Genomic DNA, 144,179 nt, shown 5'->3' with positions numbered 1-144,179 from the left:
AGAATGTTTTGTCACACAGTACCTTCTTTCGTTGCTAGTTAACATAACAATGGCACATAGCATGAGCACATACGTAATATATATATGTGTATTGCCCTAGGTTATTTGAAGAGTATATAGTATATTGTTATGTACATGTATAAGTATTGCCCTACTTTATTTGAAGAGTATATAGTATATTGTTATGTACACATATTTGTATTGTCCTACTTTATTTGAAGAGTATATAGTATATTGTTATGTACATGTATATGTATTGCCCTACTTTATTTGAAGAGTATATAGCATATTGTTATGTACACATATTTGTATTGTCCTACTTTATTTGAAGAGTATATAGTATATTGTTATGTACATGTATATGTATTGCCCTACTTTATTTGAAGAGTATATAGCATATTGTTATGTACACATATTTGTATTGTCCTACTTTATTTGAAGAGTATATAGCATATTGTTATGTACATGTATATGTATTGCCCTACGTTATTTGAAGAGTATATAGCATATTGTTATGTACATGTATATGTATTGCCCTACTTTATTTGAAGAGTATATAGCATATTGCTATGTACATGTATTGCCCTACTTTATTTGAAGAGTATATAGCATATTGTTATGTACATGTATATATATTGCCCTACTTTATTTGAAGAGTATATAGTATATTGTTATGAACACATATTTGTATTGTCCTACTTTATTTGAAGAGTATATAGTATATTGTTATGTACATGTATATGTATTGCCCTACTTTATTTGAAGAGTATATAGCATATTGTTATGTACACATATTTGTATTGTCCTACTTTATTTGAAGAGTATATAGCATATTGTTATGTATATGTATATGTATTGCCCTACGTTATTTGAAGAGTATATAGCATATTGTTATGTACATGTATATGTATTGCCCTACTTTATTTGAAGAGTATATAGCATATTGTTATGTACATGTATTGCCCTACTTTATTTGAAGAGTATATAGCATATTGTTATGTACATGTATATGTATTGCCCTACTTTATTTGAAGAGTATATAGCATGTTGTTATGTACATGTATATGTATTACCCTACTTTATTTGGAGAGTATATAGTATATTGTTATGCGACTGCTAGTTCATATAACTGTGGTTAATAACATGAGCAAATACGTTCATTCCTTTGTGGTAGGTTGTGGGATAAAAAACAAAGCTGGGTTGGGGTAACATGACAATGATATATAGAAGGTTAGTCAATATAGAACATTTAGTCATTTAGTCATTTCAGTATATCGGAAAATATACATATACCAATAATGAATGAAGCCCTTCAATTTTATTAATTAGACTGGGGGTGAGAACAGTCTTTGACATGACTATATCTAAGACCAAGACTGCACTGTTTTGAAGGCCCAGTGGTTACCCAACTTTGCTTGTTGAAGGTCCCATCCAAAACCAGTCATTCACAGCATAAACACATGCCGTGTTTGTCTAAGGTTGTGATGACACTCTGGGTACTTAGACCACAAGAAATGTCTCACTGGTACACCGATATTATTCCTGGTCTGTGTTTCGTTAGTATTTCTGGTCCTTGTGTTTTCATTCCGTAAAAACTTGACATGGTCTTAAAACAACTGAACACACTGCAGAGTTAAATCTCATTTTTGATGCAAAATACGATTTGTTTCTATTGTCCTTTTTGTTCCGTGCACAGTGATATACAAAGTGTATGACAGTTGTCTGTTTAAAATCAAGTCTATTACAAGCAATCAAGCAATTGCGTAATGAAATTCAGCCTCGGACCCACAATGATAAGCAACTGCCACCTGATGCCGTTTGTCAGCTTTTTTTGGCAGTCATGGGTTGCTTAAGATAAATTCTTCGGAAATCTGCATAGCAAGACACGGACACTGTCGTTGTAATGTGATAAAGTGTAAACATCAGGATTATCAACAAAACTTAAAAATAAACTAAGAATACAAAACCCCAAACAAAAAGACAACAACAAAACAAACAAACAAACAACCAACAACAAAAAAAGCCCGAACAGTTAAAAGCCAAATACAAACATCCTTTCTCATCAAACGTGAGACATCCCAGTTTTGTTTTCAGTTCGTAGCACCTGCCTTAATAGTGTACGGCTGGTCTCTCAACACTGAAGAATTGGCCTGTCAGAACGACTTATCACCTCAGGCAGTTGGAATGTAGAGGCAGACAGATAGATGCTTTCTCACGCTACACCTGTGGTGGCACGCTACCAAGGCAAACAATCCATCAGAAGTTACGTTACGCGATTTAACCCGAAGGGTTGTTTTTATAACTTTAGACTGTTTACCATTTTCATGGCAGTTAAAGATCAGGAAGCTACAGACATATGTTCTCGTCTTTCTGTCGAACACATTTTTTCTGTAGAGAAACTCACCTTATTTTCGTGATTGGGTTCAAGTGGGTTTGTTTTCCCTTTAGCTGATGTTTTCGGTTGATGTTACTAACGTGAGAAATGAAGCTGCGTTAGACTTGACACTGAAATGTTTGGTGATGTCGTGATCCGCACACAACCGTTATGTCGTTCGTCGCGTGCCATTCTTTGAGCGGGACATGTTGTGTATCAACAGTCATCATTCGACTTCTGTCAACGGACCCGTGAAGATCCAGGTAGACTTGCTCTTCAGTCATCTTCAGCTTGTTGTATGAGGCGACTAACGGGATCTGGTGACTCATTTGCGTTAATCGGTACTCATGCCTTTGATCACTTGATTGCCCGGTCGGACTCTATTATTTACGGACGACAACCATAGAGCTGAGATATTGCTAGGTGCGGCGTAAAACTAAACTCACTCTCTTTGCCAGGGGGTTTGTGTCATCTGCCATGTGTCATTCCTAGTGTGTCATCTATCCATCGTTCATTCTCCGTTATGTATCATTCATCCGTTGTGCATCATTCGTAAGTAAGTCATGAATGTATTCTCCCGCGTGTATCATCTGTAGTATGTCATTCATCCATCGGTATTCAATCTATCACCGTACATCATTCAACCAACGTGTATCATCCCTCCATCATTCCTTTCTGCTGTATTCGTCTTCTCTCATTCACCAGTTCCGTTGAAGCATCTGCTGCGGATCATGCTCATGCGCACGCACACACACACACACACACACACACACACTCACACACACACTCACACTCACAAACTCGAATACACAAGCACACACAAATCTAGCATCGTTTTGAACTTCAAAGAGAAGTTTCAAACATAATGTTTACGTCGGTCTGTAAATAATGCAAATTGTCCTGACGGTGAAAGTTCCACATAATCATGAGAATCGAAAGGTGTCTCGTATTGTAGTCGTGAAATAATGAAGCATTTATACCACTATTATTTTTATTTTTGACCACGGCCGTATTATGTGGTATATTTTCCGAGATGATTGACAAGTGTTGTGTAGTTATCGTTCTTTAAGTTGACCAATGCGCTCTGCATTTTTCGGAACTGTAAATAATCCAATCTGGACCAGACAATCAATCAATGGTTGACATCATGAACATCGGTCTATGAAACTGGAAAACATGCATCAAACACAGGGAGCTAGACCACATAATCCCGCTATGAAATTCTGTAACAACAAACATAGGTTGAGACCAGCATAGGTAGACCAGTTATTCTTACTCTGATCGTCACAGTACAGGCTCTCATTTATATGAACATTCTGTCGTTCGAATATGAAGTGGAGTTATCAGTATGCCCATGCTAGTATCTTTCACTCCAGGGAATTTCGTCATAACAAAATAATCCGAAAAGTTTAATTACGAAGATATTGAAATAAAAATATCAGCAGTCTATTTTATACGTGCAGTAATGATTTTGATTCATGGATAAAAAAACAAGAACATGTGACCTTTCGCAGGCGTAATAGCTGCTAAGGAAATCAGATTTCGAAACGTTCTAACCTTCACGAAGTAGACAGGATTAAGCAACCTATTAACTGCAGATATGGCTCCTTTGAACTTGGAATGGAAAAGGAATCACGTGGATGAAAACACCTTACAAAGGATGCTTGCATTAATCTACCTATTTGGACTCGAAGAACTCCAGGCCCTCTGGCATTCCACCACCGCTGCTGTGTACATTTACCAAGATAGGTACCTCAAAGGCACCGAACAGCTGTAAGCGAAACTTGCTAGTCTCGTGTGAAACGCATGAATAAATGGCTGTCATTTATTGACGTTCACAGAATGGCTCATTGTCGTTCCTAAGACATCAATTTAACATTTTCAGAACGAAACGTGCGATTTCACACTGATATATGTTTCCCGTCTAAAAAGTATGATACACTCATTATAGTTACTTTTATGACTTTCTCGTATTTACACACACGATTTTATGATAAACCCGTAAAACCATATGGACAGAGGAAGAATGTTAAGAAGAAATTGCTGTAGACATATGTAAACATAATTTGTAGAAAATGCCTTAGTAGTTCATTTGAAATCAATATCCGATGCAAAAGTCTTTCATACCTATATTTCCGCGTCCCATCTCGTAAGATTTCATGGACAGGTATTTTTTCGAACACAATTCCGGTAAGAGACTGGTCAGAAATGTAGTTCTTCATGACACCTTTCATGGACAACATGGTCAAGATTTGATGCTGACCAGACGCAGTGGTGCGGCTAGACTGGAGCATAATACAACACATAAACCAACTGTTAATAACTTTAATATCTCCCTGTTCTCGGAATGATCAGTTTTATGACAACAGAGCGTGTCATACAATGTGTCGAAAGTAGTCTAAAACTTTCACACCTCGAGAGCAGATACCGCATTTTGTACTTGAAAGCAGCTCTGTTATGATATGTGATGATAATAATTATATCATCTATAACAATATTATCCATATCCATATAAAAATATCAGTCTAGTACATATCTACATGACTTTACTACTTAACTACTAACGATTGTGTTGTGCATGTCAAAGTACAGCTCTTAAATTGTTTTTCTATTGTTACATATTAATTTGCGAATCTTAGGATAAATTGTTGAATTTTACGGAATCTTCCATAACAAAATCATGGGTTACTTACATGTTTATTACATGATTTTAAATATATAGCGCTCAACTATTACAGTCATCTGTGCTTTTCTTTTTCTTTGTAAGTTTGCTAAGTTTGCTTGCAAATCTTTAGTATTGTTTGCAATTCCTCACACGTATTCCTCTGTCCTAAAATGCTTTCTGTTCGGAAAACGTTTTCAATGCAACAATGAACAAGCTCGAAGCCCACGAAGAAGAGACTTATAAAGTGCCAAACAGCGGCCTTGTGTTTCATCAACATACCCGTGAAAGTTCAAGTTTAAAATGGTCTTCGGCAAACCATGCTTATAAGCAAGAGGTAACTAACGGGATCGGGTTTCTCAGATCAGTAAATCGATGTTCGTGATGTCAGTCACTGGATTGTGTGGTCCAGATTCGATATTTTTGAATGTGGTGTTAACAAACACACACACAAACAAACAAATAAATAAACAAACAAACAAACAAACAATCGTTTCATCCCAGAGTGATTTACAGGGTCCACTTTCTTCAAATCGTTGTCGTTCTCCATGACTTGGTTTATTCCGTGTAACCCTTGCAGTGCGTGTGTAGTGCTCATAATATCGATCACTTTTTTGTCTGCCGGATGTAATCATGTGCAGGCTGCTATCCTATAACTAGTTTACTCCTAGTATATCTGAGGGGCAAGACGACGCCATCCAATCGGATCAGTATCGAAATACACAATTCCAAATGTATTTTGGATGACTCAAACAGATGTCCCATGCGACTGGACTTGTTCCATTGGTTCTTGAATTGTTTCAGGAAGCATTTGGCAAACCTTTGCAATATTTTGACGGCTGACTCAAGTGAGGCGTGATACACACATCTTTTCGTGAGCACTTTCTATCGTCTTTATGTGATGTTGATTCTCACACTCGTGCTCAGCTGTCAAATATCAAAGTGTAAATCACTGGATTGTCTGGTTCAGGCTCGATTGTTTGCAGACCATGTCGTACAGTGTTCTCACACAAACACACATTTGTGACATATCAACACTTTACAATATCGACTCTACTGTATCACAGACTTCTAGACGAAACGGATTTGTCGTTTCTATTTATGTGGACAAAAGAGAGTTGCTGGCTTTCTATTTATATAGAAGAAGGATGACTTGCTGGAGGCTGGTGTCTCAAAATTTTGGTGACATGCCCACAAGTGTGTTTAAACACGGACGGCTTCTAAGCTTTGAAAACGTGTATGGGACCTCGAAAGCCCAAGGCATTTATCAACTTCAATGGGTTTGTGGCTCAGCTGTCTTTTTGCAGTGAAAGCTGTCAAAACCGGCATCTGTCCACTCCGGCATGTTGTCAACACTGGCGTAAAACCCCAGTCCCGTCTGTGGCTTGTACATTTATCACCATCTCTACAATCCGACACATTGCACGAACCGGATTATTTCTTCAGTCCCAATTTAGACAGCTTCCACTGTACTTGTCGGTTTTGCAAAGATTCGTAATGCTATCTTGTTTTATAAACATGACAATGTCACACACAAGGCATGTCAGTGTTTAACGCTGCACTACGCAATGTTAGAGCAATGTGACAAAAAATGACTAACCCGGTATGACCACCCGATCCCGACAAGCATGGGTTGCTGAAGATCAACTTTAATCAGGATCTTCACAGAGTACCAGGCATGAGCTATTCAGCAGTAAACACGTGATTTTTCACAAAACCTTATTTTCTGATAATATACGGAAATTTGTAATTGTTCGATGGCTCATGTGATTTCTACTACATTTCAAATGATATAATTCCCATTCTATAAAATAAATGAAAGTAGCCCTGAAAGCAGCCGTTTCTTAACTTTACTGACTTTGCTAAACAACTGTATTTGGATATTATAAAAGTAGTTTCACATTTGTAACATCTGCATATCTCCTTCATGTGAAACAGATGCACTACTGTTTCATGAAGCTAGGCCATTTATGTGGTAAATTTGATTTGTCAGACTGCCACACATCGTTTCGCCAAACGCAATATTTAATTGGAATATGAAGCATCACTGCCCCGAATATACTTCCATAATGGCTACATTCATGGGTACAATGTTTCGAGCCAATTTCTGGCTTCCCATGCCATGATAGTCCTAGAATATTGCTAGAAGCGTAAAACTGAACTCACACACTCACTCACTTACTCACTTCCATGAACGACAGATCTCGATGCTGCTTCACGCAAGGCCAGTGAAATGGGATCAATGCCCTTTTAGAAAGTAGTCCACTTGTATAACCTTAAAAGTACGGATGTTTAATTTACTGTCGATATTTAGCATGGTTTCCATGAATCAGACTTAACGTAAATATTATTTACTTTATTACAAATTTTAAACATGAAAGCCCGATCTTTAAAATAATGGGGCCAACATTCCACATATATTCTTCCTGAACAGCTGTCCAACGATAATCCAACTAATGATTACCGTGATCACCATCACCCGCCACCAGGGAACAATTGACGGCAACACAACAATTCAGCATGTCTTTGTTGACGTCGAGAAATTGGCAAAATGACGACCCTCATACACATTTTCTATACAACTAACTGAAAATCGTTCCTCCTATGACGTCACTGCAGGGCTCTGGCGTCAGAGTTACGTAACCAGTCTGTGGGTTCGTTGCCAGGCCGGAGTGAAACAGATGGCTTTTTGGCAACTTTAATCGCTCGGTCTGAATTAAACACAAGTTCTATAACAATGAGTTTGGTGTTCCGCTTAAGACTAGTCACATGTCTTTCATATGTAATGGTTCAAAGAGTTTATTTTAGTTTATTCGTTCTTTAAGAATAAACACCTCCAACCAAACTGGTCGTCATAGTAGGTTCTCCTGTCTTTGTGATTTATATCTAATAGCCCAAAGGTTAACAACATGCAGTCGTCTTTAATTCAGTGGATATGATTTGCCCTTTGGTGATCTGCACTATGAGAATACATCGTCTGCTGACAAGTGAGCAGAACAAATCTCAGCGCGGGACCAGTAATCGCTCTAGACTCCCAGAAGGCACGCGACAGGCGTTTATACAACTTCCAGGAACTGGAAATCTCACTGACCGGTTCTGTCTGATGGTTATAGTGCGGTTTACATCATGTCAAGTCGAAATCATTAATATCACACCTCGTTAAGCACATCAGTCATGCTGTTTGACAGGGGCGAGTGGGGTGGCCTTGTGGCCAAAGCGTCCGCTCGTCACGCTGAATACCCGAGTTTTATTTCCCTCAAAGGTGTAATGTGTGAAGGAACTTTTTCCTGTAAATGCAACAATTATGCTTGAATGATGGTTCCCCACAATGTGTGAAGCCTATTTCCGGTGTCCTTTGCCGTGATGTTGCCGTAAGATTGCTAAAGGTTGTGTTAGAACCTTACTCACTCACTCTTTCGGAACTCAACGTCCGCTGTTTACGATGAAAGGAAGGACAGATGTCAACCTCGAACACGTGTTCATATCTGCTTTGGAACTGAAATATCGTAAATCAATATCAAGGTTAGGGATTATCGTAGGAACGATTGTTGTAGATACAGTGCATCTTCTTTTTTTAAATTTATAATTAAAAATATTTAGGAGGTTTATAGGAGTCAGTCAATGTTGATATGATATTACCGAATGTTTTGAGAGTGCATCACCATTTGCACTTCCTTACAACCATAGTTATTTGGTATGTAGTTTGAAAGATGATTGGTGTATGGCCTGTAATTGGCATGCGTGCGATTTTCATTTTAAAACAAACGAAAAGAAACAAACACTAACAAATGTGTGATGCAAGATGAGTGTCAAAATTAATGTTCAAAGTGATTTCCCGACCTTCTTGAAATAACGTCAAAATCAAGAATTTTACTCCATGCATGTGTATGGGGCTACTGCGTTTTGCACGTGCATATCATGCGTTCTGTTTAAGGGTGGTAATAGAGGGAAATGGTGGTGCGTTCATAAGATGTCTGTCCTTGAAACGTTTGTTAAAGTTTGCACTTCCTATCCAAATTGAAAGTTCGTTATCCCCAACTTTTTTGATGAGTATACTTGCTATGCGATGTGTATTATCTCTACTTCGTAACAATAACATGGAACCAAGGTCTGTCTCCTGGACAGAGAAGCTGCCAGGTCCATGACAGGTGGAGTGTGGTAGAGTCATGGTTCGATTCCTGCTCAGTCATACCGTAACAAAATCGGGTGGTCAATATCGCTGATTTGGTTGGCAAAAGGCATCGTATCCCAACTGCGTAGATCGTACTATTAATCCCATCCCAGGCAAACTGTAGCGCAAGTGGGGTTGCGCAGAGTAGAGAATATGACCAGTCTTCATATATGCAAGCAAAGCGAGCAAAGGTTGGCAACGCACTTCCCCCGCTTCGGTTCAAAAATGATATTTCGTGTCAAAATAAAATATCGCCACCATCAAAAATACACTCCAGATTCCTGACTAGGTTGTGATCTCAGATTTCCAAGGGCATATTTAACAATTACTCACGTGAAATATGTTTTATTTAACATTTTAAGCGCCACTAGTGGTACATCAGACCGTTCTTCGCCTCATTTGCCCCTGCCAGCTTCCGGTTCAAAGCAGTGAAGGAACAAGTTATCATTCCGTATGGAATACATAAAGAGCTACCTCCCATGCTTCATACGCTCACTACGCCAGAAGTGTGTTTATTGTTGAATAAATGTTACAAAAGGTCTAACAACAACACCGACACTTAAGGCAAATACATTCCAACAAAAATCATGATAAAATTAGGCAATATCTTCATGGTATATCTTCATTCTATTTCTGCTTATTCTTGTTCCTTCATTCCGTTGAGCCGGAAGCTGGCAGGGGTGACGGAAGCGAAAACCCACTCGTGAATACCACGAGTGGCGCTTAAAATGTTGAATAAAACATATTTCACGTGAGTAATTATTAAATATGGGGTCGGAAATCGGAGATCACAACCTAGTGAGGAAATGGGAGTGTACCTTTGATGGTAACGACAGTTATTTTGACACGAAAAATACTTTTTGAACCGAAGCGGGGGAAGTGTGTTGCCAACATTTGCTCGCTTCGCTAGCATATATGAAGACTGGTCATTTTCTCTACTCTGCGCAACCACATTTGCGCTTCAGTTTGCCTGTGATCACATATATCTGTATAATGTTACACATAACAGGCTTTGTGGGGTCGGCAAAGAAGCGTTTATATCTTCAACTTAACTTTATCCTAGTTCACGTACATTGGTGTTTGATGTGAGATTTATTCTGATATTAACGGATTCTGTAGTCTGGAAAACTGATGGACGTGACATACACAGTTACAATGGGATATTAATGTCGCATCAAAATTTATACGATATAACCAGTGCCTTCAAGAATTAATACCCGCACCTATATAATGACGCTATTATGATTTCAGAGGCAGGTTTCATACGGAAGATTCGTCTTGGGCAATGCAGAGATACGTACCTGGGCACGCCTGTAAGGCCGGTTCGGGATGTTTTTGTTGTTTCCAGTTTTTTAGTACCATACCCGTGTTCATGGTATTCAATCATTGGTGTATTAGTATAAATGCTTGGAACATGAACATGAAACAGATTGCACAGACAAATGAAACGTGTGAGATTAGTATACCTTCATGTTCAACACAACGGATCACATACCAGGTATAACCGTTAATCTTTCAAGAAAGTTCCAAGTTATGTTCTGCAACTGAAAATCATTATTTCGTTTTGTTTCTATTACGTTTTTTTCCATCTTATACCCGAGCATTTCTTTGTCGGATATCACAGAAACCATCTTATCCTTTATCGCGAACTGACCACCTTCGTGGTTAGAGGTTCAAGCGTCCATCCGGAAAGCTTAAGGTTGCGGGCTCGATCCCCGGCTGCGTAATACCAAAAGACGTTAAAATATGGTACGTGTTGGCCCCTGCCTCGTGCTCAGCATTAATGGGAACAACAAGGACTGTTCGTCTCGGAGTCAGTATAATGTGTCTGAGTGGGGTATTCATGCTTAACTGTGGCATAGTATCTCAATGAGCTAGCACTGTAAATCCAACTGGACTGGCACAAGCAGCCACATAAATAATGCATGGACGTCGTTATATGAGCGAAATATTCCTACGTGCGACGTTGAACCCCGTTTCACATCATCTTTAACTGATACGGATAAATGAATAAATAGGAGTGACATTTATATGAGTTCACTGTACAGCTCGGGCTCTATCTGGAGCTTGTGTTCCTGAATCACAATCAATACAGATATGAAGTTAAGCAGTTCTTAAAAGCTGAATTGAAGAAAGAGCGTTCTTCTTGATAGGCGTTTCTTCATACTAATTGTGCTGACGCTTTTCCGGTTTCACTTCCTTGACAGAAGTATTGCCTTAAATGAAGTAAGAGGGCTATCTATTGATAAGAACTTGCCTTTGTTCACCCTAGACCTCAAATGGCGGTATAATCCAGTTGGTTTCGTGAGATCTGTCAGCGAACGTCTTCAGGTTCAGCAATGGCGACAGTTCCCTTTCCACATGCATACGTCAATGAGTTAGGATTTAAAGTCACATCGGCAATATTTTAGCCACATGGTGACTAAAGACTAAATCTAGTCCGAAATTCATAATACATAATTATCATATAACGTACAAAACCCTGTCAAGGAAGGGCCGTAAAATTATTAGAATTTATCTCAAAATGAGTTAGAACTAGTTAGCATATATCTTTACAAGTAGAAAACTATATGTGGACAATACAATGTAAAAGGCGGCTTTTGATCGCCAACGGTTGAAGGAAGATCACACGCAAAAGTAGTGGAAAAGCAGTCGGCTGTACAAACCCGACCAAACTACGAGGACGTGTCCAAAGAGCCATAGTCCAGTTGTGATCATTGTCACGAACATAATTCAGTTACTGACGGTTATGGTTAATGGTCAAAAGAAGACATCTCATTTACATTCTGCGTGCGTACGTGCGTGCGTGTGCGTGTGCGTGTGTGTGTGTGTAATATGGAAAGCTTTACTGAGGCATAACTGTTCTGTCCTTGTTCAGATTATAGTGTGCGACGCTCTACATGGCCATTGTGGATTGCATCTCATACGCTGAGAAATGAAAGCACCAAACTCAAGTGTTCCTGGAACGGATCCCGACAACAAAGACAAGTATCTCCCCTATCCTACCATGTAATGGCACCATGAAACATATGAGACAGTCCCATTGGTCTACTTTATAGCTACTTTATTTCTAGCGAGTATATCAGTGGAACGGAATGGGCTATTCGTAGGCCATTAGACGATATAAGATCACCAATATACCACAAGCATAAGTTATTGGCCAAAGGAACCTGTTTAGCGTTTACTCATCTCAGGAGAAATGCCGATTCATGTGCAAGAAAGAGATCAGTAAGCAAGCAGCACAACAACTGTCACTTGGGATTCCTTCTTCTCACAGAAACGTATTACCCCTATATTTTATACGCATGCTATCAGGAAGAAATGGTTGCTCGTAACAGCAAATATGCCCTTGGGAACTTTGACCGACATATTCTAGATGTTGTTGGATGATGAAAGTAGAACTGTGTTCTTACTGTTGCGTGTTCTTTACAGCAATACAATATACTTCGACCCTTTGTTCACGTAAGATAGCTGAAAGTAATGAGTTAGTGAGTGGGTTGAGTGTTGTAGCTCTATCGATATTCCAGCAATCTCATAAAATTAGCTTTTCATCTTGTACGCATGTGGGGAATTCAAGCCAGGTGTTATTTACAATCAACAATTGTACTGTACCTTGTATTTAGTTTGCAAACCAAAACATACAACTGGAAAGGAATGAGAGAGTCAGTTTGCTTGAAAGCCGGATCCATAAAACGAAATTGTCTAAACAGTTCAAGACAAAACGCCCGTTTAAAATAATTTGGGTCTGAAAGAATGTTTCACAAGTATTTATCATTAAATGTGCCAAAAATGGAGCCCTAGCCAGACAAGCGCATGGTCGATGATATGAATAAAACTCCAATTTGGAGTTCACGCATTGTACCCATGTGTGGAATCGAACCCGGATATTTGACATAACTAACGAACGTTTTAACCACTGGGCTACCCCACTAGGCTACCCCATTTACCCTTGAGTTAAATAACTGGGATTTGTATAATGTGTGATCACAAGAAACCCCGAGGTTACTGCACAGCACCATCGATAAGAAATGGGAGCCTAAAATCTGTCAAAATGGTTTTAAATTGCGATCAAAATCGTTTGCTTCTGTAATACTATGTCTCTAGTTACTACAGCTTTTTCGATGACAAAGCATCCAGTGTCACAATTAAGGTAAAGAATATTACATCTGTGCTATCGCATTTGTAAAATTGCCCGGTGTACAGATTAAATGCCAATTACAACGTCGGTCTTCCATTTTAGGTGGGAAATATAACACCCCGAGATATGCCAATTTCTTCCACGATAATGACACACAGCTCCATACAAGGAAAGGTACGTTGCAGTATTCAAACAACAATGTCGAAACCCAAGACCTTAAATGAACAATTGCCCTGGAGCCATTGCTGAGACAAGTCACATTTGGAGATTTAAATAGTAAATGTCACGGGCATGGTGGGTCGTACCAGTCTTTCTCTCATCGATTGAAATGCATCTTGCGGTGACAAAAGAACATTTAAAAGTCTTTGCCACACCGTGATTACATGGCTGGTTCCTGTACATTTCCTTAGTAGTTTGCTTCGTAAACGTAGTATGTAGACAGAATCAACACATACCAACAGCTGTCCCTTTGGTGCTTATGGTCCTTCACTCATTGGTACTAGCTTGATCTGCAATGTTAATGAGTCAGTGGTTCTTCACTCATTGGTACCAGCTTGACCTGCAATGTTAATGAGTCAGTGATTCTTCACTCATTGGTACTAGCTTGATCTGCAATGTTAATGAGTCAGTGGTCCTTCACTCATTGGTACCAGCTTGACCTGCAATGTTAATGAGTCAGTGGTCCTTCACTCATTGGTACCAGCTTGACCTGCAATGTTAATGAGTCAGTGGTCCTTCACTCATTGGTACTAGCTTGATCTGCAATGTTAATGAGTCAGTGATTCTTCACTCATTGGTACTAGCTTGATCTGCAATGTTAATGAGTCAGTGGTCCTTCACTCATTGGTACTAGCTTGACCTGCAATGTTAATGAGTCAGTGGTCCTTCACTCATTGGTACCAGCTTGACCTGCAATGTTAATGAGTCAGTGGTCCTTCACTCATTGGTACCAGCTTGACCTGCAATGTTAATGAGTCAGTGGTCCTTCACTCATTGGTACCAGCTTGACCTGCAATGTTAATGAGTCAGTGGTCCTTCACTCATTGGTACTAGCTTGACCTGCAATGTTAATGAGTCAGTGGTTCTTCACTCATTGGTACCAGCTTGACCTGCAATGTTAATGAGTCAGTGGTTTTTCACTCATTGGTACCAGCTTGACCTGCAATGTTAATGAGTCAGTGGTCCTTCACTCATTGGTACCAGCTTGACCTGCAATGTTAATGAGTCAGTGGTCCTTCACTCATTGGTACCAGCTTGACCTGCAATGTTAATGAGTCAGTGGTCCTTCACTCATTGGTACCAGCTTGACCTGCAATGTTAATGAGTCAGTGGTTCTTCACTCATTGGTACTAGCTTGACCTGCAATGTTAATGAGTCAGTGGTCCTTCACTCATTGGTACCAGCTTGAACTGCAATGTTAATGAGTCAGTGATTCTTCACTCATTGGTACTGTCACGGTGCCACCCGCCGTGAAGGGCGTCTGGACGGAAATTGATCCAGTAAATGTATTACAACAAACAAACCGACTACTGTAACAACATTTATTTATGCAAGAACCACACCAGCCAACAACCAGCCGCTTTAAAAACCATAAGACGAACTATTGGCTAAAGTACCCCCACATTAACAGGCAAGACCAGGGGTCAGCACACACATAGCTGGGTGCCACCAACTGAGAAGGGGGAGGAACGATTACGGTGGAGGTGCAACCTCTTACAGGGCGAGCACTGAGCCGAATAATGTTAAAACAATTAACACTAGTATATGGAGTGATCAATACACCAGACCAGTAAACAAAGGTAGAATTACCATCACAGGCTCCCGTATAGGGGTCCCGAGAGCAGCCTTCCGATCGTCCCACGATGCAGCTTCGGACAGCAAGGTAGCAGGTCGTCATGCATGTGGCAGACTAGTCTTCCCCAAGTGCCAGGAATGACTTTCCAAGACCGGCTATATTTCAACCACGCGGACGTCGGAGAGGACAATACCCAAGGCGATGGGAAAATGGTCATCGCACCGCTGACCGGCACTAAAGTGTGCTAGTCAGGGGGTATATAACCACCTATACATATCGGATAAGTATAGGTATAGAGGAGAGGTACACCTCAATAGGTAGGGCAGGAGTCTTACTACAAATAGGGGTAGGAAGGTAGTTGGTCAACGGTTAAGTTAAGTGGTAAGCTAGAGAAAACCCCGGTAGGGATGATGAGGTATGTCAGAGTTAGAGTTGCATTTATGGATCTCATTCGATCATAAAAACAAATATAGGGATAAAATGTACATGGTCTAAACAACAGAGAACTCCTCTACACGAGGATAAGTACATCGAGGTATAAGATGGTACGTACACATCATAAATAGCAAAAGGACGGCTACTGGACGCGCACGGCCCCTTGGGGTGTGCGGGGTAATTTGATACACAGGCACCATAGGCCATGCTGCATGATACATGCAAAAGCTGCGTGATAACTATATCCTTAAAACAAATCTGGTATAACCTATATATGCTTTAACAACAACAACAACAAAAATAGGGGAACTTAACTTGAATTTACGATGGATAACCATTTGTGAGTCAACCAACGTTGACATAATTCAAAATGATGAAGGTTGACATAATACAAAAGGATGAAAGTTGCCATAATACAAAATGAGGAATATTTGTTGGTATAATTAGGTATATACACACGCACGAGTCGCGTGACAGTACTAGCTTGAACTGCAATGTTAATGAGACAGTGGTTCTTCACTCATTGGTACTAGCTTGATCTGCAATGTTAATGAGTCAGTGATTCTTCACTCATTGGTACTAGCTTGACCTGCAATGTTAATGAGTCAGTGATTCTTCACTCATTGGTACTAGCTTGACCTGCAATGTTAATGAGTCAGTGGTTCTTCACTCATTGGTACTAGCTTGATCTGCAATGTTAATGAGTCAGTGGTTTTTCACTCATTGGTACTAGCTTGATCTGCAATGTTTATGAGTCAGTGATTCTTCACTCATTGGTACTAGCTTGACCTGCAATGTTTATGAGTCAGTGGTTCTTCACTCATTGGTACTAGCTTGACCTGCAATGTTAATGAGTCAGTGGTTCTTCACTCATTGGTACTAGCTTGACCTGCAATGTTAATGAGTCAGTCGTTCTTCACTCATTGGTACTAGCTTGATCTGCAATGTTAATGAGTCAGTGGTTCTTCACTCATTGGTACTAGCTTGAACTGCAATGTTAATGAGTCAGTGGTTCTTCACTCATTGGTACTAGCTTGACCTGCAATGTTAATGAGTCAGTGGTTCTTCACTCATTGGTACTAGCTTGACCTGCAATGTTAATGAGTCAGTCGTTCTTCACTCATTGGTACTAGCTTGACCTGCAATGTTAATGAGTCAGTGGTTCTTCACTCATTGGTACTAGCTTGAACTGCAATGTTAATGAGACAGTGGTCCTTCACTCATTGGTACTAGCTTGACCTGCAATGTTAATGAGTCAGTGGTTCTTCACTCATTGGTACTAGCTTGACCTGCAATGTTAATGAGACAGTGGTCCTTCACTCATTGGTACTAGCTTGACCTGCAATGTTAATGAGTCACTCTGGGAATGCAGACAGAAGTCAGAAAGATGCTTCATAAGCTTACACTGAAGTAGCTGAACAATGGTAGTATTCACACGGGAAAACTGGTCAAATTTTATCAATATTTTATAACGGTATGTGATATTGAAAACCGGAAATTTACGGACCAACTGACCACGTTCCTCAATATTAAACCTGTCAAGGGTCACAGCGTTAACGAGTATCAGACTTAACCCGTGACCAGTATCTCTTAAGCTAACAGAACCAAGGTGCAATGCATGTATCTCTCTCTACGACAGTTTGTAGTTCACGCCGGTCGAATCACGTGCGTGCCACGTATACCCTCGTGGAATACTGACGACTGGCCATCGATGCCTTGGTCCATCTAAATGACATAATCTCAAGTTCACAATAACATCGATATCGCAAGTTGTATCTGTAAACGCGATTATCTACGAGGGCTGGAATAGGTGTATAATACGGATGACAATCACAAATCAGGGGATGGCTGTCTAGTAAAGTGTATCTATTGTATGACGTTGTGAATACTATTCCGTTTTGTAACTGTGTACAATGTAGATTGTGTAAACGCCCTCGGACTTGATGTGTAGTGAATTTAATAATTACATTACATTGTTTACTTTGGAATGTGTTTAGTGATTAATGTAGTATGTATAACGAATCTACGCATAATGTTTATGTTCTTTGAAAGCTGATTCATAGCTATAATTGGAACATGTTACTATTGAATTATCATGTAAAATATTCTTGTGACTGCTGTACATTAAACTCCTTGTATATTTCACTCATGTGTTCTGTTGTGTTGTGTTGTGTGTGTGTTGGTATAGTCATACCTCTTGCCAAGCGAGCCAATTCCCCGAATGGTAGCTCAAACTTATCCATTAAATTGGAAAACTGTTAAGATGACACTTCTAAACCAGAACAGATGACTTTTGTCGCATTAAAGATGAGACTAATATGCAGGTAGAGTTGATGGTTCATTAAAGCAATTTTGTTTTATATATACGTCTTGAAATGACATTTAGAGTTGATAAACTCTTTCATAATAGAGACGCTGACATACATAAATGCACTTGAGGATCGACTGTGTATTTCTTTCGTTGCATTGAGGTATAAAACTAAAAACCAATGTGCAAACTGTAAGAATCCGCTACGCACATTGGTTTTTAGTTTCATACCTCAATGCAACGAAAGAAATACACAGTCAATCCTTATAATTAAATTCAGCAACAAATACTATATGCTTTCAACAATATTTTATTTAATCATAATTGAATTCATCGAAACAGATATCTTTGTTCCCACCGATTAACATTTTCGGTGTAAGAATTCGGTAATGGCGTGACATGACCCAGTTGACTCATTCACATAAAATTACACGCCTACCAAACCATGAGCCAATCAGCATAGAGCGCCCCCAAACAGCTGTCAATCAACCAAGCCAAAATCGGGTGGCGAATCAGAGCGGAACAACACAACGTGACGCGTTGCGGTAACGGCAAAGTTTCAAGTTCAAACGTTTGAATTATTTATGTACCAGCGAAGTGAAAGACACAGTTTGAAAAGTGAGAATTTAAAATGAAGCTCGATTACATGAAGTTAGTGGAACTGAGATTGTTAGTGGCAGCAATATTTGCGCAAGTGGAAAGGGGCTGTGATGTGACTGGAATTGCGATGCCATGAACTGATGTTCCATCGTGCGCATGCTCTTGTCGAGGTGTTACAATGGCGGAAAGCGTCTCGCTAATTCGTAGTTTTTAAGTAGTCATTGTATGGCGACTATAACTGCGCACAGAACTTTCATTCCTATGGCCACTCATGAACTGTATGTGACACTGTGCAAAGGTATTCCCCGACATTCCTCAGGTCAGAAAGTAGTTATTTATTTTTTTTGGTTTAGATTCATTGGGAAAGGAAATCAAAAGAAATGTTCCCAGTTAACCAATCAGACTGCCAGAATTTTAATGAACACAATAAAAATTTAATTATTCCTCTGTGTAATTATAAGTCGGTTTATGACAGCTATCCATAGATGGATAACCAACAGCGCTGCCAGCATGTGCTTACGTATTATGCTTGACAAGGAAACTCTTAGCCATCCAGGTTCAAATTAGTCTGCAGCCTGTTTGACGAACAGCCCCGTGAAGGTCCCGGGGTAGAATAGGCCTTCAGCAACCCATGCTTGCCATAAAAGGCGACTCAGCTTGTCGTAAGAGGCGACTAACGGGATCGGGTGGTCAGGCTGGCTGACTTGGTTGGCACATGTCATCGGTTCCCAATTGCGCAGATCGATGTTCATGTTGCTGATCACTGGATTGTCTGGTCCAGACTCGATTATTTACAGACCGCCGCCATATAGCTGGAATATTGCTGAGTGCGGCGTAAAACTAAACTCACTCACTCACTGTTTGACGAACTATACGACTATGAGGATCGGGTGATCAGACTTGCTGACATGCCTGATGCACGTTATTGCATCCAGCTGCGTTCACCAAAACTAACGTTAACGCTAGTCACTGGGTTGTCTGGTCAAGGCATCTGGAATATTGCTTAATGCGGCGCTGAGCATACAAAGAGCAGACAAAGAACTGGTCCAAGAAAGAAGCTTTGAAACATCCTCGGGAGCAAAACATTCGTTCCTGTTTTTTTTGAAAGAAATGAATGTGTACTTCAGGGAGGTTTAATAGGGTGTACACAGAGGTCCATGATAAAAAGAGTGTAAGGTTTGATCAGCCTTGAAGAAAAACACAAACCCTTGTCGAGGTCTTCTACCAGGCGTATAGAAGGAAAACATGCATTTCCATGATATATTTTCGTTTTGTTTGCAAGTAGGGGTAGAACTTGTTTCCTTGTGATGATTAATTTGGTTTTTTTCCGGATAGCAAGCCTTTTATCACCTTGCCTTTGTCGTTTGACACACTGGGTGTTTGTTTCCAGTGGTCAAATGTAACAAATGTTTGGGCGGTTACCTGTTTTTGAATAACGTACAATTTCTATGTTTGGATCAAGGTTTCATGTCATACCAAACACACACTGTTAGAGTTAGGCCAAAAATCAATCAGCTATTGGCACTGAGGTTTCCACAGACATGGATGTCCAATCGCTGGTCACGCAGACCAAGGACTTTGTATTTAAATTGGCTCAGCCCAGCTAACGTAAAACGCTTCTAAAACTATATTTTTGATTTCTCATGGAAACGTTTCTTAAAAACGTTTTTTTTCCAACGTTATTTTGAAACGTAATGAAAACGTTCATGTACAACCTACAATATGAATACTGAATGGATTGTTGTAGTTTTAACATAGTGAATGATTTCTACCACTTTCATGTCATTCCTCGGTCGTATCATTTAGTTTCCACTTATTTAATCAAGAAGAATGCACATTATAGTGTAGTTATGTTGTTCGGTTGCAGTTGACCGAGGCACTCAGCGTTTGTCGTCGGACTGTAAATACTCAAGTCGGGACTAGACAATCCAGTGACTCTAGCCACGACCATAGATCTGTGCAATTGTCATAAAGATACACGCATCGTCAAAAACATTCCTGGGGCTCCTTTCACGTCGCTACAAATACTAAGGTTAACCTTAACTCCCATTCCTTAACATTGTACTAAGGCTACCATGGTGACTTACGATCACCTTAGTGCGTTGTGAAAGGAGGCCGTGGCCAACTATCTCCCTGGTTACTTGTATAAGCGATTTGTTCAGGATAAACTTTAAATTACGACTCACCTTCACAGGCCTACAGTAAAATGTCCATCAGTAAAATGGCTAACAACGGATAGAGATTAAGTTCAAAATACAAAATGTGTGAAAATACAAAATATAGACAGAAACTACCGAGCAAAACCTAAATATATTCAAACGAAACAATGGAACGACATTAGCAATAAGAATAAAGTTACGTGTAACTTTCGACATTTAGACGAGTGCATTGTAGCCACCATGCTGATCGTTCTTTTGCAGAAATTGTGGATGTCAGAACAATATAAAATCATCACTGGAACAGGAAGTTGCCGTCTCCGAAAATCCCTACAAGAACATGTCAGTGTCTCGCACAGAACAATCTGCTAGCATCTTTGATTAACCGATGTCATTTCCGTGTGAATAAATATGGAACTCACCTTTCATTCGAGCCCTATAACCCATAAATCTTCCTAACACATTGCTTTTTTCGAGTCGCCTTTCCTTTCATTCGCCATCTCCAACATTGTACCAATGTGTGGACGCGAACCCGAGTTTTCGGTGTGCTGAGAACTCCACGCCCGAACAGTTGAGCTAAAGTTGTAGGAACGGTGCGCTGCTTTCCAGTTTGACAAATCTAGTTTTCTGATTTCAAACTTACAATAGAAATTCCACAGCTGTATCAAACATAATTGTATAGGTTTTTCGAGTAGATAGAATGCAGATTTGAAATTACAGCAACAGAATATATACTGGACAAAAATAGTTACGGATATATGCAAATTGTGAAATTTAGGATCATGGTCTATTTATTCATTGACATACTGATAAAATATCAATCATAAAAATACCAGTATCCCTTATTCTGTCAAGTATATACACATGCACATCTAACAATCAGCTACAACTTGAGAAACTGCCAGTCATATGAAGTATTTTGACAGGTGATGTCTGTAGGTTCAGTAATCAAACTAAGACCAACCATCAGGTTACAGGTGTCTTGAAAATAACGGAAAATGATGATACAGTTAAGTATCTACTGTTTACTCCTGATTTACTTATGTCTTTAAACACTTACGAGGAGCAAGCGTATGTCTATATTGCCATAGGTATTTTGAATAAAAAGGGCAAAAAGCCATATTTGTGGACAATGCACGAGCAGTATGTAATGATATCAGAGACGACCAACCCTACTGGAATTATTAACTGCCTTTGATTTTCAAACTTTCATCTTCTTTTTTCCTCGAAATTGAGACAGTTCTGCCCTTTCGCCCAATACTCCCATGGGATATCAGGAAAGATCCCAGTCAGCAGTATGAAATAAATTCTACATGTACGCGAACAGAATAAACGGAAAAAACAGAACAAACTCGTGATATTTCGACATTCAAAGACAAAGGTATCTTATGTATTAAGATAATAAGTTCAGTCGAGTTGTGATACCCGTCATAGATATTTTGGTGCAAACGTAACAACACATGGCCCTGTTTCTGTACCATGTAACCGTTCTCTCACGAAAAAAACCCAGCTTTTTATTCATCTGTTTTACACGAGACTAACAGGTGGCGCTTACAGCTGCTCGGTGCCTCTGTAGTATTTATTTTGGTAGATCTTGACACCAGCGACGATGGCATGCAAGAGTCTTGGAATCCTGGTGAGAGAAATTGGTGGATTAGCAGAAGCATCCTTTGTGTGGTGTTTTCATCAGCGATATTCCCTTTCTGTTCCAAGTTCAAAGGCGACATATCGGCAGTTAATAGGTTTCTTAATCTTATCACCTCCGTGGAGGTTGGAAGAGCTTCACGATCAGGCTATTTATTCTCGAAACGTTCGTAGCCCTACGAACGTCTTAAGTACATTCTTAACACATTGGCTACGATCCAAGTTAAGAATTCTTAGGGCTACGAACGTTTCGAGAATAAAGGTTTCATCGGTAGTTCTTGTGGTTACATGTTCTTGTGTTTTCACCAAACGCATATCACAATGGCAAATTCGTTAATAGAGTTGCTGTTAATATTTTGTTTTAATTATTTGTTAATGAATAAACTCAGCTGCGTATTTGTTCTTCAGACAATAACGGAAGAGAAAAATACACGTAGCTGCGTTCTTGATTTCATCATGTGAATGATCTTCAATGATTGTCACAAAATCCGGAATATGTCCGTTAAACTGAGCATATTCGGGAGAAAGTTGATCTTCAGCAAACCACTGCTTTTCGGAAGAGGTACCCGTAAAGGTTCCGGGGTAGAATAGGCCTTCAACAACCCATGCTTGCCATAAAAGGCGACCATGCTTGTCGTAAGAGACGAGTAACAGGATCGGGATGTAGATTCGCTGACTTGGTTGACACATGTCATCGGTTCCCAGTTGCGCAGATCGATGCTCATGTTGTTGATCGCTGGAGTTTCTGGTCCAGACTTATGCACAGACCGCCGCCATATGGCTGGAATATTTCTGATTGCGGCGTAAAACTAAACTCACTCACTCGTAAGAAGCGCTTGGTTGGTCAGGCTCGTTGACGTGTTTAATGCATATACCGTCGTTGGTATACAACGGATGATACAACAGGATCGGGATGTAGATTCGCTGACTTGGTTGACACATGTCATCGGTTCCCAGTTGCGCAGATCGATGCTCATGTTGTTGATCGCTGGAGTTTCTGGTCCAGACTTATGCACAGACCGCCGCCATATGGCTGGAATATTTCTGATTGCGGCGTAAAACTAAACTCACTCACTCGTAAGAAGCGCTTGGTTGGTCAGGCTCGTTGACGTGTTTAATGCATATACCGTCGTTGGTATACAACGGATGATACAACAGAAGAAGTAAAATAAGCAGTAGATGACACCTGATTGGTGATTGGAGTCCGAAGGTGTGTGGTCCACGATTGCTGATACATATCGGATATATGCCTGCTGATATACACATGCTTGAAAGAAGCATTATTACTTACAACACAGAACTTCTGATGCGCTAAAAGTGATCCCTCGGCTGATGATGTATGTTGGATAGGTTATACAATACATACTGAGTCAAACTAAAACCTTCATAACCATATATTAAATAATATCTAATACACAGGAATGTATATAGGCTATAATTTATTTGTTAAGATCGATGGGATGAGCTTAGAATATTCACGTCAAAAATCGGTTCCACCTGATTACGGACTGATATCAGGTGACCCTTGACGGTCAGTTAAGAACGTTGATTCCTGCAGGTAATTCCAGGTCATGATGCCTGCATGAGCTCTGACATTGTCATGTTAAAAGTGCATCAATTATGTCCTAAATGGCTACATATGCCTCCTTACATGGAAAGACACATCACAGGTTTCCAAAAAGAATATAATATTTTTCTGCCGATTAATCCACATTTGCCTTGGGTTTTCAGAAAAGATTCACATATAATTCTAAAAGTCACATATACTGATAACGCACCTTTGAACCTTGCTTTAAGAAGTGATTGGTGTGCAGTCTTTATGGGCAAGGAGAGCACAGTTCTGGACATTCAGTAACGACCGACAATGCGAAGATATGTGCGCAATGTGCAATTTGCTGTCTTTTTAATCTTGTTCTAATTGTATGAGTTACAACATGATTTTCTACTTTTATTTAGATCATCATTTAGATCATTGAACAGTTACATGCGGCCGTGTGTTACTGTCAAAGGTCTAATAAAATGGCACAATTTCACCGCACATAAAATGTTCTGCCCCAATGCCACGTAGAGATTCACACTGCTAAAAGCTCTTCACAATGAAACTAACAGACGTCAGTCTTGTTCTTAGCTCAGATAATTGGAGTCAGGTTTAAGGTTACCGTACATAATCAAGTTGCAGTTAAATGCAGTTATGACATTTTCTCGTTGTTAAATATATACAGGAGCTTCCATGGACCCAATAGTGACAGGATGACAAACATCATTTTAGTCGGCGTGACCTGCCGCCTGATCCCCTAAACCATGATTAATGAGGCAAAACATATACATTAAGATTAAGTGCAAAACAAATTGATAACCCTTTGACATTTCAGTACCGGTTTTCTAATATCATTGAGAGAGAATGGTGACATGACCTTATTCATTGTTCGGATGGTCAGAGTTAGTTTACGTTACATGGTCTAGTGGTTGCATTCATTTGGGAAAAGAACTGCCATTTAATTCTTTCCTGTCTTAATTTTTTTCTCTTAAAGGCTCATTGATCCAAGCTTGAATTTCCGGAATATGTGTCTGAAAGTCATTTCCCATTTGAACCTGGACCACTCTTGTCCTTTCTTTAACTATCAGCAGGATTGATTACTGTGTGTAATAGTGTAATTAGTGAAATACAGCTGGACGTATGACGTCACAATGGTTTACAACTATGACGTCACAATGGTTTACAGCTATGACGTCACAATGGTAATACCTTTGTATAAGGCCTTACTTGTTTACGGGAAAAGCTGAGAGACGCCACAATCCAGGCAGTTTCTATCAGTTTATGTCGGAGAGTTATAAACTGAATACTACAGTCACTTCCGTGAAAGACTATTCGCTTTCGCTTTTCTGACACCAAATCATTAACTCGTTTAATAAAAGTGGTATTACACGGAATGTCGATTAGTATCCTCCATTGACGTTCTGCCACTCCTTCATTGTTTGAACTTGCGGCCCATTCACTACAAAATTCAATTCAAGCTTCTCTTCCCCACTTTCTGATTATATGTTTGGATGTGAGTTTTCGTATCTAGCTCAGTCCGCCACAGAGCCGCGCCTGCATGTCTCGCTCTCTCCTTTCTGAGGACAAACGTCTCCTCGTTATCCTCACTGTGAGGACGTCTACATTTGGTGAAAAGTCCTTTTCGTATGCAGCCTCCGCAACGGGAAACCTGCTACCTCAACATCTACGTGACTGTACTGAAAGTTATACTTTTAAATCCTTACTCACTTCTTCAGACAATAATTCACTGTGTCTCCATGTGTCTCCTTTCTGTTATTCTCTGTTAGTGTCTCTTTATATATACTTGTTTGTCTTGCGCTTTGAGCATGTTAATCATGGAAAATAGCACATTACAAACATGTTGTTATAAATAAATTATTTGACCACTAATTCGTAACTCCCTGTTGGTTAATCAGTTCATTAGTTTTCTATTTGAGACTCGATTCCTTAATGTGTTCGTGAAATTCTATTTCAACTTCCATAAGCAACATCTGTAAAACAATAAAATGCAGTTGTATGTTTCGCCCCAAGCCAAAAGTGATGCTTTGTAACGACTTCCAGATGTTAACTCCACTGCATTTTAGCTGTTCGCAACACTGATTGGTCAATGAAAGCCACGTGACTTGTCGAGAGAATACGATATTTCATGACGTCAGCATGTTATTACATTACCTATCCCCAGTCCTGATTTTCTGTATGATTATTCACCGCCTTCTTTTCTTGATTTTCTCTTTCAGAATATCAAACAGCAATGAAAACTTCCATTCGAAGCAAGTATTTACGGAATAATTGTCCCTTGTGAATGAATGTCGTTGGTACCCACCCATTCGGATAATTGGTAATTCCCCATAACTGATTGCTAATTGGCTAATTGCCATGTTCATATATTTACGACTCCCTCAGTCTTCTTGTGGTTGTGGCTCCATACCCATCATCCAAGAACTGCGCCATTTGTGGTCTGGCTTTCCTCGATCATTCTGTGAAGCTAAGTTCAAAGCTCTTCACAACAGTTCGAAAGTAGCAGGTAACAGGTTACATATATTTTTGGTCAAACAAACGACTACGCAAGCTGATGAGACAGTTTTGATGGCCCAGCAGAGCTTAAGTTTGGATTCAAGTCTAAGTTCAGATCGACCCTGGACAGACACAAATTATGAAACTTTAGAACTTTTTGTAATGAAATCGGGGACGTGTTTATCTCGTTTCTATAGTCACGAGTATATATGTTTTAAAAAGCTCATTCTACATTTTATACACAAAATATCAAAATGAAGTTAAAGTGACATTTGAAAGAATTTAAAGATGCAATAGTGGGTGTTTCTGATCATATTTATAATACTTGTTTGATCGGTATTCGAGTGAGTCGGTAATGAAACATATAGCGCTATGGATGAATGCTTCTTGTTTATTGCACACAGCAATGTTTTGATGAAGACTCACACCTTATCAAACTAATGCTGCTGTGGTATTTGGAAAATAAACATTCAATTTGTCATTTTCGGCCTTCATCTGCAAATCACCTTTATCGGCTAACTCGTTTTAAAGACAATATTACACATGAGTTTCATTATGCGACAGACCCTTACCGCCTTTCTCCATCGCCTCTCTTTTCACAGTTAGCAGAGAATCAAGGTAATTATACTCCTGTCGTTGTCCTGGCCTGCGGATAGCTGTAAATATAGTACGGGAAGACGGAGACGGAATATGAACCATGTAACAATAACTCCTTATACATTACAGTTGTATGGTTGTACTCTTGCTGTTGTTTAATGTTCAGCCAAATACGTGAAACAGAAATAGAATGCTGCTGGTCAATATGAGTGAGTAAGTTAGCATTATTAGTGAGTAAGAGAGTATTTTTAAGTCGCTTTTAACGATATTCCAGCAATATCGACACTGGATATGCGGCTTCACACACTGTACGAATGTGGGGAATCGAACCGGGGTCTTCAGCATGACGAACGTTAACCTCTAGGCTACCCCACCGCCCCTGATCGATAACTAAAGGTTTTTACAAGCCATTGTTACTCACCCTTCCAGCATCAACACTGTTTCCAGACGCTTAATGTTCCATTTGGAAAAATGGACCAGTAAAACTCAGGGAGTTCGCTTTGTTGACGTCATGTTCTGAAGAAATATTGGTGGTGAATCTGTCCAGGGCATCTGAAGTATTAGAATGCATATGTTTTACCTCGGTAAAACGTTACACGTGGCGAAGGTTCACAAATGATGTAACTATCTTTGGATTGATTATTTCCTGAATAGTCATGTATCCCACTGACATACATTAATAACAACATCCATTGATCTCAGGACGACTTGTTAACTCATGAACAAATTCAGTAACGGTCTGAATTTATCATTACCCAATGTCGAATGGCAAAGGAAATGCCACTTAATCTTCAGGTATAAAAACTGACTCTACGGATCTGGAAAACTGGAATTTGCCAATAAGGCATGAACATCAAATGGAAGCCACCTTCATGTTCTCGTCTAATTTTCGGTAAAGAGAGACGCTTCCAGGGCGTTCATTGTGAGGCACCAAAATGTCTTTCAGGGGAATCAGTTATCGGCCAATTATTGACGACGATAATGAGGGAAGTGGAGGCAAGCCCGCTGGCTTTCAGCAGAGGAACTCGAAGTCAGTCAGTATCCTTCCCAGTCTATTTTGGTGTGTATGTTTTCGTCATATAACCTACTGAACATACTGAACCTACTGAACATACCGAACCTACTGAACATACTGAACCTACTGAACCTACTGAACCTACTGAACATACTGAACCTACTGAACATACTGAACATACTGAACATACCGAACCTACAGAACATACTGAACCTACTGAACATACCGAACCTACTGAACATACTGAACATACTGAACATACTGAACATACTGAACATACCGAACCTACTGAACCTACTGAACATACTGAACATACTGCACATACCGAACCTACTGAACATACTGACCATACTGTACATACGGAACCTACTGATCATACTGAAAACTGATCATACTGAACCGACTGAACCTACTGAACCTACTGAACATACTGACCATACTGAACCTACTGAACCTACTGGACATGCTGAACCTATGATCTTCACGTCAACACCTGTGATTTCAACGAATGTAGCAGCATGTCGATATCTGTTGTTCTGCGACCATTGTAATGTCATTTGTGTAATTTGTAATTTGTGACATGTTACTTGTGTCTCTCCTGTCATGCTGCTTACATTCGACGGATAACAAACCGTCCTGACATGCTGGTGTCAGGGAATCCTGATGTGGTATGTGTCACCACGTGATAAGGGGTAATTATAGTCTTCTGACATAGCACTGTCTTGAATGAGGGAAATAGAAAACACGGCTTTCCGTATGTGTTAAAATTGAAAATTTGTGGAAAGTGTAAAGCAAAGCGAGGTACCAAATGACATCCTGCCAACGTCATATGACCACAAAATCAACTACATAGATATAAATTTGACCTTGGTTTGCTAGCACCATAATTTCATAAAATTCTTCCAGTTTGATAACACAACCTCCCAACGCAACCTCCGCGTGATAAACCAAGCAAGAGGGTCGGTGACATGAATATAACACCTAGGTCTTTATGTGTGTGAGCGTTCGTGCGTGTGTGTTCCAGCTAACGTGTGTGTGTTTGTCCGTTTGTATATTATTTCTGACTATGGCCTATTTCAGACTGCCGCCATATAGCTGGAATATTGCTGAGTGCGGCGTAAAACTAAACTCGCTCACTCGCTATTTCAGACTGAGCTATATGACTTTAACATTGCATCATATGGACGGATTTGGTAATGAAGACATAACTCGAAACACTCGACTCTCAGTTGTTAAGCTTTATTTACCAGAGCCAGGAAACACACATATTTGTGCATGTGGGTACTTTATGTTCACCCGACGGTTTTTTGCTCTGGATCATGTCATACTGCAATGTAGTGGCATCACAGTATAAGCAAACAAGAAATAATGTGTCAGTCATAAGAAAAATCTATTCTTTCTTGATAAACGAGTAATTTCGCATTCGCTCCTCGGTGATTGGCAAGTTGTGTATTTGGCAACTTCTTGAGCATTTTCCACACCAAATGCAGGTTCTGAATGTTTAAACGCAACATCGTTAATGAATGATTAGGGGTCTGCGTGTGTGAGAATGGTAACGCCACCGACTCTAACGAGCAGACTGAAGCGTGTTTTACAACATCCGCCAAGTCAGAGAACCACGTCACCCTGTAAGTGGCCTCTTACACAAATCCTGACTCCAAATCGATCAGTACTTGTTGTATTTCTTGAGAGCAGCACCCCATGCAGAGCAACAACAAACATCATTCAGCATCTTTCGGTATGACCCTCCAAGGGAGAGAAACCACCAAGTTTCTGTCTTCCAGTAGATGTTCAATCCTCAGACCACGAAGGAAGTTTTCTAAACAATCCTAAACAGAAAGTCTGTTGAAAAAAACTGAATATATGTAAAATGCGTATTTATAATTAAATATGCCAAGAGTAGAGCTCTCCCCAGATAAAGGAGTGGCCGATATAATGATCCTTTATTATGAGTAAGAGTGCAGGTAAGTGAGTTTAGTTTTACATCGCTTTTAGCAATATTCAAGCAACATCACCGCTGGAGTCACTAGAAATGGGTTTTACGCATTGTACCCATGTGGGAAATTGAACCAGAACCTAAGTGACACAGGCAGAACCCTTAACTACTGTGCTACCACATATGAGAAATGGGAGCCACTGTCAAACAGGTTTTAAATTGGCATCAAAATCGTTTGTTTCAGTAAAACAATATCTCTCGTTACTACAGCTTTTACGCTAACAAAGAATCCGCTGTCACAATTAAGGTAAAGAATATTACATCTGTGCTATCACATTTGTAAAATTGCCCGGAGTACAGATTAAATGCCAATTACAACGTCGGTCTTCCATTTTAGGTGGGAAATGTAACACCCCGAGATAAAACAATAATTCTACAATCTGCACATTTGTGTAATACCAACTATAGCATTCTTATAGTGTCATATTTTTTTAGGGCCTTTGCTAATAAAAATGTATTACTGCAAAACACATTCAAGATCTTATCACGTCCTGGTTTCGTGAAATTGAGGATGACTATTTCGGTTGTAAATTAATAATGTAAATGATTATGATTGTTATAGTGTATTCAGTGGCAACACATTGTACAGGTTTAAAACGAAGAATATGTTATAGTGTATTCAGTGGCAACACATTGTACAGGTTTAAAACGAAGAATATGTTATAGTGTATTCAGTGGCAACACATTGTACAGGTTTAAAACGAAGAATATGTTATAGTGTATTCAGTGGCAACACATTGTACAGGTTTAAAACGAAGAATATGTTATAGTGTATTCAGTGGCAACACATTGTACAGGTTTAAAACGAAGAATATGTTATAGTGTATTCAGTGGCAACACATTATACAGGTGTAAAACGAAGAATATGTTATAGTGTATTCAGTGACAACACATTGTCCAGGTTTAAAACGAAGAATATGTTATAGTGTATTCAGTGACAACACATTGTTCAGGTTTAAAACGAAGAATATGTTATAGTGTATTCAGTGGCAACACATCGTACAGGTTTAAAACGAAGAATATGTTATAGTGTATTCAGTGACAACACATCGTCCAGGTTTAAAACGAAGAATATGTTATAGTGTATTCAGTGACAACACATTGTACAGGTTTAAAACGAAGAATATGTTATAGTGTATTCAGTGACAACACATTGTCCAGGTTTAAAACGAAGAACATGTTATAGTGTATTCAGTGACAACACATTGTCCAGGTTTAAAACGAAAAATATGTTATAGTGTATTCAGTGACAACACATTGTCCAGGTGTAAAACGAAGAATATGTTATAGTGTATTCAGTGACAACACATTGTCCAGGTGTAAAACGAAGAATATGTTATAGTGTATTCAGTGACAACACATTGTCCAGGTGTAAAACGAAGAATATGTTATAGTGTATTCAGTGACAACACATTGTCCAGGTTTAAAACGAAAAATATGTTATAGTGTATTCAGTGACAACACATTTTCCAGGTTTAAAACGAAGAATATGTTATAGTGTATTCAGTGACAACACATTTTCCAGGTTTAAACCGAAGAATATGCTATAGTGCATTCAGTGACAACACATTGTTCAGGTGTAAAACGAAAAATATGTTATAGTGCATTCAGTGACAACACATTGTTCAGGTGTAAAACGAAAAATATGTTATAGTGTATTCAGTGACAACACATTTTCCAGGTTTAAAACGAAGAATATGTTATAGTGTATTCAGTGACAACACATTGTCCAGGTGTAAAACGAAGAATATGTTATAGTGTATTCAGTGACAACACATTGTTCAGGTGTAAAACGAAAAATATGTTATAGTGTATTCAGTGGCAACACATTGTCCAGGTTTAAAACGAAAAATATGTTATAGTGTATTCAGTGACAACACATTGTACAGGTTTAAAACGAAGAATATGTTATAGTGTATTCAGTGACAACACATTGTCCAGGTGTAAAACGAAGAATATGTTATAGTGTATTGAGTGGCAACACATTGTTCAGGTTTAAAACGAAGAATATGTTATAGTGTATTGAGAGGCAACACATTGTACAGGTTTAAAACGAAGAATATGTTATAGTGTATTCAGTGACAACACATTTTCCAGGTTTAAAACGAAGAATATGTTATAGTGTATTCAGTGGCAACACATTGTTCAGGTTTAAAACGAAGAATATGTTATAGTGTATTCAGTGGCAACACATTGTTCAGGTTTGAAACGAAGAATATGTTATAGTGTATTCAGTGACAACACATTGTACAGGTTTAAAACGAAGAATATGTTATAGTGTATTCAGTGACAACACATTGTTCAGGTTTAAAACGAAGAATATGTTATAGTGTATTCAGTGGCAACACATTGTACAGGTTTGAAACGAGGAAGATGTTATAGTGTATTCAGTGACAACATATTGTTCAGGTTTAAAACGAAGAATATGTTATAGTGTATTCAGTGGCAACACATTGTACAGGCTTAAAACGAAGAATATGTTATAGTGTATTCAGTGGCAACACATTGTACAGGTTTAAAACGAAGAATATGTTATAGTGTATTCAGTGACAACACATTGTACAGGTTTAAAACGAAAAATATGTTATAGTGTATTCAGTGACAACACATTGTCCAGGTTTAAAACGAAAAATATGTTATAGTGTATTCAGTGGCAACACATTGTTCAGGTTTACAACGAAAAATATGTTATAGTGTATTCAGTGGCAACACATTGTTCAGGTTTAAAACGAAGAATATGTTATAGTGTATTCAGTGGCAACCCATTGTCCAGGTTTAAAACGAAAAATATGTTATAGTGTATTCAGTGACAACACATTGTACAGGTTTAAAACGAAAAATATGTTATAGTGTATTCAGTGGCAACACATTGAACAGGTTTAAAACGAAAAATATGTTATAGTGCATTCAGTGACAACACATTGTTCAGGTTTAAAACGAAAAATATGTAATAGTGCATCGAATGAAAACTGACACACACAAGCTGCTGTTAATAGAAGGTATAAGTGACTCTGTTTTAGGATTGTGTAAATGTTTTGCTTCATTTGACTGCTACTCTGTGAATGTGCGCACGAGCTATTAATGGCGGGCTTGTCAAATGTAAGTACCTTTCTGACATTCTATGTCACGGAATAAAACAGTAAACACGTAGAATAAGAATTTGTCTCCAAACAGAGCCATTTCATCACATCAGTAAATCTCTAGCCAAAGGGTAGGGAAAGTTTGTGTGTACAGTCGGTAATTACATACAACGTACTCGGGCCAAGATTTCAAATCTCTCTTAATCTTAAGATAGTGGTTAGTTCATATTGATGTATGGCACTTAGAACTATCTTTGTGCTAAGAGAGCTTCGACAATCTAGGCCCCGGATGCTGCTGTAGTGATATTATTGCTGTACGTTCTCATGGAGGCGGCATCTGTTGTTAGTGATGACCTATTGCCAGACTGAAGCCGAACAGCATCTTTCAGTGCTTAGAAACACGTGTTTCTTGTGCTTACACATCTGGCACCTTCATCGTAGTTCATTATCACGTGTGTTTAGACAACAGGAGACGATGTACACATATCGGAATGGCCGGGTCTAAGGCTGTGTTATGTGGTCGTGGAAGGGAATTTCCTAAAGTTGTCTGTTCTGCTAATGGGGCAAGGGACGCACAATTCTTGACAGTCATTACTTCTCGTCTACATGAAAACAGAATAAGGCTAGGTTTTCCATTTACACCTCTATAAATTCCTTCTTAGACCTTTGCCATATACAGTAGAATATGTCTAAACCGGCACTCATTGGGAGTGAAGCAATCATCTGGTTTAGACAATGTGCCGGAGTGTAGAGCTGACGCTAAATGTACGAGCCACGAACGGGACTGAGATTTTATACCAGTGTTGACAACCTGCGGGACTGGACAGATGTCGGTTTTGACAGCTTCTACTGCAATGCACATGTGGTATATGAATTTTCCACTTGTATAATCAAGACGAGAGAACAGTGTAGTTTAGTTATGTTGTTTGTTTCTTGTTAACTGATCAGTGGGCATTTTCCAAGTGGACTGTAAATAATCGAATGTGAACCAGATAATCTATTGACCGGGGTTATGAGCATCAATCCATGCAGCTGGGATACAGGGACATGCGTCGTCCGGTTTACATCTTGATCAAATTGCTGTGGACCACTTTCAACACTTCACAGGTCTATTTGAAAATGTTCATTGTGATATTAGTAATGTCGAAGAGGAAAATAACGATTACGTATAAAATACAATTATTTGCAAATACTTAATGCTGAAAAACAATATCGAGCAAAATCCAAAACGCCATTACATGTACTTGTAAGAGTGGAATTATGTTATGTCTATGTGTCGACTTCTTGAAGCGGACATTGTAGCCACAACACTGATCGTTCCATTGAAGCAAATTGTTTAGGAGAATACGATATGGTATCATCCATCGTTGGCGGCATCAGTATATCTAGCATTGCATCAATGGAACAGAAATATGCCTTCAGTGACATTTGGAAACAAGATTAGCCTTTCAAGCGCTTTTTGTTCGTTTTTTCCTAAAATGTTAGTGTCCAGTACAGAACGATTCACCCACAGCTATGACTTAATGATTATCTTTCTCTCATGAATAACTGTAGACGACTGTCGACACTCCCCCGAGACAATGCTACTTCTTCCTAGCTCAATGGTTATTTTCTAACTGGCATGTCGCTGAACTGGAAACTCTGCTTTTACTCGTGGCGCCATACCCAATATCCAAAATCTTGTCCCTTGGAGCCGCGGCTTTGCTCGCCCATTTAACGGATTTTCTGTGAAGTTCCACGCTCCCTCCAGCCTTTCGAAAGTGTCAGGTATCAGGTTATGGATGCTGAACACCAACGATAACAGTCGGCAAGCAGATGAAGAAATACTCGTTTGGACTAATTGGAACCGAAGCCAAGTTCGGTCGATTATCGGAATGAGACCATGTCTGACAAATAGTAACGAAATGTCACATTTTCAGTTGTGGTGATTTTTGTTCTGATCACGTTTATCATGTTATCATCATTTGAAAACACCTCATGCAACATAAACAATGAATACTTTTCTGGGTTTCCTCAATACTCAAGACAATGCAAGTAGGCTAACCAACAAGGAAAATCAACAAGGTCAGTCTTTTGGCATAGCAACATCCGGTTTGGTTTCTTTGTTGTTTACGTGCTTATGGTGAGTGAAAGACTTTAGTTTGACGTCGCCCTCAGCAATAGTCCAGATATAGCGCGGCGGTCTGTAAATAATCGTGTCTGGACTAGACGATCCAGCCATCAACAGCATGAAAACCGAATTGTTGGGAAACCATGACTTGTGCCAACCAAGTCATCGACCTTGACCATCCAATCCTATTGGTCGCCTGTTACAACAAGTATGGGTTGTTGAAGATCAGTTTGAACCTGAGTTTTTCACTAAGTGGACACCGTCGGAATTGAACCATTGGCCCACCATACTCGAGACAGGTGCTCTATCCATTTGACCACTTATCGGCCAGACCTGTTTGTTGGGAAGAATGTACAATAGCATGCAATTTAGGTATCTAAAATCAGAGAGGAGAAATGAGGCCGTGTTATTCTTCTGGTTACACTGAAAGGATCACAACTAACTATGATCACTAACGTTGAACTCTAGTGTCAAACAAGGTGTTTGACGTTTTCAACGAAGTTGACGAATTTAAGGCAGATAGGATGTAAACAGTGACAATCAAACAGAGCCTGTCAGTGAGATTGTACTGCTTATTTAGTTCGTCCGCTGGTGCAACCTTCTGAGAGTTTGGCAGAGACATTTTCTGCTTCACTGTCCGCAGAAGCCATGGAAGAGATGATGCGATCTCATAAGACTAAAGTTGAAATGGCACAATATATACAGGAGACAAAATAGACCAACTGTTTATCTGGTTAGATCTCACAACGAGGACGAGGCTGTATTTGAGGTAAGGATGGTTAAACATTGGACATTCCATAGCTGTATAGCACATAATTGTATCTGTTTCACGTCTAGGCAGAATGGAAATACTGCAGGTCTTAAATGACCCTAATAGACTATTTAGGCATGCTCGTCTCACATGCAGATCAAATCTCAGTAAAGCAAGTTTGAGAAAGAACATCCATCATCAAACTACAAATGTCTCGGAAAATGAGGATTTAGTTCAGAATCATCTGTCTGCCCTTCATGTCTAGGCTCGCGTCTCTAGTAAACAGCTACAAGGAGCAATCAGTATTGCTAGAACTGTGCCAAAGGAAAAGAGAAAAATGTCATCTTAGTGGACAATAAAAGACCTGTATGAAATGATAACAGATACGAATCTGCTGATGTCGATAATTGCCTTCGGTATTCAAACTTTCATCTATATACTGAGATTTGTACATTTCAACATTCCAAGATACAGAATATGTACCTTGGAAACGCATTTGTGAAAAGGTTACATCGTAATGAAGATACATTAACAGTGATGTTAAGGAGAATATAGCATACTATGACCTCCAGTTGCAAATGCAGTTCTTAGTTTGAACCATATGAATAGTAAATCATCTAATGTTTGTAAGACTTCAGCTACATGGCGTCGGCTTGTAAGTAACTATATATCAGCAGACAAATCCGTGAGTGATATTGTGAACACCTTCCACACACACAGTCCGTGTGACAACCCCACACAATAAATCAAGTCATCGGGAACAGCCATCTGATGACTATCAGGTTTCATTGTCCCCTGTTCTGACCTGGAATCACCACAGGACCTTCATGAAATGACAAGAGAAGGTTTAATACTATTTGGCACTTCACAGATTTCAAATCTGCATGTATTCCCGAGTATGTTACCCTCAACGACAACTATCTAACTGTACAGCGTATCTAACTGTACAGCGTATCTAACTGTACAGCGTATCTAACTGTACAGCGTATCAAACTGTACAGCGTATCAAACTGTAGAGCGTATCTAACTGTATAGCGTATCTAACTGTACAGCGTATCTAACTGTATAGCGTATCTTACTGTATAGCGTATCTAACTGTACAGCGTATCTAACTGTATAGCGTATCTTACTGTATAGCGTACCTTACTGTATAGCGTATCTAACTGTACAGCGTATCTAACTGTACAGCGTATCTAACTGTATAGCGTATCTTACTGTATAGCGTATCTAACTGTACAACGTATCTAACTGTAGAGCGTATCTAACTGTACAGCGTATCTAACTGTATAGCGTATCTTACTGTATAGCGTATCTAACTGTATAGCGTATCTAACTGTACAGCGTATCTAACTGTACAGCGTATCTTATGTTATAGCGTATCTTACTGTATAGCGTATCTAACTGTACAGCGTATCTTACTGTATAGCGTATCTAACTGTACAGCGTATCTAACTGTACAGCGTATCTAACTGTATAGCGTATCTTACTGTATAGCGTATCTTACTGTATAGTGTATCTAACTGTACAGCGTATCTAAGTGTATAGCGTATCTACCTATACAGCGTATCTAACTGCACAGCGTATCTAACTGTAGAGCGTATCTAACTGTATAGCGTATCTAACTGTACAACGTTTCAAAGATTTCGGTTTGGTCAAGTGATCAATAAGCTGCAAGCCACTGTGATATCTTCAACATCGTGTTATCACCAGTGGCAATCTGCTAACTTTTATACAGAATGACATACCTTGGAAAATATGACCAGGTACTAATTACAAGACTTAATTTCTAAAACTAAAGAGTAGAAAAAATATTAGGAGGCTGCACTGGTTATGCAATAGTGATATTTCACAACTAATTACTCATTACTATATTCCACGGTTTAGCTATACGATCATCAATTTGATAACGACGGCACGACATTTTAGGTCCATTTGTTTTATGCATATTCTAGGCAAATTGGAATGCATTAATGAAAACGTTTACAACTACAACACAAAGGTGAAAAATGAATCATAGGCATTATTATGATAAACAAATATTGCATTAGTGTATTCATGATCCGGACAAGTCAACGACTACATGTTCAAATTGCTAACGAGCATACCACCTATCAACGGAGAGATTGACTATAGTGTAAATGTAACCACTTACTTCAGGCAACTGTTTTGAAATAGATTTCACAAAATATTCCAGACTGTTTAATAGCACTGTTTGCGTATGAACTGATTTACCGTATCTATGAAAAGAGTGTTGTCATGAATTCAATAAACGATGAAACTCAGTGAAAACTGACGAATCTTTGATAAAACTTTACAGCACAACGCGGCTGTTCATATGCCCGATATCAGCAATGTGATGCATGATCCGCGTTCAGTTTATCTTTATAAGGTTTGCAGTTGGTTCCCCCAAGTTAATGGAGAAATTCATCTTCGATGTAACTACATGTATATACTCAAAACAAATGTTTAACAACATCCAAATCTTGGCGATTGTAAACTCTAGAAATGTCTTTATGAATTCAGTAATGTTTGGTAAGAACTGGCATGTCACATTGCACAAACTCATCAAAATGGGCTGAACTAAACTCACGTTCATCCTGTCGACTACACTGCATGTGATACAATGGAATATGGGTCTCACTGTAATTCAGTCTTTAAAATCTTTTTGGAAACAACTGATCGCGTCAGAACTGCTTACTGCCAGAATTCAAAAACCCGCACATCACAAGGTTGTAATACAACGGTACGTCACAGAGGAATGCCAGAAAATGATCTCGCTCAAAGTCCACGGAAAACACTAGTACATCCGTAACTCATTGGTAACCGTCTCCATTCTGCTGGGCTTCGTGTGTATTGTTTATGTGTGTGAATTTCACTGACCTACCCCTCTCACTTTGCGGTGCACCAGATTTCCGTTTTGTCATAAATGTTTGTTTCAGTTTAGTAATTGCAAGTGGTCAAAGTAAAAATGCAGTGATTCTTATCCTCATTTCTTTCTGTTTCATTGGGTGTCGCTATACATTTGTTACTGAGTATATATACATATTAACATATAGTGAGTCCTTTAAGTGAGTCTAAATTTCTTATGGCTTGCTAAACATTTATTATTGATTATATATGTATGGCATATAGTAAGCCCATTAAGCATTAATTTCTGATGCGTAGTATAGGTGTGTCTGTTATTGAGAACAATGTACTCATCCTCTCAGCATCCTCAGATAGTGAACAGGTGGCACGGTGACAGGCTAGAAGGCCCTATGGCTTAGTGTCTTTCTGGAAGAAACAGGTGGATTAGCGCAAGAATCCTCTATAAGGTGTTTTGATCAGTGAAATTCAGTTCCGAGTTCAGATGACAGATGATGCACTAAAGATTGCACACGCCAGATGACACACTGCAGATGATACACAAACGATGATGTATACGTGTTTATACACGACTGATGTGACGCGTCTGTTGACACACGCCAGATGACACATGACGAACGGTACATGGCGGATGACAAACCCTCCACGCTCTGTATAACGAAATCAACGAGGGTTGAACGAGAAATGAATGGGTATTTTATTATCATATAACACAGATTGCTGTATAATAGTCTTCACGATGTCCCAAGTCATCAAGGAAAATCAGAAAAAAAACAACAAACAAACAAACAAACAAACAAACAAAAAAAACCCAACTCAGTCGCTGTCTGCGAAATATGTTCTTCAACAGAAAGCTTTAGGACTGAAAGGCGCGTACGTGTGTATGCAAGTTGCCTTAGCCTTGACGGTGGAAGAAAGTGTAAATTGTCGAAGGTTATAAAAACAGGCCCTCCTGATTGTCTGTTTCACCACTGACTGTGAAAGAGAGTGTAAATTGTGTAAGGTTATAAAAACAGGTCCTTCTGGTTGACTGTTTAGGTAGTATGCCATTATCCGACACGGAATGAAGCATCTGTCTTCTGGCCTCCATACCTGAACGGCCTGTTGTAATCAATCGTCATGGCAAGCCAATCCTTCGATGTCGGCTGAAAATAATATGGGGTTTGCATAGAGATGGGAGGTCTAACCTTTCCATTTAAAAGATGCTTTGCACTTAGTCTTAACCTGCTTGATTTGTTCGGATTCTGAATATTTTTACTTGAAATGTTTATATTTTGTTGTGAAATTGATCTTCATGTGGGCCCATACAGCATTAAGAGTGTACTTTGTCTTGTAATTATGCAACACATATTCCTGTAATTAGTCAGCATTTATAGTAAGTGGCATAAGTACATGTGAAATAATCACATTGACGATCACGATCTCCAGGAGGAAAACAAGAAGCCAATTAACACTGAATAGGTAAGGGGAATGGACAAATAGTGAATGAGTTTAACTGTACGCCGCTAGCAATATTCCAGCTACATGGCCAAAATGGACAAACAGAAGCCATGGTTTATTACTCCATTCACCAAAGATGAGATAACAATGGTAGATTGTCGTTTGGTAATCAACACATGTATTTATGGCTGTGATGGATGGGTTTGATTTAAATCCACGGCAACCCAAATCCGCCAATACTATATCAGGATCCAGATACTAGGATCCTACAGTCGTGGTCTTAAATATATTTTAATCATATTCTATACTGACTACCACTGTACATTTCCTAGGTGCGTAAGTCCCAAAACGTTCAAAGTTAATGTGAACATACCAGGGTTATTAAACGTAGTATTCATGTTATCTTAATTTTGGCTGAAATTTCCTACAATCGCCAGCAGCTGAAGGGATGATGTAAATCCAACTAGGGTCCATGCAGGTAGCAAAGGTACTATAAGTCCCCATGGTCCTTATTATGGTGATCTACCTTCAGTTGTTGGCGATCTATAGCCTATTTGTATATTGTGTTGTCCCCTATAGCTAAATAAAATTTATTTTAGAATTATGTACTTGTTTTACATGTATATCTGTGATATTCTAGTTATTTCACTGTCCTTTGTTGACAGGATTGTATAATCTGTCTTTCATTATTGTTAATCTCTATATGTTTTTAGTCACGATAAGGCTGAAATATTGCCAGAGTGACTTTAAATTTTCACTCACTCACTCACCCACTCACTCACTCACTCACTCACTCACTGACTGACTGAGTGTACATTTCATCATATGAATCATCCCAGCCTCCTTTCACGTCACGGTTCAACACCGGCCTGCTTCCCGTCCGATGCAAATGCTTACTGTGAGTGAATCTAGTTTTATCATCCAAAACAGTGTACCACAGGAGATATCGCTTGTGGGAGATCACATGATATCTCCTAGGAGATGTCGCTTTGACAGTAGATCTTGCACAATGCCCCGACAATGTTATGACGTCATGAACATGCTGACGCCACAATGCTATGACCTCATTGCAGTGCAAATCTAATGACAGTGCTGTGTTCACAGATTTTTCATTCAGAATTAATGAGGAATGATTTTGGATGCTAGATCGAATCTCACCCTCGGCAAGCCTGGGATATTTGTTACTTTATCACCTCGTGTTGATACACTTGATATCAGTAGACACTTGGGTGAGATTCTCTATTTACGAGGCGCCTAGCTATAAGTTGGCAGTAAATAATCGAGTATGGACCAGACAATCAACATGAGTATCTATCTACGCAACTGGAAACTGACAACATGTGTCAACCAAGTCAACGAGCCTGACCATCTGATCCTGTTGATCGCCTCTTATGACGAGCATGGGTTAATGACGATCAGTATTGTAACCTCGACCTTCATGGGTCAGTGCTTATGGTATCAGTCATGGTGAGTGTTACTAGTCACATATCAATATTCAGCAGAAATGATAATTTTTTCGCTCCAGGATATGAAATCTTCGATCTCGGCGGAAATTTTGTACTAAACATGTTCTGTTACCTACAGGATCAGAAATAACCGAGTTGATTAAAATTGTATGGACATCAGTGCAAATATCTTCACGCACAGCAGCGAATTGTTTCCTTCATTCTAACATAAATGTTGACGCCAGTAATGAAGTCTGGTTGTCAATATGACGTCCGACTTGTATGACATCGTACTTGAAACTTTATTATGGCTGTAGAATGGTGACGTCAACCGACAGTTTTTGTTGTACTTTTACTAAACTGTATCTGTGAATTTAGAGACAAGAGACAAAGAAATGTCTGAACTCTATAAGCTTTAATGCTGAAAGCGATTTCATGTCTTAATCTTCTTTGCGCTCAGGAACTAAAACTCGTTTCTTAAGATTTTGATGACGTGGTTTAACGTAAAACAAATTTCAAATAATGTTTCCAGTTATCCTTCTCAAACAAGCTCCCTTATTAAGAGTTTCATCATTGTCGTACACGTTAATCAATACAACCATCACAGAATAAATCTATCCACCACTATCCGTGGAGGACACCTTAACACTGCATTTATGTATTCCATGTTGCAGTGCTTTAATATATTCTATGTTGCAGTGCCTTAATGTATTCTATCTTGCTTTGCCTTAATGTATTCTATGCTGCAGTACCTTAATGTATTCTGTTTTGCTGTGCCTTAATGCATTCTGTTGCAGTGCCTTAATGTATTCTATGTTCCAGTGCTTTTATGTGGTCTATGTTGGAGTGCCTTAATGTACTATATGTTGCAGTGCCTTAATGTATTCTATGTTGCAGTGCCGTAATGTATTCTATGTTGCAGTGTTTTAATGTATTCTATGTTGCAGTGCTTTTATGTGGTCTATGTTGAAGTACCTTAATGCATTCTTTGCTGCAGTGCCTTTATGTATCCCATGCTGCAGTGCCTTAATGTCTTCTATGTTGCAGTGCCTGTATGTATCCCATGCTGCAGAGCCTTAATGGCTTCTATGTTGCAGTGCTTTATGTGGTCTATGTTCCAGTGCCTTAATGTCTTCTATGTTGCAGTGCCTTTATGTATCCCACGCTGCAGTGCCTTAATGTATCTTTTGTTGCTGTGCCTTAATGTACTATATGTTGCAGTGCCTAAATGTATTCGATGTTGCAGTGTTTTAATGTATTCTTTGTTGCAGTGCGTTTTTGTGGTTTGTGTTGCAGTGCCTTAATGTATTCTATGTTGCAGTGCTTGTATGTGGTCTATATTGCAGTGCCTTAATGTATTATATGTTGTAGTGTGTTCATGTATTCCATGCTGCAGTGCCTCAATGTATTCCGTGTTGCAGTGCCTTAATGCATTATATGCTGCAGTGCCTTAATGTATTATATCTTGTATTCTACGCTGCAGTGCCTTTATGTATCCCATTCTATGTTGCTGTGCCTTAATGTATTCTGTTGCGGTGCCTTAATGCTGCAGTACCTTAATGTATTTTATGTTGCAGTGGCTTAATGTATTCTATGTAGCAGTGGACTTGGCTAGACAAAGTCTCAAGGCAGTTTGTAGGAACATGTCGAGGACACCGCGACACGAATGTTACATAAGTACCTGAGATATGTCTACTTCACAGGCAGTCACCTTGTTTATCATTAAGGACGCCAGGGTCAGTTCAAATGTTTTCAGAAAAATGAATATCTCAAATGAAATGAGAGCGACAAATACATTAATTTACCCACATTCGTATTGATTGTTGTGTTTGTGTACTTCTATTTGAAATGGTGTGTTTGACATGACACAATCTCAAAGCATCTACTCGTTTTCCATAGCGGGGATTCGGAATTGCATAACTATTTCTTACGCGTGCCCTTTCTTTCATTGGCTCATAGCAAAACACATAACATTGATATCTTCGTATTTGTAGATATATTTGGCTGGTCACGAGAAAAGAACACTGTGACCCAAGCAGTGCTGTTTTTCCAGGTGGGATAGGATGGGTAGGATAGAAGAATACGCCTTTCATACGACAGTGTTCAGAGATTCAGCTTCCTTTAACTAAATATACATTCTCAAATTGTGGAAATCGGTACATACAGTGAGTGAGTAAGTTTAGTTTTACGCCGCACTCAGCAATATTCCAGATATATGGCGGCGATCTGTAAATAATCGAGTCTGGACCAGACAATCCAGTGATCCGCTGCATGAGCATTGATCTGTGCAATTGGGAACCGATGACGTATGTCAACGAGTCTGACCACCCGATCCCTCTTACGACAAGCATAGTCGTTTTTTTATGGCAAGCATGGTTTGCTGAAGGCCTATTCTATCCCGGGACACTCACGGGTCCGGTATATGCATATGAACTGGAATATTCTGTAGGTGCCGAGCATGGTAAACCTCATCCTGTCGATAATAGGATTGGCTCATTAAGATAAAATATATGTGTGTGTGGCTGCTTGCCATAGTCAAACATTTTGTGATATGTTAGTGCTGGCCCCGTGAGCTAATATGCTGCATTGTTACATTAACAAGCTCAGACACAGAGTAAACTAATAGATGTGATAGTGCAGTGCGACAGGGTAACAACATTCACATTAACAAGCTCAGACACACAGTATACTAATAGATGTGATAGTGCAGTGCGACAGGGTAACATCATTCACATTAACAAGCTCAGACACACAGTATACTAATAGATGTGATAGTGCAGTGGGACAGGGTAACATCATTCACATTAACAAGCTCAGACACACAGTATACTAATGGATGTAATAGTGCAGTGGGACAGGGTAACATCATGCACATTAACAAGCTCAGACACACAGTATACTAATGGATGTAATAGTGCAGTGGGACAGGGTAACATCATGCACATTAACAAGCTCAGACACACAGTATACTAATGGATGTAATAGTGCAGTGGGACAGGGTAACAACATTCACATTAACAAGCTCAGACACACAGTATACTAATGGATGTAATAGTGCAGTGGGACAGGGTAACATCATTCACATTAACAAGCTCAGACACACAGTATACTAATAGATGTGATAGTGCAGTGGGACAGGGTAACAACATGCACACTAACAAGCTCAGACACACAGTATACTAATAGATGTGATAGTGCAGTGGGACAGGGTAACATCATGCACATTAACAAGCTCAGACACACAGTATACTAATAGATGTGATAGTGCAGTGCGACAGGGTAACATCATTCACATTAACAAGCTCAGACACACAGTATACTAATAGATGTGATAGTGCAGTGGGACAGGGTAACATCATTCACATTAACAAGCTCAGACACACAGTATACTAATAGATGTGATAGTGCAGTGGGACAGGGTAACATCATTCACATTAACAAGCTCAGACACACAGTATACTAATAGATGTGATAGTGCAGTGCGACAGGGTAACATCATTCACATTAACAAGCTCAGACACACAGTATACTAATAGATGTGATAGTGCAGTGCGACAGGGTAACGTAATTCACGTTAACAACATTCTGCGGGACGGTGATGGGGAATTGAACTGCTTTTCGCATGTTAGAGAGACATTGGATCCACTTGACATCACTTTATGACATTTTCGTAGATAACAAAGCATGAAATCGCACAATTAAGGCAAATCATATTATCTGTTCCACCACAATTGATGAAATTGTCCAGGATGTCGATAAAAATGCCACTTGCTACACAAGTCTTCCGTCTAGGAAGAAATATAACACCCTGAGATATGCGAGTTCCTTTCCACCGTAATTACACGCGGCTCCATGTATGAAACGTACAACGCAAACTTCACACATGAAACATAGTATTTTCTATACTGTCAGAATCCTAGAATTGACATCGTCATTTGCCATGAAGCTACTGTTTTAAGGTGCAGACATAAAACGCAGATGCCGCCCACGTGGTTGGTCGTATCCGGCCTTCTCCTATTTACTGAAATGTATCTTGTGTGGCAAAAATATTTTGTCACTTTTTCAACATTTCATCGTCTTTTGATGGTAACTTGGTGTCCTTTTCAATTAGTTTCCTTCCTTGTATAATTATGTAGGCAGAATCGGCCCATGTCATCGATTCAACACATTTACTGCAGTAATAGAGCAACGTCGGTTCCAGGTTTAATAAGTCATTGCAGGGGAAGGGTATTGATAGGACACTACCGCACCAGAATAGGTGCAGATGAACTTTGTCGCCCTTACACCTTGCGTCATCAAAGATCATTTGTGCTGTTATTGGTTCATGAAGACAGTTTGATTTTGTTTGGGCTCTCTAACATTACGTCTTTGAATCTGGCGGCTTTAAAGATCACATATACTCTAGTAGGGTACAAATACAAAATCACTTGCTGACACCGGTATAAATGAAACACGGCCATTAAAACTACCCATTTCAAGCTTTAATTAACTTATATCGACCTTTTTGTCAACAGTGCACAATTCTCAGCCGCAAACGAAATTTCAACCAATCAGAGCAGCGCGTCTCCGTGACGTAATTGTAGGTATAGAAATGAGGGTCTGTGCAGTATTCATCTACATTTCAGGGGTTAAGCTATATCTCGTTTACAGGTTTGTACAAACCTGAAATCGCGAAAGCTGTTGAGAAAAATGAAAGCTATATGTTCTCACAATCTACTATCATTTAGTTTTGTCTCCTGCTTTGCCTAGTTTTCGAGTTACAACGTTTACCCTTGTTCTCATAGACGATTCTGTCAAAATCACTTGGTGTCCCTAGGTTGTAATCCGTGTTAGGTGGTATGAACCTACACGTTATTTGCCATCATTCACTTGATGCTCAGTTAATGAATTTATAACAGGTATTATTAGTGGTAACCCCACTTAGATTACCCAACAAAGGCCCCCATTTGGCATATCTTGTGTCTGGATCGATCAAAGGATTAACCGATAGCACGCTAATTGATTAATTAGTTTACTGCGGATTTAAATGGGGGATTCGTCAAAAGGTAGTGTTTATGTATGTACATTTACTAATCTATACCGAATACACTCTGTCGTGTCTGTGTCTATGTGAAAACAACACCCTTCTTTCAAAAGATTAACCACTAATACACTTATTGATCGCTCATTATTGGCATAACTAAATAACTTTTTAAAAAGAATGACGCACATTATGCAATTAGTTGCCAGGTGTGCTATCTTGGGTGACCAATGAAACTATAAAGCAATGTGAAAAACCTGAAACGATACGTCACGTTTTCGCATATCAGACTGTTAAAAGACACATCACTTGGGAAATCTGTGGATGAAGTATATATCACTTGTTCTGTGGATATTGATCGATACATTCCTCGAAGAAGGTAATAGCCTGACATTGCTCCTATAACTTTAACTTTAATATTTGCAGTTTTGTTTTTATTAAGTTGTCGTAGCTTTCAACAGAATCATTGTTTTCATTGTGAAGTGTAATGATGCAGACGACAAACACTAGAGTTATGATTCATATAGGCAAACTATGAAATGTCTACATATTACATTAATGATATATATTCGCAGTTCGCTTCTTTTTGTTAAGTTTCAAGATGCATACAAGTATGATTATAAAGTAATTAGGATTATGGGACTAAGTATAAAGATTGACAAGTGTCTACATACTGGAGAGTGAACATTTACAAACCAAGTAAATTTAGCAAGTGAAGAAATTTATCTCGGAGTATTTTCACTTCGACACCAGACCCCGCTTAGGTTATGTTACAGGTTGTGTCATGCAAACTCCTTTTGGTAATGATTCAAATACATATTTATGTGGTTTTGATTTTCTAACTTAATGAAAACAAACCATAATCTCATTAATTCAAATGGATTTGACTTCACGATTTTCACAAATGGCGGCGCCCTGCCTTAGGATGAATGCTATTTACGTTTGTTTTCACCGACTTACAAAATCAAAATTACTTTCCACTGGTAGTAAAATATGTATTTCAGTGATGGACATTAGGACTTTACATGACATTGCTTATAACATAACAATTTCAGTCTTGGAAGCGGTCAATATAAGGGATTAATATAATATTACTTACGATAATATTGTCACTTCGAGAGAGTTACATAACCTGTCTGCGGTTTCGTTTGCGGGCGAGAGAGAAGCAGACGGCTTTTTCAGCAATTTTTGAGCGGTTGGTATTAATTAACCAGAAGTTTGTTGGTTTTTTTTTAAAAAATAGTGTTCCGTTTATGACTAACCAGAAGTCTTTCATTTGCAGTGGTTAAAAGAGTACCAAAAAATTGAGTTTAGTTCTTTAAGAAATCACCGTCGAGAGTAATAAGGAGTTCCTTAGCAAAGATGTTCCCATCCATAAAGACTCTCCATCGGGTACTCATATGCTAGTTTGTTACGGTTATGCATACACAGATACAGATCCCGTACTGTTACTGTCTTGCTCCAGGAGGTATGATCACATAACCCCAATCCTTCGTACCATCCACATCCACTTCCGGTACAGCAAAGGATAAGCTATAAGGCTTCGTGTACCAATGTCTGTCAGGGGACGCTCCCGGGTATCTCCGTGCCTGTGTCGTGCCGGACTCGAGTTAAAAAATTTGCAGACCATCCCAGTTACCAAAACAGTTTCCTATTTATGGACATAGATCCTTTTCATTTGCAGCTGCGTGAGTGGAATCAGTTACCAACATACATTAAAGACTGTGACACTTTCTCTCTGTTTACATCCGGACTCAAAACGTATGTATGTAAGCAAGCATTCTGTGATGAGTGAGGTCAGTGAACCCTTGGACTATTCGTGGAATCATGCTCAATATAAATGGACTATTTTTATATTACTGCTACTGTTCAAGAGAGCCTGTGAAGGTCAAGGTTAAAGCTGGTCAATACCATCCCATGCTTAAGGGTGATCGGGTGCTGAGCTGGTTGATTCATTGTCTTGTCATCGCATCCCTAATGCGTTCTTCGATTCGCACGTCAGTGACTGGATTGAACTAGATCCTTTACATGCAGCCATCAGTACCAAGATACACTGTATTAGGCTTTTACATACATTTTCAATTGAAATTGCCAGTGTAAATGTAAAAAATGTAGTGATTTCAGTCTGAGTGGTATAAAGAGCTCATGATAAACAGTCAGTGTCAAACAGAAAAGAATGGACACTGATTACGTTTAATAATTTCACACATAAAAGATTCTTTTCAGCAGATCCTTCAAGATTAGCTTCGGGTGTCTTAGGCTTCTCAGCATGGCTGCTATTGACGGATTGCGTGAGAGAACATGTCGACACGTCCCAGACAGCACAATATGAGTTAAACTTTAAGTACCTAATACCATAATAGAAGAAAAGACAAAAACGATAAAGACAGACTTAGAATTTGGTGTATGGGCAAGTATGGTGTTTATTCGTTGTGGGTGATTTCCCAGAAATGCCTATTTCGCTTGTGGGTCTTCCTTTGGTGGTTAGGAGACAGAGAATGCTGCACGAGGTCTCACTGCACGCGAGTACGAAACTCGTGACCTTCCTATGGCCGAGCCTAGCTTGCGTGTATGTTTTCGACGTATATAAGGTTTCATTTCCATTGACAATTAAAGAGCGATATGGTACCGTTCGCAGTGTTTACTTTCCAACAATGCATATAAGGTGAAAAATGAATGACTCCACGTTTGTTATGAATGAAAAGGTAGTTCCATCCCAAAGTAACGTTATCTAGAGGTCATCGGTTATCCAATCAAATCGTTAGAATCTCAGATCAAATCGTTATGGCACAGGTCAATGCAATATGACATTCTTGTGATATACGAGACTAAGATGCAACCACCCATACGTTGACCAAGTTGGTAATACAGTTCCTGACATTATCAAGAGACCGACCATGTGAAAGTGAGGCATCAATACCTTTTCAATTTTTTTCTCATTGTATAAGTTGGAACATGATTTTCTACTTTTATTTGAATAATCGAGATTAGCGAACTGCTACACGTGGTCGTGTGTTACTGCCAAATGAAAATGGCATGATGTCATCCCGTCCATGGCAAAAGCTTTCACCCTATGTCAAATAGAGATTCACGATGCTGTTGGTCATCTGAAGTGAAAAGTCGTCAATGGTGTTCCTGGGTCTCATAATGTGGTCCAGGTTTACCTTACATAATGAAGATGTGGACAGTTAAAGGTAGTTATGTTTTCTTCTCTTTGTTTAGCATATTTTTCTTTACCAGACAGCCCTATAACAAACAGCATGAGCGTCACTTCAGGCAAGTGGGGTATTCATGGTTTTACACAATAATCGCAATGCTTATTATTAATGCTGCAAAACGTGTACATTAGGATACAAAAATGTACAAAAGTGAAAATACCAAATGTAACCTGTTGAAGTAAACGATGAGAAAGAAAAGTGATACATGTATGACGTCATTCTTTGTACAGATTGTCAAACTGATGTAACGTTACATGGTCTGGACAGAAGGGTGCCTTATTTGGGGGAAAAACCTGACATTTCTCATTGACCAGTAAATGATGAAGCTCGAATAGCTGTCTGAATATCTGTCTGAATGCTTTTTACCATTTCATCATTAACTCCCTGTAAGTGAATGAGTTTTTTTTCAATTTGAGGTGCAATTGTCGAAAATCCGTAATTTGTTCGCGAAATGCTATTTTAACTTGCATAATCAATATCTGTAAACACATTAACATGCAGTTGTGTGTTCAGCCCCGTCGACAAAAGTGAGTTTGTGTAATAACTTTCAGATGTTATCTCCAGTGCCTCTTTAGCTTTTCGCAACACTGATTGGTCCATTGAAGTCACATGATTCATTGTTAATAAAATAAGATATTTCATGACGTCAAAATGTTATTACATTACCTCTAATGGGAGACGGCGCAGATTCTCCATATGATCATTTAATGTATTCCTTTCCTATTTTCTCTCTCAAAAAGCAATAAAAGATCGGAGCAGAACTCGAAGAACGGATTTAGGGAATGATTAACCCTTGTGAATGAATGCTGTTTGTAATACAGGACAAATAATTGGTATAATCCTACAACTGGTTGGTTATTGTCTAATAGACATGTTAATATCTTCATGATTCCGGTCGTCTCCTGGTATTTGTGGCACCACATACAGCATCCAAGAACTGCACCAGTCGTGGTCTGGCTTACCTCGTTCATTATGTAAAGTTAAGTTGAACGCTCTTTACAACAATTCAGAAGTGGCAGGTAACAAATTACAGATGTTTTCGTCAAAACAGCAGCTACTCCAGCTGGTGAAACAACATCGAAGGCTCATCTGTGCTGAGATTTGGATTCAAACACATGCTCGACCCTAGACAGATATTGTTGCCTTGATGTCGAATGTCTGGACGTTTTATAGTAGAACAGGGGACATATCTATCACGTTTCTTATATGTATGTGTTTAAAAAGAGATTATTTTTTCAGATTTTACTGCAAGAAACGTATATATGGATAAGTGGACATTTCTGATCACAATTATAGTACTTGTTTGATTAGCACATTCTTCTGCTAGAATCTAGAATCTTCTTTTTGGCAGGCAATCTGCTGGTGTAGACTTTATGAAGTCAAGGTTATTATATTATTTGCAGAAATACTGGTCCAGTAAGAAATTGCGATAGTGACATCATGTTCAGGAGAAGAATTGGTGATGAATGAATCCGGGGCATCTACTGGCAAACAAGGGTAAGTTGGACCGACGCAGAGAACGTGTTTACGACAAGTAGGCTGTGCATAGCAATGGGCAAACCCATTTGGTTTGTGAAACGTAGAGCAGATGTAGGTTAGTGTACTTGCAGTGCATGACGATGAAACTGTAGCAGCCGCAAACGCATTGTTCATAAGACTCTCACGTGGTCGGTGTAGCAAGTCGAAAATGCACTACACTTGATTGCGGACAACCTGGTGCCCCTTCGGTCATTGCAAACGCCAGTGGGCAACACCCATCCATGCTAATATGAGTCAGTTGTTAGGTCGAGATTCATGTTATCCTTTTTGCCAGTAAAATAATGGAATGTTTTACCCTGGATAAAGGGTAACGTGTGGAGAGGGGTGCGTGACATGACTAGTTGTGGGCCATGATGGAGTTTTGGTCATGCTTTTCAGGATCTTTGTTGTCAGAAAGTTTATATTCTTGACATGTCTACGTGTTTTTTCTAAATATTCTAAAAGGTTTGTAAATTACGGTGTCAGATCCAATTGGAATCACTGCTGTAGTTCAGATAAATGGCAAGTACTTAATCAAGTAACACTGCAAGGCCACCCGATCCATTTTGACGTTAGATACAGCAAGCTTGTGACCTATAATATTCTTTTGCAGTTTCTCCTTTGGGTTAACATCCTGATCATTTATACATAGTTGTCTGATCGAGATCTTATAGAAACAATGGTAATTAAGCACAAAATACTCTATCATAAGTATCTCACTGATATTAACTACAGAATATCTCAATGTCACAACGCCTTGCTAACTATTGAACAAATTCAGTAACGGTCTGATTTTATCTTTAGCCAACAGCTTTGTCAAATGGCAAAGGAAATGCCACTTAATCGCCAGGTATAAAAAGCTGACGCCACGGATCTGGAGAACTGGAATTTGTCATAGGTCATGAACATCAAGTGGAAGTAACCTTCATGTTGGCGTCTAATTGCCGGTAAAGAGAGTTGCTTCCAGGGCGTTCATTGTGAGGCACCAAAATGTCTTTCATGGGAATCACTGATCGGCCAATTATTGACGACGGTAATGAGGGAAGTGGAGGCAGGCCCGCTGGCTTTCAGCAGAGGAACACGAAGTCAGTCAGTATCCTTCCCAGTCTATTTTGGTGTGTGTATTTTCGTCACCTGACTAACTAACCTACTGAACCTATGATCTTCACGCCAATACCTGTGATTTCAAAGAATGTAGCAGCATGTCTATATCTGTTGTTCTGCGACCTTTGTAATGTCTGTGATATTTCTGGTAGGAGAATCTCTGACATTTTCTGTGTGTCTTTGCATGGTGATTACAATTGACGTACAACAAATAGTTCTGCCATGCTCGTGTCAGGTAATACTCATGTTTGTTTATCATGAGACACATATATATGGACCTCAGTTTTATAACTGTCTTGATTGATGAAAACTGAAAACAATTTCTTTTTATTTTGAAAACATTAACATACCCAATCTAGATTAACCGACTAGTGAAATTAAAGGCAAATTCGACGTGACATCATTTGAGTTAATCACAAATTATAGTGATGAAAATTGTTTGTGACAAGGTTCAGACATAACTGCCTCTTTTACAAATTCGAATACTTAAATCAACGTAAATATTTCTCTTGTGCTCACACATGTGCCCTTTGGCTCATTGATGGCGGTAAGTTATAAATGTTTCGTCGGACGTCTATAAGCATGTATATTACATGTCGTGAGGTACAAAGGTAATGTTAAGTGCAACCCAACTTGCCATTCATTAACACTCATCTAAAACAATCATACTTCCTCTTGTCCAGCTGATGTAGATGGACACTGTAGACGGGGATAATATCGCATGATACATAGGGAATCTCACCCTCGTGCCTACTGATATCAAATATATCGACACGAGTTGGTAAAGTAACAAATATGCGAGGCTTGCCGAGGATATTTTTTATCTTTATCAACACGTGTTGATATAATTGATATCAGTAGACACGAGGGTGAGATTCTATTTATCATCCAAAATCATTCTTCATAATTTTTCAATGAAAACTGAACATAGCACGGCCATTATACTATAGTGCAGTGATGTCATAGTATTGTGACGTCATCAACGTCATGACGCCATATCATTGTCAGGGCGTTGTGCAAAATCTACTGTCAAAACTACATCTCCTAGGTGATATCGTGTGATCTTACACAAGCGATAACTGCTGTCGAACACAGTTTTGGGTGATACAGGTGTATGTGCAGATAGAAATGTGGGTATTGATTAGATGGAAATGTGGGTATTGATTAGATGGAAATGTGGGTATTGATTAGATGGAAATGTGGGTATTGATTAGATGGAAATGTGGGTATTGATTAGATGGAAATGTGGGTATTGATTAGATGGAAATGTGGGTATTGATTAGATGGAAATGTGGGTATTGATTAGATGGAAATGTGGGTATTGATTAGATGGAAATGTGGGTATTGATTAGATGGAAATGTGGGTATTGATTAGATGGAAATGTGGGTATTGATTAGTTTGCCTAAATGAGGAGTGTGATGATGATATGTTAAGGTTTTCGTCGATACACAACCTTTCCCACAGAGCTCAGACACGCACACACACGGGAGCACACACACACAGGCAGACAATCAGGTACTGTACTACGGTAGAAAGATGAGAGAAAGTACGTTATATACATCGTTGCTGGCTGACAAGATTCACTATTCAGCTTATCCAAAGCAGTTGACATTTAATGTTTATGATTTCTTTCCATGTGAAACATAAACAGGAAAACTATATATGTCTGCTAGCAAATATAATACAGAGAAATAATACATATCTCCAGAGCTCATGTTCTACACGTGCAAAAAAACCTGTCGACTCTGAAATGGGAGTGCACATTGTTTTTAGCAGACACCTCCCAAATAATGCCGATTTAGGTTGCGCTTGCTAAACCTCTTAGGCATACAGACAAGGACCTGAGAAATAACAGAAGAAATGCCACATGATCAGTGCTATAGCCGGAACGGAATGGCGCTAATTCGAGCCTTTCCTTAAAATGTCCTGATGGAGCGAATCTTGCCAGATTTGCAACACGCTACCTGAAATTCTGCATTCACGCCAAATATCAGGAAATCCTTGTAGTGTTAAACAGACTGGAGGCTGTCTCTTAAGCCGTTATTAGGAAATAACTGAGCCTGAAGGAGAAGAATTACGCAACGAATTTAATACTCCATATACGGATACAGCCATTCTGTTCCCTGGTAGATCGCCAGTTCCTGCACTGCCAAATGAGATGTTCCTGTCCTTTGGGACATGCAGCTGTGATAGAACAATGGGTTTGTCTGAAGCTGTTGGAAGCCTTCCGAGTGCCGTGTTGACAGTCTCACTGGTTGGTAACATGTAGCTTTTATAGAACAATGCGTGTGTCTGATACTGTTTGAGACCTTCACATGGACATGTTGTAACTGCCTCACTTGTAAGAAGCATGTACCTGTTATAGAGCAATGAGTTTATCTGAGGTTGTTTAACGCTTATCGAGTACCTTGTTCAACTGTCTCACAGGCTAGTTGCATGTAGCTGTAACAGAATAATGAGTTTGACTGATGGTTTTGGCCCTTCTGATTTCTGCTAAAACTGCCCCAGTTGGCCAAGTGGTTCTACGGATGTCCTTCAATGTACTCCTACAAACTTGTTTTTTTTTCAGGAATATATTCCCGGTCTTAAAATAAAGATATTTTCAACTGATGTAGAAGCATGCTTACTTTCATAGTTGTCGGTAAGAGCGTGGGCAGTCCAATAGTAGTTTTCATTCCCATACTGGTGACCTACAAATCAATAAAGGTGGGTCACCAGTCCCATACTCGTGGTCAACAAATCAATAAAGGTGGGTCACCAGTCCCATACTCGTGGTCAACAAATCAATATAGGTGGGTCACCAGTCCCATACTCGTGGTCAACAAATCAATAAAGGTGGGTCACCAGTCCCATACTCGTGGTCAACAAATCAATAAAGGTGGGTCACCAGTCCCATACTCGTGGTCAACAAATCAATAAAGGTGGGTCACCAGTCCCATACTCGTGGTCAACAAATCAATAAAGGTGGGTCACCAGTCCCATACTCGTGGTCAACAAATCAACAAAGGTGGGTCACCAGTCCCATACTCCAATAAAGGTGGTTTGGCATTCCAGTGCTAGCTGGAAACAAATCAATAACATTGGGTGACCAGTGCAATACTACTGGTCAACAAATCAATAAAGGTGGGTCACCAGTCCCGTATTAGCTCAGCAGGTTCAGTATCTAATGGAGTGAGATCCAACTGCTCAACTGACTAAACCCTTCACTGTGTATCAGTTGTGTATTATGTCTGTGTTGGACGCCATTCGCTGGAAGATGAATATGAAATCTTTCGGAGTAATCGTTATTTCCTGCGTAGACTGATGGCTAATTCCAGGAACTTCAAGATTCAAACGAATTCAGCTTACAAAATGGTGTCTTTGCACGGATAGTACGCATGTGTAACGGGGGCAGTTGGTTTCTTCTGATCATTTTAGAATTAGGGTTGTTGTTCCGTTACATGATACCTGATTAAATGAACTTAATCAACCTGAGTGTATTCCAGATCTGGACACATGGCGTCATGACCTGGCCAGAAATAACCATGGGGGGTATCAGTGAAAGTCTATGTTGCACTGACATCTAATTCAATCACGGCATGTGTCATGCTGTTTCACAGGTTACAAATGTAAGTGGATGGACACACCATGAGAGGGACTTTCCGACTTTCAAATTGGACGAGAAATCCTCTGCGCAATAAGCCATATATCTTACTGACAGGAGCTGACCAGGTTGCACGAATACATTCCAAGCCGCGAATCACTGTCGGTTGCAAACATAAAAAAAATGAAGTCCGCGATCGATATTAAACCTTGAAAGGTATAAATTCATATCCCACATGACCTGTTATTTAGTCCAGCTACTCTCTCTGGGTATAGATCTGATAAAACCTTTGTAGCATGTTGTATCACGTCAAAGTTCTGCTTGGTGTTAAGACTTAAAAAATCCCGGTTCGAGTAAAAGAATAATTCCCACAAGTAAAGCTTATTTGATTAGTTCAAGAACGAATATATTCAGGGAGATCAGAATGCAAAACTGAAGGGCGCTCTTATATAGTGTTTGGGGTATTTCATACATGATGTCAGTTCTGACAGTCCAGTACCGTGAAGTTAGAAGTGGTCTTCTGGAACCGATGCTTGTCAAAAGAGGCGACAAAATGGATCGTGTGGTCAGGCTCGCTGACAGACCACCGTCATATAGATGGAATATTGCTCGGAACACAAAACACACAGAACAGATCTGACAGTCCCTGTCGAGCATAACAACATGAACATGAGACTCGTGAATAGGTCTTCAGCAACCCATGCTTGCCATAAAAGGCAACTCAGCTTGTCGTAAGAGGCGACTAAAAGGATCATTTGGTCAGGCTTGCTCACTTGGTTGGCACATGTCATCGGTTCCCAGTAGCGCAGATCGATGTTCATGCTGTTGATCTCTGGATTGTCTGGTCCAGACTGAATTATATTTACAGACTGCCGCCATATAGCTGGAATATTGCTGAGTGCGACGTAAAACTAAACTCACTCACTCACATGGACATGACATTCCACATATCACCTGATCAGATTCAGATCTCTGTCGGATGGTGCTGCCACAATATGTGTCCCGACTAGCACGACATCAGGATCAATTATCACATTCCACAGGTCTGTCACAACCTTCGGCACAACCTTTTCACAGACTGCCATCAAATCCATACACTGGCGAGAAACCTACCACAAATAAACATTGCGCAAGACATTAAATAGCTTCGATATCACCAATTCTGTGCTTTCAGGTTCTTCATCAATTACCACATCGATTCATCGGCTCCGAAAAATGGGTTTATACCACCGAATGAATAATTAAATGGAACGAAATGTCCGTTATGCATATTCATGATACATATTTTCTTATGTTGTACAAAATGTACGACCCGTGAAGATGCGGGTTATAATTGGTCTATGCTTGTGGACATGTCTTCACATCCCTTAATGTACCAGTTCCTGTTTTCTGTAATATCGGGTTTCCTCATTTTTCAAAATTTTAGGACGCTTCAGTTTCATTCTCCTTCAAATATTCATTTTGAACGATTGGCCTGGGGTTGTGTTCGTGAGGTTCATCCTTCCAGCGATTGTGGCGTGATGGTATGGGGTTGCATTTGTGGTGATGAAAATCCGGATTTGGTGACAATCCGGGGAAATCTAAACACAAACCAATAGAGGCGTCAAGTTTTGGAACCAGTTGCTCTGCCATTCTTAAACATTCTGCCATTCTAGCAACGTAGTTTCAGCATGCCAACGCAAGGCCCCACACTGCAAGCCACTCAAGACTCATGCTATTCCTTGACCGACTTGTTCTCCGGACATGAATCCGATTGAACATTTATGGGACGACTTGAACAGACGTCTTCGGCAACACCCTCTCCAAAACGTCCAGGAGCTTCAACAGGCACTGACAGAGGAATGGCGTCGTGTCACGGGCAACGTCATCTGACGTTTGACAACGTCCATGTGGCGATGTGTGCGATATTGACATTAATATTACGGCTTAATTAAAGTCTGGTTAAGTTGAAAATGTCATTGTTGTTTTTTTCACACATTTGCAAAAATGGTAAATAATGACCCAGACGAGTTTGGCGCTTGATAATTTCCAAACATCTTACGTCATTCTCTAGTATGTGCTGCAAGGTAGTTTACTTGTGCCTGCAAAATGCCCATCAAATGACCGCCAACAATTACAGATGAGGTCTCTTTGTATTACCGTCAAATGCAACCTTATTAGAAACGGATCAAAGGTACAGAAACTGCACGTACCTGCTGCAAACTGGGACCACATTGGTAATATAAAATTGTGGATGCATTAGTAGCGTGGTGGACAATGGACGAATGGAGAAGGTAAACCTGCTGAATGTCCTCCCAGGTTAGTTGTGGCAGTGTATGATGTTGTTACACCATTAATATACATGCTACTTAAATGGTGTATCCATTATATAATTAATCATCTCTATATTCACTGACTGATCTCGGGACTTAGGGACCAAAACAGGTACCTCATAAGCACAGGTCTGCAACATAACGGAGGAAGATATTTGCCCAAACCATGCGCCACTACTATCTAGTGTTTGGTTTGACATTAAAAACCTGACATGTCCATTGCCCTTTAAAGACACATATCTGTTCTGAGAGATACTCAAATGTACCTGTAATCAAGGACAAACCTACTCCAGACTCACAGACAGGATCATTCTCAAATAGCAGTGCGTCATGTAAAATTGCTGCCAATTGCTGTCTGCTACTTCTTGATCACTGCACGTTCCTCAAGTTTCACAATTCTCCATAAATCCATGAATCACAGAGGCATTTTATTCAAACTGAAAATTATGCGTTCAGCTGACTTAGGTTTCGTTTTGAATGTCTTAGCTGGACGAAAACATATATCTATTTCTAAATATTTAATTGAATAATACTAAGTGGTATTTATAGAGTTATAAATAAAAACATGGAAAACGCCCATTTAGCAAGGGGCTCTCAGACGTCATTAAAACTGAAAAAAGGTTGTTCCGGACAGTGACATGTTATCGGAATGTCTATGGTTTAATGAACCCAAACAGTCGTGTACCCACACTATTAGACATATTTTAATATACGAATTCCAGTTGTAGTCTCCGTTATATATACCTGTAAAATGGAATGGGAAAATGACCTTCAAACAGATATATGTGGAAATGTAAGGAAACAAAGAAAGTATATTTGGACCTCAGACTTTCAGACTTTACATGGTTCCAGTACTCTTTGGTTCATATAGTCTTGCCAACAACCCTACTTTTATTGAGAGTAAGTAGTTTCGTATTTTGTCACAATGAATCAGAAAGCGAAATTCATCTGTTTTACGACTGTACAAAATCTAATTAAAAAACCCCAAAACAAACAAACATAAAAAAATCAAGAGACAACAAGACAAGCCAACAACAAAATGAGTAAAAGCTATACTATTGTGCGAATAGATGCCTCTCCTTGTAATATCACGACATTTGTTGCATTCTGGTCCGCTTGCCACGAAATGATTTCTGGGTGTTAACTTATAATCGACTTACGTTCCTACACCTGTTGTAATACGTTTGACAATGTGGGACATGCCGAGACAGACGTATGCATCATATTTTACTGTTATTTGATGTCATCATCTTGCACCTAATGCAAGATAAGTAATACAAACGAGCACGATCAAAAATGCGGGAAAAAGAAACACGAAGTGTTATCTCCAAGGAAACTGAAAGAGCGGCATAGACATCAAAGTATGAAGTGTGTGTATGACTAAACACCCAGTCACATGAAAACAAGGACCGTTATTAATAAAATAGTGTATGACTAACCACCCAGTCACATGAAAACAAGGACCGTTATTAATAAAATAGCGTATGACTAACCACCCAGTAACATGAAAACAAGGACCGTTATTAATAAAATAGTGTATGACTAACCACCCAGTCACATGAAAACAAGGACCGTTATTAATAAAATAGTGTAACAGTTTATTGATATCGAAAATCAACACTGGCGTTTCCATTCAAAGATGTATATATTAAAGCTGTATAATACACGTGTGATATACAAAGCACATATTGTTTGGACGAAATATATAGCTTAACATTAAGAGGAATTGTTCAAGGTGGTCGCAAACGTCTGCAACAGCATTCGCCAATACTTTTGATAATATTGTACAGCACATGTCTGAAATTCTTCCCCCATATGAGGTAATAAACAAAATTGCAGGAAAAACTTGTGTAATAAACTAACTGGCACAAATGTTGTGTGACTCTATCATTCTGAGTCGCCTCACGTTTATCCGTCGCTAGGGTTGAAATCAGGTACCACAGTTTATTCACATGGCTTGGAGCTGAAAATATCATGAAAGAAACCGTTATGACAAAGAGAAGTCTTGTCACACGTAACAAGGCTCTTTCTTTACGGGTAAGGACACGTCTCAAATTTGTTCTGAAACCATTAGGCTGGGATATGTTCCTGATGAATATAGCTATGAGGAATGAGATGATCAATATTGAAGGCAGCACGAGAGTTATAACCACATCCACACATGTCAGGACTGCAACAATGGTGCCGTATTCATCCGACACAAAACAGTAGGTTGTATTTTGAATCTCCGTTTCCTTGGTTGACCATAAAGCGAAGTCGTACACTAAGAAAGCGAAAAAGGTAAGACCTCCAACTACTATCAACGCTCGACTAACGGTACACAGGCGGGGTGCGTCATGAAGATGAAAGGTTATGATGAAATTCTCAATTGTAATACACACAATAAGCCAGATGGATAGAAAACTGCACACGTAAGTCACAAATATTACGGTCTGGCACCAACCATTCTGATGGACTAGTCGTATTCCGAGCATCTCCAGCCAAACAATGAACAAGGCCAACAGAAACGCGCTGTTGCTAGCTGACAACGCTGCCAAGTACACATTACACGAGACAGTCCTTAGCTTTTTGGACGAAAAAACAATCAGCGATATAATATTCCCAACGACTCCAAAAAGGCATATAATTGGCTGGAAGTATAAGGTCAAGCAGTGGGCAACTTGGTGTATTGTGTCCGGGCGGTACCATGTGAGGTTATCGTCTGGGTGGGAGAGGTTACCTTTCCCCGCCAATTTCAGAATAGGATCGTCCATGTAGTTTGTCCGAGGAAAACTTATACACATATGGAAAATTGGCCGTGTACCATCTTATCTGCAATGAGAAAAAAACAACAACAAATAAATGTTCAGTAAACTTGATCAATTATGAGTAATAATTACTATCAACGTTCAAGTAATGGGTTATCTTTTCAAAAACTATCATGGTGCTCATATGGCTAATGTGTCAGTTTGACGGTTCAGTGGCAAACGATATGTCCGATGTGTTCCCGTATTGACAGTTGTGAACTACTGACATGTTTTTACATGTGTCTATGATGGGTGTCGTGGGAGGACCAAGGTGTACGCTCACCTTTGTGTGAACGTCTGGAATTGTTTCTATTCCACGAGTGAGTGAGTTACATTTTACGCCGCTTTCAGCAATATTTCAGCACTATCATGGCGGAGCACACCAGAAGTGGGCTTGACACATTCTACCCATGTTGGGGATCGAAAGCAGGTCTTCGGCGGGAAGAGCGAACTCTGCAGCCACTGGGATACCTCACCGCACATCGGAGTCGACTCTACTTTTGGCAATGGTTATCATAAAAGAACAAGCCTTTATGCATTCATTTACAATCATTAATACAGCAAAACGCATGAAGCACCTCACTATACAGCTAGGCAATGTGATGATCAACGTATGATCTCAAGCACAAATATTACACTTGTACTTTAAATAATTGTAACCAAGGAGGAAGCAGTTGTACAAGTCTGAATGTATTCTAAATGCCATTAAATAACAATGTGCAACACAATAAACACAACAAATGATCTATTTTCCCAATGGCCCCAGCTTTTTACATAAACAATTTCATTTAAACTATCATCCCAGCTCGATAGGCTAGTATAATGCTAGAGACCTGCTCTGGGAAAAAGAGATTGTCACCATTGTGCGATGACACTCGTGGTGGATGTCATTCCAGTGCCACCAACGGCCATGGGACTTATCTCAGATTATTACGACCTAGAATGAAAAAAACTTTGCTGTTCTAACAATAGCGTTTTGCCCTCACTGTATCAGATTATCAGAAGGGTCGGATTGTCTGTGTCTGAATGCATTAAACCTGCAAATGAAACGCTGTGTTCGTGTGAGAGACAATCCATCCATACAGAGCCAATGTAGAGTTTGAAACATGATACGGGTTGACCTGTGATTTCAGCACGGGTTGACCTGTCCAAGTCGTTTTTCTTGGAAACAATCTGGGTTAACTCACCGATTTCACCCCAAACTATCGCTGACACGAGACCCTGCCTGTATTAACTTCTTCGAGAACAACAATTTGCTTTTGCTTTTTTCTGCTTTTTTGTGATTTCTTGTTAGGTTGTGGTAATTGTTTTTACATTTGCTTTTACATTTGAATGGACATGTCTTTATGAAATTATTTCTCAGATGACTTGGCCTACGATGGTGTGGAATCTGCTTTGGGGCAATTAAATAAACCCCATCCAAACAGTATACGACTTATCATACATATGTACTTGATATACTGACTAAGGTAAAGGTCCTAGTCATTATTAGTCATTAGACGAATACTGCAGTTCAGGATTAAAAAAGTGAAGAATGAACATGAAATGCTAGTAGAATTCAAAGAACGTCAAGACCAGAGAATACTCAGCTTTGATTGAAACATCCCGAATTCTACCATGACGTCAGTAAATACTGGATTGTGATTGGTTAATCAAAGTCATTCACAGGTATTAAATCGCGTTATATACCTCTAGTTTTGCAACTCCTTATGTATTTGTTTAAAATCTGAATAACACGGTTCGGTTCTAAATCAAATTTAGAGCTATACAAATTTGGCTACATAGCTCTGATTTCTCAACACAGTATGCTTATCTCCCAAATATTTTCATGGAAAGGAAGAAGGAAACACATGAAAGTTATGTGTTTGTTTATTCCTTCACAAATTTCCTTCAAAAATTCACCGACAGTACAATACATGCCTTGTGAATAAGCTTGGAAACGAATAAAAAAAGCAAAACACTTGGATCATGTACACTCTTATTCGATGCCATGAGTATTGTAATAAAATGAGTTCGAAAGGTTCACTGATGGATCAGTTAAAGTGAGTGAGTGAGTGAGTGAGTGAGTGAGTGAGTGAGCGAGTTTAGTTTTACGCCACACTCAGCAATATTACAGCTATATGGTGGTGGTCTGTAAATAATCGAATTTGGACCAGACGATCCAGTGATTAACAACATGAGCATCGATCTGCACAATTGGGAACCGATGACATGTGTCAACCAAGTCAGTGAGCTTGACCACCCGATCCCGTTAGCCGCCTCTTACGACAAGCATAGTCGTCTTTTATGGCAAGCATGGGTTGCTGAAGGCCTATTCTACCCCGTGTCCTTGTGCCGGGTCATGTGCCGGACGCCACAGATGGCTTCACACACTGTGTCCACATAGAGAATCGAACCTTGGTCTTCGGCCTAACGACCGAACGCTGTAATCTCCAGTTTTCCCTTACCAGCCCTGAGGCTTCCCCTACCAGCCCTGAGGCTCCCCTACCAGCCCTGACGCTCCCCCTACCAGCCCTGAGGCTCCCCTACCACTACCACCCCTGAGGCTTACACTACCGCTCCTGAGGCTCCCACTAACACCACCACACCTGAGGCTCACCCTAACACCCCTGAGGCTCCCACTACCGCTACCATCCCTGAGGCTTCCATTACCACTGCCACCCTGAGGCTCCCAATACCACTACCAGCCCTGAGGCTCCCAATACCAGCCCTGAGGCTCCCACTACCAGCCCTGAGCCTCCCACTACCACCCATGAGGCTCCCCTACCACTACCACCCAGAGGCTCCTCCTACCGCTCCCCCTACCACTACCATCCCTGAGGCTCCCACTACCACCCCTGAGGCTCCGCCTACCACTGCCACCCCTGAGGCTCCCCTACCACTACCACCCCTGAGGCTCACCCTACCACCCTGAGGTTCCCCCTACCACTACCACCTCTGAGACTCACCCTTCCACCCCTGAGGCTCCCATTACCACCCATGATGCTCACCCTACCACCCCGAGGCTACTACTACCACCCCTGAGGCTCACCCTACCACCCCTGAGGCTCCCCTACCACTACCGCCCCTGAGGCTCCCACTACCACCCCTGAGGCTCCCCTACCACTACCACCCCTGAGGCTCCCACTACCACCCTGAGGCTCCCACTACCACCCCTGAGGCTCCCCTACCACTATACCCCTGAGGCTCCCCTACCACTACCATCCCTGAGTTGATGAACATCTTCTTTATAACGGTGAAGCGACGTTTCGATACAGATTCCTGTATCGTTGTCAAGCAGGTATCTTGAACATAACAGTATCTTGCTTGACAACGATACAAGGATCTGTATCGAAACGTAAAACGTAAAAGGCGACTAACGGATCGGGTGATCAGACTCGCCGACTCGGTTGACACATGCGCTTATCCACTGCATTCAATCACTATGTTGTCTGTTCCCGAACCGATTTCATACAGACATCTGTCACATACCTAATATGTATGTCAAACAAATTATACGTCGAGGTTCAGCGACTGTTATGCTCCGCTTATCAACAGATATATATTTCCGGGCAAAGTTAAATACGGAATAGAAGATGTCAAAATGATAAAAAAAAGTCCGAATTCCTTGCACTTTTTACTTGATTTATTCATATGTATGACGTAAAAAGGATAAATATTCTAACATGACGTCTAACATGACGTCTCATAAAGCAGGGGCGGTGGGGTAGCCTAGTGGTTAAAGCGTTAGCTCGTCACGCCAAAACTTCGTGTTCGATTCCCCTGATGGGGAAAAATGTGTGTAGCCCATTTCTGTTCGCCACCGTGATATTGCTGGAATATTGATAAAAGCGGCGTAAAACCAAGCTCACTAACTCAGCTAATTCAAGTAAACTAAATACTGGGCGGGAGCAGAACTTGATATTCATTTTCGACATCATCACTTACATCTTACATTCAGCACAATGTCGTCGTTTGCTTCCAACATCTTTGAATCTCGAGTTAAATGTCGTCGTTTGCTCTTAATATCTTTGAATTTCGCGGTAAATATCTACACACTGTCAACCACAATTTCCTCGAAGTTTCGTGAGTAGAAGTTACGATTTTTAGGATCAAATCTTGGTCCCTTATTTAGTAATTTTTGTTGAATCCCCGAAAACGCGAAATATTTGTAATTCGACGCAACGGTGTTGAACTTCATTGAGGGTCAATATTCAAATTGCGTAAAAAAATCTGTAATTTTCCCTTCCATTTTGAAGTTTTTAAAGTTCACAAAAGTCAAAATAAAAACGGCAGAGAAATTTGTATTTTGCAATATGGTCTCAATGCACTTCATGGCACTTTGCGTATTAATAATTCTACAAGCTGTCAGTGCAATGAAAACAGAAGTCTTGTAACTGGTCTGGATACCAAACAGCTTCTGTAAGAGTCTTCAGCTCGTCATCACGGAAACAATTTTTCCCACGCAAGTGGAACTAAAAACTACGAAACAGATATTAATCACTGAATGGCAGGTCAGATATAATTCAGCTGCTCGAAGTTTATCAATCATGAGCGACGGCTTGAGGAACACTACTTCTGTGCATGCCGTCATGAAGAAACAGACCACCAGCAGTTAATATCCCTTGGCGCATATCCTTAATTGCGTTTCGCAGCTTCATCGTTATGTCAGCAGAGTAGGCCCCAGTGATTGCTGTTTGAGGTGGTTTGTAACCAATTATCAAAAGTTCCTTGGGAACAGCAAAAACAGAGTCCACTGAGGTGCCCGTTGAGAGATAACTTTTGAACTTCTCTGGCTCCAGAGCAGTCACGGGTTTCCAACGCTTTGGCTCTGGTTTGCGTTCCGGGTCAATATGGTGAATCCGAGTTTCATATCCGGTGACCGTTAGTGCATGAAAGATTATGGATTTGCCATGTGAATGTCGAATAGAAACAGAGCTTCCGGGGACATATGTTGCGCTTTAGACAGGTAAAATATTCATTGCACCCTTTGGAGGAATCGAGCCCGGATCTTAAGGCGAACGCTTTAACCACTAAGCTACCCGGCAGTAAATGCCACATTCAAACGTTATTTCGCCCACTTCTACTCGCCGGTCTGACACAAATAACAATCTCAACTCTAGGGATGATATCATTTGTGAGGACACACTCAGGTCTATCCGACCTACGATTACCCTCAAGTATCGGACGCCCACGCCTCAACTCAGCAGACCATTTGCCACAGTGGAATATTGGACAATATTGATTTCAATAGGGTACATCTGACTACTACTACTAGATGTTTGAACAATTGTGACCAGCTCATGAATTATCTAAATGTGGAAACCTATCAACGCAACTGTCTTGCAACTTTTAATAATGGTTGTCAATAACCTTTTTACCGTCCCTCGTAAGATATGACTTCAAATGACTTCACTCAGAATACGAGTTGCTATCTTTTGACCACCAAATGCGCATGCCAAAGCTGAAATAGCAAAGTCGTTAAATGGTTGCCTGTTTAACACATATTAACAGCTCGCTGTATACAAATCAGATCATGGCACAACTGTCCCTATGAAACACTGATTCCTGTAGAGTGAGTGAGTGAGTGAGTGAGTTTAGTTTTACGCTGCACTCAGCAGTACTACAGCTATATAGCGGCGGTCTGTAAATAATCGAGTCTGGACCAGACAATCCAGTGATCAACAACATGAGCATCGATCTGCGCAATTGGGAACCGATGACATGTGTCAACCAAGTCAGCGAGCCTGACCACCCCGATCCCGTTAGTCGCCTCTTACGACAAGCATAGTTGAATTTTATGGCGATTCCTGTAGAAGTAAGACAAAGTTGGATATCATTAATACTTATAATAATACCTAGGAAATGTATATTCTCTACATTATTTATCTATTGTTACATCAGAATTTGTCTTATTTTCTTACGTTTATATTTTAATGTCATACATTCTTTTTTCATAGTGTGTAATGGGAAAATGGGAATGAAAAGAACCAATAATAAAATTAACAACTATCAACAAAGGATGTTTCCCTGTCATTATTATCATACATAAGGAATATAATTGTATTTTGCGTTGTTAGTGATCTCTATGATATAATATCTTTCTTAAAATTACTCTTTACAAAAGATGGAAATCGTACGTGACTGTATGTGAAGAGAATTGAGCATGCGCGTAAGAATACTTAGCGGTACACTAATGTGAAGGTCGTTCATAAGTCATTTTCGCCCACGCAGTGGAAAACCCCTGTATGTCGTCAATAAAATGTTAACCTTTTAGGATTCGCATGGAGGCTTCTGAAAGTACTTCGTGTGTTGACCAAACATTTATTAGATTTGGAAACCAAGTTACCAGATCGCTTAATGCATCGATACAACCCTCCATTAAAATCATTGGACATGGGGAAACCTCGTGGTTAAAGCGTTCGCTCGTCATTCCGAAGACCCGGGTTCGATTCCCCACATGGGTACAATGTGTGAAACCATTTTCTGGTGTCCCTCGCCGTGTTATTGCTGTGAATATTGCTAGAAGCGGCCTAACGTCATACTCACTCACTCACTCACTCACTCAGTTACATCATAAAATCTGGTCCCGATTTCTCGAAACAAACTTAAGTTTTTACTCAAATCTCAAACTGAGTTTCACGACTGAATGTTTTACTCAGTTGGATTTTCGAAATGTAGAAGCCCAAAGAACATAATCTCTATCCATAAAATTCAAATTGTTTACTAAAGATTAATTTTTATATCGTTTCCAGCTCATTCTTCGTAATGCGTTTTCTCAAATTTGAGCAAAAACTCGAACCTAAGTCAAAACTCAGACTTAAGTTTGTTTCGAGGAATCGGGGCCTGGTCTTAAACTATTCTTAACTGTTTTCTTTTTATATCCATATTATGTTTATTTGTTGTTTACTGCAATATGGCGGCAGCTTGTAAATAATAAGAGTGTGGACACCATGGACATCGATTTATGCAATCGGGTAATGACAGCATGACTCAAGTCTGACCAGCCAAACCCGTTTGTCGCCTCTTGCTGCAAGTATATCAACCATAGGACCGTTAATATTTTACCCAAATTTAACAAATCTAATACAGTGAAAGCCCTCAAAACCGGCAACCCTCCAGTCCGGCATGCTCTTAATATCGGCACTAGAGTCAGTGTATTCCGTATTTCGGCACAATAAAGAACCCCAATTGACTGTTTGCTTAAGATATACGCAACCACGTTGCATACTACACTGAGCTTTGTAATATTTGTGAAAGTGAAAAACATACTAAAGCATAACACACTGAAAAAAAAATCCCATCGGTTGCAGGATCCCATCGGTGAACGTTTGTGTATAAGAAGAGCATTACCTGTTCATTATCTGCAGAAACGTTTAAGTAAGGAGTAGTCCTCTAAACGGGCAGTAGGGTAGCCTAGTCATTGATGCATTCCAGAAAACCCGGGTTCGATTCAATACATGGTTTCAATGTTCCTTCGGTGATGGAACCAAGGCAACGCACCCTCGCTGTAAAAAATGACGGTCGATTTTGCATTCATCAATGGTGATGATTTGTCTCCGGTTTCTAATCACGCTTTGTACATTCACTCGCTGTATCATGATCTTCTTAACTGACTATACCCGTCAAGATCCGAGGTAGAAATAGATCAGCAACGCACGCTTGCCATAAAAGGCAACTATGCCTGTGGTAAGAGGAGACTAACGGGATCGGGTGGTCAGGCTCGCTGACTTGGTTGAGACATGTCATCGGTTCCCAATTGCGCAGATAGATGCTCATGCTGTTGATCACTGGATTGTCTGGTCCAGACTCGATTATTTACAGATCGCCGCCATATAGCTGGAATGTTGCTGAGTGCGGCGTAAAACTGAACTCACTCACCCTTAACTGTCTCTTTGCGCTAGTAAATCATCATTGGCGTTTCATGTGTCCCTATTTCCAGTGATAACCCGCTAGCAAGAACATGGCATCGTCGCTGTTCGTAATGACATTCTGTACGAAAGACGAATTGTCACTTTGCATTGCGCGCAAGAAGAAATACCCAAATCATTGACAAGGCACCCAATCCAAAGTGCTCATACAACTCTAATGTTATCAATCAACACACTAGATCTGATAACGATGATTAATGGAAGACGCTAGGTATTTATTATCAATTATATGTTGTGGGTGAATAATGCTTTTGACAAGTTCTCTTTCCTTGAAAGAAAGGCGATATGACAAATATGATTAAATGTCAGAGGTTTCAGACGATGTGTTTTCTACACAGACGATGTGAGTTCAATGCCCTCTTCTCAGTGTCAGCAGATTTCAAAATGAAGCAGTTTACGACACGTAGATATGTTTTATTAAAGTGCTGTACGATTTTGACAGCACGATTAGACCTAACACCTGCCTGAATGGAAGATTTCGTGATTTTACTCTATTTCAGGTCGAAATTGAAATTACTTAAGCTTTTGGGAATCAACTGGCTGCTTGGGTTTTCATGGTAAAAAGGATTATTCTGTAACTGCTCCTACCGTATTTACCGAGAACAACAATTTGTTAAAAAGACTTATACTGTATATTCTTTAGCAAATCTTCTCAAGAATAGTATTATGGACACTGTAAATTATGTTGTCTTGTACCTATTTTGTGTTAAAAGGATTATTATAAACACATCTGACACATGTCATCACTGTGCCCCCGACAATAACAATTGAATTAATTTTCATGTTGAATGTATTTTTGGGCCTACGGCCTTTTACTGTATTTACCGGGAACAAGTGATGTTTGGATATAACATATGTCATATTTGGGATTACACTTTCTTCGTAAAATACAAATTCTAGTACTTTGGGGGCTGAGTCCCATACGGGATTCGAACCCGCACCCTAAGATCCATGCAGCTAATCGCAGCAGACAAAGTCAGCCGCCTAACCCGCTCATCCACCCAACTTGTACTGTGGAAGAAAAAGTGTAATCACAGATATGACATATGTTACATTTGACCACTTCCTAAATATGTAATACTTATGTTTGGGTGATTCACTGGCGATGCTGTCTATCAGCAGTTATGTTGTCACATTATATGACACAAAACTAGTATGAAAATGTAACTGATTCCGTGTTATGTTAGGCAGTTGTTTATAACCATCTACTCATAAACAGTTGCAGTCAATACTGGCGATCCATCGTTTTACGAATACAGAGACAGAAAAAGAAAACATCCATGCAACACTTATAATGATCCGGGTCAGAATGGATTTTCAGCAACCCGTGCTTGTTGAATGAAACCACTAAACACCAAACCGTCGTTTTTCGTCTATAGAAATATAGACACTGGGTGAAAAGAACCCGGTAGAAAGGTCAAGTAGACTTGATGTAAAGCTTTGAGTCTTTCAAGCGTGAAATGGACGGAAATGAAGTGGTTTTAATCTACCTTTTACAAATGAACAGGGATCGGCGGTGAGGCTCCATGACATATCCGACACATGTCATCCTAACCCAAACGCATAGATCGATGCAGATGACGTCAGTCTTTGGATGGTTATATATATCACAAGAATATTGGCCGCCGTCAAACATGTTTGATTCGTACATGTATCACGCTTGCGCGCGACATGATCATGGCGTCCATCACGAGACTGTTTGATGGAGACTACATTATTTACAGACCACAGTCATAATTACTGGATTATTGCTGAGTGCGGCACAAACCAACATTCAAAAAGAACATCCTCGCACAAGCAAAAGTTGTTGTTGCGAAAAGGCTGTTTAAAGATACTTTTTTCTTTGAGGTAACGAGTATGTTGCTCAAACTGGATCTGATTATATCGTTTGTATCACGAAATATCAGTCAGGGAAAAGATGGCACTCTATACAAATCATCATAAAACTAGGATCGGGTCCATGGCAGGCCCCAAATCCGTGGCAGATTTTCAAATCAGTGGAGGATTTCCTGCTCATCATCAGCTCGGGTAGAAGGGGTTGATGGGATCTCATTTAAATGCGCTCCTAACTTACTGATATCCCCGGGGCTAGATTTTCGAATCTCTGATATCGTTAAGATCGTATTTCGACATTGCTAATGTTTTTTTACGATTATCAAAGAACGAAGAGAGCTTCGAAAATTTGGGTCAGGCTAATTATCGAACACGTTTGCTTTCCTTTTAATATTCAACAATATATGAAGACAAAAGATTGAATAACGTGTAAATTTTTTTATTTATTATGCATGTGGATCTGATGTCTGTTCAGCTGGAACCTATTGGTGATCTGAGTGTCCGTCACCTCGTACATTCGGAGTTCTTAGATACGGTGACAGTTTCCGGCCTCCAGATGCCGCTGCTTAAAACAGCGACGCCCGTGTTCATCACGGGCTTTGGTCAGAAGTAGATGTTCATCCCGCGGGCAGAACTCATCTTCCGCGCAGGAGCTCGTCTGCAAACTGGCCCAGCCGGCAGTCTTGGAGTGTAACGCGCTGACGCTCACGGTATATATATGTCGGTGACGTCGCACATCGCCGGTCGTTGTGCAGGAGGCGGGGGGTTTCTATGGTCCAGGGCTCACTTGCACAAAGCGACCTTACCCCCTGGATGCCACAGGGACATATATGTCCCTCCTCTTCACCCCTCACTTTGAAATCCAATAAAATTCTAAATATACCACGCACATATATATACTTTAAGTTCTGAATTCTGTGGAAGATTTCCCGTTTCTTGATGCCATCCACTATATTATCTCAGACCAAGCTAAAGTGCTTAAAACTACCTCTGAACATAGGCTTCATCGTAAATGTAGCCATTTTTCACACTATACAAAATCGCGATTTAGAGCGTTAATTATTTGCTGTATGTTTTGAAATATGAAAATCGGATAATTACTGGGAGTAGATCTATTGAATTTCATAAATAGCATATCAATGATCACTGAAATCAAGTTTTCATGTAACCAGTAATGATAATTCTGAAACGTCGCCGATGAACCCAGAATCGGTTGGGATGTTTTCGAAAATACACTCACACGAACGCCGAAGTGCGCTTTCCGCCATATACTGGATAGTGTTTACAAAATCACGTTTCGAGAAGGCCGGTATTGAGACCCCTATTACATCACGTATATTCCATAGTCAGCTGCGACAAATGCCTCATTGAATTCCCCTCCACATCTTAGAATTAAATTACAAATGGTCATTGTCACCAATACCAACTGTCTAGATAAAACGAAATATGCTGGGTATGAGAACGAGCGCAGTGTTCGAAAGTCTGCGCTTGTGTGAACTGTGAACAAAGAAAAAAATCCGATTTTACACTGCGTAGCATTTTAGGAAATTTTCCAGCATCCAGCTTACAATTCATTGCTTGCAATGGCTCATTACGCTTAGAATATTCAGGGGAAGAATATCGTAGCAAGAAATAGCAAATGAAAAATAGATACAATGCAATCATTTGATAATTCATAAGAAACTGTGAAACTTTTAGTGCAGCGTGACGCCATGACTGACGCAAAACCACGCAGAACGACAACGGTACTTTCTGGTCTCTTCCGTCATTTACAATGTAAACGATAAAAACATATAACAATACACAGATAGTCAGAATAATTCTAATTACTTACATCTCACATTTATGTACAAAAGATCCCCGAATCAAGGAAGGACTCCTCATAAAATCCAGTGTACCCTCGCCATTACACCCTTCCACACACAAGATCGTTGGATCACTAGCCAAGCGCCTGGCGCCTTTGACAGTTCGCCCACCATGCCCCCAGAGATAGCCTACCAGCTGATGTGTTCGCTCGTCACGCCAAAGACCCGGGTTCGAATCCCCCAGGGATGTGTGGATCCCATTTCTAGTGTACAGGAATCATGCCGAATATTGTTTCTGTTTAGCAATTCAAGTGCATTTCCATAAACCCAACCAAACATAACATGAAATCAAAGAGAGGCAAATGGCATGAGACCTCTGTGAGAATTGCAACGGCCAACGTGTTAGCCTCAATAAAATTTAAAATACAAACCCCGTGGCACCAATCTAGTTGTTTTCTGCATTTTCCTCCGTGACCAAGTCCACACTGAATAACTGTAAACAACCTGCAAACTGATCTAACCAAATGATGAAAGCCATCTCTTATTTAAACGCGATTCCTAAGGACATCAGCATTCATTTAAGTGTTTCACATCTCCATCAGTCACCTGCCAAAATGATGACGTTGATAAATTTCTTTTTCAAAACCTAAAAGACATGTATTTTTCTGGTGAATATGCAACACCATTTTATAAAACTTTACAATTTAGGTCATTTAGTCACATCGGGTCGAATCGTATCCTTTCTGAACACCAGCTTGACAACTATACACAATGAAAGAACAGCTGCCAGAATTTGTAAGAGCGTTTAAGAACAAGCTGACATCACATCAAGGTTTTTATTTCAAAGTGTGTGTGTGTGTGTGTGTGGGGGGGGGGGGGGGGGGGGGGGGGAGAGGTGGGAAAACTAAAAAAAACCCGGCCGATCTAATCAAACTGAAATTATGTTGATTGGCTACTATTGAGAAGTTTATGTTCACAACCCAAGAAACATTTCTAGTCGTAATTCTGGTGACCAGTTATAATTGTAATCCCAAATATGACATATGTTGTATTCTTATTCTAAGTATGATTAATAATATCAGTTATCATTTACGTGCCTGTTTACAATTTGAAAGAATTGTTAAAGTAGAAATATGAACTATACACACAGTGTTAAACTATCAAACTATATGCAAAGAAATGTAATCAACATAACAATTGTAAATTGTCAGAACTATATCTGTGTAGCTTTATACATCAATGCATCTTACTGCGCATGCAGGAAGCAAATGTCCTGTGTCCCCTTGATCTCTGGTATGGTGACCTACCTTCTATTGTTAGCAATCAATGCCACGTGTATGGTCTTCTCATGTTAAAATGTTTCAGAGTTAATTACTAGTTTTATATTTACATGTGTCGTAAACTAGTTGCTTTACTGTCCTTCGTTGACAGCATTTTATAAATTACCCTCAAGTGTATTAATATATAACTTGAAATAGTCACGATATGACGGAAATAGTGCTGATGTGACACACTCACTCACCCACTGTGCCAGTACAACATGTCAGAACATGGCCTGGGCAATGCTGTTTATGGAGATTAAGGTTACAACTCGACTTCTAAAGTCAAAATTTACTCCACCCCAGCCTCCACAGAACCCTTTCATAAAAAAATACTCAGTACACTTCTAACTAAATGATTCAATACAAAGTTACAATATCAAGTTGTTCAAAAGCTTGGAAACCAGTCACTGTTAAGTCAGGGCATTGTGGTGTCTCTGAGTCTCAACCGGAACGCAGATGATGAGTGTTTATCTTTGTAAGTACTTTTTGCAACCTTTTTTCCGTAAATAACGAACATTTAATTTAAGACGTAACGGTGAAGATGATTATGATTATAATTGGTATCTCATGTATCGCATGTTTACGGTTATAATCGGCATCTCATGTTTATGATTATAATTGGCACCTCATGTTTATGATTGTAATCGGCATCTCATGTTTATGATTGTAATCGGCATCTCATGTTTATGATTGTAATCGGCATCTCATGTTTATGATTGTAATCGGCATCTCATGTTTATGATTGTAATCGGCATCTCATGTTTATGATTGTAATCGGCATCTCATGTTTATGATTGTAATCGGCATCTCATGTTTATGATTATAATCGGCATCTCATGTTTATGATTGTAATTGGCATCTCATGTTTATGATTGTAATCGGCATCTCATGTTTATGATTGTAATCGGCATCTCATGTTTATGATTGTAATCGGCATCTCATGTTTATGATTGTAATCGGTATCTCATGTCTATGATTATAATCGACATCGTCGTTATTAATGTTTTATCAATATCAAATGTCATTTGTTAACAATCACTATCACGAAAATAACGGTTATGCTAAGTACGAGTCCATATTTTACATTTTGAACTGGTCCTCAGACACCCAGTTATTCATAAGAGGCGACTAACGGGACCGGGTGATCGCCTAACACTCGCTGACTAGGTTGACCGATGCTTGTGCTGTTGATCACTAGGCTGCTTGGTCCAGACTCGTTTATTTATATACTGCCGTCATATAACTAAGATTTTGTGCAGCATTAAGAATCTAAGGAAGGATAACATGTGATTTGTCAAAAGACGACCTGACACCCGATCTGCAATTTGGTCTTAACTTATAACTACGACAAATGGAAGGACCAAGTTTCTTTCATTGAACGTGGCGACGACTGGTCTGGTAAAAATTTGATCAACTATCCGATGTCCAGATCGCACAACTCTAATACATCTGATTGCCGAGTAAACAAAACTCACTCAATTTCCACAGATTCCCAAGGGGTCGGCTGTTGGCGATTAACCCATACTGAAGCACTAATGGACACAATAGTGCTCCAAGCCGCTTTTGCATGTATGGGGATCGATTTTAAATATTTCGTCTCTCCTGAAATCATTTAGATTGATTGTTGGTTTGCGTTGCCAAGCCATTATATGTGTTGCTTTAGTCAAGATGCTGAATTTTTTTATAAAACCGCTGAGCATTTGAAATATTATTTTAGAGTCGTTTGAGATCAGAACTGAAAGATGGACACAACAAGATCATGACAGGATTTAGTGATCTCGTTCTTGCAGATAAACGAAATTTTCAGAGCTGAGAGTGACAATTAAGCTACACCCACACAGACTGTAGTGGATGTGTTATTCAGGGCTCGTGTGAACAGTATGCAAAACTCTCCTGATTGATGTGCTGTGGCAATGGATATTTCACGCCACACTGTACAGGAATCTCTGCTAAAGGCAGAGCCCGTTCAAGTACTCCCACTCTCTTCAAATCAGACTGTGTAGTTATTCATGTTTTGATGAACCACCATTAAACGCGACAGCACGGTACGCGAAAAGATGAGCACATGTGGACATTCGACACAAACACATGCACAGACATGTCAACAATTCAACTATAAACACCAGAGTAATATGGTATTGAGTCATTTTGAAGTGATAGACGTAAAGGAAAGCATTTCATAGGTATTAGTTACCACATTGGGATGGACACGACATTTCGGAATATATTTCTACTCCTTTAGGTACGTTTTCACCACAAACAGATTATAAGAAAGTATCCCAGGTATAATGCTCGCCAAACACAACGCTGGTCATAATGTGCAAAGTTTTCATGCTGGAATAGATTTTGTGCGTAGTTATGGCGTACTCCGCATGATCAACAAAGCTTAAGGTCACTTTCATTTCAGTCGCTCATAACAAGAGGATGTTCCTTCATAGCACCCTTCAAATAAAATACACAACATAAATAAGGACGTTAATCTCTGACACTGATCATTTACTAGATAACTAGACAAACAACTGATTCATTTTAATTTTACGCGTCAATATTTCTAGGTATTTTACATTAAAATTGAACCAGTCATAATATCATGAAGATGATCTTCAGCATGCAACACGGGGGGGGGGGGGGGGGGGGGGTGTCAAGGTACCTTTAAAAGTGCACACTGGAAAGAACCTGATTATCTATCACTATCTCTTACAATACAAAGACCTCATCCATCATATTAGCGTTGCCATCGCCCGGGTATTGAATAAATACGACATGCTGCGTCAAAGTTCTGTAATACTCCCAGATTAAGAAACATCAGAAGACACGAGTTTCCCAAATATTCTTGAGAACCTGCTTTACCAGTAATGCCTGTCGCCTGGAGCATCAATAACATCTGACGAAACGCAAATGCATGATTTATATTAGCTCCAAGACTACCAGACTATCGCGTTTTAAAACTTTCCCAAGGAATATGAAGCAAATAGGAAATTATTCACTCTGATGGCAGTGGGGGACCTTCCTCCATCGATGAAAATTGACGAAATATGTTTGATAATAAAAAAATGTAACGGAACTAATTTGGGCAATGTTCAGGTTTGAACTCGTACTTTGCACCGTGGAAGTACCGTGATTTTTATTTTGAATAATTAGGGACGAAAGAGAATAGCGACTTATCGTATTTGCATCCACGGGCCCTTGGGGTGAGCTGCTATGAAAACGTCAACTACAGATTATGGAAGATATACTGTTTCAACTAGGAACATCATTAACCATAGTAGGACAGGTAAAAGGCATGGAAATACCAACTTTGGTCTGACTGGGGCCATTATATTTTCTTAAAGAACGAATCGAAAGGGATTGCCAAGGCGTCTTAGAGGTGCAGAGTTGCCTTCATTAGACGCACACGATGGTGCGATCGTTGATTCAAAACGTGTATTCGGTACAATCATTAATCAACGCTTGCACCAATACCCACGCAGCAGGGTTTAAGGACAGATCTACACTTCTGTCGTGCAAAATAGCATTATCGAATGTCACCCACTGTAATCTTTAAAAGAGAAATAAAACATTCCCAATGGTATAATATAATAGACGGCCCCTCACACAGGTTGAACGGATCTCTTACGCAATATGTTTGTCCAAACAGGAAATTTTGAAGACATTAGTCTTCGAAACACCGGCCATGTTAACAGAGGATTAAAACAAGATCACAGTTCAACGTAACATAAACTCTTTAAAAAGGTAAGGCAACTGTACTTTCAATGTACGATTGTCGAAATTGGGAGATATGTGGTATTGAATCAATGTTGATACAATAATAATGGATGTTTGAGAAAGCATCATCACATGGATTTCATTCAAAGCAAAGCTGTTCGTTCAGATATCTCACGTGTTTGCTGACTGAAGTATGACATTAAACTTTCAGGTTTACAATTTTCAATCAGTAGTGTGTGATTTGACTCTGAAAACCCTGACCATGCACAGATGCAAGAACATTATCAGAAAAAAATGTCTACAGTGATTTATGAACCTGCCTGAAAAACTTCAAGATTCATAATGACAACCCATGTTATATAGCGGCCCATCCCGATCACCAAATCAACTGGACCGACTACACCATCCTCTGAAAGAACCATTCAGATTTTACCAAAAGAAAAATAACTGAAGCTATCAACATCAAACGATACCGACCCCTGATTAACAGAGACCAAGGTTACCCCAATCCCCACGGCTTACGATGAGCTCATCAAACCACTCTAGCCTCCTGTACAAACATCTACTGTGTGTACCTCACTGGCTTACTTAGTTATTATCACATAGTTAACTTGTATTCATCCTAGGCTCTGTGCACCACCGGCTCCTATGTTTATCCTTGTATCCATTGTTACCCTTTTTTTGTTATCATCACTTGTTAATTAGTTGTCTGTTGTATATATATCGCCTGTTCCCTCCCTGTATCATTTACACTTGAAAACGATACAAGAACCTGTATCGAAACGTCATGTTCTAGTATTAAAGAAGTTGTCAACCATATACACTTATTCCATATGATCTATTTGAATAAAATGACTAGAAAAGCTGCTGAAGAAGACTGTCCTAAGATTAGCTGGTGTCACCAGTCTAAAAGTTATGAAGGCTTGGAACGTTTTGACCAGCCCTCGTATCATTCTGCTGCATTTTATATACATTTGTTTGCAAATTGATTCATCTCAGTTGTTTAGAATTATACGTAATTCTATTGCATTTTACATGCATGTGTTCGCAAATCCTTGTATACGTATAAATATCATGATCCTATGTGTATGCAACATAAAGCTTACAACTCAAACTAGACACATTATAATAAAACAAAACTAGATATCAAATCAACGAATGAGAAGCGACAAAACCCTTTAAAGGTAGAGTCAGTTGTACAATTGTGACTATCATAATCATGAGTATATAATGGCTTCAGCAGTTTCACAGGTGTACCGTGTTGTTTGAAAGCTAATCGAGTCTGTTGTCTGTTGCCAGACAATCAAGTGGTTGTCACCATGCGATACGATGACAGAACATGTGTTCATGAAATAGTGATGACACCAGGTGTTCGCGAAAAGGTGAGCGTCTCCTGCCCTACCGGTGACACCCGTCCCAAACACATGCTAACTGTAGTCAGATGTTTACCTGAATTATTTCGGCTGGAACGTTTGTTACAAGTCAAATTAGGGAATTGCAGCGGGCATAATTTTGTCACTAATGCATCAAATGTTCACCACATGTCGTAAGAAAAGAAGAAAACGGCTTTTTGAAAGCCTTACCGAGGTCTTGGGTGTCGTCCTTTGGATCAAACAACTGAACAGGAGTGGCATGAGGCTCTTTAAGATCTTGGTGGAAAGAGCACGCTCGATTGTATCTACACAAGTTGCTAAATGTAAATATCAAAGGATGGAGGTGTTTGAATATTGCTCGACATGAAAGGAAAGTTGACTATAAGGAAGAAAAAGAAATAGCTGTGAATAATATATAAATGAATAAGAAAGCACCGGATTTCTTAAGAAAGGCTATGACGACCTGCGCTACCAACAAGACAACTTGTTTCTCCGACACCAACATATATTGGGATTACGGGGTTGCTTAGTTGAGTCACCATCGAGCACTGCTACATTGTCGATTTGTATCGAACTCCGGATTATTTGTTAATTTGAAAATAAACATAAATGAATGAGTGAGTGAGTATACTTTTCCGCCGCGTTTAGCAATATTTCAGCAATGTCACGGCGGGGGACAAAAGAAAATGGGCTTCACACATTGTACCAATGTGGAGAATCGAACCCGGGTCTTCGGCGTGACGAACGAACTCGTTAACCACTAGGCTACCCCAACGCCCCTAAACATAAATGGATATAAAACAAAGAAGCGCGACATATTTTGATAGCGAAAGGTAAAGAGAGCCATAGAGAGAGGTGCATGATAGGCCTTAGAGTGCTCATAATACGATAGGCGGAGTTTGTAGGTCATTAATCGACGTTTCGTATCAGAAGAAACTCAATTAAATCAGACATTGCGATGTAAACATCGAATGTGTAGACCAGACCAGAGTAGATCAATTTACTTTGATCAACAAATCCTCATTCAGTCCAAATGATACTCTGAAGCAATTTGTCGTGAAATCAGAGGCCATATCTTTGATTGCTCAATACAGCGAAAGCAATTGGTCCGGGAACATGATTATCATCACGCGTGCTTATAGCTAAAACAAATCCACATTTTGATGGACAAATGAATTAATGTCATTTACAGATCACCTATCAATTTCGCGTGGAGATGAATCGGAACACATACTGACGCATCAATTCGGATGATGCTCATCCTAAAGCAATAGCGAGAAAGAAGGCCACGGCTTTCAATTTTGTCAATATCATGTCTGCAAATGTTCCCACGAAGACGTCAAACAACGATCTGAACCGAAGTAAAAGTCAGTCATGAATTGATATTGATTTGCTCAAATCTGGAGTCAAATTTTGGTTTCATAACTCTCCATTTCTAGTCATGTAATTTGATTCCACCCAGGCGTTAAAAACGAAAAATCGTTAACTCTGCAGTTCCGACCTGGTGTAACATACTCTTTGAAAGAAAGGTAAATTTATTGAGAAGTTCAATGTTGGATTGATGAACTACGTGACAAAACAGTTTGTGTGTATGGACGATGGAGAGAGGAGCAAGATCATAATACTGGGTTTATGAAATAACTTTTTTCTGTAAAATTGGTAACACAATTTAGAAGGTTCAGTTGCTCCTCTGTCAGGCGATGAATAATCCCAGATTATTGTTGTTTTACACCGCATCATGCAATGTTCAAAGTCAATCAGTCAATCAGTAATCAGGTCTGGACCAGATAATCCAGTGATTGACGTCACTTATTTGGATCTACGCAATTGGGATTTAGTGGTATCAACTTAATTAATTTTACTTCGGTTTCATAGGTCGTTGGCCCATGTAAAACAAGTCAGTAGTTTACAATATAAAGAATAGTAAACTATAAAGAAAATAAGTTAACTTATTAAAGAAGATGTAAGAGATTTTCTAGCAGCTAAAACTTCTTTAATACATTTCGAACCGCTATAATGTTTATGGTACAATTGCTGCAGATGAAATGAAGATATTTGGTCATTACGCTATTCTGTGGAAATACTTATCTCTAATAAAATTATCCATTCATGCAAGTAGTGAGTTTCATCTTCAATAGAGCAGAAGTCACACATTTTACATATCTTTTCAAAATTAATACCTCCATAGTTACATCTCAATGGAAGTGCATATGATCTTAGTTAAAATGTAATTATTTCTTCTATTTGCATTGTGATTAATGGAAGTAACATAACAATGAACATTTAACAGTGATTTAACTTCTCTAAAACATCTTAGTTGGAGATATGACATAAGATGTAACAGATTTTCTAACACCAAGACCTTCTTTGATCGATAAATGCATCGACCAAGGTGGGTCTGAAAAACGTTTCAGTCTCGCGTTTGTCGAGTACAACTAATTTTGGGTGGACAAATAAATAAATAAATAAATAAGAAAGTGAATGTTTCTCTAGCATCGGCGCGCCACTTTTATTTGTGCGCGTAACAAATGTTTTTTTGCCATTTAAACAAAAATAATTTTGACTTTGCCGCGTCCTGATCATCCATTTGTCCACTACAAGAGTGTCTGTAAGAACGAGTGTGATTGACTCTACAACCCATTAACACATGCTGAACTTTCCAAGCTGTATTTCTGAGAAAAAAAAAAAAAATGCGTTTCTCCCTCGTCACTTTTTTCTATAAAAAAATGAAAAAAACCCCAACAAAGTCCTACCGCCCTCGTTATGCAGTCTAATCAGGATGTTTACGTGCATGTAAAAAAACCTCAGGAACAAAATGTGTTGAAGGGATTGTGTTTGTTGGTTTCTTATTTAACGCCGCCATGTGACGACTTGTGAATATTCATGGATGGACGAGACAATCCAGAGACTGACATCATAAGCATAGATATACGTTATTTGGGATATGATGACGTGTCAACGAAGTCAGCGAAACTGTTAGCATGAAGACTAATTCTAATTAATCTTTTACCGGATTGAAGAAAATCAGGTTTATATATAGAGGATACTAAACGACCTTCCGTGTAATACCGTTTTTATTAAACGAGTTCATTGATTTGGTATCAGACGAGCGTAAGCGAGTTTGATACCAAATCTTTAACGAGTTAAATATAAATGGTATTTCACGGAAGCGAGTTTAGTATTCTGTTTATAACTCGCCAACATAAATTGACAGAAACTGCAGTGAAATTCCCTACAGTGTGAGGACTCTCAGCTTTCAAGTCAAGCAAGGTCTAGTAAAAACGCGCCATTAACATTAGCAGTTTGACGTCACAACTTTGAACCATTTTGACGTCATACGTCAAGCGGTATTACATTAGTGTAATATTGAAGTGAAAATATTACACTGCAGTATCCTCAACGGGCGAGTAATAAATAAACATCACATACAAACTCTAACTGTGAGGATATTATAGCGGTTAAAGGAGAATACTAACATAATTTGTGTTTTGATACATGAAAAAAATGCAAAAATGTATTTGAGTAGACACATGCACCGCGTATCTACCACACTAACCGCATATTACCTTATGTAGTGTATACATGCAAATATTAAGAAATAATTAATTATATATGTAGTTTGTGCCCTTTCTATGCATTCATAATACTTAGTCCCCTAAATTTGTGAACCATATATCAATACAGGCATGATTTTACAAAAAGAAAATACAAGCAGCTGTGAAGGAAATATCCTTATTCACAGTGAGAGAATTACTTTACTACCTTTCAGGGAGATAGCTTGACATGCTTTTGACAACTTCAATGATGATGAGAGCAGAACACTAAGGTTGCTATAATAGGTTATCGCGTTTTGACAAGTTTATGTCAACACCGGAAGACTCGGGAACACAGACTGCTAAGTTCGTCATATAACAACTTTCGAATAATCGGTTTTATCGGTTCAGTTATATTGTTAATGTGCCAAATGTGCCATTTTAGATGCTTTCAATATACTTTAGTATTTTCGTAGGTGTGACTGTAGTGAACCCGATGCCAGCTGTTCTTGAAAGTAAGTGTTGTACTACTGTAGCTAGCCCTTTGTCTTTGGCAATATGGCGGACTGCAAACAAATTTGACGTCTCGAGCGGAAAGGTCACGTGAGTTGCAACGGAATATGCATAATGGCCGAAGCTCAGATAACAGATACTGATTTCGCGATTAAAACATAAATATTCATTTTTGAATATATGCTTCTGATTACTGCATCTATCACCCAGCAAGTTTTTGCAGTTCTCTCGTATTCTCCTTTAGCCTCAACGCGAGTTGAAGAGAATGGTTTTATATCGTTTGTTTTACAATATTCAGTATGATCTTCTGGCATCTGGAATGAGCAAACACATTGTATCCAAATGGGGAATCGAACCCGGGCGTTGGTCGTGAAGAGCGAATTTTGCTACCTGGTTTCGAGATGCGTCTTTTTGTCCTGACAGCACAAATTGTCTGATGTTTCGTGCAAGCCTTTCCTGATTTTAATTGCTCCAATCAGTGCCAATGTTCGTTACCTCACAAAGTACTTTTCAACAGCCCTTCTCCATCAAGAAAGCTTCCTGGAACACGGATGTTATTTTTGCATGCCGTTGAAGGCAGCGCAATGTTTCAGTGTTATGTCGGCAGTCTGTGTATAAACGAGTCTCGAGCATCGATCTACGCAACTGGAACATGATAACTTGTGCCGACCAAATAAGCGAGTCTGACCACATGTTCTCATCAGTCGCCTCTTACAACAAACAGGCCATTCTCTGCCGTATCTTCACGGGTGCTGTAGGGATGTTTTTCTTCTTACGGTTGAAAATCTGCACTGATGAGTGGCAAATGTCTGTTTGTAGACGTTTATATATCACATATATAAATGTCATTGCTCGAAATGCCACTAAATGACATTAATAACGATAGGCAAAATCGCCGGTGAAACATTTACACCCAAAACGAATTTTGGTCCCTGTATATACGCTGAGAACAGTTTATAATGAATTATCTATACTTCCCTGAAACCAAAACAACCAGCTGAATCTAAGAAAAGGGACGAAATACAGACTAATCACGAAATCTCCTTTTAAGTGTTAGTACTAATCATGCTGTTACAATGTTTTTGCACCTTTAGTTTCTTGCTTTAACTATCGCAGCATGTGATAGATTTATGTGGCACTGGGACGTTGTATAATCAATGATTTTTGTGATCAAACAGAGTCCCGAAAGGCCACACTTACTGTTTAATCTTTGATCATGCTTTTTCTAATCAATCCATAGATCACTGCTCTCTTGTGACGCTAATTTAGGAGTGAACCTTTCCAGATGGTGCTATGTGTAGAGTTACGAGAGGAACTGTATCTCAGCGATCCACTGTCAGTCTGACATTTTGTGGTATACGACAGCGATTCCGTCATTCGCCATGTGACTTCATTGCAACCTCTGCTGACACGAAAGTAGTGAGCATTGAATTGACAATACACAATGCAGCGTCTAAAAACATTGACATTCATCAATAATTGTCATGTCGCGGTTTCTTCAAGGGAAGAGAACTAGTCAACTCATTAATCACTCAAAACATTTAATTGATATATATGTAGCTATCATCTTCCATCAGTCTTCATTATCAGACCTAATGTGTTGATTGATAACCACATCAGTGGAGTACAAGCACTTTGGGTGGATCATCTTGCCAGTGATATCCCCATTACTTTCAGTTTTCAATGTGAAGTGACAATTCGTCTTTCGGCACAGACTGACATTGCGAACAGTGAGGATGTCATATAAATTGCCATTGGTATAATGCGAGTTGCCATGTGAATTGTCACGTGATACTGTTGAACATGTAATAACATGAGTCTCGATGTTATCTCTGCCAGCGTGATTCTTATGAAACATAATCCCATTATTGTGGAACTGTCACGATAAACGTGCTTCATCTGTGTCAAAGGTATTCTTCTTAATCTTAACATCGCTCTTTTGGACCAACTGTTATCCAAATTGTTCATTTTTGTTTAACGTTTATTCAAAGAGACGATGGTGTAGAACATGCATATACGTCGACAGAAATGTTTATAGTGTATAAGATGCCCACAACAACACTTTGACTATTTGCTGTTATTTTATCAAGGGAACTCTTCTCTCGCTCTGAAAGGTCATGGATACATCTTATCGTATATCTTAGTGATTCACTTTCTCTCTGAGACTGATTCCCCTCATTCATCACTGATTCCCGCATGATTAACCTTATGAACACCGCTGCTGACTCCTGATCCTCTGCTGACTCCTCCTCCTCCTCCGACTAACCTCCTCATCCTCTGCTGACTCCTGATCCTCTACTGACTTCTCCTGATCCTCTGCTTACTAACCTCCTCATCCTCTGCCGACTCCTCCTCCTCTGCTGACTCCTCCTCCTCCTCTGCTTACTAACCTCCTCATCCTCTGCCGACTCCTCCTGATCTTCTGCTTACTAATCTCCTGATCCTCTGCTACCTCCCGATCTATGCCGACACGCTCCTGGTCCTCTGCTGACTCCTCCTGATCCTCTTCTTACTAACCCCCTGATCCGCTCCTGACCCTCTGCTTACTAACCCCCTGATCCGCTCCTGACCCTCTGATCCTCTACTTACTAAGCCCCTGATCCGCTCCTGACCCTCTGATCCTCTATTTACTAACCCCCTGATCCGCTCCTGACCCTCTGACTCTCTACTTACCCACCTCCTGATCCCCTGCTTACTGACCTCCTAATCCTCTGCTTACTAGCTTCCTGATCCTCTGCTGACTCCTCCTCATTCACCTCCTCATTCACCTTCAGATTCTCCTTAATCCATCTCCTTATTCGCATTTTGATTCCCATCCTAACTCACCCTCTGACTTCGAGGTGACACATCCCTTCAGATTCCCCTCCCGATTCACTTCCTGACTAATCTGCTGACTCTCCCGATTGCTCCGTTACCTCCCCTGCAGATTCCCCTACTGACTCACCTCCTTCTACCCCTACTGACTCAGCTCCTTCTACCCCTACTGACGCAACACCGTTTATTCCTATGACTCACTTCCAAAATTCCCCCTCAAACACCTCCTAAGTTTGGGTTACAGTGAAAACGGTCTTTCTCGTGAGCGATGGTCGTTTTCTCGATTTTTCTGGGGACCGTTTTTGGTGGGGTCCGTTTTCTCCGCATCCCCTAAGTTTCATTTTCATATTATTTCGCGAAGGACACTGATTCAAGCTATCTCAAATAAGCGTTTGACAGATCTAAGCTTACGCCACAAGAGACGAAATCTTTTGCGCCCTATAAAGACATGGACCAAATGCCCGATTTACGTACTGTCTCCGTTATTCTAGTTGGGCGATATCATCATGAGCAGTACCATGTAGAATGCTCTAAGTAAATTAATGTTTTCGTACACCCGATGCCATCACTAATTAGCAATAGCCACTGTCTAATTTTTCTAAAGTTGTTTTATCTTTAGCCCCCATTAGAACCTGCTTTGGTGAATAATAACGACTGTTTGTATTTCTCTGATGTCAGCGTCTTGACGCCACTCTTAAACAATCATCGGCAATTAAGTATTACAAAATAACATATGCCGACAGTGAGCAAATATTCCAGCTATATGGCGACGGTCTGTAAATAATCGAGTCTGGACCAGACAGTCCAGTGATCAACAACATGACCATCGAGCTGCGCAATTGGGAACCGATGACATGTGTCAATCAAGTCAGCGAGCCTGACCTCCCGTTCCTGTTAGTCGCCCCATACGACAAGCATAGTCACCTTTTATGGCAAGCATGGGTTGCTGAAGGCCTATTCTATCCCGTAACCTTCACGGGTCGTTCTAAGCCGGTTCGATCAGATAAAGAAAATAATGAATATAACAAATTATGTAACGCGCTTTTAAAAGGGAAATAGTAATTTGATCCGTTCACTTGAGAGTTAAACAATTTTAACATCAGATTAATTCTCCTCATAAGAGCATGGCCATTGCAGGTTGCGCTATCGGGTTCAAATAGATGTATTTGGATCAAAATACTCTCTGTAATCATGGAATAACGTTCCATTACGCAAAACCTGCACCGCTGCCAATACACGAGAACGATATGGAAGCCCAAAATACAGTTAAATGTTATGGAATTCACATGCTGAGTGCACCAGTTAATTACGAACAGTCTTTATCAACGGTTACTGTCATGATACGTGATCAACGCTCCGACTGTTCACATGTTTACTGGCATGCCATGGCGATATATCGGATGAATGGGAAGGGCTTGCTCTCTAGTCATGAAGTCCCGACAATTTACAGGATTAGACTTGAAAACAGACTTTCATCGAGGAAATACCCCAGTCTTATTATTTACTTTCATTTTCTGTCTTTGTGCCTTTTGAATTTTGTATCACGTAAAAAAATAAAACTTTCTAACCCTAAATCATTCCTTGTTGGTTTTGTTGTTTTTCACAGCACTAAGCAATATTCGAGTTATATGTAAGTAATCGAGTCGGGAGGAGACATTCAAGTGACTAGCACCGATCGTCAAGGACAAGTCAACTAGTCTAACCACCTGATCCTGTTACTCACTCTTGCAACAGCTAAGTGCTGCTGAAGATCGATTCTGACCCAGATCTTCGCGGATCTGTTTTCATGCAATACGGAATGATAAATGTTTGCGTTTGTCCACATAAATATTCCTGATAGTTCCCGAAAGTTCCATGCCATGCAGGTTATCATTCCATGCAGTTAGGGAAGTTTCTCGACCACACAAAAGGTATGGGAACACTCTAAAATTCAGACAGTCTTGTATAAACTTACCGGCGAGATCATGTATATTATGGGTAAATGGAACTTTTTGTGTGCTTAGTGGGCACTTTAGACGACATGATGTTGACAATGTTCCATCTCACTCAAACGCAACGAATATTGAATCAGTTTCTTCACTACTTGTTCTACCATGTCATTTACTTACGAATATAAATGATCTCGCCATGTTTAAGCTTAAATAAGACTCCACACCACTGGTTGCACTCCACTCCACTCCTGACAACTATTGTTGTATGTTAATGCACACTCTCACACACACACACACACACACACACACACACACACATTGTGATGAGGTATATCGTAGCAGATATAATATAATTATAATTTCGTAATTAATAATTAATTACGTAGGTCGATGCTCATGTTGTCGATCACTGGATTTTCTTGTCCAGATTGGATTGCTTTCAGAACGAAGACACCCCCCCACCCACCCAACACACACACATACATACATACACACACACACACACACACAAAAAAAAAAAAAACAGTGTAGGGAATATACACGTTTCGTTTTCAGTAATCAGACGCAGCATTGTCTGAAATTCTTTTAATCTTTTGCAGGGAGTATATTTCAAAGTAGAATTCATCCTTGCCGTACACAGTGGTAAAGTGTGTATTTATATTCTCCATTAAAGATCAAGTCGTCAACCATCATCTTTCATTACTTCCATACAACACGATGCTATGTCGCATGCATCTAAATGTCACCTGGAAAAGAAACATGAATCGAATTCCACAACCTTGCACCAGTATAAGCCAGTACACGCGATATATCATTGAAAAGCTCGTAAAGTAAAACTTTCTAACCCTAAAACATTCCACTCTCAAATAAAGAAATAATCCAAATACCAATGATGATGCATCGGGAACCTAGATATGGGGAAAGAGTTCAAAAAGATTTGTCGAGCAAAAAGACTTCTTTCGAAGAAGCTTGTCTCATAGTCTCATCTACGGCAGCCAGCATAATGCAATAAACAAGAAAGTAACACTATTAATGTGGAGAGATAAGTTAGCGATATATTACATTTCGCTCCATGGCGAACCCTCATTTCTGTTATCTTTCCAAGTTGAAACAATAAGAATAATTTCTTCGAGCGGTGTTGAGAAGATTCTATGATGAACACTTGCTTGATAATGATGTTGGCAGCTACACCGAAACGTCGTATCTATTGTATTATAGAAACGGTCCATCCACCGTTCTTGTTCGTGAATATTTTGTGAGTGAGTGAGTGAGTGAGTGAGTGAGTTTAGTTTGACGCCGCTTTTAACAATATTCCAGCAATATCAAGGCGGGGGGACACCAAAACGTGGGCTTCACACATTGTACCCATGTGGAGAATCGAACCCGGGTCTTCGGCGTGACGAGCGAACGCTTTAACCACTAGGCTACCCCACCGCATAGAATAGTTTGTGAAAGTCCATTATACTTGTCTACTAATCATCAACAATGACAGCAAAGGCAGTCCATTGGCAATGGCTGGCAATGTAACATTCCATGGCGGCACACTGTATTATGCCAGTAGTAATAACTGAATAGTAATATTCCATTCAATATAATCAGGGAGCGGTGGGGTAGCCTAGTGGTTAAAGCGTTCGCTCGTCACGCCGAAGACCCGGGTTCGATTCCCCACATGGGTACAATGTGTGAAGCCCATTTTCTGGTGTCCCCCGCCGTGATATTGCTGGAATATTGCTAAAAAGCGGTGCAAAAATAAACTCACTCACTCAATATAATCAGTGACAGTATACGTCCATAAAGATGGCGGCATCAAGCACATCAATGTCATCTTCTGAATCCTTGCAGAAACAACAATGCTGTACAACGAATTTCTTTGCCACATAACGATTTAGGATAGAAAACAAATTTAGACAGTAGCTCAAGTGAGTGAATACGAAGAAAGGACGCCCTAGGAACTAATCTTAGGTAGATATTAATAGATATGAAATGTTTTTGACCTCTGTGTGGGCCCTGGAAGATTTCAGATCCGTTTTGGTCCCCAGGTGATTGTGAGTGTGTGATTGTGAGTGTGTGATTGTGAGTGTGTGAGGTTAGTTCCATGCTGCTTTTAGAGATATCCAGACACGATCACGACTGGGGACACCCGAAACAGGCTTCACACATTGTACACATAGGGGAGCTAACTCGGGTCTTTGCCGTGATGAGCGACTAGGCTACCTCTTCAACCTTGTAGGGGAGGAGATATATCGTATCTGAGTAAAACAATGCATTGCGATGCATATGCAGGAATTTTTAATTCTTTTATATTGTGGAGTGTTTACGGCCTGAAAAAGGGCAGTGACGTAGCCTAGTGGTTAAAACGTTCGCTCGTCACGCCGAAGACCCGAGTTCGATTTCTCACATGGGTACTGTGTGTGGAGCCCATTTCTAGTGTACCCCGCCGTGATATTGCTGAAATAATCCTAAAAAAACGATGTAAAACTTAAGTTACTCAATCCTGCAAAAGGTGGCCGTTATGATCTTTAGGGGTAGTGGCTTAATTTAAGATGAGATCAAGCAAACAGAGACGTGACTACATCGGCACCATTCAAAACTGACATCATTTGCAAACATTATATATGTTGCTTGTCTTCAATGCAACGAAGGCTTGAGCAGAAACCAGTTAAGACGTGATCGATGCACCAATGGCATGAAATGTTCTTCCCAGCCTTGAAGAGATACGCATTTTCCACATGTCTTGAAGTGTCACTAAAAGCATACCCCCAATAATTCAACAGACAAAAATCACATCCCTCCCCATAAATAGTATGAAAACGACGATTACATACAGAATCCATGTGACCGGTATCAACCTGCATCGCTGTTCAGCAAAGTGTTGTTTTGAAGGTGTGTTTTCTGCAGATGAACTAGTGAGTGAATTTAGTTTACTTTACCTCAGTTTAGCTGTATGCCGCCTTTAGCAATATTTCAGCAATATCACGGCGGCGTACACCAGAAAAAGGCTTTGCACATCGTACCGATGTGGGAATCGAACCCTTCGACGTGGCGGGCTAGCACTTTAACCACTAGGCTACCGCAATGAATTTGTTCTTCCAAAAGATACATTTGACTGTCTAGAGCAAGAAGCTGAGGCGGCTAATTTGACACTGCTTTGACAGTAGGTTGGGCAGAAATATGGCTTTATCATTGTAACCAGCTAACCAGCACGTAGAGCGTTCTTGATAGTTTTCCTTCGTCATTTGATGTCGCCTCTGTGATTTAGTGCACACGGCGTCTACCAGGAATACAAAGGCTTGTGTTTCAACTGGCAAGCCTGTCGGTCGTCACTGGTTGTCTCAGGCCGGATATGCTTGCATCAATACATACGACACGGCATGTAATTATGATATCGTCAAGTTTCTTCCATCTTTTCTAGTCTAATGCCGTTAGTAAGAAAAACAAATGCTTGTGTAAATATATGTGATGGCATTGTACAGCTGATAAATATCAAGGTTCCCGTTTCACGTTGCGACCACAGCGTTAGGGCAACATAGACGTAAACCATTGACTCCTTCTTGACAATCGCCCCAAGACTGCACATCAAAAGTATAAAACGTCACTGCGTTCGCCTAATGGCAACGGAACACGCGACTCACTCCACCGACTGCACTCACGACATATACCCAACCTTACCCCACCCTCATCTTCAAACGACATCTAGGAGGATTAACAATTACAAATATGAATAAATATATGAACATTTTTTGAGATGACCCCCCGACACAGAATGCTTCACGGTAGTGATGTAGTGTACTGTTTATCATTTCGAGTCGGGGTGTGGGGGTGTGTGGGGTGTCATCTATTTTCTAAATCCTTAATCCTCACAAAGACATGAGGTCCTATGCCCTACCTCACATGATTCAACACATAATCCATTCGAACCGCAAATACATCATGAGGCAAAGGTCGTGTGCTAAAGACGTGAAGCTAAAATCACACAGAATAATAAATCCGACGTTGTACGGTACAGGCTGAATACTCTGTCAATAACAGCACCTGCCCAGCTTTAGAAACCAACTGCCATACTCATTTTATCCTGTTGCTAGGCACGTTTGTTTCCCACTCTGCGGATGAATTATGTAATAAACCCATCAGGAAACCCATCAACATTGAGATCCGGATTAGATCACACAAGGATGATTAACAATCAAAAGGACATGCTGTTCCAATTTCGTAATGTGCATAAAACCAGAATCTACCATACAACGACGAGATAATGGAATATTTAATTCGGCAGAATCAATTACGTAACGTGGAAGTGCGGGAAACAAACCGCACCTGGCAATATTACTAGCAGACATGGCCAGAGTACAACGGCAACATTATCAGTTACAAACACATTATTTCAGCATTTATTTTCTATACCCGTGAAGGTTCCGGGGTAGAAGAGGCCTTCAGCAACCCATGCTTGTCGTAAAAGGCGACTATGCTTGTCGAAGGGGCGACTAACGGGATCGGGTGGTCAGGCATGCTGACTTGGTTGACATATGTCACCGGTTCCCAGTTGCGCAGATCGATGCTCATGTTGTTGATCACGGGATTGTCTGGTCCAGATTCGATTTTTTACAGACCGCCGCGATATAGCTGTAATATTGCTGAGTGCAGCGTAAAACTAAACTCACTCACTCACTCATTTATTTTCTAATTGCAGGATGCCCATCAAAGAAGTTTCTAAATGTACAGAGTAGATCTACATGATCTACATGATCTACATGATGTCATAGTTCATTAGTCTCCGTGTCTGTGACAAATACATGCCACAAACAGTAATAATCTAACCAAATCTAATCATTTTGTATAGTGGTGAATGGTTCCTGGTTTACTGTTTACTGGCGCTTTGACATATTCACAGCACGCACACAGTGTACACACAGCACCTCTTGGTTTAACAGTCATAGGCAAACAGTGAAGAGATGGGTTTTGAAATTTGTCGGAAATGTTGATGGAGTTTCTGATAACATGACCTTGACAAACATTCCACACGCATGCTGCTGCGCGTCTGAAACATCTGAACCCATACCTGTTTTACAGAGAGGATTTGGGAGAAGGTTCTTGTCCTGGGAACTCAGTGTACATCAGGATGTGTAAAGTCGAACAAGGGTTTTGAGATAACAAGGAACGCAGTCTGTCTTGAGGCACTGGAAAGTGTAAAATAGGATTTTGAACTTGATTCTGCTGGAAACTGGTAGCCAAGGGAATTGAGAACAGGAGAGATACATTGGTGTTGAGGTGTCACTGCAATGATCCTGGCAGCTGTATTTTGGAGGAGTTGAACTTAAATGAAGGAGCGTTGAGCATAGTCCAACTCTATGACGACGGTCTCGGTAGTCTGGACCCAAAGCAATTGATGAAGCATCGAATTACAAAATGGAGATACGTCAACAACTCCGTTCCACAAATAAACTCTCACACACGTGTATTTCTGAAGATACATTTTGACCCGATTTTCACATGAAACATGAGGCCACTGTCACAACAAAGGCGTTTCTGAACTGAGGTCTGATAGTGGATAGTTTATCATACATTTGTTGAGAAAATCAAGGAGAAACTCCAAAGATTGTTAACAATCCCATTAACACAACGGTCATGACTGTTTTTTTTTCTTATGGCAACACATTGACAAAGCTTTGCAGACGGTTCATGAGAAACACGTCGGAGTTCAGACTTAATGTTCGACGTAATTATCTCTTTTGCCTTACACCACATTTGCTTTAGATTCGTAACTGTGAAGATCCGGGTTAGAACTGATCTTCAGTAACCCATGCTTGTCGTAAGAGGTGACTGATGGAATCGGGTGGTCAGGACCGTTTTACAGTTGCGTAGATCGAAGCTCATGCTGTTGATCACTGGATTGTCTGGTCGGGGCTCGATTATTTACACACCGTTGCTATATATACTGAACAAAATAAATTATGGATATTGGTATTTTCATGATTGATATTTTATAAGTGTGTCAATGAATAAATAGACCATTATTCAAAATTTCAAAATTGCATATATCCCAAACTATTTTTGTCCAGTATAGTTGAACTATTCCTGAGAGCGACATTAAAAATAACCAAACCCAAATCCTTTGTTTTTTAAGGTGAAAACTTCGCGTGTACATGAGTTTGTTACAATATACTGCGTTGGGGCTAGATATGCTCAGCTATTGGTAAACACCTCGTATAATCATCATCACCGGTAGCCGGAGTCTGACGGCCTCGGCTTTCATCAGAGATGTCTTATGGCAATAGAAACGGCCATTGCTTAATGTGTGTTCAAAGCAAATACAACAAGATCCTACATTCAACGTTGACAGCAAGAATGAGTGAGTGAGTGAGTGTGTTTTACGCCGAACTCAGCAATATTACAGCTATATAGCGACGGTAAATAATCGAGTGTGGACCAAACAATCCAGTGATCAACAACATCAGCATCGATCTGCGCAATTGGGAATCGATGACATGTGCCAATCAAGTCATCGAGTCTGACCACCCGATCCCGTTAGTCGCTTCTTAGGACAAGCATAGTCGTCTTTTATGGCAGGCATGGGTTGCTGAAGGCCTATCCTACCCCCGGGACCTTCACGGGTCCCGCAAGAGTGTGGTAAAAGAGGGAGACATAAATATCGATATGGTTGTATACAGATCATGCTCTCCTATTTGCAAAACAGTGCTGCATGTCAACAACAGAAATCATGTTCCATTCCTCCATCACCACATCATCATGGATTAATCACATTTACCAGCAGAACCTCACCCATTAACCGATAAGAAAATACACTCCCCAGCCTCTCGGAGACAGCAACACATTTGCTAGTGCTGAATATCTAGACACCTCTATCATCCTAAGTATGTTCAGCATCTTTGTCCTTCCCTGGCCTTTACATGACTGATGTCAAGCAATGGCAAATTGCCGTATATATGTCTCAGTTTGATGACAATCCGTTGGCGAAAGGTTAGCTGATGTCTGACCTGATGTTTGAGACTTGACGGCGGTCGTGTAAACACAGATATTAGTGCATGGTTGAAGGTGAGGTATGGTTGTTTGTTTTACGCCGCAATATTCCAGCTGTATGGCAGTGGCCTGTAAATAATCACGTGTGGACTAGACAAACCAGTGATCAACAGCATGAGCATAGAACCACGCAGTTGGGATGTAATGACATGTGTCAACCAAGTTAGCGAACTTGACCACCCGATCCCGTCAGCATGGGTTACTACAGTCTGAAGACCTGTTCTAAATGGATTTTCAGGATTGTGAATGTAAGGGTACAAGAGAGTATATGAATGTAAGGGTACGGGCTGGTTAGAACACGCGTGACCGCAGCCACTGGTTCAGTTCAATACATTACGTGGCAAGTAAGAGACAAACTGGTAACATAATCGTTATGGTTTATTCCAGATGAACTTTCAAACATAGCTACCCGCCGTCGCCGCATGTAGAAGGCAACGTCACAGAAGATCCGTGACGTCATGGCATTGCTCATGACGTCACATTACCATGACAAAGTGATATATTGCTCTAGGACATCGTAGGACCAATATGAACCCCGATATGTTCGCCGTCGTAGCTAACAAAGTAAACTATAGCTACAACGAGGTCAAATTCCTCTTCGTTTTAACAGCAGTAGAAACTGACACGGCAAAACATCCACCTCGATATATCCCTCAGTTCGCGATAAGCGTGTTCGTCTTAAACGTAGTTTATAATACCTCAAAATACACATTGACTACTAACTATATATATTACTATATATCAACAATATACACAAAAAATATGAAGTCTCGTTTGAGTCTAGAATAAGATGTACATGATATCAAATATGATGATGATGATGGTGATGATGGCAAGATCGTTTGTAAATTCACAACATTTTAGTCTCGCTCGTGTCAAGAATAAAATATACGTGGTGTCAGTGATGATGATGATCATGATGATTATGAAAATGTCAAGATCGTTAAATTCAAATTGTTTTAATACAAGATACACAATCCTTCCATAATCATATGAAAGCTCAGCAAAAACAACCGAGTAAGTTAAAAGACTGCCAGAAAACAGACATCCATTGATCAAGGGAACACTCCAGTGCTTTGAACACGTACTAGTTGCGTGGATATGTGCGCTGTATAAATATTCTACAGTAATAAGATCATGACAGAATTCGGCACATCTCGCTCCATGGATCAGAGAATAGTTATGGCAAAATATGGGTTTCCCGCGCTCACTGGTTCTATCCATGCCTCACTACTATCACAAATGATTAAAATTATTAATGATATTTTTCGTATTATAATTAGTTTACCACTAACGAATACGCTTGCAATAAAGCAAAAATCTTAAGATCAAACCAGAAAAAATGTCGACAATGACACTTGATCACGAATAGAGTAACAACTTCTGCTGAAGGTGTATTTACAATGTACATTCGACCACTTTAATAATACTCCCATTTTTACATAATTCAGAATTCTAAGTACGAGTGAGTGAGTTATAAACCGTTTTTAGCAATATTCCAACAATATCATGGACACAAGAAATGGGATCCTCACATGGTACCCATAGATCCCGAGCCTTCGGCGTGACGAGCGAACGCTTTAACCACTAGACTACCCCACCGCGTCTCGTAAATACGAAAACCAAGAATACGCCCGCTTGACTATAAATACATCCGTGCACACGAATACATCAATTACCAGCTTGATTTTCTTTACATCAAAACGCCAGTCCACGATCATCAATCTCACTTACAACGATGGTCAATGTGTTCGTACGCCAACCGATGAACGCACTGGCACACTATTTGATTATTAACACAGAAATTATCCGTGAGAGTAACAGATAGCGAGAATAATAGATCATAACAGATAAATCTAAGAATTCGTCCAATTTGTAAGCGCCCCTTATCCAGACCTATTAAATTAGCACAGAAAACGTAGCCATACATCATGAATAGATACTACCAAGGTGATTTAAATACATCAGTACATCAATTCCCTGACCCAGAAATACATCAAGGTATATAGCTCCATGGAATCACGTGTCAGTTAGGCTGGCTTCCGGTGTGGCGTAGTTCATATAAGCATGCAGACGTTGTATAGGCCATGTTTAAACAAGAACCTGTTTATGGACTTAAACTTCCATTGAGTGAGTGAGTGAGGTTCATGGTTTTACGCAGCTAGCAGCAATCTTCCATCAATATCACGAACACCAGAAGTGGGATCCCCATGTTGTACCCAACATGGAATCGCACCCGTGTCTTCGGCGTGACGAGTGAACACTTTAACCACAAGGCTACCCCACCGACCCTGTCAATATCCCGGTATATTCCTTGTAGACGATGCAACCTTATTACTTCTGTTCTCTACTGGGTTCTCAACTTTCATATATCACTGCAACGTTTGCAAACAGATGGTACTTGACACCAAAGGCAAGTAAAAGTGCTTTTACGCACTGGAAACAAGTTTAGTCTAAAATGTATGGAAGAAGAGCTGATGATTATCACTATATTTTGTACACCTCGAAAGTGGGCGTCACTGAATGTATATATAGATTTTCTGCTCATTTCTGTAACCTTACATTTTACATGCATACGTACATGCGTCCGTCCGTACGTACGTACGTAATACTTCATAGACCATCACTCATTTCACTGTACCTAAGGTGATCCTGATAACTTGTGTTGCGTTACTAGCATCCGAACATGGCGGCAGGTAGATCGCTTAGAGATTATTATCCTTGGATTAGCCGTCTTCCATGTGTATACAATCAACATTATTTAGCACACTGATAAACCTTGATAATGGAAATACATTGACTGCACGGAATTTTCTTATTAATGTCTATGCTTTGAAGAATAAATATTTTTAAAATAATGTCGGTAACTCAACCAACAGCCATAAATCTAACAAACCAGAGAAAATGATGGGCCATATTTTGATTACTATGACTTGACAATGTAATTCGAAGAAGCCATTGAAGGCTGATCACATTACTAGGTATAATTGGGTCTCACATTACCTCAACGTCGTAAATGGCCCCCAGCACGATTATAATCACACCTTCAGGTGTATTCCGAACACTGACATATTTAACCAATCATTAAACACATACTCTACGTTCGGGAACGCGCCAGCAATAATATTACTTTGAAGGCATTCGTCCTTTATAACTTCTCCTGGGGGTAGTTTGAGCTACTTTCATACAACTTTAGTCCTGCGTCCCCCCTCCCCTCCCCCTCCCCCTCCCCCCCAATCCCACTCCAACCCCAACCCTCCAAACACCCAGAGCCATCTCCCCATACCGTTCACCTCTATCTCAAATACGTTATCAAATAAAATGTTTGCAAAAAGAGTGTGAGTGAGTTTAGTTTTACGCCACACTCAGCAATATTCCAGCTATATGGCGGCGGTCTGTAAATAATCGAGTCTGGACCAGACAATCCAGTGGTCCACTGCATGAGCATTGGTCTGCGCAATCGGGATACGGTGCCATGTGTCAACCAAGTCAGCGTGTCTGAGCACCCGATCCCGTTAGTCGTCTCTTACGACAAGCTTAGTCGCTCTGTATGGCAAGCATGGGTTGCTGAAGGCCTGTTCTACCCCGGACCTTCACGGGTAGTTTGCAGTAAGAGGAGGGATCGGAGTCGGTATCACAGACTCGATGAGTGCTGCTTTAGTTGCAATGTCAACTAATGAGTCACCACGGCTGGCCAACCAACTGAAAGACAAGGTTTTATTGGCAAGTAGCAACATCACTACAGGATTCAATTCTGAATAAATTCACCATCACACCTGCGTTGACGGTGTTTAGGTTCATTCCAAACCATCGAATACATTCGACCGGTAATGTATTCATGCAGCGAAAAAGGAATACATTCCGATCCACGATGCATGATTACACTTCTCATAATTCCAACCTAAGGTTTATGTTGCCCACAGCAGCCAGTGTTGTGAAGTCACTGGATTGTCTGCTAGCTCCATTACTTTTCACGAATGGGGCGATGTGTCCAAGTTTCAAATTCAATACTTCACTTTGTCATTTTGACATTTAATTTTAATAACAGAGACATTTTCGACACTTTGAATGTAAATTAATTAGGGTAACATTCTCATAAATCTCCACTCCTTAAAGATAATGTGGATCCGCCTTTCCGGGGCCTCGGATCCATTTTTTGTAGGAAAGGTGAGTTAGTCGCACATTACGCTCTACATCACCTTTGCTGACTTGGCCGATGCACGTGTTCACATGCATAGACGGATGCACATAGTGACAAGCACCAGGTTGTCAAAACGATACTTATTCCAGGTCCCCGTCCCCGGGCGTCATCGAACAGCAACAAAACAAAACTAACAAGAAGGAACCGATGTATCACAAATACTAACACAAAAGCACAAACACTAACCCGTTGTTCTAATGCCGTTGAACACGTAGCACCATCAGTTCCGGGCGTTAGTTCGATCGCCTCCTCAAGCGCCGTGTCAGTAACAGCTCAATCAAATGACGTCCCTCCCTAATGAGCATGACGACTAATTGCGACGTTAGCTTGTCTCAAGCTGTATATTACGACTGAAACATCTCCGAGGAAATAGTTCTAAGGATTGTCTAAGCCTGCCTAATCCATTTTGCTACCAAGGATAATTTGATCAACTATATTAATATTTGTCTGGCAAACTGAATTGACTTTGCTACATTAGCTTAAACTGTTTTACTGAAGTGCCATCTTGGAGAAGCAAGAGAAGCAATTTGTGATACCGTTGAGCCAATGACTTTGTCTTCAGACGCTGTTTAATACGGCGGAGCGGTTAAACGACTGGTCGAGAACTTCAGTCCTTACATTTTTTGTCTAGATTTCATGTTATGATAAATCATTCTTGTCATGGTCTATTATCTGGTCTCAAAATCCAGACACATATATGGTCGTATACATAATATAATCTCGTAAAGAAGCGCAGAGACGTTCCCGACGTCACCCAATCAAAATCATCAAATGTTGCATTGCACATACGTTGAGGAAGTGAATAACAATCCATATGCCCAAATACACAACAGGTCTGGCAGATACACCGTCCTCCAAACAATATTTGTCTGGGGAGAGACACATAGTCCATACATTTCAGAGCATTTAAATGAGCGAGTGGGTGAGAGCGATTTGAACCACATTTTAGTACAGACTTGAGTCAAAACTCACGGGAACAGCTACAGCATGACAAGAACGAAAGCTGTTCACTGTCACTGTGACACTGTTCCGAATTGAAAGTTGACGATGTTTTGACCATTGAACAGTACCCAGGGGTGAACAGTTCACTCTAGTCTTATTTGCAAAAGTCACTTTTACGCTGTTTTACAAAACGAACGGATGCTAACTGACCTATTAACAGCATCCAGTGAGGAGTATAGCCCAGCAATGGACATATTACACTCTCTTACAAACTGAACAGATACAAAATGGCTAACTGCCAGTATACAGCTACCTGCCAGTATACAGCTAACTGCCAGTATACAACTACCTGTCAGTAAACAGCTAACTGCCAGTATACAGCTAACTGCCAGTACACAGCTAACTGCCAGTATACAGTGACGAACAGGTGACGTTGACGTTGCAGTATTCAGTAACACACTGTTTTACAAAACGGAACGGAAGTCAAGTGGCTTATTACCAAAAGACTTCACAAACTGATGAGGAGGAGGAGAAGGAGAGGGTGGATCACGAGGACGAGGACGAGGACGAGGAGGACGAGGACGAGGACGAGGACGAGAACGAGGACGAGGACGAGAACGAGGAGGAGGACGAGGAGGAGGACGAGGACGAGAACGACGAGGACGAGGACGAGGACGAGGACGAGGACGAGGACGAGGACGATTTCCCTAAATGTTCACAAAGCGAGCGAATATGATTTAATCCTCAACCTGAAACCCCGTGAAATAACATAAACTATTATCCAGGGTAGACCGCAAAGCTTCTATGTTTGTTTATTTGCTGAGCGCCGCACTCTGCAGTATTAGAGCTATATGGTGATGGTATCTGAATGATAGTGTAGACCAGACAATCCTGATCAGCAGTGAGAGAGTTTATTTTAACGCCGCCATATCCCAGCTATATGGCGGCGGCCTGGACCAGATAATCCAGTGATCAACAGCATGAGCATCGATCTGCGCAATCGGGATACGATGGCACGTGTCTGCCAAGTTATTTCATTGAGCCTGACCGCCCACTCGCGTTAGTCGCCTCTACCAACAAGCATATTCGCTTTTTATGGCAAGAATTGGTTGCAGAAGGCTTATTCTACCCTGGACCTTCACGGGTGCAGTGATTAACAACAACGGCATGAACATCGGTGTATATATATATATATATACACACACACACACACACACACACACACACACACACACACACACACACACACACACACACACACACACGTGTGTGTGTGTGTGTGTGTGTGTGTAGTGTTAATGATTGTCTATGTGCAGTTGACATTATTTCTTAATAACCTTTGCTTAGACCTAGATTTTTGAACATGAAATAGAGATATGGTTAGGTAATGAAGAGAACATTTCAGTGATAATCCTGTAGTATACGAATCGTGAGACTGGATTAACCGTTGACATCTACATATCTGCGGAAAAGTTGAAAATGAGAAAGATTAGATGGTAAATTGAGATTAGATGGTTGAAGGATTAGATGGTAAATTCAAAATACGTCGGGAAGTCTAGACTTGGTTGAAAATTGAGATGTGAAATTGTTAAAACCCGAGGAGGAGACTGGCCCTGGGCATGCTTTCACAAAGCACTAAGGTGATCTTCAGTCAATGAGGTAACCTAAGTGCAATATTAAAGAAAGACAGTTAAGGTAAACGTTTTAAAGGTTTGCGTCGTGAAAGGAGCAACAGGTCATTTGCATACCAGAGAAGCTGTGCGCTCTCTCTCTCTCTGTGTGTGGTTAGTATATTCTGGTCCGGAGCCTGTTAGGCAAGGCAACTGAGTATAAATAGCTGCTCTATCTTACAAGGCATAACTTATGGTGTTCTCGTGTGTGGCATGACAGAGCGGTAATCGTATGATTATCTTGAGACCGGTTATGAGACCACCCCCTGATCCAGAGTGAAGTATAGATATTCGTGATAAGTGCCCTAACTACACTGGTGAGACTGAATCAGGTTAACCCTTCACAACTGGATCATGTAAACAGACGAAGTGGGCTTCAGCGTAATGTAACGTGTCAGCCATATGAATATTAATCATTCCTTGTCCATCTTGACTAACATCTAGACTCTGAAATGAACAGATGTTGCAACAAATACAGTTCCTTATATCTTCCTGAGATATAATACAATACACCCCAAGGACCGTTTTCATATCCTTAAAATATGGTCATTTAAGAAAAACATGGGGAGAGCGAGTCCAGTTTTACGCCGCACTCACCAATATTTCAGCTAAATGACAACGGTCTGTAACTAATCGCGTCAGTGATCAACAACATGAGCACCGATCTACTCAAACGATGACATGTGTCAACAAGTCAGCGAGCCTGACCACCCGATCCTTTTTAATCGACAATTACAAGCATGAATTTCTGAAGATCAGTTCTAACCCAGATCAGGTGTTAGGATGCACTTAACGGCTGCGACACCCAGTCCCTGGAATTACGGTTCGACAAATACCACTCAGAGTCTCTCAAATATCAAGTTTTGAGGACATACAGAGCCGTCCAACAACCCAGGTGCACAACTGTATTTATCCAGGTGCACAGAACATGGCTGAGCCAAAAAGGACGTCAGGGACATGATTGATGTGCTTGAAGACCTGTGTTTGCATGTATGGTGACAGAATTGTTGCACACTATTACGAGGATAGCAAATGTGGCAAATATACGCTCACCGTCAAAGACGTGGTTCAGGGGGGACGTGGACTGCAGGTGGTCGACGGCGTTCCACCATAGTGAGTGAGTTTAGTTTTATGCCGCGTTTAGCAATATTCCAGCAATGGGGTCCACACATTGTACCCATGTGATGAACTGAACCCGGTCTTCGGCGTAAAAAGGCGAACGCTTCAGTCATCTTGCTACCAAACTGCCTCCGTTTCCACAAGTTTGTCTTGATTGCAACATGGCGTCAAGGCTCCGTGACAGTCAAACTTGTCTTACCGAACAGTCTTAAGAATTTCTACTCAAAGGATGCCTAACAGCCTGTGTAACAGCTCTTTACGATCACTGAGGGCGCGCACTTGCATTTGGCATGCTTAACATTAGGCAGGCGCGGTTCGATTTGGCTGCAGATCACGTCCATTGGCCAGGCAAGAAGTACTTCTAACTGATAAATCAAGACACTGTCGACTTCAAACGCCGTTGAGTTCCAGGAGACACATGCTAGGATTCAATGATAACCTTAATATTATAGAAGTCCACATTTATCACCTGGGTTAAAATCAGTTGTGCTGAAGACACCATCTTATGAAATTTGCGTCAGTGAGTTTTACGTCGAATTAAGCGATGCTCCAGTATCAAGGAGGCCGACTGCCGAATCACAACCACGATCTGTGGTGTATTGTAACATTGTCGGTATAGTTCAAGGGGAAGGAACCTGCAGATTCTACGTGTTGCTAGTGGAAACGCCAGATACAACCAACAGCGAGGCGTACCGACACAGTGGGTGAGTTGTACCTATGGGACACGAACTCGGTCCTTCGGAGTGTCGAGCGAACCCTGTACTCACTTGGAAACACCACCTCCTCGATGGAAATATGACAGCAATTATTCGTTGTAAACATACAACAACTTGGTGAAATAAGGTCGAATTTACATTGCTTACCGTTGTCCTTAAGACAATAGTGTACAGTACACAATCCTGTGCACTTAAAAGAACCCACGAATCCATTGGTATATGACCAGATGGTGGCCACATGAACACGTGCATACACCTAGTTGCGGGTACAGCAACGTGCAGTAAACTTGGACAAAGTGCTGTGCCTATGTGTCCCAGTCCACCCAGCTGTCAAATGGGTACCTCGTTAGGATGAGAGAGCCACAATAAACTCGGTGCGCCCAGTGGCAGCAAGAGTTGTATACTCCCCAGGGAGTTGAGATTGAAATACGATGTGCTGTTGAGATTGACATCCGGTGATCGAGGGAAAATACCTAGCGCCTAGAGAAATTGCCTTGCAGTTTGATTTGTGCGCTATACAAGAACACTTATGATAATAATAATAATGTAAATATTAACAGTAATCAAAAGTATATCGGATATCACCAAAGACTCCTAGTTTCTTCGTGGAGCATACATGTGTGTATAACTACCAATAATGAAACATCAGGATACTGTCCTTATCATTATCAGGAATATATGAGTGAATGAGGGAGTGAGATTTGCTTTACGTTGCTTTTGGCAATATTCAAGCAATATCACACCGGGGGACACATATTGTAGCCATGCGCGGAATCGAACCTTGATCTTGGAGGTAACGAAGGACGCTTTACTTTAACCATTAGGCTACCTCAAGGCTCAGTAATATAAGCACCAGTAGGAAATCATGTATCTTTGAACAAGTACTCGAACTCATGGGATAAAACAGTCCTGATGCTAGTCGTGTGTATTTCCGAAGCACAGTGTGACGTTACCCTGAAGGCCATGTTCGCTAGTTCGTCTGCAAACGTCCCCGGGCGCTGTTGAAGCTCCATCCTGACAACGCATCCTCCTGCAACCTTCAGATCCACCCATAGAAGGGATCTCTTTGAATTCCCATAATACAATTCTCAATAATCCGATGGATCAATCCGAGAAGAAACTGTATAGTTCAAACGCATGTTTCAAAGATATGTGATGTTCTATTCACGTGAGGCTGCTTTGTGAACGACCTCGTAACCTCTGCTGTGGCGCCACAGTACAGTCTCTCACCAGTCTCCGAGTAGCCATGCAGGCACATCTTTCCCACTTCGCTTCTTATAATTGTCTATTTTTATTAGAACGCTTTTGTTGAAGGGCCTTTCTATTATTCAGTTATATCACCATAATCAGTAGTGCAGGTATTGTTAATATTTTTATTGTTAATGTTTTACAGACCCGTGAAGATCCGGGTTACAACTGAGCTTCATCATCCTATGCTTGTCGCATGAGGCGACAGGGATCGGGTACTCAGGCTCAATGACGTATGCGACAGATCCCATCAACTGCATAGATCGATGCTCATGTTACTGACCAATGGTTTGTCCAGAATCGAATATTTGCAGAGCGCCACCATATGGTTGGGATACTGCAGCGTCCGGCGTAAAACTAAACTCACTCACTCACTCACTATTATTTACATTGCAGGTACAGCTGAAGTATTTGAGGTAGGTAGGTTAGGAGAGGTAGAAGTCTTTGTTTGTTTATTAAATTTGGTTGTTGTTTGCAATGGTCATATTATATGCCTGTAGTACAAGTATACGGTAATATACGGTAGAGGTACCTGCAGTAAGAGAGAGTGAGTGGGTTACCATTTAACGTCACATCGGCACTTTTTCGGCCATATAATCTAGCGAAACTGTCGCAAAGGACACAAAACATTAGCAAGTTATCACACTTTAAGTATAAAAACTAACCATTTCAAATGAAAAAAGACTCTAGCCAACACAAAGACCAATAAAACATGTAATACCATTAAAGTACGAGCTATATACAGATCACCCAAGCCAGATCACTGTACTGGGGATCATGGGGAGCAGTAGATGTAGTAGCGAGAGTAGTAGTAGTAGTAGTTAGTGAGTGAGTGAGTTTAGTTTTACGCCGCACTCAGCAATATTCCAGCTATAAGGCGGTGGTTTGTAAATAATCGAGTCTGAACCAGACAATCCAGTGATCAGCAACATGAGCATCGATCTGCGCAATTGGGAACTGATGACATGTGTCAACCAAGACAGCGAGATCTGACCACCCGATCCCGTTAGTCGCCTCTTACGACAAGCACAGTCACCTTTTATGGCAAGCATGGGTTGCAGAAGGCCTTTTCTACCCCGGGACCTTCACGGGTCAGCAGCAGCAGCAGCAGCAGTAGTAGTAGTAGTAGTAGTAGTGTGATGTGCCAACGACAATAAGTCGTCTAAAGGCGCTCTGAATAAAAGTTAAAACAACCGAAGTTGATACCCAACTAATATTCTTTTGTGGACCTAAAGCCGATACAAAGGCCTGAATAGTCGTAGTTCCTATATATTCATAAAGAAATGTACACATCACTTCACATTTGTACAAAGAACCTACTTACCTGAATAAATCAAATCGTAACGCGCTTGCTCAGTATGCCTGCCGTAGCTATATCCGAATGAGAATGTCGGGCGAACACAGAGGCGTGGCGAAACGCCTTCAGACACCGGTACCGCTGTCTAACAGGGATACGTGTTTGATGGTTGAAACATTCCTGTCAGTGTCGACACAACATCACATTGTCTTCAGGAAGGCGGAGCCATAACTCGCCTACCGCAGATCGATCGTCGTTATCCGATTCACTTTTTGACTACCGTGAAAAACAAGCTCAATCGCATGGACGTCGATAGCACTTCGCCGCTCAATACAGAAACTACAGCGAAGGTGCCAGCTGCCTCGTTATCAGCTGCTTGACTGGTCTTTTCACAAACACATTCGGCTGTTGGTTTCGACCTATGGCCATTCTTCTTGGATACTGGACATTTATAAAGGATGTTGGTAGCGGCGCCTGGCTTGCTGATAGGAATTATCGATCAATATATTATAAGTTCGTCGCGTGTGTACTCTCAGATGACGTGGTAATTGTCAGCACCTGTAATCAAAGTATGGGCGGGATCGGATTAGACTGGTGTCGAGCATACAATTGTTAACTTTTTCAATTATTGTGATATTGTTTCACTTAATCATCTCAAGTTAAATGTCATACGGAAAGGGTGTGAGCATTTTCGAAATCAAAGGTTGTTCTTTATAATGTTCTGCTCCATTTGGAATGTGTCAAACAACGAAATAGTTTCAATTTATCAATTATCGTTATAATGTTTTCTTAATCGTCTAAATTTACATTCCACATGGAAAAGGGGTGGGAGTATTCGAAATCAAAGGTGATTTTTTTCGATGTTCTGCTCCATTTGGAATTTGTCAACCGCAGAAATGGTTTTAATTTATCAATTATTGTTATGATGTTCAACTTAAACATCCAAAGTTACATTCCACAAGGAACGGGTGGAAGTATTAAAAAATAACTTCTGCTACGTCCGGGCTGAGATATGAAGACAGCCCACATTCTTTGACAAAATGGACACATGACATAACAGGAAAACTTTCGTACTCAAGCGTACACAATGTACGTAAGCATTTGAACATAGTTGAAACATTGCCTTTAGTTCCTACAAAATCAGAAAACTGGTTCGAGTCACTGGTTCGTGGTCTCTTTTGAATGCAGACATGCCAGGTGTAATTCTGTATTATTTCAAACTACAAACAGTGGAACGTGGGATGTTTTTGGGATGCTACTGACAGCAGAGCCATTCTTACACGGTTCGTACACGCTTCGTCAATACCAGGTGTCACCACTGAATTTCCTTTCAAATACTTTTCACTGCATTTTGCCTATGTTGTGCCCAGTATCATCTAATCTATTTTCGTAGGCCATGGAAACTGGTTATTCCCGAGTGTTCTCGCTTTATATGTCACTAAATCTCGGCCGTAATATTATGGATAAGGCCGGCCGAACGCAACTTTGGTCAATAATAACGGCGTGCTGTGTTCCTCTGGGATGACTTAAAGTGCCATGATATCATGTTTAACACGAAACCTATGGCCACAGGGTGATGAATCTTGACTGGGCTCAGTACATGGACGAGCGATGCAACTATGCAAGACATCCATGGTGAATCTTGAACAGGATAAGTAAATGGACGATAGATGTGACTATGCAAGACATTCATGGTGAATATGACATAGGATCAAAAATCGGACGGGAGATGCAACTATGTAACACACCCATGGTAAATATGGAATTGGTGAGTGATTAGGTTTTCCAGATATAAGGCGGTGGTTTGTAAATAATCGAGTCTGGACCAGACAATCCAGTGATCAACAACATGAGCATCGATTTGCGCAATTGGGAACCGATGACATGTGTCAACCAAGTCAGCGCGCCTGACCACCCGATCCCGTTAGTCGCCTCTTACGACAAGCATAGTCGCCTTTTATGGCAAGCATGGGTTGCTGAAGGCCTATTCTAAACCGGGACCTTCCCGGGTCCTTTTTACTGAAGACTAGTATATACTTTCCATCGTTCTTTGAAATCAATACAATCATACGCATTGCCAAGAATTATCTCAGCTGGTTGCTACGACCTACTAAGCCTCTTGGTAGGCAGCACAAGATAATGTCACATAGGTCATTAGAATATTTGTTGCTATGTACTAAAATGTTGAGGTTGATGGGGGTAACGTGAGGAGACACACTGGAGTGTCTAAAGACAAGACAATGAATCTTAGAACATGATGAAATATTTAGGATGGATTTGTTTTCTTAATATAGGTCAAAGCTGTAAAAATAGGTTTAGCCTCGGCAGTAAGGACGCATTGTCTGGGATTTTGGAGAAGCAAGTCTTGTATTGTATTACACATTCACACCACGGGATCCATCTGAAAAATGATCTATGATTTGTTTGGGTTATTTTGGTTTAGTTAGTGCGGGTAAGGCCAACCGTTGTCTTCACTACCTGTCAGGTAACATTGGTGAATATAGACCTCTCAGATTTTCAAATAGCCTTCGAATAACACAATCGAATGCTAGGTTTGACTGTTTAGAAACACAACTAATTAATGGTATATGTCTGAAATGGATGATTGGTCAGGCTTTAGTAACGAAATGATAGTGGCATTGCTCCACCAACTATTTTCAAAAGCGTTTTCAAAGATGTACGAGGCATGTGTTTCATGGGCCTGATAATGAATGTCATCTGCTCCTACTGCAGAGACATGATATGCCCAAGGACAGATTGTAGTTCTTGAAGAGAAAATATTTCGATGTATTCCTCTCCATTAGCGGATTTTAAATTGACTGGTTTCCTTTCCTGTTTCTGTTGTATCTGGGGGGCTCGGAATGGTGTGCCAACGTTCCGCCAAGTTTGTTTTCGATTTGAGATTTATTTGCAAATACAGTCAGGTGGATGCCAGAGTTATTAAATCTCAGTCCCTTGATCTTTTCATGTACGGCAGCTTGTACATTGGTGGAAGGAAATCTCTTTGGATGCACATTTTTTCCATGATTAAAATTTGTATTTGCTTACAAGTACATCGTCCCCTGGCAATGTAACACTATTGAGGTCAGGAACGAGAGGATGTCGAGGGATATATTTTTCATTGTTTGTACTTTGGTAACAATTAGTGTCAAACCATGTTTTCCTTGAATGATTATTTCCGGAGGCCATCGGAAATCTTTCGTCTCCATTTAGTAGATGAGATAATGTCAGGGAAATTGTCATGTTTTAGTTTTCACAGTAATACACTGCAGTAGATCCCAAGATGGAGAGATGCCATTAATAACAGCACATGTGAAACAGCTTTTGCTATCTAACAAAATGAAGATCAGGATGTTTCGGCCCAGGACAATCAACAAGGATACGTGCAGGAAGTTCAGGATTACCATACTTGCCCATCATCTTCTGAGTACTTCGCTCTCACCAAGCTGACAGTTTGACAAAGATGATATTAACTTGATATCAGATTTTTTGCGGAACATTAAATGCAAAGGGAGGGTGGGTGTGAAGGTGATTTCTGATGTGCCTACCTGATATTGTTCGAACGGGGGAACATCCAACTCTCTTAATCATAAGCATACGGTGTAGTGTTACTACAGTGTGTTGACTTTATCTGAGACACATGATTTACTTACTAACATAAAATTTAATAACTGCAACAAAACCAAGTTTGGCACTGTCACATGACATCGACAGACCTGCTCTTATGATTTGTCTCATAATTTTGGACACCCAAATTAAACATGTTGTTTTTTGTTGTTGTCAATTTTCGCTAGTTTTTTTACGAGGGTCGACCACTTGCTGGTAGAACAAATTTGCAGAAGCCAGTGTCATTGAGTTCGAATCCCGGTTCCACAGTAAAGAAGTTACGTTTGTCAGCACTTATTGAGATTTTCTAAAATGGTCTACAGTTAAATGCTTGCTACTCCTATGGCTTTCCCTACAAACCGATCTGATAAATTAAACATGAAATTTTAACACCATATCTTTGATCCTCATTGTGTAAACGAAAGAGTTATTCAGGAACGCCGTTGAAAACGCGGGCTGTTTACTTCCCGTAAATAATCGAGTAAAATCTTGGCGTGAGATCGAACAGGTGCCGGAATTGCCTACGAAGATGTGTGGGCGGTGAACATCTAACATTTATTCATATTGAGATCACAGATTAGAATGGCCATAGATCAGCGATGTGAGGGCGAGTTCACACAGACGGTGGTGTTTCCATTACCTCTGAACGCATAAGCCACAAAAGTGACATTTTGAGGAATATACAGGCTGGTAAAATGTGTTTTCCATGTGATGCTGGACACCCGTCCTTTTATATGCCCCGTCTGTTGTGTCGTCACATAGTTTATAATTTGCCTCAGTAACTTTATGTTCGCTTGTTTGTTATTTAATGCCCAAATCTGCAATATCCCAGCTATATGCAGATGGTCTGTAAAAACAACATGAAACTACGCAAATGACTTCCTTGTCTCAACGACGACAGCAAGCCAGTCGACCCAATCACTTTAGTCGCCGCTTATGGCCTCCAGAATAAGGTTGCTGAAGATCAATTTTAACCCAGATCTTTACGGGTATAATGATGTTAAGAGCGGGATTTCTGTGTGAGGTATTTTCGGTGTTGGGCATAGAGCATATCTTGTAAGATATGACCCGTGAAGATCCGCGATACAATCGGTCTGCTTTGTTAAAAACGGAAAAGAAATACATGTTTGTGAGCTTCCACGATAATTCGGAAACGTGTCAAGTAGCTGAACCATCGATCCTGTTGAAGGCAAACCAGCCCGTCTCAATTATCCGCCAAAACACACTCACTTCTGGACAACAGACTTGAAGAACAAGCCAAGTGTATAAGAGCCCACTGAATAAATGGATTATATGTGTTTTCTTGTCAACACCCAAATGGACGTTGAATGTCACTTCAACATGGTAAGACAGACTAATAAAACGTGACAGACACTTCAACGCCAGTGATCGGTACTTAGATACCGTGGAAATGTTCGGTAAACGTCAATAACACACCGGCCAGTCTCCATTATCCGCTAAAACGCAATCACTTCTAAAAAAAACCCACAAACCATTTTTATTATACGTGGTTTCTTGTCAACATCCAGATAGATGCCAAATGTCATTTTAACATGTCAGGACAGACTGATGAAACACGATGGACACTTCAAAGACAGTGGTTGGTATTTTGATAATGCGGAAAAAGTTTTCATTTCAAGTTAGCACAGTGATGCTATGAAGGATTTGCGTAAACGAATCATTCCATCAGCAAAATGTCTACAGCCATTGTATACACTCTTGAAGCTGCGTACGGGGAAATATTCTAGACAGAAGGGGTTGGTATGTATACACACACGACGGCCTATTGCTTGTTATTGTCAGCAGAGCTTGCAGTGAGTACTTTTGAGCCATTATGGCGGCAGTAAAGTTGGTTCCTATCCATCCATGCAGCGAGTCTGAACACAGCATGTCGATTATTGCCTGTAGAGGACGTGAAGTATTGACAAACAGCTTCCCACTCGCGGTGTATAATGGAATGTTTAAAGAATGAGGTGACTTCACATATGTGACCAGATAATGGTTGGAAAATGTCTAACAGCTTACTTTATTAACACCAAGTTGATGCTCTGGGGTTCTTTGTCAATATACAATCCTGAAAATGTGATTGAAAACTCGTCAGTTCTAATGTAAAGCTGATCCGATTTCAGAACTGAACAGAGGGTATAACAGATCTAAACATAATTTTCCATGACGCCAGTCTAAAGCGTGGGATGGGCTAACTTCTTTATGGTCTAAACTAAGAATCAATGCATGACCACATTTGAAACTAAACGCACTTGTCAGTAAGTTATTGTTTAAGGTCAGTAGGACAATTCTTTAGCACTATTGCGCCAAGGACGTTATCCGCATAAATAATACATGCAATTAGACGACATAAACAGTGCCTTAAATGGACACTAAAATAAACTTGAAACTTGTTAATACATTTACTCGTAGCATTAATGTACACAACAATAATGTACGCAACAATAATGTACACAACAATAATGTACGCAACAATAATGTACGCAACAATAATGTACGCAACAATAATGTACACAACAATAATGTACACAACAATAATGTACACAACAATAATGTACGCAACAATAATGTACACAACAATAATGTACACAACAATAATGTACACAACAATAATGTACGCAACAATAATGTACACAACAATAATGTACACAACAATAATGTACACAACAATAATGTACGCAACAATAATGTACGCAACAATAATGTACACAACAATAAAATGTACGAATGCGGAGAAACTACCTGCAGCAGAGCTCATTTACTGTGTTATGGAAATTAATTTCCGAACGTACTGCCTGCGTCTTATACCACCTTCCAATAAAACAGCAAGCTGACCTCAGGCTCATATGAATATCATTCACGATAGTTTAAAATCATGCTTCCTTCCTCATTCAACTTTTCACAGCAGCCACTTCTGCAAGGTCACTTCGTACGGAAAACCAGCCCTTACTGCAAGGCACCAAGTTCAAACTAGTTTGTGGGCTCAATAATTGATTTGTGGAAATAGAAAACACCCAGTCTGTTTGAAATGGTGCAGTTGAAAAAAGAACATTACTTCTCGAAATATAATTTGAAAACGTTTCTGCACTAATTCCCTGGAATGATTTATCTGTTGAAATCAAAATCCGCACGACACATGTGGCCTTAAGGGTACAAGTAAAAATGATCTCCTTCGATGTGTTTAACAACCATCTCTCAGTCCACAGAGAACATTGTCGTAAGAGGCGACTGAGGTCTTCAGCAACCCATGCTTGCCATAAAGGTAACTATGCTTGTCGTAAGAGGCGACAAACGGGATCGGGTGGTCAGGTTCCCTGACTTGGTTGACACATGTCATCGGTTCACAATTGCGCAAATCGATGCTTATGATGTTTACCATCGGGGAACACGGGGAACAACCTTGTGGACAATGGCGCTCTAAATGTGACATGACATCCATTGGACGATATTTTATCATTCGATCATAGTTCGAATCCCGGTTCCAAGGCAAAGGATTAGCTCAGCACTGTTATGGAGATTCTCTGAACTGCTCAAAAGTTAAATAGCTAATACTCCTGGCTTTCCACTACATAATTCAAATCTCAAATTGCTGCATATTATCTTAGACCCTGTTTGTGGAAACCGAAGAGTTCTTTAAGAACATCGTTGAAAACGGAGGCCATTTACGTCGATTAAATCATCAAGTAAACTCTTCGCTCGAAATCGAACAAGTGCCGGAACTATCCACAAAAATGTGTGGGCGGCAAACATCTTACATTTAGTGTGCAGTACACAACCCTGTGCACTTCAAAGAACCCTCAAATCTGTTGGTATATGACCAGATGGTGGCCACATGGATACGTGCATACACCTAGTTCCGGGTACAGCAACGTGAAGTAAACTTGGACAAAGTAATATGACTATGTGTCCCCGTCCACCCAGCTGTGAATTGGGTACCTCGTTAGGTTGGGAGAGCCACAGTAAATTCGGTGCGCCTTGTGGCAGCAAGAGTTGTATACTCCCCAGGGAGTTGAGATTGATAATACGATGCAACCGTGAGACTGACATCCAATGATCGACGGAAAACAAATACCAGCGGTTTGACCAAGCAATAGTTGCATGGATAAGAGCGCTATACAAATAACCCCTAAGATAAGATTTAACCATATAGAGATCACAGATTAAAGCACCATAGATCAACTGGGAGCGAAGTTACACAGAGGTATAACACACAAAAGTGACATTTTGTGGAATACATAGTGCTACAAGCTAAGCTTTCCCTGCCATGCTGGACACCCATCCTTTGGTACTCACTGCCTGTTTTTTTTGTCATCACATTTTTTAGTTTATGATTCCCAATAACGTTTAATGTGTTTGTTTCTAACGCCAAAATGAACGATATTTGAAGTTTAAAAAATAAGCTAGTCGTGTTTGTTTCTGGCCTGGCATAGCACTGCAGTACTCCTGCTATATGACAGCGGCCTGTCAGCAAATCTGACAATCACATGATTCATGATAAAAAAGTCCAGGGACACGAATTTCAATGAAATTTGATATGACAGTTTTGATTATAACTGCCATGTACAAGTGAGAAGATCTGCTTTGATGTACCGAAAAATGCAAACTACGAACTGTTTTTGTTTGGGTCTTCCGCGATAATTCGGAAACTTGATAACTATCAGAGAAATCGATCTTTTTCAAGTCAATGTAAAATGTCACAAGCAGATCAGTCAGTCCCACTGCTTAAACACATTCACGTCCGGACAATGGGCTTGAAAAACAAGTCATGTGTATAAAAGTGCACTGCAGGGATATATACAAGACGTTTCATTTGAAGACCAAAGGACTTGCGTAAATGAATCTCAAGCCAAACTTGAGTCCGGACAGACAGTGTCAATTATTGTCTGTGGAATGTGGAGTGTGATCTTATATTTGACAACAAGTTCTCCACTGACGAAATATAATGGAAGTTTTAAAAAAATGGGGTGATGTCACAGATGTGACCAAACCTAGGTTGCCAAATGTGTTACAAATTACTTTATAACTGCCAAACTAAAGCTTTCAGCTTCTTTGTAATCAGTCAATATACAATCCAGCAATGGTTATTGTAAACTCGTCAGTTCTAATGCGCAGCTGATCTGATTTATGAACAGATTCTACAACAGATCTAGACAGATACAAGCTACCATGGCGTTAGCCTGAATAAGACTGACGGTTAGTGTGTAGTGTTTGCAATTTAAAACAAATGAAAACATGCACAATAAAGCCTCAAGTCGTTTACTGTCTAAAAGGCAACCACAAATGAATTCAGCATCTAACGTACGTGTAGCATGTTATGTTAATAGCATTTTAAGTCAGTCAGACAACAACTAGGGTGAGGGTTGAAGTCGCGAATCCTTCTTCTAAACCAATCACCATTCCATCTAAGACAGTAGTTTGCTGCTTAGAGCAAGTTGATTACAGTTTGCTTGAAGGTCTTCCTTCTGGATGGTTCGACTTTTTCTGGGTCTCCTGAACCACTTACTTTGTCCAATCTTTCCTCTCTTCCATTGCCACATGCCCAAGAGCTGATCCCCAAGTTGAAGTCTCTCCTATCTGAGTTCGATTCCTGGGTCTCCTGAACCATTTACATTGTTCAATCTTTCCTCTCTTCCTTTCTCACATACCCAAGAGCTGATCTCCCAGTTGAAGTCTCTCCTATCTTCGTTCGATTCCTGGGTCTCCTGAACCATTTACTTTGTTCGATTTTTCCTCTCTTCCTTTGTCACATACGCCAGAGCAGATCTCCCAGTTGAAGTCTTTCCTACCTGAGTTGATTCCTGGGTCTCCTGAACCATTTACTTTGCTCAGTCTTTCCTCTCTTCCTTTGTCACATACCCCAGAGCAGATCTCCCACTTGAAGTCTCTGCTATCTTCGTTCGATTCCTGGGTCTCCTGAACCATTTACTTTGCTCAGTATTTCCACTCGTCCTTTGTCACATACCCCGGAGCAGATCTCCCAGCTGAAGTTTCCTGGGTCTTCTGAACTACTTGCTTTGTTTAATCTTTCCTCTCTCCCGTGTCACATACCTCAGAGCTGATCTCTCTCCTATCTCAGTTTGATGATGTCTTTAGTAAGTTCGACTTTGATATGGGACACACAGACTTGGTGACTCATAGGACTGAGCTCATCGACGAACAGCTTTTCAGAAAAAGACATCACCACAATCCGCTTTCTATGTATCATGAGGTTAGGGATCATTTTAGACAAATGTTGGTCATACGTCTTTCACCTAGTCCCTGTGCTTCCCCTGTGGTACTCAAGGTACGCAAGGAAGATTCTTCTCTTCACTTTTGTATAGACTTCAGAGAGTTGAACAAACACACGATTCGCGATTCGTACGCTCTGTCTAGAATAAAAGAGACCCCTGATACACTTAATGATGCTCGTAAGTCTTCATGTCTTGACTTAAAGTCAGGCTACTGGTAGGTAGAAAACATAGAAGAGCACAAGCCTCATACTGCTTTCAGATCTTGCAGATCTCCGTGAAATATCTGGTCGTGTAAACTCTGAGGACTTCATCACCACTGATCCTGAGAAAATTACAGTCCTTCAGACTTGGCCAGTTCCAAAGAATGTGGACGATGTTTATCGTTTCTTGATTTTCCCTGAATATTGTTTTTGTTTTTGACTATGGCAAAATTGCCAATCCTCTCACAAATATGGTAGTTGGACAGTGTGGCAAAACGTGCACCAAAGCCAAGACAGATACGTAGTAGAAATGGGGTACACAACAACATACTGCCTTGAGTGAACTGGCCAGCAAGCTCAACAGCGCTCCTGTTTTGGCATACAGAGACTTCACTCGTTCCCTCGAATAGCATATTGATGCGATTTTATATCAGACATAAGAGGGAAAGAAACGAATGTTAGCCTATGCTAGCTGAGGACTTTCTTGGCCAGAGCGTAATGACTCAGCTCACAAATTTGAGTTCCTCGCTTTAAAATGGGCCATAATACAAAGGTTTCATGACTATTTGTGCACCCTCACTTAAGCTGGACGCCTGTGGCCATCGCAGGCTTGTTGCCCTCGGTGCCTATGACTTTTCCATTGAGTATATTCAAGACCCGAGGAATCAGGAAGCTGATGCACTGTCCAGGTAGCCCCGTGAGGTAACAGACATAAGTTTCTGCTATCTGCAACTTACAGACCGACCACATCATTTATAGAGACTTTGTTAGTGACAGTCAGACACCTATTGTGCCATATCACCTCCGTCAATGATTCCAGTACTTCCTACAGTGGGGTGGATCACAAAATGCTGACGTTTCAGTATGCGGACCCTTCAATCTGCATGATTTGCCATGGTGATCTTCCTGCTAAGAAAACAATTAAATCGTTCGACCATGAGATAGCCAACATTCTACGTCAGTGGGATTTAATGTTGCTCACAAACAACCTTCTGGTGACCAAGAAAACCTCAGTGTAAAATGGCGACCCTACTTTCAGATGATTGTTCTCAAACCTTAACGTGAAACCATCATCCCACATCTTCATGATGGAATGGGACATCTTGGTAGGGATCGGACTCTAGCACTTCTCCGTACCAGGTTCTATTGGCCTGGAATGATGGGTGGTGTGGAGGATCATATCCATAGTTGTCAGCACTGCATTCTTGAGAAAGCTCTCAGTCTGACAGAAAGAGCAGCTCTTGTGAATGTTCAGACATTGCAACCAATGGAACTGGTCTGTGGGGACTTCCTTTCACTCGAACCATCTATGGGTGGTTATGAAAATGTCCTCGTGATCTCGGATCATTTCACGAAATATGCCGTTGTCATACCTACTCGGAATCTAACATCAAGGACAACCACAAATGCACTGTTTGAAAACTTTATTGTTCATTATGGTGAACAAGGCAGGTTGCATTCCGATCAGGGGCGTAATTTTGAGAGCGATGTTATCAAGCGGCTCTGTGGCATTATGGGTATTAAGACGTTTCATACCACCCTTTATCACCCAATCGGGTACGAGATGCTCAGTACACTGCATGACCATGGAAAGGCAAAGTGGAAAAATCATCTATCTCATCTTGTGCGCGCCTACACCAGCACAGTTCATGAGTCAACGAGGTTTTCTCCTTTTTACCTCATTTTTGGCAGAAATCCCAGACAACCTGTCGATGTCGTGCTCAGCTTGGCTAACACATCTTCATCCACTTATATGCAGTTCGCTGGTGATCTGGAGTGCAAATTGAATTCTGCACCAGTTGGCATCATCAAACATTGAAAAGGCCAGAGACAAGCAGAGGAAAGCTTACCGTCTGGAATCTCATGATGCAACAGTCAAGGTCGGTGATGTGGTATTGGTTCTCAACACTGGCATTCGAGATAAATAGAATAGGTAGATTTCTATGTCGTGAGGGCATGGCCAGATGTTGGCATTCCCGTTATTAACGTCAATAAGAAGGGTCTGCTGAATGTTTAGTTCTCCACCGCAACATGCTTCTCCCGATTGGTAGAGACAGAAAGCCCAAGCCGCACAGTCCAACACCACAGTTGAACGTGTCAGACACTTCCAGTGAGTTTTCTTGGTCCCCACTTGAATTATCCTCACCTGAATTTGGATGTTGGACTTATCGACACTTCAGAAACTGACACCTCCACAACTCAGTAGTTCGATACATCCCTGCTGTTTCAGGATCAACACAGCAGCCTTTACCATTGAAAACACCTACACCAGCACCGAGAAGGAATCGCCCAGCTCTCTCTAACTTGAATCGGGTCCAACTCTAGTGCATCGACCAACACCCCCACGTTTAAACTGAAGTGTATGAGGGACGGCCAGAATGCTCTCTGGGTCTAATCAGTTTTCCACAAGTTACCTGCTATTTCTGCTAGTCACATGAGCTAATCAACTGGATTTAGTGTTAATGGCGAGGATGCCATTTCCCAAAAGTTGGGTGAACTGTAGCAGGGATAACCGGACCTTTTGTATATAGTATGGAAAGTTTTCTTATCTAATTTTACGTTCATCTTTCATCAAGATTTCATTTGTTGAGTCAGTCATCTTTCATATCATTATAGGAGTGAGTGAGTGAGTTTAGTTTTACGCCGCACTCAGCAATATTCCAGCTATATGGCGGCGGTCTGTAAATAATCGAGCCTGGACCAGACAATCCAGTGATCAGCAACATGAGCATCGATCTGCGCAATTGGGACCCGATGACATGTGTCAACCAAGTCAGCGAGTCTGACCACCCGATCCCGTCAGTCGCCTCTTACGACAAGCTAGTCGCCTTTTATGGCAAGCATGGGTTGCTGAAGGCCTATTCTACCCCGGGACCTTCACGGGGCTCATATCATTATATGTTAAGTGTTCATCTGTTCTATGTTGTCCGTGTTTGCCGTTGAACGCCTTTTCATCTGTCTCCTTGTTGAACTCTGTCAACAAGGATTTCCCTTCACCTCCGTTCTACTTTTGATTCAGTGCCCATTCTCTAATTGGATTTTGCGTCCGTCTGTCTACTTCCTCTGGCCTACCTGTATTCCTCCTGATTCCATTTTCTGTTGCTGAGGGGGAAACATGTTTTCTGTCTTCAGGTACGGTCATTTTCTAATTCTTTCCCAACTGCCCAAGTTTCATCTTAACTTCTACACAAAGGTCCTTTATTTAAACTGAAATTTAAAACTATAGAGAGTAATATTTAATCAATCATCATAAAACTTTAAAGCAATTAATCAGTAATGACCTACACGCATTTGACCACGTGCTTTCAGTACATTTAAAGATTTGTTTTCCAAGAAGTTTATTACTGTGGCTAACTGTGATACTTGTCTACAATGCATGATAATATTTACTGTTGATTTGATGTAGTGACTTATTTTTCTGACTTCAGTTGCTGTTGCTGAGTTGGAAACATGTTTTCTCCCTATAGATACCTGAGCAACAGCCTCATAATAATAGTCACAACATCATCACCCATGTTTTTGCCTTGTACCCAACGGCCCAGAGCGACCCGTCTACATACGTATGAACAATAAAGTCAGAAGAGACGCCCACCTATGCGGAACGTCGTCACAAAGGCCAGTAATTGTCTTTTATGGTCAATATGTCTTCGTAGGAAAAAAATAACAGTTTGGGTGCTACTGCTTCTCGGAATTCAATTTCATGTATATTTATTCGTGCATGACATTGTTTTTTGGTAGGGCTTAGTGATAATATGTTTTTTGTTTTAAATCACTGACTGTGTGTAACAAACATGCAGGGAACTTCACGCGTCATCGCTATTCATCCCAAGATGACAATCAAATGACCCTGATTTTGATGAAATCTGATATATCAGTTTTGATTATATGTCTCACGTGTACAAATGAGAAGGTTTGCTTATACAAGGACAACAAAAAGGAATATGTTCACCTTATGTTTGGGGGTTAGAAGAAACATCGATCCTTTTCAAGTCAATATAAAATATCATTCTCATCTATCCACTCAAACACATTCACTTCTGGAAAAAAGACTTGCAGTACAAGCCATGCGCTATTTAAGTCTACTCCATAAGGTATTATATGTGTTTTCCCTTCTAACACCAAACGTGAATGAGTTTACTTTTACGCCGCACTATTACAGCTTTATGGAGACTGTCTGTAAATAATCGAGTCTGGACCAGACAATCCAGTGATCAGGAGCATGAGCATCGATCTGAGCAATTGGGAACCGATGACGTGTCAACCAAGTCAGAGAGCCTGACAACCCGATCCCGTTAGTCGCCTCTTACGACAAGCATAGTCACCTTTTATGGCAGGCATGGTTGCCGAAGGCCTACTCTACCCCGGACCTTCACGGGTCAACACCAGAATGAAGAGACTGTTATCAAGCAAGTGATCATGATTTGAGTAAATGGCTGAATCACTTGTTAGATAACGTTGTTAGTACCTACACCGAAACACTTACTGTAATTATGAAGCTGATTATCAATAAAACATGCTTTTCCTTAATTTAATCAGATTTTGTGAGAAACATTAATTTCAAGGCTGGGTTTAAAACCAAAACCCAGCCCCACCTACTCAATCATATGCACTTGGGATATCATGACCAGTCGATTGATAGAACCGGGTCTATTCTACTACTCGTCAGGGCAAAATTAGTGTCAAAATGGTGTGTTTAAAAAAAGTTTTACGTTTCTCAACACTGTATTCCCATTTATGAGATTCTCTTGTTTCGTCCTAATGTAAATATACTGAGTTAAAAAGAAACTTCACAAAATGTCATTTTTAAAAATAATGAATAATTTTTCTCTAATGATACATCTATGTATCCGAAATGGGATCCCTATATTTCGACTCTAGAAAAACGTAAGCAAAACCAACTCGAACCCATCCATTCGTCGTGCAAATGACGTGAGTGCCAAATACGTTTTGCACGTGCAGTCGATCACGTGATCTTCGCATCGAAGTTTTTTGCATTTGCACGTGTTTGCATTGGCCTCAAGAACTGAAACAACACAGTTCTAACGGTACTTTAAACGCCACGATTGTCAAATGTGCAACGTGAACGTGGATTGACGTCTCTAGAGCAATGGGTATGACTTGCGAGGTCGTTTACAACAAAATGGCACCACTTCTGATCGCCCAAGGTCAGGTTGTCAAACCGCCCTACGTCACCTACGTGACAGATTTCTGTCGGCTACACGAACCAGGTCTGAGATGTTTAGAGGTCGCGTGTCCTCACAGACCATTCGAAATCGGTTGTGGGCTGCCAATCTCCATTCTCGACGTCCATATCGTGGGCCAGTACTGAAGCCGTTTCATCAACACCAACGTCGGCACCTCCGATGGACCCAGAGAGACTGGAATCGAGTCATCTTTAGAGATGAGTCCAGGTTTACCCTCGGATTCGCGGACGGCAGGCATAGAGTCTGGAGACAACGTCGTGAACGGTATGCCAAAGGCTGTGTACAGGAAGTCGACAGATTCGGGGTCGGAAGTTGCATGGTGTGGAGTGCTTTCTGTGGGAACAACCGTTCCCGACTTCTGGTCATCCGTGGAAACCTCACAGCTGCTTCTTACCGAGACCAGGTGCTCGCCCCTGAACTCGTTCCTTTCATGGCGGCTCACGGCCCAGGTCTATAGTTCCATGATAATGCTCGGCCGCATACCGCGATGTTGACATGAAATTTCCTTCAAAACGCTGGAATCAACGTCATGATCTTAATCCAATAGAGCACGTTTGGGATGCACTTGAGAGAAGGCTTCGTGGTATTAGGAACCATCCTCAGAATTTACAGGAACTTGGCGCTGCCTTGCAAGAGCAATGGCGTAGAATCCCCAACGACGTGTCCACAATCATCAGGCAGTCGATGAGGAGATGGTGTTTAGCAGTGGTGAATGCGCGCGGCGGCCATACACAATATTGAACATAGAAATTTCGAATTTGTATTCTTGTGACTTGACATTCTGTCTACCCATGTTTTGGAACGGCGGTTTTAGCCTAATGGAACTGACTGTGGCACTGTCAGTGTATCCAGTACATCACACAGATCTCAGCAATGAAACAAAAACAATTTAACCATCTTACCATCTCTTGTTCTTTCATAGCCGCCGTCATATAGCTGGAATATTGCTGAATGCGGCGTAAAACTAAACTCACTCACTCACTTGTTCGTTCATAGTGCCCTGAAGAGAGAATATGAAGTTTCTTTTTTTACTCAGTATAGCTGTTCCTCTAATGGATTTTCTCTATAATACAGCGTTGGCTACATACATCGAAAATCAAACTGTTGCATGTTATGTTCAATCCTCGTTGTGGAAACGAGAGTTCTTTAGGAATATCGTTGAAATGCGCGCAGTTTACTTGAACATGATGCTCGAACAGGTTCCGCAACTTACTTTGAACTTGTGTCGACGGCGAACATCTAACATTCAATCACAGTAAGATCACAGATTAAAGGCCACCGATCAGCCATATGGGAGCGAGTTCACACAGACTGTGTCGTTTCCATAACTATTGGAATAAACGTTTGAGGATTATGAAAGCCCGGAAACTGTGAGTTTTTCGGATGTTAGGCACCCATTTTGTGGTATGCACTATCTGTTGTGTTACATTTTCTAGTTCATAATTTTCCCAATAACGTTATGTTCATTTTATTAACGCACAAATCAACAACAATTGCAGCTATATCTCAGCGATCTGTAAATACTCGCATGAGCATCGATCTACACAATTGGGATGCATGTCTGGTTATATCGACGTTACAATTAGTTTTGATGGAAAACGCAAAATGTTCTTGTGTTTGAGGGCTTCCGTGATAATTTGGAAACCTGTCAGGTAGCTGAAACATCGATCCTGTTTAAGCCAATATAAAACATTGTCTGTCTCAATTATAGGCCCAAACACATTCCCTTCTGGATAATGGACTAGAGGAACAAGCTATATATATATGTCTATAAGAGTGCATTGCGTAATGTTTTATGCTCATTTTCTTGTCAAAACCCAAATGGACGTTGAATGTCATTTCAGCATGTTAAGACAGACTAATAAAACATGACAGACAATTCAACGCCAGTGATTGTAGTTAAATATTCTGGAAATGTTATGGTTCATTTCAATACAAAACGTATTGCTATGAAGGACTTGATAAAATGAATCTCTACAACCATTGCGTACACACTCTTGAAACTTCCATCGAGGGAATATTGCAGACGGAACACGTTGGTATGTTTACACACAAGGCCGCCTATTGATTGTTATTGTCAACAAAGGTTTAGTCCGAACACAAGACGTCGATTATTGCCTGTAGCGGACGTGAAGTATGGACAAGTATTGTTAGGAGTATGTATTTTCTGTATGTTTTTGTTATTAATTCAGTAATAATTATTATTGGGTCACAACATTGCGAGTTTTGAATAATAATTATGATGTGTCACATTTCGTTTAAATAGATGGTCAACACTTTTCGGATTCTGGTTTTTCGGAATTTATCTGCTCCTAGTTGTCAATGTATTTACTTCCGGGAGACTTATTCGAGGGCATTCTACAGTGCTGACAATTGCTTTCGGGAAATGACTGTATATATATATATATATATATATAAAGGCTGGTTGCCGTGTTGAGGGCGACACTCACACTCATTCATATTTCCAAGAGTTACATCACCGCCAACGCTTGAAAATCCGTCAACGCCTTATCTACATCATCCGCTGTCAGACCGATCGCTGTGTTTACATTCTCTCTCACACCAAGACTTTGGTGAGTTTGCTACTAAATATGTTTTGTGACCCTTGACTTAGATTTTGTCTCACTTATATTGTATTTGAAATCTGTATTGTGACTATTGACTTGTGACTTTGAACACCTTGCTCTCGTTGCATAATAATACATAATTTGAACGTTTACGACTTGTCTTTGTTCTGTTTTGCTGGTTCGCAGGGGATTTCTTACATAGTTTGTCACGGTAAATTCTTAACCGTAACAGTATCTCACAAATAGCTTCACATTAGCAAACTATCATGGAATGTTTAAAGAATGAGGTGATTTCACAAATCTGGCCAAACCTAGGTTGGAAAATGCCTTGAAAATACTCTATATAATGACCAAGTTTATACTTTAACGTTCTTTTGTAAGCTGTCAATATAAAATCTAGCAGCGGTGATCGTAAACTCAACAGTTCTAATGTAAAGATGATCTGATTAGGAACACATCGGAATAACAGATCTAGGCAGGTGGAAGTTACCATTGCGCCAGTCAGAATAAGATCGACTGCTGAGACGCAATCTTTGCACTTCAAAGAAGAAATATGTACAAGAACCCTGAGGTTTACCAACAGAGAAGCAAGTAAAATGAAATGCGACATTTATTGTACACATGAGCAAAAAAAACAAAAAAACACAAGGGGCGCTCTTCTATGAAAAGAAATAAATAAAACAAACATACAAACAAAAAACCCTAAAACAAGCAAAAAAAACCCCGGTATTGTTTATGGATAGATCAGCTATTTTCATCGCTGACGTGTCTAGAACAATCTTCATGTTACTATCATACATACATTATGACAAATATATTTATTTGAAATGCTATCTTGTCTATCTACACGAGTTGGAACAGAATGTGCTAAAAGGCATTAAAGCTACTACAAAAGATCTCATGTGTTGAGATATGAAGTAACTAGTGCTAGAGCTCATGAATCGTCTTGTGGACTTGATTTTGACATGTTTTATGGTCGTCTTTTATGATAAATATGTTTTAAGGACCCAAAAACATTTGGATGCTTTTTGGTATGCATAAATGATGGATTGTGTTTTTTGTTTGTTTTAGGTCACAGACTGTGTGGACCACACGAGGTGGAAACCTCAAACAGTACGATTTACTGAGACTTTTCCCATAAAATATCATCAAAATGGGAATATATATGGTTATTTATTCGTGCGAGATATTTAATTTTGCCTTTCTAATGAAACTGACAAATGTGGATCCACCTATCTTTGAGACAGATCCTTCAACCAACATTTTAGAAGACGGTTAACAGTAAACTAACCTGACAAATATTCGACATTTATACATACTGCCCTTCGGCATGCACTCATCATGATGGTAAAAAATAATTTCACATTTTATTATCAGCAATAATTAATCTGAAGCTGAGCGATAATCTCTTCTATCGCCATTGGTGACAGGAAAGATGCAGGACCGCATCTTTATCATTTAATTCAATAAAAGTAAAAAACACAGATATTTCTCTAAATGCATCTTTGCCACTTTTATACGTCGTCGTTCATATTGCAGGCTTCACGGTAGAACACAGTTTGTGTGACAGCAGTGAAAATGGATTGTCAACGCCATGTCAAATGGTGTCATTTCTTTAACACATCTTAGATCACCTCTTTAGCTCCCGATTTATGTCAGGGGAAAAGTGGACCCACATTTCAGCAACAGAATTTCAGGACCGAACCAATGTATATGTTTGTATACTGCACTACACGTTAATAATTTACAAAATTGTGGGCCTTACATCTCCGTGTAAAAAGGAAAGGGGACATGCGCTCTGGAACAAATATTAAGGTATCATTAATTCTATTGGTAAAGTATGTGTTTAATACGTTTTTTCAAGTTACAGATAAACAGAGAATACTAAGACATATTCTAAAATTTCATCAAGAATACCTAATGGATTCGATGGTCTGAAAAACGACATCATTTCTGTCAACTTTGTGTCAGCATTTTCCACGAATAGCATAAAAACAACGAAAACCGCTCAACAGAGAAATCAGAGTGTCCGTCCTTCCCAAGCACGTCCCAGTGACAATGCCGATTCGCTACATGTGTTACAACATCAGCTAAAGTAATCCCGGAAACAGTTGGTCTTATGTACCCCAAGCTTCCCATTGTTCGTTGTAAGTGGCAAAGTAAGATGTTTAAGTTCCATTGTACGTATCCCTGACAACACTGACAATGAAATGACACTGGTGCTATTGAAATTTCTTTTGTCAGGTTTGATATTATCTGGCATGTACAAGTGAGTATATCTGCTTTGATGTGTAGAAAAACGAAAAAGCCATATCTTCTTATATTTTGTTCCTCCACGACACTTCTCGAACTTGTCAAGTAGCAGAAACATGGACCCTGTTTATGTCCAAGAAAAACGTCAACAATAGACTAGTCAGTCTCAATTATCCGATAAAATACATTCACCTCTGAAAACAAGCTATGTTTATTATACGTGTTTTCTTGTCAACACCTACATAGATGTTAAATGTCACTTCAACATGTCAAGAAATAAAATATGATGGACACATCAACGCCAGTGGTTGCATAAATGAATCTCGCCTACGGCAAGATGTATACAGCCATAGCATACACTCTCGAACCTGCCTACGAGGAAATATTGTAAACACAAAAGGCGGTTAGAACTTGAAACGAGTAGTTTTTAGCCATTGTGGAGGCATCCAACTTGGTTCCTATCCATCCAGTGACAACATGTCGACTATTGTGTGTAGAATGTGGAGTGTGGACAAGCATGGCAACCACAGGTTCGTTGTGGTTGTAAACCCGTCGGTTTTAAAGTACAGCTGATTCAATGGCAGGGTTTCACAGATCTAGACAGATATAAGTTACCAAGGCGCCAGTCTAAAAATGATTGACGGCAAAGGTGTAGTAGTATGTGTTTTTCATTTCAAAGACGACAACATGATACAACAAAGCCCCAAGTTGTTTACTGCTTCAAGGGCAAACAAACAGGGATTTGACATTTAAAATATACATGTACGGAACCTCTTCGAGATAAGGGCTAACTTTACTGGCCTAATCTAAACTACCAGGTATGTCCACATTCACCCACTACTGCTTGATATGTATTAGATGAGCCGCGACCGGATAAATAACCCCAGTTTGCATATATGGAAAAGCACTCCAGAACATTCCATTTGAAACGAGCGAAATGGGTTGTCGTCAATATCTTGAAAAGTTCAATTTCCTCGTGCGAATCGTGTCGTGGTGGTGTTTTGTGAACTAAATCGCTCTACAAGACACGTGTTAAACAGTAGGGGTATTGATTTCACGCCACGGTCAGCATGTATTTCACTTGCTTAATCACCCGTCTACCTGTAGGAAACAGTCCAGATTACTTGCCTCGCCTGCTTGGCACAAACTGCAGCTGGCTCATCTAATATTTGTACAAAGTAAACACACTTGTAACGGAGTGAGCGAATCATTGTTTAAAGTCAGATCGGTAAATATTCAAAGCCATCGTGACGAAAACAGTATGTACGTTGTTGTTAAGAGAACATTAAACTGATAAAAAATAAGCATCTAAAAACAACTAAAGTTATGAGAAGCATTATGTCTATTTACACATGTGTTTGAACAGAATGTACAAATGCGTTAAAACTACTTCCAGCATAACTCATTCTCATCGCCAGCATAACTCATAACTCATCGTCCAGATTACTTGCCCCGCCTGCGGTCACAAACGCGTTCACTACGCTTGCACATCTAATACTTGTCAAGCAGTACACACACTTGTATCAGAGTGCGCGAATCATTGTTTAAAGAGAGATCTGTAAATCTTCAACACTATCGTGACGAGAGCAATTTGTACGTTATTGACTCTTACGTTTATACTAAATAAATCCTGCCTTAAGAGGATAAGCACCTTAAAAATAAAGTTATGAGAGACATTGCCTTGTCTATTTACACAAGAGTTGGAACTGAATGCGAACAAATGCGTTAAAACTGCTTCCTGTTTAACTCATTTATTCGAGCATCCCCAAACCAGCCTGTGGTTTCATCCATTATTTCCACAAGTTTTGTCTGTATCGTTTATGACTGATGTGTTATACTGGAAAAGAATTCGAAGAACTACGTTTTTGTTCATCACTGTTATCGGAAGGAATAACTGATACATTTAATGTTTTTGTCTATATATCCGAATTTTAATGCATTTTATTCAAATTTCGTAGGATTTCTAATGGAATCGTATTGGCGTAGTTTGAAGTTAAAATTCGTAGCGACTACGATAAAATCGAAGAGGTTGGCATCTCTGCTAGCCTGAGAAACGTTCGTGATCCATAAAAACCTGTGCTTCCTCATCCACTCACTGTGATAGTAAAAGATAGGTTCACGTTTATCAGTCCTAATTAGCCAAGCTTGTCAATTTGGTGTCTATTTGGTGTGATCACCATTTACGAACAGAAGAGGAATTTCTTGAGGTGCTGTGAGCATCCTACAATCGCACAGCACTTACGGACACAGCCATGTCTGTCTTAAAGGGGACTGATGTTTCGGAATCATTCATTTTATTATTGAAAACCTTTTTACTTAATTTCAAAGCTACGTGAAAATGAAATGATGAACACAGGCAGTATCTCACAAAATATCTTGCAATAAATGTTGTTGCACTGTCAGTATATCCTGTACGTGCTACTGTTACGTCATGTGAATGTAAGAGCAGATTTACACTTCAAGCCAACTCAAATACCGATGCTACAAGTATTCTGGGATCTTCAAGATTTGATCATGTCTCAGCTGATGGCGCCAGTGGCTGGTACTTTCTGCACAGGTCAACTGCAACATCGTCATCAACGTCTTCAATTGGCATAGCAACCTTGTACTGCCTCAGTCTGTGAAAACCTACTGATTTACTATTCTCAACAATGTTTGCGATCTCAACAAGCAACTTCACGGCTTCTTTCCAATCTCAACAAGCAACTTCACGGCTCACCAGTCTTTAAGCTCTTTAAGCACGTACATTCGGAACGAACATTCACACACTGGAATGTCTCCGTTGAGATATCTGCTAGATAAATTGAATATTCCCTTAGTTCCCCTTTCATACCCCATCTAATGAGATTCCTGTTGCCAAAATGAACAGTTGCTAAGCACTCCGAATATGTCTATTGTATGAACAGCCAGTACAAAACCACTAGTTATCATTATAACATTATTAGATGAATCATAGCCCTGATTACGAACTCTGTTCCCTTTGTGTCATTGTGTAATGTCTGATATTATATAATTTCTATAAACACGTTAATAGTTGAAATTCCGTTTGTGTTAAACCTGCACATATCAATTCCACCAAAAATGTAATATCATTTTTTTTTAAATGCAGAAGCGTAAGTATTTTTTACGAATGGGTTTGGTCGCTTTTCTGACACAATGGACTGTTTACAAGTTGGTTTGAAATATTTCACTGTTTTGTTCAATACTTTGCACAGGATGTGTGTTAGAACTGTAAACAATAGAAACACGTTACCTGTGTTCGTTGAACCTTGTTGGCGTCACCATAAATCCTTGGAAGAAGTCTTTCCGCTTCCGAGTTTTGGCCTGAAACGGAGAAAAACCAAACTCAAACATATGTCCAATTTTTCCCAAAAAAATTTCCAGTCGTGAACAAAGAGGTGCGCCTATTGTTAAGTTCTTCTAAAGCAAGCTGTCGAGTTCTTTTACCTTAAGGCATCATCGACATGTACAAACTGTTATTTTGTGTTATTAATAAAACGCTTCAATTTCAGTTTTACTAATTGCGAATTGTATTACGTAAATTTAGTACTAATCAATATCGTCCTCCTTTCGCGTCCATATAGACATAAATCACTCTATGACGTCAAAGAGAACTGACATGTAAGCAGAAAACTAGTACCACATTAATTATCAGAAAAAAAGAAGAAATATTAGTCAGATTTCATCCACAGAGCCAGGTGAATGTGGGTGAACAAGGTGTAATTTACATCTTACATAATGCCAGGTAATCATCTGTTCCTTCCTGTTATTGTGCAAAGGTTCACATTGTCCCATGATCTGTACCAATAACAGACCAAACTGGAACCATGCTATTATGTGTTAGTGCACTTGGGTTCTCGTGAACAAAACAACATGATAACAGACAGCAGAGACTGTCATTACGTCAAGCCGATATTAGTTGGAGCCATGTTCGCCACTGAGAGAGTGAGTGAGTGAGTATGGTTTTTCACCGCTTTTAGAACTATTCGAGCAATATCACGGCGGGGACACCAGAAATGGGCTTCACACATTGTACCACTTTAGGGAATCGAACTCGGGTCTTCGGCGTCACGAGCGAACGCTATAGGTTACCCTACCGCCAAGCTCTTGGCTTGAAAAACTGTCAAATATGTTTGTCGTATAGTACAACTGCTTGTGTGCCGAATTGCCATCGTTCTGTGTCTCAGCTAGTGTCAAACAACAACTTTAACCCTCTGAAAGATTAATCTACTGCATTGTTGCTCACTTTCACAATAAGTGATGGATCCTGTTCCGTGCGGCCTCAATTCCCACACAAACTACACTTTACCGATTTGTACGTTCTAAACTCGAGATCAAATGATTAACCGACTAACCGACACCCCGGAGCACAGTGCAAACATTCAGGTAGCGCATTGTCTTCATTTCAGCTGAATAAGGTAAGACAAGAATCACAATTTAGAACACTGGTGATCTTGCCTCTACCAAATCTAGACTAGTTAGGACAACAGTACAGCCCAGTCTACATATACACCTCAGCATCAGTAATGCACCACCCCATTTTTTACTAAACCGCTTTCTTTTAACCCCACCTCTATTCCTGTTAACGCATTTAACATTCTCAAAGGCATCAATTTGAACAGAATTGCATGTACATCTCTGGAGTATCTGGCAGAGATTTCGCTCTGACAATGGCTAAAATTGTGACTTTATTCAGGTCAAGCAAATTACAATGAAAACGACTCATTACAGAGGTTAACCAGAGATTCACAAGTGTTGTTTCGAAAACAGTCAGTTAAACATGGCACGTGCATAATGCAACCCCATGCCCGTTTTCTGTGGTTAATTCACGTGCAGATTGTGTCTAAATCACTGAGTGTAAAGTAGACGATTTACACATTCACTGCATAATCATTGATAAAATAATTTGGTGGTGCATTACTTATGCTGAGGTGTATATAAATGCAGTACCAAATTAGAACTGATGACAAACCGGTTAATCCTATTGGGTGAATCCCTCATACATGGGGATAAACAGTGAGGTTTGTGTGTGCACAGTTCATTTCCACACGTTTCTACGAGCTTCATTGGTCAATAGGTGATGGGGATACTTGTGATCACAGTCTTTGAGTTACCAATATGTAACGAGTTGACTAGTATGTATTCCTCACAAAAATGAAACATAGATCCTTTTCAAGTCAGTATAAAACGTCAGCAGCCAGACAGTCTCAGTTACCTGCTAAACCAGATTCACTTCAGGAAAAGGGACATGCATTACAAACCATACATATCAAAAGCGTTTACTGAATAATGTATTATACATGTTTCCTTGTCAACACCAATATGAGGGCGCCGTTATGAATCAAGTGATGTGAATAAGCAGGTGGCTGGATCACTTGTTGGTCATGGTGTTAGTTCCCATACCAAAATGTCACACTCACTGCAGTTAACAAGTTGACGATTCAAAAAGCCTTTCACTTAATTTTAATCAGAGTTTGTCAGAATCATTAATTGGAAAGAGTGTGTGTGAATCAATAAACATACAACCCAATTTACTCAGTCACTTGCACCGGGAATATCATGACCAGTCGATTGATAGAACGGGCTTACTATAGTACTCGTCTAGCCGTGTTAAAAGGAAGGACAGCTTTCTACCAGGGCCATATCCCCTAAGTACCAGTTCTCTCTCTCCCGACACTACGACACTGAGACTCAACTCTTGGCAAACACATTGCCCAGTTTGGTCGCCTCTTTCGACCAGCTGTAGAGTACTGGGAACAAATTCCATCAAGTGTCCACAATTGAAGGTCAGACTGTGAGGACGGGGGTATAAATCATACAGGTTAATGCGTCCGTTCAGCACAAAAAAGCCCAGAACATAGAGAGTTAGTGCACGGTTAGCGCAGAGATATAACCATTGAACGGTTTGGGTTTACATTGGTGTCGTACGTTTGTCAACACTGTATTCGCATTTGTGAGGTTCTCTGATTTGTTCCGAAAGTAAATTGCTTCCCCTCTTATAGCTTTTTTCTAGAAACCGGCAATAACTACATACAGTGAAAATCACATTGTAGCATCTTATGTTGAATCCTCGTTGTGGAAACGAAAGAGTTCTTTAGGAATACATCGAGTACAATCTTGGCATGAGATCGAACAGGTACTGGAACTTCATTTCAACATGTGTGGATGGCGAACATCGAAGATTTATTCATAATGGAATCACAGTTTAAAATGTCATAGATCAGCATTGTGGGAGCGGGTTCACAGAGACGGTAGCGTTTCCATTACTGTGAGAGTGTGGAGGAATAACAACACATTTGGGTGGTCTTACATAACCTCCATTGACAAGACCTTCATGTATGTGTAAGCACTTTGAGGGTAGGTCTAGGGTAACTTTGTTGGACTGAAGGAAGTCAGTGCCTAAGATGAGAGAGTGATGCAGGTTATGGAAGGCATGAAAGGTTGAGAGAGAGAGAGAGATGTCACCTATATTGATGTCAAGAGAAACAGAACCGAGAACAGAACGTTTTTCACCTCCTGCGCCAATGATTTCAGTAAGGTGAGATGGACCTAAATGAAAGGGTTTGATTTTACTGAAGGAGCAAAAGTGACATTTTGAGGAAGATGTATGCCCATCTGTCGTGTATTCACTAATTTTAGTTTATAATATGCTCCAATAACGTTATATTCGTGTGTCTGTTTGTTAATGGACCCGTGAAGGTCCCGGGGTAGAATAGGCCTTCAGCAACCCATGCTTGCCATAAAAGGCGACTCAGCTTGTCGTAAGAGGCGACTAACGAGATCGGGTGGTCAGACTCGCTAACTTGGTTGACACATGTCATCGGTTCCCAATTGCGCAGATCGATGCTCATGTTGTTGATCACTGGATTGTCTGGTCCAGACTCGATTATTTACAGACCGCCGCCATATAGCTGTAATATTGCTGAGTGCGGCGTAAAACTAAACTCACTCACTCACTGTTTGTTAATGTCCAAATCAGCGATGATCTGTAAATATTCGTGTCTGGACCAGAAGATGAAAACACCGTGAGCATCGATCTACACAACTGGGATACATGTCTGGTTATATCGATTCCACAATTGATCTGCTTTGATGGAAAACGAAAAATACTCGTGTTCGAGGGCTTTCGTGACAATTCGGAAGCCTGTCAGGTAGCTGAAACATCAATCCTGTTGAAGTAAACAGGCCAGTCATTCCAGACGAATAAAACATGATAGACACTTCAACACCAGTGATTGCACTTAAATATCTTGGAAATGTTATGGTTTACTTCAAGACAAAACGTATTTCTATCAAGGACTTGCAAAAACTAATAATAATATCAACAGCTATTGCATACACTCTCGAAACTGCCTTCGAAGAAATACTGCAGACGCAACGCGTTGGTATGTCAACACAAAATGCCGCCTATTACTTGTTATTGTCAACAGAGCTTGAAATGAGTACTTTAAGCCATTATGAAGGCATCTAAAGTGGTTCCTATCCATGCGGCAAGTCAGAACATAACATGTTGATAATTGTGTTAGAATGTGGAGTAAAGGGCAACTGTCTGACTACCAGTTCTCCATGGACGAAATGTAATGGAATGTCTAAAGAATGAGGTGATTTCATAGATGTGACCAGACCTAGGTTGGAAAATGTCTTATAAAATACTTTGTAAACATCAAGCTAATGCCTTGAGGTTCTTTGTAAGCAGTCAATATATAATCCAGCAGCTGTGATTGGTATGAGATCGAACACGTGCCGGAAATGCCTCTGAACATGTGTGGACGGCGAACATCTAACATTTAATCATAGTGAGATCACAGATTGAAAGGTCACAGATCTGTGTTGTTCACGCAGACGGTGAAAGTATGAGGAACAAAGGTGATATTTTGAGGAATGTATAGGCCGGCAAACTGATTTTTTCGGATGTTAGACTACCAGGTTTTAGTATGCACTGCCTCTTTTGTCACATTCTTTAGTTTATGATTTGCTCCGATATTCATGTGTTGGTGTTTTAATGCCCAAATCAGCAATATCTCAGCTATGTATCAGTGATGATCTACACATACTCGTGTCTGGACCAGACAGTGAAAACAACATGAGCGTCGATCAACACAAGTTGGATACATGTCTCGTTAAACCGAAGTTATAATTGCTCTTGTGTTTCATAGCTTCCACGATAATTCAGAAACTTGTCAGGTAGTATAAACATCGATCTAGTTTACGTCAACATGAAAGGACAGCAACAGGCTAGTCTGTCTCAATTATCTGCTTCAACACAATTCCTTCTAGACAATGGGCTTGAAGAACAATCCATGAGTGTAAAAGTGCGGTGCATAATGTATGTTTTCTTGTCAACACCCAAATAGACGTTGAATGTCATTTCAATATGCTACATAGACACTTCAACGCCAGTGATTGTAGTTAAATACCGTGGAAATGTTATGGTTCTTTTCAAGACAAAACGCAATGCTATCAACGATTTGCGAAAACGAATCTCGCCATGATATCTACAACCACTGCCTTCATTCTCCGACCTGCCTTCCAGGAAATATTGCAGACAGAAGTGGTTGGTGTGTAAACACACAAATCGGTCTATTGCTTGTTATTGTGAACAGAGGTTGAAGCGAGTAGTTTTTGAGCCATTATCGAGGTTCCTATCCATGCAGTGAGTCCGAACACAGCATGTCGATTATTGCCTGTAGAGAACGTAAAGTATTGACAAGCATCTAACGGCAGCTTCCCACTCCCAGAACATTATGGAATGTTTAAAGAATGAGGTGATACCATAGACGTGACCAGATCCAGGTTGGAAAATGTCTCAAAATTACTTTATAATCGCCAAGCTGATGCCATCAGATTCTTGGTAAGCTGTCAGTATACAACACGGTAGTGGTAACTGTAAACTCGTCAGTTCTAATGTAAAGATGATCTGATTGAACAGCAGAGGGTGTAACAGATCTAGGCAGGTAGAAGCCATCATGGCGCCAGTCGAAATAGATTGGCATATACAACACGACAACACGTACAAAAAAACCCAAAGTAGTTTAATGACTAAATGGCAACCACAAATGAATTCGACATTTATTGTTTAACACAGAAGAGGTGGTCTGAGTGTGTGAATTATTGCAGAATGATAGATCAGCAATTTGTCATTGCCTTGACGAGAACAATTTGCATGTTAGTAATATATACATTTGGACAAAATATATCCTGCCTAAATGGGCAGTAAAACAGCCTGCTGCAGAGAATAAATACAGCTTTTAGAAACAATACATTTATTTGAAATACTACCATGTCTGTATAATTGAGTTGGAACTGTATATACAAATGCTGTAATTAAAACTACTACAAGAGAACTCATGTGTTGGGACATGACGTAACTAGGTCGTGGGCTCATGAACTGATTTATGTACTTGATTTTAGCATGTATTATAATCGTCTTTTATGAACAATATGCTTTGTGGAATCAGCAGACTGGGTGCTATTGCTTCTCGAAACGTAATCTGGAGTATGTATGTGCATGATTCTGTTATGAGTCGATATAAGTGATGAATTGTCTTTTTGTTCCTTTAAAATAGCAGACGTGGAGAGAACGTCACACTACTCGCGACACTTACGTACTTTCCACAACCGTAGGCCTTGGTAGAAAAGCACAAATGAAAGAATGAAATACAGTATATTCAAACATGTTATTAAGAATACCTTCTGGATTAGATTGCCAGTTAATAGTATGAGAAACAATACCATTTATCGCGACTGTAATATGTCAATATTTTCATCGAATAGCCCCCAAAATAAGGGTGGAAGCAGCTCTGCATTAAAGTGTCCTTCTTTTTCCCATACACGCCTCAATAACAATGTCGGTTCTCGACGTACATTTTATTATACATAGGTTATTAGTGGAAACAATTCGTGGGATGGGCCGTTCCCCATTGTTCGTTGTAAGAGGCAAAGCAAGATGTGTATGAGTTGCATTGTACCTATCCCTGACAATCCAAAAATCAAATGACGCTGGTGTGGTTAAAATTTGATTTGTCAGGTTTGATTATAATCTGGCATGTACAAGTGAGTATATCTGCTTTGATGTATAGAAAAACGAAAAAGCCATATCTTTTTATTTTTTTCATCTTCCACGATAATTCCCGAACTTGTCAAGTAGCAGAAACATGGACCCTGTTTATGTCCAAGAAAAACGTCAACAATAGATTAGTCAGTCTGAATTATCCGATAAAACACATTCACTTCTGAAAACAAGCTATGTTTATTATACGTGTTTTTTGTCAACGCCTAAATAGATGCTAAATGTCTTTTCAACATGTCAAGACAGAGTAGTAAAATATGGTGGACACTTCAACACCAGTGGTTGGCTGTTTGATAATGTGGAGAGTTTTCATTTCACGTCAGAAGAGCACTAGTAATGTGATCAAGGGCTTGCATACACGAATCTTGCGGGGGATTATATTGGCGGCTGAGGTGTAATGTTTGCATTTTCAAATGACAACATGCACAACAAAGCCCCGAGTTGTTTACTGCTTCAAAGGCAACCAAAAAGTAATTTAAGTAGGCATGAGCAATAAACACAGATGATTTGGATCAGAATGTACAAGTGCGCTAAAACTACTTTCAATGTAATTCATTCACATGAATATCATAAAACCAGGCCGTGAGGTCACCCATTGTTTCATTGAAATGATTTACCCAAATTTTGCCAACATCTCTTATGACTGATGTGTTATGCTCGAAAGAAAGAAGTACGTTTTTGCTTATCACTGTTATCAGAAGGTATAACTGATTAATTTTACCTTTTTTAAATTTTTGTTTCACAGGCTGTGTGTACTAAACGTGGAGCGATCGTCTCACTATTCAGTTTACTTATCAAGGCATGCCCATGGATCATAACATCTGAAGCAAACCCGCATTGTCCCTGGATCGTGTTTGGAACTCGAGGGCACTCTAGTTATAGCCGTTTCCCTTGTTTTCTTCTTCAGTGCATGTAATAGTTTTTTAAACCAACACCTGGCCATCTAATCCGTAAGTTATTCTTGATAACATTACTATTTTTGTCTTTCTTGTAACTTGCAAAAAAAAATGAAAATGTTTTTGATAATAAAATGAATGATTTTGTAAATGTCCCCTATTTTCCAATCTAAATTCCATCTTATGACCTTCCTGATGCAACAATAAACAGTTGCTAAGCGCACTGAACGTGTCTATTGTACGAAAAGCTGGTGAAAAAAATCCATCTTATCATTAAAACATTATCAGAGGAAATACAACTCTGATTACAAACTGTGATCTCTTTGTGTTATTGTCTGATATTATATAATACATAATATTCTAAAAAGTTTATCGTTGATGTTTCAGTTTTATCTTAACATTGTACATATTAATTCAACAAAAATGTTATAGTTTTTTTACAATGCATACCCACTTCAAACGTATTTTTTTGAAGAACTGACTGCTTAATTTTTGATGCAATGGACGATTTTTAGTCAAGCTGGTTTGAAATATTCAACTGTTCTTTTTCAATATTCGCACAATATGCCTCTTAGAATTGTTTACATTAGGAAAACGGTACCTGTGGAACCTTGTTGGCATATCCATAAATCGTTAGAAAAGGAGCTTTACCGCTTCTTCTATAGCGGAAACGGAGAAAATCCAAACTCAAACTGTTGTCCAATTTTAAAAATATGTTCAGATGTTTTGAATGGTTTATTTGTGAACAAACAAGTATGCCTGTTGGTCAGTTATTAAGAATCAGTTTGTCGATGTATATTACCTTAAGTCAATGCTTCCATTTCAAAACTGTTATTTTGTGTTATTCATGAATCGCTTTATTTTCAGATTTACTACTTGTGGTTTGTATTAGAAAAATTAGGTATTAATCATTAGACCAATGCGGACCTTGATTAGCATCGTTATAGACATAAGAAACTCTATGACGTCAAACAGAAGAAACATATAAGCTGAAAACTAGTTACCACATTAATTATCAGAAAAAAAGTATGAGTCAAATTTCAATCACAGGTAAATATGAGTGGATTAATTTACATCTAACAAAATGCCAGGTAATTATCTGTTCATCGGCGTTATTTCGTCGTACGAGTTCACCTTGTCCTGTGATCCGTTCTGATATTGTGTTAGTGCAGTTGGGTTCCTCGTCAACAAAACAACTTGATAATAGACAGCAGAGACTCTCACTATGCCATGACAGTGGTGATCAAAATGTTGTTCGCCGCTGTAAGCTTGAGAGAGTGAGTATGGTTTCATGCCATTTTTAGAAATATTCCAGCAATATGGGCTTCACATATTGTACCAATTTATGGAACCGAACCCCGGGACCTCGGCGTGACGAGCGAACGCTATGGGCTACCCTATCGCCCCGCTCTTGAAAACCTGTCAAAGATAATGTTTGTCGCATAGTGCAACTGCATGTGTATCGATTCGCTATCTTTCTACGTCTTAATCAGTGTCAGACAACAACTTGGAAATACTTTACTCCCTCCGAAAGATTAATCCTCTACATTGCTGCTGCCTTTCACAATAAGCGATGGACCCCGTGCCGTACGACCTCAAACCTCGAGATCAAATGATTAACCGACTAACCGACACCCCGGGACACGGTGCAAACATTAAGGTAACGCGCTGTTGCCAAACAGTCCTCATCTCAACTGAATAAGACAGGACAAGTTTAGAACACTGGTGATCTTGCCTCTACTAAATCTAGGCTAGTAAGGTCAACAGTACAGCCCAGCCTGTACATAAATATACAACCTAACTTGAACTTATTACCATCCGATGAACTCTATTAGCTGAAAAGGCTCTTACATGGGGTTTGTGTGGGCGGGTGGGAATGGGGTGGAGGAAGCAGAGTTTACAGTAAGTTTCGATGATCATTTAATAAACTTGGAGGGGGAGGGGGGTGATTGTGCACCCCTACACCCCTTTTACGCCATATCATCCATTCAGCAATCAACATATCACTACCCGATCAAGTCACATCAAACATTGAGCAGTCACCATATCACTACCCGATCAAGTCACATCATACATTGAGCAATCACCATATCACTACCCGATCAAGTCACATCAAACATTGAGCAATCAACATATCACTACCCGATCAAGTCACATCAAACATTGAGCAAACACCATATCACTACCCGATCACGTCACATCATACATTGAGCAAACACCATATCACTACCCGATCAAGTCACATCATACGTTGAGTCAACCAGGAAAGAGCCAGGAAAGAAATATCACTGACCATAAATAAGACCATTACATACATATATAGAGAATGAATTTATACAAGTGGTAAAAGATCTGCAATGTTTTCACGAATGGCACCACTGCCTCGGAATTTACCGTTCCGTGAACACTAGAATCATTAATAATAATAGCATATTTGTGCCGATCGTATATTCATGTCCAAGTATGGTGAAACCGCACAAACAATCTGATTATTCTTACCCCGGATAACCTAAGTTGCCTGTGAAGCGCTAGAAGGTTGATAGCTTCATCATCAGTTTCCTGTGGGTGAACAGAGGCAATTTTCAACAAAGCCACTGGCCAAAGGTGAGACCAAGTGTATCACATGTGCTTCGTTGTGGACTAAAGTCTTAGAAATGCTTAGGCGTCAAGCTGCCAAACACGGTCATCCATACACGGACTCTTTACGCTCAACGTTGCGTAACTTCAATTGATTTGATGATTTGTGAGCCGATCTCTATGCACAGGAACATACACCACCACTTTGTTTTATGGTGATTCATAAACGCATGGTAGAGTCGTTATTGAAGAAAGGCTTCCTACAACTATACAAATAGTTTTGTAGCTCTTGACAAACATCGATGAAAATTCAGATTAATATACTTCAATGGATATTCAATATTGTGTTTACCTTGTGTTGGACACTGACCACTGCAGTCTAAGCCGTGTTGGCTTGTCCCGGAAACATGCCATGTACAATATACCAAGTAGCTGATAACGAATTAAAAAGTCGCTGACGTAATTCAGCGCAAATGAAACGCGATAATACTGATCGCTGTATTTCTCTTCATCTGTTTTGAAATGATCGTTTTGCGTGAGAAGAGCGAGTAAATCAAACTGGCTCTATCCTAGGGGATCTGCGAAACGGTTTGTTTGACATCATGAGACCATCACTTAGATACAAAGAGAAAATTCCAGGTGGTGGTAGAGAATGTATTGATCTAAAGAACGGTGCTAATTTAACCAAATCACCCACCGATTCCATTCAGAACAAATTAGGAAATACGCGCTGACGGGGAGAGGGACTATAATGGCAATGTTTAGAGTCTTTGACATTTTCAGAGCGGTGTTGAGACAAGTGTAAATCCGGGCTATAATTGTTCATGCTTGTCGTAAGATTCCACTGCCCGGTTCGAATGGTCCGTCTCGCTAATTCGGTGGATACTTGTCATTGTAACCCAGTTGCGAAGGTCGATGCTCATGATATCATGTATTGGCGCGATTGGTCCAGACACAATCACCTTCAGGCGGCGTCAAATGACTGGAAGGTGCTGATTTCTGCGTTAATCAACATGTAAACAAACAAGCGTTGTTTGCCATATAAGTGTGTCAGGATTTATGCAAAGAATGATTTTGGTGCCTGGCGTATGAGTCACCTTGTTTTGGAACGATATATCCACTTGGAATAATGTACTTTGTTGAATGGGATGTTATTCACGTATTTATGGATGAGTCAGGCAGTGAATAAAAACCTCTGGTAATACCATAGATCCCTGATGTTGAATCCTCACATTGCTGATATCATTAAACCAATTTGCAACAACGTGTTTGTCAGCATCCAGCTTCTTTCCTGGTTGTTGGTTGGTTTGGCTGTGTTTGCACTAGGCAAATTCCAGCTCGGCGACTGAACTCTGTAAATGAACAAATCTGATCAAGTAAATCACTTGATTGCCATAATGTGTGCCATTATACACAGCACTGTTACTATAGCATACATCAACCGACACATGTCAGACTATATAGATTAGAAATGATCTTCAGCAACCCATGCTTGTCTGACGGGAGCAGCGACTGACGGGATCGGATGTTGTTGCCATATGTCATCGTATCCCAATTGATCAGTGCTCATGAGATTGGCCACTAAATTGTTTGGCCCGATTATTTACAGAGTGCTGCCATATGACTAGAATATTTTTGAGTGCTGCGTTAACAGCAAACAACATCACCAAGACGTCACGATTTCGTTGTCACAAACACATTACACGCGGACCGCACTAGAGTGAGTCAGTGAGTTTAGTTTTACGCCGCACTCAGCAATGTTCCAGCTATATAGCGGTGGTCTGTAAATAATCGAGTCTGGAACAGACAATCCAGTGATCAACAGCACGAGCATCGATCTGCGCAACTGGGAACCGATGACATGTGTCAACCAAGTCAGGGAGTCTGACCACCCGATCCTGTTAGTCGCCTCTTCCTGACAGCACTAGAAGACTGATCTTGAGATACAACTGCAGAGTTAAAGGTGAAGGTCATTTTCTAGGACACACACACCGGTTACTTTTCATCTTAAACTGTGTTAACATCCGTAATGGAAATTTAGTTGCTGGCGACACTCAGCACGTCATGATCGAAATCCCATTTTAGTGATAGATGCTAGTTTTATTTCCAATTTCGGTTATGCCCTAGTTGATGTTACTGTCCTTTGTCGACGAGTGTTTTCTAACTGTACTGTATTCATAATGACTTTATAACTTGTTCTGATGACACTATAGCTGACATACTGTCTATAGTATGTGACTATCACTCACTCTCACACACAAGCAGTAGTAGGCATCAGAGAGCACCAGTAAGCAATAGGACATGCGCAACCACCAGTAAACACATAAAAAGCGCCAGAAAGCAGCGGTAAGCATTTGTTATGCGTCAATTATCAACATAAAGTTTACATATATAACCTTCTGGTGAAGTCTAACAGGCTCGATAGAGACTGTCATGCCACAGTCTTTGAAAGAATTTAAAACTTTAAAACTGTACCAGTCTGGAAGCTCGCAGGTGTACATGAATGTACGTTTTGTGTTTCAAAGAGAAGGAAGAAAGAAACGTTATGATATTACGTCATGAATACAAAATGATTTCTCATAAACTTGATTAAGCAAGCTATTTGAATAATAATCAGTTATATCACATAGTGGGGGCAATATGATCACTTGCGCATCATTTTCCAACGAACACCTGTCTCAAAGTGAGAAAGTATTGTTCTAGGGCGCCTTTCCCGAAGCAACATTTACTAAAGTTAACCTTAAATCCCATTCTTTCACACTGCACTGAGATTACCTTAATTAGTGACTTATGATAATCTTCGTGCTTTGTGAAGGAGGCCCAGAACAATGACATTTCTAGTGTGAGAACATGTGAAACGGCAAGTTTCAAGTGTGGAAACAAACAGATGACGTCTTGATCGGTACGAGAGGGACGGTTATCATTTAAATGGCTTTCTCAGTGTAAGATGGTCATCGTTTAAATGGCTTTCTCAGTTTTAGATGTCATCATTTAAATGACTTTCTCAGTGTTAGACGGTCATCATTTAAATGACATTCTCAGTGTAAGACGGTCATCGTTTAAATGGCTTTCTCAGTGTTAGACGGGCACTACTTGAATGATTTTTTTTTCTCAGTGTGAGACAGGCATCACTCAAATGACCTTTTGGTTTCAGACGACCATCTCTTAAGAACTTTCTCAGTGTATCAGGGGCATCACTTTAATTACTTTCTCGGTGTAAAGGAGGCATGGTAGAAATAAGTTGTTTGAAAAGTATCGGCGAGTGTCGTTTTACGCAGCGTTTAGCACCATACCAGCGATGGCATGGATGGGAGCATTAAAAATAGTGTTAACACATTGTGCCCATGTCGATAAATGAACAGGGATCTTCGGCGTGGCGAGTGAACACTTTAACCACTAGGCTACCCCACCGTATCGGACGGACCAAGAACACCTAACCACGTACATAACTGGCAAGAGGGGAGGAAACAAAGAAAGCTCTAAATAACTCTGTCAGCATCCTCACAAGGGAAGGGAATAAGAACGAGATAGCAGTTGTCTAATTTTGTGGCTGGCGGGGGGAGACCTCCGAAGATGAAATATCGTGGACAGTTGTTGAAGGACAGGCTATAGGATGGTGGGCTGGAACAGATGTGCTCCTGGTGTTGCTTCTCATACATTTAGATTAGCGCCAGCATATGATGCATGCATGGAATAATGATTTTTGAGTATGGTTACATTTTTGGTATAAATCGTCATTGTATAATAGTTCCCACGCGTGTTAAGTTGTTGTATACATATATAAATTTTCATCTGTTTCCAACATACTGTTTGCAAGGTGACACCTAATTCTTCTGATGGTTATCTTGATGGTGATTATGATGATGATGATGATGATGATGATAACCTGAAAGGGCGTTAGGGGGTCATGGATCATGGTTGAATTATATAGGCGCAAGTTTCACCAAAATTACCTAAAGCCGCTTTAACTAGAGGTGTCACGATACAGGTGTTCGATGCTTCGAAAACCGAATAGATAGACGTACGATCCGGTCTTGATTTCAAATGCACCCACTTCGATTCGATTAATAAAGTACTTACTTTGTAATACTGAGAGTTTATTTCAGCTGAAATCGTAAAATCATGTTCAAAATTTGCTTTCCTTTCAGACTTGGCAAACAGTAAGCTTGGCCCGGTCTTGCATATGACAATGTATACTGAGTCAAAAAAGAAACTTCATAAAATGTAATTTTAAAAATAATGAATAATATTTCTAGGATGATGCATCTATGTATCCGAAATGGGATCCTTATCTTTCGACTCTAGAAAAAACGTTAGCAAAGCCCAATGAAACCCATCCATTCGTCGTGCAAATGACGTTAGTGCCAAATAAGGTTTTGCAAGTGGAGTCGATCACGTGATCTTTGCTTTGAAGTTTTCCTCATTTGCA

At 40.2% G+C, this 144,179-nt stretch overlaps 2 protein-coding genes across 2 annotated transcripts; one reads left to right on the top strand and one right to left on the bottom strand.

Moving 5' to 3' along the window:
• Positions 1-59,963: 59,963 nt before the first annotated feature.
• On the bottom strand, positions 59,964-106,398 carry LOC137282584 (C-C chemokine receptor type 5-like). The gene is made up of 2 exons (XM_067814355.1): positions 106,170-106,398; positions 59,964-61,200 (listed from the first exon to the last, which is right to left on the bottom strand). The coding sequence occupies exon 2, from the start codon at positions 61,170-61,172 to the stop codon at positions 60,120-60,122; it is 1,053 nt and encodes a 350-aa protein (XP_067670456.1). The 5' UTR covers positions 61,173-61,200; positions 106,170-106,398; the 3' UTR covers positions 59,964-60,119.
• On the top strand, positions 61,545-64,089 carry LOC137280994 (uncharacterized). Its single transcript, XM_067812164.1, has 2 exons — positions 61,545-61,563; positions 63,695-64,089. The coding sequence occupies exons 1-2, from the start codon at positions 61,545-61,547 to the stop codon at positions 64,087-64,089; spliced, it is 414 nt and encodes a 137-aa protein (XP_067668265.1).
• Positions 106,399-144,179: the final 37,781 nt, after the last annotated feature.

The sequence above is a fragment of the Haliotis asinina genome, chromosome 4 (assembly GCF_037392515.1).
Source record: "Haliotis asinina isolate JCU_RB_2024 chromosome 4, JCU_Hal_asi_v2, whole genome shotgun sequence".
Lineage (NCBI taxonomy): Eukaryota > Metazoa > Mollusca > Gastropoda > Lepetellida > Haliotidae > Haliotis > Haliotis asinina.
Note: the sequence above shows the minus strand (reverse complement) of the source record. Positions and strands in the feature narration are given on the sequence as shown.

Coding starts and splice junctions, on each gene's coding strand:
- LOC137282584 (XM_067814355.1), bottom strand. CDS start 61,172: ATGTGTATAAGTTTTCCTCGGACAAACTACATGGACGATCCTATTCTG.